The sequence below is a fragment of the Triturus cristatus genome, chromosome 9, assembly GCF_964204655.1.
Source record: "Triturus cristatus chromosome 9, aTriCri1.1, whole genome shotgun sequence".
Taxonomy (NCBI): domain Eukaryota; kingdom Metazoa; phylum Chordata; class Amphibia; order Caudata; family Salamandridae; genus Triturus; species Triturus cristatus.
This window is the reverse complement of record NC_140592.1, coordinates 1,051,871,729-1,052,015,907: the sequence shown is the minus strand read 5'-3', so window position 1 is coordinate 1,052,015,907 and position 144,179 is coordinate 1,051,871,729.

Sequence of the window (144,179 nt, the reverse complement as noted above, 5' to 3'; positions counted from 1 at the left end):
TGGGCTCCTTTATTCAGAGGCTAGAGACCCAAAACCTGGTGCAACCAGGAGGTTGGTTATACCTCTGCAATTTAGGGGCTTCCTTCTTACCTTGGCCCATGATATTCCTCTAGCAGGACACTTAGGCCAGAACAAGACTTGGGACAGGCTTGTCCTTCACTTTCACTGGCCTCACATGAATGAAGATACCAAGGAGTTTTGTCGCTCCTGTGTGACCTGCCAAGCCAGTGGCAAATCAGGTGGCACAACAAAGGCCCCCCTAATACCACTACCTGTGGTGGGGGTTCCCTTTGAAAGAGTGGGAATAGATATAGTGGGTCCCATGGATCCTCCCACTGCATCTGGGCACAGATTTATACTGGTGGTAGTGGATCATGCCACCAGGTATCCAGAGGCAATTCCCCTTAGAACCACTACAGCTCCTGTTGTGGCCAGGGCCCTACTGGGAGTATTCTCCAGAGTGGGGTTTCCTAAGGAGGCGGTTTCTGACAGAGGTACCAACTTCATGTCAGGATACTTGACAGCTATGTGGAAGGAATGTGGTGTCAACTACAAGTTCACCACCCCTTATCACCCACAATGCAATGGGCTTGTTGAGAGATTCAACAAGACCCTAAAGGGTATGATCAAAGGATTACCTGAAAAGCTCAACAAGACATAGTGGACTATGTACTTGGTCTACATGGAGAAGGCATCCAAAAACCTTGAGGCAAGCCAGGCCTTACAGAAAGCTTGGCATGACCAAAAGGCTGTCTTGGTTGAGTTTCAGCCAGGACAGAAGGTATGGGTGTTGGAGCCAGTGGCCCCAGCAGCACTCCAAGACAAATGGTCTGGACCCCATACAATCCTGGAAAAGAAGGGAGAGGTTACCTACTTGGTGGACCTAGGAACTCCCAGGAGTCCCCACAGGGTTCTCCATGTTAACAGGTTAAAAGCATATGTTGACAGGGCAGACATGGGCTTGCTCATGGCTACAGATGAGGGACAGGAGGAAGAGAGTGACCCTCTCCCAGACTTGTTGTCTCAGAACCCTGAAGATGGTTCAGTTGAAGGAGTGACCCTTGGAGGCAACCTCACTGAGCATCAGCAGATTGAATGTAGACAGGTTCTACAATCATTTCAACATATGTTCTCACTGATACCTAGTCAAACTGACTGGTGTACCCATGTGGTGGACACTGGTGACAGTCTCCCTGTAAAGAACAAACTTTACAGACAACCTGACCACGTCAGGGACTGTATAAAGGCTGAGGTACACAAAATGCTGGAACTGGGTGTCATTGAGCCCTCAGAGAGCCCCTGAGCTAGCCCAGTGGTCCTGGTCCCCAAACCTCACACCAAAGATGGCAAGAGAGAGATGAGGTTCTGTGTGGATTACAGAGGACTCAATGCTGTCACTAGAACAGATGCACATCCTATTCCAAGGGCAGATGAGCTCATAGATAAACTGGCTTCTGCTAAGTTTTTGAGCACATTTGATTTGACAGCTGGCTATTGGCAAATCAGATTAGCTGAGGAGTCTAAGGCCAAAACAGCATTTTCAACCCCAGGTGGGCATTATCAATTTTTGGTGATGCCCTTTGGTCTGAAGAAAGCACCTGCCACCTTCCAAATGGTTCTCTGTGTGGTGTCCTTTCATTGGTATAAAGGGGGGTTACATATGGTAAAACAGCCGGCTTAACACGCTTTAACGAGTTTAGCCTCAAAGACTGCTTAGCCTACGCTACCACTAGGGCAGCTAGTCCGAAAAGGTTGACTTACAACCACACCAAAAGGGTTGCTTGGCATGGTACAAGGTGGTCACTTTAACTAGTGAACATCATATACCAGGCCAACTTCTCACAATTACCAATAAACACAAGCAACTGGTGGCCTTCCTCCTAGCTCCGCATTAAAGGCCAGTTACTTTAAAATGTGCCCCTATACCAATGAAAGGTTTATTGATGCTATCCAAATGTGAACACTATTAATTTCCTGGAAATAAGGAATCAAGAGAATATGGACAGCCCTTTTATGCTCAAGTCTTGGGTACGTATGTATGTTGCACTTACAGTAGGGGCCCCTTTACCCCCCACACACCACACACACTACACACACACACATATATGTGTCACATAACTGGGACGTTATAGTTTGGCTCAGATTTCCCTGGTACCAAACCAGTGAAATTCAGTAGTTATAGTTACCTGAGCTAACTATAACTTACGCCCCCGCAATGCAATGCTTATGACCTCACATATTACATTACTCATGACATGGTCAGTGACATCACTGATGACATCTCAAATGACATAACTGATAACATCATCAAGTGAGTGTGTTTTTAAGAGCTTATGGGTGTTAAACATATATAGTAATTTACTACCAAAGTTAAATTAGTATACTAGGTGCATTACTACTGAGTGATACTACTTCTAACATATATTATGTGTATAAGTGGATGTCTGAGTAGCAGTGTGCTTGAGTGAGATGCTGTGTAAGTGGCTGTATTGGTGAGTGAGTGGGTGTCTGAATGGTTGTATGAGTGAGTGAATCAGTGTGTAAGTGGCTGTATGAGTGAGTGAGTGTGGGGCTGTTTGAGTGGGTGTTTGGTTATGTGAGTTGGTGTGTGAGTGGCTGTATTGGAGAGCAGGTGTCTGTGTGAATGGCTGTATGGGATAGTGAGTGGATGTGTGAGTGCTTGTATGGATGTATGAATGGGCATGTAAGTGGTTTTGTGGATGTGTGAGTGCTTGTATGGATGAGTGAGTGGCTGTGTTGAAAGGTTGTATGTGTGTGTGAGTGACTGTGTAGATAAATAAGTAGGTGTGGGAGTAGCTATATGGGGGAGTGTGTGGCTATGTGAATAGCTGTATGAGTGAGTGACTGGTTTTATGAGTGGCTGTATGTGTAAATGAATGGTTGTGTGAGTGGCTGTATGAGTGAGTGAGTGTCTGAGTGCCTCTGTGGAAGAGTGAGTGGGTATGTGAGTACTGGTATGGGTCTGTGAATGGGTATGCAAAGAGTTGTATGGGTGTGTGAGCAGACATACGAGAGGTTTTGTGGTGGTGTGAATGGTTCTGTGGATGACATCATCAGTGATGTCATTGGAGATGTCATCAGTGATGTCATTGACCATGTCATGAATGATGTAATATGTGAGGTAATAATCAGTGCATTGCGGGCGGCATAAGTGATAGCTCAGGTATCAGCATTCAAAGACCGGTTGGACAACAACGCACACAACTGCAAGGAACTCTTCAACATCGTGAAAGAGCTTTCCAACCCCAGCGCAGGAAACAACGACATCACCCCATCGCAAGACCTCTGCAACTCCCTCGCTTCATACTTCCACAACAAGATCGCGGACATACATAACAGCTTCAACAACCAACCAACGCACACCATGACCGAACAACCACCCCCCACCACCACCCTCCACGCCTGGACCCCGATCAGCACCGAAGACACCATCCGCACGATGAGCTCCATCCACTCCGGATCACCGACCGACCCCTGCCCTCACCACGTCTTCAACAAGGCCGACGCTGTCATCGCACCCCACCTGCGAGACATCATCAACACTTCCTTCGACACCACCATCTTCCCTGAGAGCTGGAAGCACGCCGAACTCAGCGCCCTACTAAAGAAACCTACAGCGGACCCCACCGACCTCAAGAATTACCGCCCCATCTCGCTCCTCCCGTTTCCAGCCAAAGTCATCGAGAAGACCGTCAACAAGCAGATGGCCGCCTTCCTCGAGACAAACGGATCCCTCGACCCCTCACAGTCCGGCTTCCGAGCCAATCACAGCACCGAGACCGCCCTCATCGCCGCCACCGATGACATCCGAGCCCTGATGGACAATGGAGAAACAGCGGCCCTCATCCTCCTAGACCTCTCTGCGGCATTCGACACGGTCTGCCACCGCACCCTAGTACGGCGCCTCAGCAACATTGGAATCCAGGACAAGGCGCTGGACTGGATCATCTCCTTCCTCGACGGAAGAACACAGAGAGTCCGCCTACCACCGTACAAGTCAGAGGCCTCCGAAGTCACCTGCGGCGTCCCTCAAGGATCATCTCTGAGCCCCACCCTCTTCAACGTCTACATGAGCCCCCTCGCGGCCATCGTACGCAAACACAACCTCAGCATAATCTCCTACGCCGACGACACCCAACTGATCCTCTCCCTGACCAACGACCCCGCCGCCGCCAGATCCAACCTGCACGAAGGGATGAAAGAGGTAGCCGAGTGGATGACGACCAGCCGCCTGAAACTGAACTCGGACAAGACGGAGGTCCTCATCCTGGGCTCCTCACCCTCCGCCTGGAACGACTCCTGGTGGCCTCCCGCCCTGGGCACCGCACCCAAACCGACAGACCATGCACGCAACCTGGGCTTCCTCCTGGACTCCTCCCTCTCCATAACCAGGCAAGTCAACAACGTCTCCTCGGCGTGCTTCAACATCCTACGCATGCTACGGAAGATCTTCTGGTGGATCCCCACCGAGACCAGGAAGACCGTCACCCAGGCCCTCGTCACCAGCCGACTGGACTACGGCAACGCCCTCTACGCCGGTACCACCGCCAAGCTCCAGAAGAGACTCCAGCGGATCCAGAACGCCTCAGCCAGACTCATCCTCGACATCCCACGAACCAGCCACATCTCCGGACATCTGAGAGACCTTCACTGGCTCCCCGTCAACAAAAGAATCACCTTCCGCCTCCTCACCCACGCACACAAAGCCCTACACGACCAAGGCCCGAGCTACCTCAACAGCCGAGTCAACTTCCACGCTCCCAAACGCCACCTCCGATCAGCCAACCACGCCCTCGCCGCCGTCCCCCGCATCCGAAGAGCGACTACAGGAGGAAGGTCCTTCTCCTACCTGGCCGCCAAGACCTGGAACTCCCTCCCTACCGACCTGCGCCTGACCCAAGACCACCTCTCCTTCAGGAAGAAGCTGAAGACCTGGCTGTTCGAGCAGTAGCGGCATCCCCCCCTCCCCCCCCCCCAGCGCCTTGAGACCCTACGGGTATGTAGCGCGCTTTACAAGTGTCACTGATTGATTGATTGATTATAATTGCTGAAGTTCACTGGTTTTGTACGAAGGAAATCTGAGCCTAACTATAACATCCCGGTAACATTTGTTTCTTCAGTGAATGCTTTTTAAACTCTATTTCCTAACTATAACGTCCCTGTAACCTTTGCTGTTTTCAGTGAATTTCTAAGGTTTTTCAAAATGTATTTTCCTAACTATAACGTCTTTGTGACCTTTGTTTTTTTAAGTGAATTTCAGTTTTTTGTAAGTGGTAGTGTCGCATTTGCAGAGTGGTGGAGAAAAGGGGCGAGTCCTCCGACTAGCTCTCAGTAATCAAGTGTAAGGGACTTACTGGAGGTAACAGGAGGGCTTCTTGGCCTCCAAGGTCCCTCAGTATCCAAGAGGACTTCATCCCCCAACCAGTATTGTGCCAGGAGGCGCATTTGCAGAGTGGTGGAGAAAGGGGGCGTGGCCTCTGAAGTCAACATAGCAAATGTGCTCTGTGGAATTTACTAGAGATAAAAGGTGTAGTTGGCCCCCAAGGACCCTCTGGAGCCAAGAGGACTTCATCCCCCAACCAGCAGTGCGCCAGGAGGCACGTTTGCAAAGTGGTTGAAAAAGGGTGTGTGGCCTCCGAAGACCTCTCAGCAATCCCGCTGTGTGGAACTTACTGGAGTTAACAGGACGGCTTGTTGGCCCCCAAAGACTCTCTGCAACCAAGGAGATTTCATCCCCCACTAGCAGTGCACCAGGAGGCACCTTTGCAGAGTGGTGGAGAAAGGGGGCAGGGCCTCCAGTGACTTGTTGATTGATTTTAAAAATTTTAAAATAATTTTTGGGATGGCGGGGGCCACACTGAGCCCATCCCCCGGGGCCCTGCCTCTTTTTTTAACCCCTTCGCTGCTAGGCCTTTTCCCCCCCTGTGCTAAGCCTTTTTTTGGCTATTTCGGGTAGTGCGCACTTAGGCCCCTGTAACTTTTTGACCACATAAGGTATCCACGCCAAATTTGCGTCCTTTTCTTCCAACATCATGGGGATTATAAAGGTACCCAGGGTTTGTGGATTCCCCTGGAGGGGTCCCAGAAATTAGCCAAAATACAGCTAAATTTAGTTTTTTGGGGGAAAAATTTGAAAAAAGGGCTGCAAATGAAAGCGTCTGGGGTTTTCCCTGCAAATGGTATCAAAAAACAGTTTGTGGGGCTGAAATCACCATTTCCCAGCTTTTAGGGAATGAGAGACTTTTGTCAGAAAACCAACATTTTTTACACAGTTTTGGCATTTTTCTGGGACATTGCCTATTTTTGCTATTTTTTGTGCTTTCAACCTCCTTCCAGTTAATGGGAGAAATGAGTATGAAAGCAATAATGGATCCTGGAAAGCTATACATTTTAGAAAAGTAGACAAAATTCTGAATTCAGCAAGGGGTCATTTGTGTAGATCCATCAAGGTTTCTTTATAGAAACTAACAGTTAAATATAGGAAAAATTGAAAATTAGTTGAAAAAAACATCCTTTTGTGTCAACGTTTTCACTTGTAACTTCTTCTAATTATGACAGCTCTTTGAAAGCAATATAAAGTTACATCTGCTGGACCTTTCTGGTTGTGGGGATATACAGGACTTGTAGGTTCACCAAGAACCCTAAGAACCCAGAGTCAAAAACTGAGCAGCAATTTGCAATGGCTTTTTATTATGTACTGGGGGGCAGATTTATAATAACTGGTGCATCCCTGCATATCAGCAGGGATGCACCAGTTATTTTGCGCCCCAGCTCCGCCATCATGAATGCGCCGCATTTATAATGCGGCGCACCATGGGGCAAAAACGGCACAGATGCGTCACGCATCTGTGCCGTAAAAGTGGCGCATTGCTGGAGTTGCGTCGCAAGCGCGACGCAGCTCCAGCAATGCTCTGGGGGGCCCTATCTGCACAATGCTGCATCAATCCTTACGCCTGCTTCAAGCAGGCGCAGGGTTTTGACGCAGCATGGGCTCAAAAGTGACTGAGTGAAATCTTGTAGATTTCACTCAGCCACTTTTAGGAGGCGTTCCTGCGCCGGAACGCCCCCACCTGCCTTGGAACGCCTACATGTGGCGCAGGGCTTTACAACGTGACGCATCTCCCAGATGCGTCACGTTGTAAATACCCCGCACCATGGTGCAGGCTTTGCGCCGCTGCTGCGTCACAAAAGTGACGCTACGGCGGCGCAAAAGTGGCGCAAGTGCAACATAAATCTGCCCCTGGGTATATATCAATTATTGTGGGAAAATGTACACATGGAAAAATCGGTATGAAAGACACCTATGTATTTCTGAAATGGGAATAAATTATAGAGTTTAGAAACAGTAGATATTTGCACATTTTCGAAATTGGGAATACTCATACTAGCATGAGAATTATCGGTCATTTTTCAAAATGACTTCTTTTTTACACAATGTCTTTCATTTGGAAGCAGAAATGCAATGAAAGTCAATAGGTAATAACAGTTGCTTTACAAATCTGAATTACCCTAAGTCTCCCAATAAAAATGGTACCTCACTTGTGTGGGTTGGCCAAGTGCCCGCGACAGGAAATGGCGCAAAACGCAACGTGGTCACACCTCAATTTTGCAGTGAAAAATGACCCTTTTTTGGCAAAGTGCCTAGCTGTAGTTTTTGAACCCTATCTCTGCTGACACCTAGGGAAACCTAGCAAACCTATACATTTTTTAAAACTAGACACCCAGGAGAATCCAGGATGGGGTGACTTGACTGCCTCTCACCAGGTTCTGTTACCCAGAATCCCTTGCAAACCTACAAAATTGTAAAAAAAAACCACATTTTCCCCACATTTCTGTAGTGGAAAGTTCTGGAATCTGCGTGGATCCACAAATTTCCACCCACCTCGCGTTCCCCAAAGTCTTCCGAGAAAAATGGTACCTCACTTGTGTCAGTCGGCCTAGTGCCCGCGACAGGAAACGGCGCAAAACGTAACGCGAACACACCTCAGTTTCGCAGTGAAAAATGACCCTTTTTTGGCAAAGTGCCTAGCTGTAGTTTTTGAACCATAGCTCTGCCGGCACCTAGGGAAACCTAGCAAACCTATACATTTTTGAAAACTAGACACCCAGAGAAATCCGGGATGGGGTGACTTGACTGCCTCTCACCAGGTTCTGTTACCCAGAATCCCTTGCAAACCTACAAAATTGTCAAAAAAACAAATTTTCCCCACATTTCTATGGTGGAAAGTTCTGGAATCTGCGTGGATCCACAAATTTCCACCCACCCCGCGTTCCCCAAAGTCGTCCGAGAAAAATGGTACCTCACTTGTGTCGGTCGGCCTAGTGCCCGCGACATGAAACGGCGCAAAACGCAACGCGGACACACCTCAATTTCGTAGTGAAAAATGACCCTTTTTGGCAAAGTGTCTAGCTGTAGTTTTTGAACCATAGCTCTGCCGGCACCTAGGGAAGCCTAGCAAACCTATACATTTTTGAAAACTAGACACCTAGGGGAATCCAGGATGGGGTGACTTGACTGCCTCACACCAGGTTCTGTTACCCAGAATCCATTGCAAACCTAAATAATTGTGAAGAAAAACACATTTTACCCACATTTCTGTGGTGGAAAGTTCTGGAATCTGCGTGGATCCACAAATTTCCACAGACCCCGCGTTCCCCAAAGTCTTTTGAGAAAAATGGTACCTCACTTGTGTGGGTCGGCCTAGTGCCCGCGACAGGAAACGGCACAAAACACAACGTGGACACAGCTCAATTTTGCAGTGAAAAATGACCCTTTTTTGGCAAAGTGCCTAGCTGTAGTTTTTGAACCCTAGCTCTGCCGGCACCTTGGGAAACCTACCAAACCCACACATTTCAGAAAACTAGATACCCAGGGGATTCTAGGGAGGTATGGCTTGCGTGGATCCCCCAACGTTTCTTTACCCAGAATCCCCTGAAAACCTCAATTTTAGCTGAAAAATGTACTTTTTTCACACATTTTTGTGTGTGAAAGTTGTGGCATCCCCGGGCTGACACAAATTTCCTACCACCCAGCGTTCCCCTGGGTATCCCAATAAAAACGGTGCCTCACACGTGTGGGACAAAAGGGGGTGGTGATGGACGGAGTATCAGAACCAATCAAACACTCACACCCAGTCAACAGATCTGGGTTTCATCCATCACCGTTCTTTAGCCCACTCTGCCACCCCAGTTCAGACATGGCCATATGCAAATCAGTCTGACCCTGTGCCTCATGGGAACAGTCCAGCCCGAACTGCCAAGCCATGCCTTCCCTGGACCGGAAACATCAAACACTCACACCCAGTCAACAGATCTGGGTTTGATCTATCACCATTCTTTAGCCCACTCTGCCACTCTGTACCCGCGACAGGCAAGGGCCCAAAACGTAGTGAGGCGACATCAAAATTGCCTATCACAAAACGACCTGGTTTTGCAAAGGGGGTACCCTGGGTTTTTGGCCCGTTGCTCAGCGGCCACCTAGGGAAACTTACCAAACCCACACATTTCTGAAAACTAGACACCCGGGGGATTCCAGGGAGGTATGGCTTGCATGGATCGCCTAACGTTTCCTTACCCAGAATCCCCTGCAAACCTCAATTGTAGCTGAAAAAAATCACTTTTTCCACACATTTTTGTGTGGGAAAGTTGTGGCATCACCGGGCTGACACAAATTTCCTACCACCCAGTGTTCCTCCGGGTCTCCCGATAAAAACGGTGCCTCACACATGTGGGATGCCCAAGTACCCGTGACTGGCAAGGGCCCAAAACGTATTGAGGCGACATCAAGGGAGGTATGGCTTGCGTGGATCCCCCAACGCTTCCTTACCCAGAATCCCCTGCAAACCTCAATCTTAGCTGAAAAAATCACTTTTTCCACACAGTTGTGTGCCTTTTTTTTATATCAAAAAATGTCCCTGGTGTCTAGTGGGCTTTCTGCCCCCCACCCCAAGGGGCAAATTAGGGGCCAATGCCCCATCTGCCCTCCAGGGGGGCAGAAAGACTTTAGTCATTGCGGGAGGGGTGGGGGCATGGGCATGCCCGTTTTGGACAGCCCCACCCTTATTTTTATTTCCCAAAAATTCCCTGGTGTCTAGCGGGCTTTTTGCCCCCCGGGGGTGGGGGGGGGGGCAAAAAGACTAAATGGTGCCAAAATTAATTGGGGGAGCAAAGGCCCTTGCCGCCGATCGTCATTTCAGGAAAACCAGGGGGGGCCTCGGGAGCTGGGGAAGCTCTTACCCAGCTCCCGAGGGTCTTTCTGCAAGAAAGGCAATCCCTCTGGTGCCCGCACCAGAGGGATTTCCATTGCATGTTTCATGACGAGCTGGACTCGTCATGAGCACACGAGCACTGTGTGCCATGACGTGTCCAGCTCGTCATGAGCATGCAAGGGGTAAATAATAATGATAATAAGAATAAGAATAATAGTAATGGGAGGGGAGCTGTGCGGTTCCCTCCTGGGCCATTTTCAGGTGCAGGGACCCCATCCCCCGGGGCCCGGCCTCTGTTGTGGGTGCCCTGATCCCACCTAGGGCACCCACTTGTCACTGATGGGGACCGCGAGAGGAGGCACAAGCCCCGACAGCCCCTGCCGGCTCCCCCCGTCTTGATGGAGCCGGCATTGCTTCTGGACAGAGGGAGCTGCTGAACATGAAGCTCCCACTGTCCAAAAAGCAATTCTGTTCCGCTTTCAGCAAGCGAGAGAATTTTTAATGCTCTCGCTTGCTGCAAGCAAAGCAGCGTTTGGTATAGCTTGGCGGGAGCAGTAAAGCGCCTGCGAAGCCATAGCTAACAGCTATATCCTGGAGGTGGGCATCCTTGGACATAGCAGGAGCCTGCCATGGGGGGTGGCAGTCCCATATGGCTCCAGGAAGGGGGCCTTGCAGCCCCCCTCCTTTCTTTGAATTTGCCCCGGGAAGGTGGTGGACCCTGGGCAGTAGGGGAGGGGGGTCGTGCGGACCCACATTAATTAAATTTAAAGCCCCGGGAAGGTGGCGGCACCCAGGACTTTGGGGGGGTCCCTGCACCCCCCTGCATTCTTAAAACAAATATTCCCAGGGAGGTGGTGATCCCCTGGACAGGGGGTAGTCCACATGATCCCCCATTAATAAAAGTTAAAGCCCCGGAGATGTGGCAACCTCAGGGACTGGAGAGGGGTCCACGCGGGACCCCCTGCATTTATACTTGAAAAGACCTTGAGAGGTGGTGGTCCCCGGAGCTGGACGGGTCTGCAAGGCCCGCCTATTTAATAAAGAAGCCCCGGGGAGGTGGTGGTACCCGGGGTGTGGTGCGGGCACCCCTGCATAATTTAAATAAAAAAAACCTGGGGTGGTGGTGGTCCCTGGGGTTTGAGTAAACCCTAGAAGGGGGGCATCATGCACCCCCTTCCTTTATCTTTCAAATCCCCCCTGGGAGTTGGCCCTCCAGGGGGCTTCCTGTAAAAGAAGTGTGGGGGCCTGCACTGTTTTTTTTCTTCAATTTTGCCGCAAATCTGTGGATCTCTTCTGAAAGCATGTCTAGGCAGTTCGGGCTGGACTGTTCCCATGAGGCACAGGGTCAAGACTGATTTGCATATGGCTGAGTTCAACCTGGAATGGCATGGTGAGCAAAAAAACGATGGATTTAGGCCCAGATCTCTGTACTGGGGTGAATGTATGACATTGTTCTGCATTCTGTCCATGAACTGTTATTTTTGCTCTTCTGAAAGCATGGCAGGGTCCCTTTGGAGACCCCCCTCCATACCTGGTGGTTCAGGGTATTCCTACTCAGCCCCATTTTCTTTATTTTTTGCTTTTCTTGTGGGACTCAGCTTCAAGCCGAGTCCCAAGATGGCTGCCAATACTGGTTTAAGTGTTGGCAGCCAATCAAATTTCAGAAGGATGCATGAGTTCACTGCAAGGACTCGCATCCCCACATATATATATTTTTTAAACTTAAATATCTCTGAAACTACTGAACGGATTTACACCAAATTACAAAAAGCACGCTTTCACGACCAACATCCTGCTTTCTGCCACATTTTGTGTAATTCCGTTCAGTAGTTCAGGGTGTAGTCGTGTTCAAAAAATGAAAAATCCATAGACATAACATGGGAATAACGATTTTTTGGCACTCTCCTTTTTTCTTCGCCCCTGCTTGACGGATCACCCCTAAGCTTTCAACACAGCAGCTGAACCAAAAAGGGGATTTTTTTTTTAAATTTTGTGATGATCCGTGAAGCAGCGCCAAAGTAATTAGCAAACAAAAAGACGCTTTTCCTATGGAAACTTTGGCAATTGCCAGTAGGTAATACATATACACAAAGAGGTCTCCATGCGGCACGCTCTCGCTGCTGGTGCTTTGATACCTCTTTGTGTGGATATGAAATTACAGCAGCGGCGCCCAATGAGATTTAACAACTTTAAAAATTGCAAGTGGATGAGAAGATAATAATCCCCTGTGCAGTGTACTATACACTTGAAGTCAGCCGCAGAAAGGCTTAACTTAAAAGGTGCCCAGTGAGACTTGCTTAGTGGGGACAGGCTCAGTGAGGACATGGTAAGCGTGTGCCCCCGTTACAATTTCTCACCAATGCGACTTGTAAATGGTTGGAGAAGCGTTCCGGAGACCAACAGTATGTTTATATTCAAGAATGCATATTTGAACTATACCATGTTGTTTGCAGTGTGTTGTAAAACTGCCAAAAAGAACACTAAGCTGAATAACCGATGGCAGGTTTGGAATTGTAATTGAGCACTACAAATCCATATATATCCATATATTAAGGCATGACAAGAAGAACTGGTAATGAGCATCGCCATTTGACGAAGACTTGCGAGAGAGAGAGAGAGAGAGCATGAGGGGGAGAGAGAGAAACAAAAGAAAGACTATGGAGAAAACCAGGGTAGAAAATTAAAGAGAACAGGTTGAAAAGCAAAGAAGGAAGATCACTAACACTGTCTGTGTAGGTTACCCTTTGCACATTGGTAGAACTTTATGTTTTATATTTTTTTCCGAGTGGCCCTTGGAACCACCTAGAAGACAGTTTTGCTTCTTGGGAAAATTCTTTAGAAAATCTTTACAAAAAAAAGTTTTAAAATACACTATTTGGACTCTTTCTTAAAAGAAAAGTTTCTTAGGAATAGAACACTACCTTAGCATGAACTCCATTCTGATATACTGATTGGACTCAATCCATTTTCTTACTCGTGCCATAAAGGTTTAATCAAGGTGGGGGATATTTTAATGTTTTAGCTCTTGAGTATTTATAGAGCACAAACTTGACCAAAAGGGAATGGAGTGCTATACAGGATCAAATGCAAATAAAAGGTCAGCATGTGATGGGAGGGGCAGCTGGCTTGACGACTGTTACTGCATCATGATTTAGTGTACTTTAAAGAAATGAGCATTCAGAACTTTTCTAAATTTGACCAGGGTTGGTGCAGTGCTGAAGGATATGAGGATATTGTTCCAGATATTTGGTGCATAGACGGAGAAGGCGTTTTGTTTTGCGCTTGTCAGCCAGGCAAGCAGGTGTTCCGGCCATGATGTCCTTGTAGATGAAGCAACTCATTTTGAAAATGCTGCAGACTGGGAAGAGAAGCCTATGGAATTCCATCATGGTGGGAGCAATGTGGTTGCATATCTTCTGGCCTTTAATGAGACATACAGAGGCATGTAGGGTGCCCTTAAGGGAGTCCAGTGTGGAGCCTGAGAAGCCATGGCAGATATTAATGTCTCCCATATATCTTGTCTCTTAGTTCCTGTGAGACTTCAGGATACCTATGGACAGCTAAAGGGTTGCAGTGAGACCAGACATACCCACATCCCCTTGCCCTGTAATATCTATCCCCACAAGAGTTCTGTGTAACAGTAGTGTTGTAATACAGATGTTCATTTAAAGACTACTTTTTGTGGCAAGCATGGTGACATTTGACCATCAGCGAAAAAACCTTCAGTATACTGCATTTTCCAGGAAACAAAACAGAAAACCAAACCAGTCACAGGTAAGCAGAAGTCAGACAATGAATAACATTGGCCCTGCCAAGACACCCTTCTGCAGTCAGCAAGTCCCTTTGTCCAAACATCTGGTATAAGTCATAAACTATGTTACATTCAACTTCATTTCAATTTGTTGTCCATTTTATCTCAATTTCCATTGTGGTATCTGCTATTTATGCATGTGTGAACTCTTGGGTCTTTACTACATTTGCCAAAGAACTCCTGATACCGCAGGGTGTGGTAATATCCGAGTATGAGACCGATCGTTATGGATGAAATTTATTTTAGAAATCTGTGTTTCCATGCTAATATACAAATGTTGTCCCCTCATCCTGGGCAGTTTTCTACTAACATATTTTACATAGTTTACCTGGGAACACATGTCCATTTAAATCAATGTGGTGCATTCAGGCGGTATCTCTTCTTTTACTGGCCAAACTGGAACCTCCTTGGCACTCGTAATAGGGCCAAAGTGAGGTGTACTGTCTATCAAGTGCAATGGAATGGAAAGATTTTTGTATAGTGTATGGCTACCCGGGAGCATCCCAGCGCTGTAGTGGTAACTAGAGTCAAACAGTACCTCTATGGAAAAAGCCAGGTCTTTAGCTGTTTTCGGAATGAGAGGTGGTTGGGTTCCCTACGAAGATGCAGCCGGAGGCTGTTCCAGAGTTCTGAGGCATTATATGAGAAACGCCGTCCACCACTTTTGGCCTTCTTAATCCTAGGTACCACTGCTAGGTAAAGTTCATTGAACAGAGTCTTCTGTTGGCCTTGTAATAGCAAATCAAAGATTTTATGATGGGAGGTCCATTCCCTCCCAGAGACTTATGGGCAATGCAAAGGGCTTTGAAATAAATTCTCTCCTGCAACGGTAGCCAATGAAGGGCGCGTAGTGCCGGCTTAGCAGAACAGCGATTGCGAGTTCCCGTGAGTAGTTTTGCCGCAGTATTTTGCATGATCTGCAGTTTCGTGGTCACTGCCTTTGGGGTGCCCAAGTAGAGGGCGTTTCCATAATCACTCTTGGAGAGAATGAGCGCCTGGACCAGCGTTCTTTTTGCTTGGTCCGGTATGAGGACAACACTTTGCGTATAATTTTTAACATGCCGTAACATGAAGCAGCGGTCTTCCTGGCTTGGACTTTAAATGTAAGGTCTTGATCTAACCAGATGCCCAAGTTTTTTATCTCGGTTTTTGGCGATGGTACCGGGCCCATGCAGACAGGCCACATTGTACTTGATTTGAAATTTAGCTGGTTGCCAAGAAGCATGAGCTCGGTTTTAACCCCATTTAGTTTTAAATGGGACAAACTCATCCACTTGGTGACTTGATAAAGTCTGGGCATGGCATGGTTTTGGGGGGGCTCCTGCTCTCACTGTGAAATGTGGAATCCGTAGCAATGGTTCGGTGCGAGTAAAGGGTTCACAAGCTCTTGTGCTGCTGGTAAGTTTTGAACTCTACGGAGGCACCACATTTCTCAATGGTATTGCACAGTGCATTGCACTAGATACAGGAGCAATGGCACTTTTGCCAGTGCACATGCCCTCCTTTGTGCTGTACTGTGTTCAGGGCACAAGTCCTAAAAACAGAAGTAGGTGGATTAACTTATTTAGGCAGTATGCAAGTGACATCTTCGCACATGACATCATGGCATGTGCCATCACAGGAGCTAACATCACAGAAAGTGGCATCACAAGCCATGACTTTACAGGAAGTGGTATCTCAAGAAGTGACATCAGATCTTAACACCTCACATATATGTTTAGCAGGTCTATCATGAGTACATTTGAGCGTATTACGTGTATGTATTCGAACTCTCCTGATTTAGGCAGAAGACACACACTTCTGTAAGCTACACATAAAACAATTTTGCCTTTTGTCAGCATAAAGCTTCCATTACCCAAAGATTGAACAAACTAACTCCACCACCAGCCTACTCAACTAGTCATCATTTTCCATATGCAGCACATTTCCACTTAGATGTGATTGCTTTAGCTGCCTGCGCTCTCTAGAGGTGAGACCGCTCTACTATGCAAAGTATTCTTGCAGAGCCTTACCCAGCTGCACTCATATTAGGACATTGGGGGCACATTTTGCACCACCGGACCATTACCCAAAGCAAGATAGAAAAACATAAATGTAAGAAAGGAGAATGAGAGATAAGAAAACAATGCTGAAGGCAGAAAAGGGGATGATAAAAGAAACTGACAGAATAAGCAATTACATGGTAATGAAAGAAAAAGGTTATGGCAAACTTGGCATTCAGCAGTAGGACCTTAGAAAATGTTTGGAGTTCTGCAATTATGTTTTTACAAATTACACACTGCCCCCAAAACTTTCACCTCCACATTTAGCAGCAGACATCTCTCATTCTCTTATTGTTGGTATAACTATATCTAAACTACCCTCACATTCACCAAAGCAACCTGGCAGCTCACCCTGAAATCAGTACTACCGGAATGCCTACACCGAGAATGGACCATAAATTTCAAAACAAGAGGTATCAGCTCCACATCAAAATATGTGTAAGCCGCACAGTATCCAACGATGAGAAGGAAATGGTGACTAAGGTAACTCACAAGAAAAAGGCACATGCAATTTCATTCCCAACAATCACTTTCAAGAAAATATTGGTCTACAGAAGGAAATATTTCTAGTTTGCATAGAAAAAGTACCCAAGTGGGGAGATGTAGGAACAGTGAGAGACACCACAAACAATGGCAAGTAATCCGAATCTACACTAAAGTACGCTCGCTAATGAGAACTTTGCATATCCTAGACATGTTACACTGCTGACATGGGGACGGCCTACTTGACCTAATTATTTACAGTAATGCAGACCTGTGGGCTCGCCTATTCACTATAACCCCATAGGGAAAGAGCAAGCCTTAAATAAGCACAAATGATCTTTCATTCCATACATAGCTGAGCTCTGAATTACATCAGTCTCCCAGACCTAAGAGCATCATACCAACAAAGATACCCTGTGTGATTGTGCTATAATATATTACAGTGCAAACTTTGCAACATCGCTGCAGTGGGTAGGTGTGAGAAGGGCAAAAAATGAAAGACCACCCATACCTCGGCAGGGTAGCAACTTGGCAAAATTTAACACAGCTATGTCCAGAGCTCTCAAATCCAGAGCTACAAAAGAACAACTTGTCTTCCTTTCAAGGAAAACAGCTCTTTAACATTTAGTGATTGAAACTGGTAAATAAAGAACATAATTACAATTGTTTGGAAAATATTTTTTGTTGTGATGTTACAGATATAAATATTTCTGCACAAAACTGATATATTTGGGCCCTGGAGGAGCCTGCAGGATTATGCAAGGCAGTCCTTGATTGAAGTGAAACGTGCACAGTTGCGGCATCTGCCTGCCACCCACGCTTCAACCTCTTGTGCCAAAAATGAAAGACAAAGCATTAACCTTTGATGTAAAAATAGAGAAATGATTAGATGTCCATCTAATGGCTGAAATGAACAAATATGAAAGCAGAAAACCTGGGATCAGGTTCACCAAATTCTGTGATCCCAGGCAAATCTGTCTCTTGTGTTTGATTTAATAGGCTGCAATGTTGCACCATGTATAATAAGAATCTAGGATGGGGGAGGCAGGGTAGGAGGAAGGAACCAAATAGTTTCACAGCCGGAAAGAGACTTACGATGAAAGTTTGACTACAAGGTCCACCTGCCTCCTTACCCTCATGGAGCTCTAAATAGGACGCTATTAAAGAAATGCGTACATAGGGACCAAATGGGTCATTATGTATGTCATGTAGTAGTATGGTGAATGGAGGTTTCACAATCGAATGCACACAAATGGAATGCTAACAGGGTCCTTGTGAGGTCCTGATAAAAACCTACTAGCCCAGTGAGGCATTGGTGTAATGGCTGACACATGTTGACCCAGGGCTAGAGATGATAGGTATTTCCTTAGTGCATCTCCACCTCTTTTTAACTCCAGCAGGGTGCCCTTTGAAAATAAACTTAACTCCCAGAACACCCCAAACTATTTTAAATCTAGGATACTACCCAATAACGAAAGAGTAAGGCTGAGCCCACCCAGATAGGTATCTGAACAAGGACCCTATGATGAAGCATGGCATTTGGAATTCCAGTGGGTGAGAGTCCTTTTAATACCATAGGGTGATACACTTGGGCTGATAAGGAGAGATAGGCAAAGCACGGTAGGGGCTCCCTCCTAATATTTTATATGGTTATGTGTTTGGGAAGGTGAGCAAACCCTGTATCACTCCCTCATTAAAAAAAAATAGTAATAAGAATCTAGCCCACATAGTAATAAGAATCTAGCCCACATATAGGATGCATTTGACACTTGACTCTCATGTGGCTTCTGCCTGCCTGCCACACTCTAAACTCATGCGCCAAGAATTAAAGATAAAACATTGACCTTTGATGTGAAATAGGAGAAATAAGAAGATGTTCATTTAGTGGCTGAACTGCAGAAAGTGAATGCCGAAAGCCTGTGCGCTGCCCATGATCTCTGTTTGCCAGGTGGGGGCAGAGGTGATCATTCAGGGCTGTCGCCCTGATGCATTTTTCTATTGAAAAGAGAGCCATTGCCCTGTGTTGTGCTATGACCTGAAGGGGCTGTTTTCATGTGTACGCTGCCATAAACCACTATTTCCAGGAGGAGGGCAGTGGTGAAGTGAGAGGGCTGTTGTCCTGGAGCAGCGTGCAGCTGTTAAGGAGAATCAAGCCATTACCTGTAGAGGAAGAGCAACGATTCAACTATCAAACAATCCAGGAGGACCCAAGACCTGCCGCTGGATTCAGGGAGGCTTACCGTGTAGGCAGAGGAGTGAATGGACGCCTGTCGCCTCTACCGTAGCATCAATCTTCTGCTAACCGCTAGGCCACAGACGCGTGCCAGAGAACTCTGGACATCCACTCCAGCGAGAGCAGGTAAGACTGAATACTGGGCCGCCAATACTGGGATTGCTCTGACTGCCACACTACAGCGTGGAGGCACTTTGACTTTCTCAAAGCTATCATGAAACGTCTAAGATTTGAACTCACTAGCCGGGCCCAGCTGGAATGTCGACTCACAGATATAGGGACTAACTTGATCCTTTTACAGGGAATTGGAACTTGAGAGCTGATCCACTGAGAGCAAGTGTGCCGGCCTTAAGAAGATTGTGTATATTATTTGTACACAAAATACATGTGTGGGTGTATGAAAACGCCAATGCACCACCCATATAATGTCTACCTGGTGCACGGTAAAGCAAAGCGCAATGCCTTGCGTTTGTTTTTTTAAAAAAATCTTTTTTTTACCAAGCCACTGTGTATATTATTTGTACACAAAATACATGGGGCGATGTGCAGGAACGCCACTGCACCACCCATGTAATTCCCTGCCTGACGTGCGCTGCCGCGTGTTGGCTCTTTTGCTTTTTGTTTTACAAAGCCAGTGCAAAAACTATCCTATGAGGCTATTTCCTCTTTGTATGTTTGCTGCTGAATGCAGCACATGAGCACTGGCCACCCAGGTGGATCAAAAAGATCTTTGATCCACCCGGGTAGCCAGGTAAGCACTGAAAGGACTCCTTATGTCCTTTGGGCGAGATCTTGCAGGAATTACTGCCCTATAATCCTCAAGGTGTTCCTGACACTAGGTCACGTCCGTAAGCCAGTCTGATGATTTGGGGCTTACTCTGCCACCCCAGTGGACCGCGACTCTTCTTTTCGCAAGGAGTAGCAGTATATCCTTCATACGACGAATGCCAAACAGAACTTTCCTGACAAACCCCAGTAAGACGACAAGGGGTGTTAGAAGTAATGCTGTCCAGTAAGCGGCCACCACAAGGCAGGACAAAGCAAGGTGTAAAAAGTCTGCGTCTGCAGCCCCGCAGTGCATACAGTTAGCCGCCGACAGCAAACCCATCCGCTTCATTGACACCAGAGTGCCGTATGTGCGTTGGGGCAACTTCACATGTATGAGCCTCAATCTATAATTCGACTGCAGCATGCTAGTTTGGGAGCAGCAATACTGCCATTTGTCCTCCGTCAGGTCATCCCCTAAGTCTGGCCACCATTTGGACAAGGCTTGGGGCTTAAGTACCGGGGCCTTGTCATGCATTGTAGAGTATAAGCATGTGATACGTTTCCTAAGGAGAGAGGGTGGTAAGCACGTAGTCAAGGGCATGCAGCAGTTCAGGCTCACAAAGACAGGAGGCATGCACATCGCTGCAGGTTCTGCACAAACGGCAATAGAGAAGGATGTCCAGGAGACAACACAAGGCGCGGACACGCAGGTCACGCTGAGGTAGGAAGTTGCCAGCAGGATAGAAGTCACCCATCTTATTCAGGCCCACCGTACGCAACTGGCGCTTAGCAGACTAATCGATCAGGGGGCGCAGGGGGCGAAGCCAGGTTGTCAGCAGTGTGGAGATTAGCAGAATAAAGGCAGTCAAGTCTGGCCCTATGGCAAAGACAATGTCAGGCCCAGACAGTACATTGAATGTTTTTTTATGTCCGGGCATGGGCGTCGCAGAGTAATGCAAACCCTGGTGCGCAGAGGGCTTAAGCCAATATTGCCCTCCTCTACAGCAGTATGCGGCAGGTGCTGAATGGATTATACTCAATAGTGAGCAAAATGTGCTAGGGCACAATAATAATAGTACAGCTCAAAATCGGGGGCACACACGCTCAGGGCCGGCTTTAGCACTGGTGGCGCCCTGTGCGACAATGTTTGTTGGTGCCCCCCCAATGACCACCATTTGACAGTGCCCCTCAAGTCTCCATAACCACTGTCTCTTAGATTCATTTCGTTTTATAGCTCCAATCATGCCAGTTTAAGATGTCAGAAAACTTTACATCACACACACATTGCACAGAGAAGATCAATCACTGCTGTGAAAATCAGTATATAGGAAATGTTACATAAGACAGAGACCTACAAGGGGTAGGAGTCACATGTCATCTATACTGGTAGGCAGTATAGTTTAAGAGTTGTGTGACTGAAAAAGCACAAATTCAGAATTTAAAAATTTAACACCATTGTTAGGGGTTTTCTTTAATAAAAAGAATTGATTTCTACTCGAATGAACCCCTTTTGCAATATTAGGCCAACGAAAGTCTGGACAAAAAATGTATAGCTCTAATATTTTCCTTGCAGTTTGCATGCAGCTTTTGATGGCAGTTAATAGCTCACTGCTCTAGATTAAGATTTTAACTTACAAACTGCAAGTAAGAAAAGGATCTCTGACAAAACCGGTAATCCATTGACCTATTTATAGTATATGCACTTTGTGATGTTAATGGGACACGTTCTTTGCAGCAGGCATGTTAACCCTCTGCTGTTAACAAAGCTCCGGACTCTCTCCAGGAAGAACATTAATCACTGGAGTTGTCATTTTTATTGTGGGGACAAAGTACGCAGCAACAGGTGCTTTTAAAGTGATGAACATGGCGCCCCCACCCCAAGTCAGCGCCCGGTGCGGTGGCACCGATCGCACCGCCCTAGAGCCGGCCCTGCACACGCTCCCCTGATCAAAACACAGAGGGTTAATGTGTCTCCTGCAAAGCATATCATGTAACAAGCAGGTGACAGATTTTAATTCATGTAGATAGGCAAGTGGGTAACTGCTTTGAACACAGAGAACCTTATGTTACTTGCAGTTGCATTGTAATCCTTTTAATACAGCACAGTAAGATATGAAAGATGATATGTGACTTCTACACCTTGTAACCCCCACTGTCTTATGTAACATATCCTGTACATTGATTTATACATTTCACAGGGACGAGTTCAGCACATTTTACAGGGCACCCAACATCTTGGAAGGGTTAATGGCGTCCACCCTGTGAAAATAGTGGGTGGACACAGTCCACCCGCATGTACCCCCAACTTGTGACCTGACTGTTTAACTGGTAAATGCTATGATAATGGAGTCAAATATATGTAAATTAATTATGACATCACACATAAACTGTCAATGTTTTCCCTTTACACTATTACCTGAAAATGCCCATGTAGGAGCAAAGCAGAACTGCCACTGTGGTATGTCTGACATTAGGATATTAGCTCAACACAAAATGGTGATTTAAACTAGCTAGAGTGGCATGGGATAAACACTTTTCTTTTTACAGTGTAGCAAGGTAAGTTCATCTACAGTCATATATTTCTTTCAGCTCAGACTACAGATGCTGATGTATGAAAGGCAATTCTCAGTGATATATTTATTAACGTCATAAAATATATGTTGTCTCTAATAGAATCGAATGCCAACACGCTTCAACTGTGTGAGTTTCCACTATACGTGCCTTCACAGATGACAGGGTGACCTAACTGCAGCAAACTGCTAGAAATGTTCAACAATAACATTTCTGAAATTTATTTTTTGACAGAAAAATGGAAGGTCTTTAGGTCAGTGTAATTTCAACATGGAAGCCTAATTGGCTACAGTTCAAGTCAAGTGCATTTTTCAAAGTCCCATGTTACACACACACATGCCCTTGGGGCATGTGTGTGCGCAACATGTGGTAAAATTGAAATTTCTGGGGTGCAACAGGGTGTCCTTTTGGCACACTTGAATCCTTGAAATTGCATGTGCAATTTGCGAGTACCTATTGCCTAGGCCCATAGGAATGAATGGGAAGCCATTCCTTCATTGCGACTCGCAATTTTCAACTTGCAATTAAGGAATGAGTAGGAATCACAATTTTTGGTGTGATTCCTACATGCATAGGCAATTGAGATTCCTTAACTGCGATTCCTTATTAATTGCGATTAAGGAATCACAATTGCTTATATTGTGTAGATGAGAACTCCCACCTGAACATGCAGAAGTGTGAAATTGTTTTCATATCTTTTTAATATTGTTCAAGTGTGGTACACTCTGTCTTTGTTAAGGTATTACACCCCAATATACGGGTCAATATTTCTACGAAATAAACTAGGAAATTGCACAAACAAGAAAATGTTTCCTCAAGAAAAAATATCCATAAATCAAATCTTATGAAAACCATGGCTCAGCCCAACCAGAATTTCATATAGTTATAGCTTTAGTTTTGTTTGTTTTTTTTAAAGGAAGGTTGTGACCTGTGCAGAAGGTGAACAGCATGTAAACAACCATGCACAATAAAAACGCTGAATCACAATAAGAAAAACAAGTATTTTGTACGCAACTTGCAACCAATTCAGATTCCTTAAATATTTCCAGAAAGCTATTCTTTATAAATGTTAAGAGGATCTTGATGATGTAGACTCCATATTTCGACACCTCTTTCATTTACTTGAATTCCCAGTACCTGATGGCAGTTCTCGGGTGATCATTATTACTTGGCCTCAGCCTGGTGAAAAACTGCCCACTTTCAATTAAACAACCCACGTCCCATGTCAAGCTTTGCACTCAATGCTATATTTTTCAGCTATGTTAATTAAAAATCAAGTCTCCATTTGACAAATCCATGAGTACAGTATTGTTATCATTACGAATAGTAGGTAGTGCAGACTGATTTAAAATCATGTAGACTTTTATCCTGAAGGAGGCCATCTTGTAAGGTTGATAGTCATTTGTGTTGCTAGGCCTAAAAAAGACTAGTAGGGCAGAGGCACAGTTGTCAAAATATCCAAGTTCCTAGCTAGTTCGAGTGGAAAAAGGGTTAGTTGTGAGTGCCTGACTCACTGCTTTCGTACTTACTTTTTTTGGTGTCTTTGCAGAAGGAATGAAAATGATTTTAAATCTTTTCATGCAACCAGACCAATGAATAAACTGTTTTGATGTAAGAGATATATATACCTCTCATAATTAGATGATGCACTATCTCGGTTTTATAAAAATTCAAGCAAACAGCAGGCATCAAAGCACAGTAATACACCTCTTCCTTCCAGTCTCAGCAATGCTCTATATTTTGCACAGTTTGTCTATAAAGCTAGTTCACAGGTGCTTGAAGCCCATTGGGTGAGGTTATTTATGGTCACACACATCTGAGGCTGCTGCATATGTGTAAATGGCCATCTAAAGTCAATCGGATTTAATAGGATTCATAGCAAAAGAAATGGTAGCATCTCTCACTGGATGGTCCCCCTGTTGGTTTGGTACAACTAGGGTTGAGCTTGCATGTGAGGGATGGTTTGTCTGGAGACCAGTTGTTCACATTGCAGAACTATTTAGTTTCAAGGTTTGACATGCTATGAGAGCCACAACGTCAGAGAATACCTCCTATGTTATGTTACGTAAATGGTTACAGCACACTATCACAGGTGAGAGTATCCTGTGGATAGTCTCAGGGGGACTACTCGAAGAGCCAGTTCTTCGCCTTCTTGTGGAATTCAAGAAGGGAGGAGTAGGCTCTCATGTGGTGTGGTAGGTCATATCATGCTTTAGGAGTGATGTATGAGAATCCACGACCTCCTGATCTGCTTTTGTGTATGCGTGGGATTTGTGCTAGTGAGAGTCCCGCTGAGCAGAAGTGTCTGGAGGGTTGGTGGAACTGTACACGACTGTTGCTGTAGGCTGGGCCTGTGTTGTGTAATGTTTTGTATGTCTGGGTGAGGAGCTTGAATTGTGTGCGCTTATGTATTGGGAGCCTGTGGAGTTTCCTCATGTGTGGTGTGGCTTGAGACTGGCGTTGGAGGTTGAGTATCAGTCTAGCTGCTGCTTTGTGGACGGTCTGAAGTCTTTTTGTGAGTTGATTGGTTATTCCTGCGCACAGGGTGTTCGCATAGTCCAGTATACTGGTGGTGAGTGTTCCGGCAAGAGTATTTTTTGGTGTTGTTAGGTAGCCACTTGAATATCTTTTTCAGCATCCTGAAGGTGTAGAATCAGGATGTGGAGACTACATTGACTTATGCAGACAGGTCTAAGTTGTTGTTGATAATGATTTTGAGGTATTTGCTTGTGTGCTGGTGGTGGGAATGGGTCCGGAATCTGTAGGTCACCAGGTGGAGTCCCACACCAAGGCATCTTTTCTGAAGATCATCTCTTCAGTCTTGTCCATATTCAGCTTGAGGCAGTTGGTCTTCATCCAGGTGGCCACTTAGGTCATGCATGCTTTAAAATCGACCCTAGTTGTTTTGTCCAAGAGGAACAATATCAGTTGTGTGTCATCTGTGTAGGTGAATATGTTGATGTTGTGAGCATGCATTATGTCAGCCAATGGAGTTATGTAGAGGTTGATGTTGAAGAAGATTGGGCTGAGCTAGGAACTCTGCAGGACTCCACAAATTAGTTCCTGTGCTTCTGAGGAGAATGGTGGCATGATGACTGTTTGGGTTCCCCCAGTGATAAACATGCAGATACATTGGAGAGCGGGCCCTTTAATGCTAGTCTGATGGAGTTGTGAGATCAGGATGGGTTGGGAGACTTTGTCGACAGCTCCCAGAGAGGTGGATTACGATGAGAGCTGTTGTCTATAGCTGCAATGAGGGTCGTCTCGATACTGCGGTTTGGTCTGAATCCTGATTGCATGGGGTCGAGGAGCTGGTGGTTTGCGAGGTGATCGGTGAGGGTCTGTTGATGGCTTTTTCTAAGACCATGGCTGGGTATGGTATGGTGGCTGGGTAAGCTGATGGCTTCTTCAGGAAGGTGTTGATGGCTGTGCACTTCCAAGTTTCCAGGAAGGTGGCTGTGTTGAGGATCAGGGTGAGAGCTTTGCTGATAGGGCTTGAAACTTTGTCAGAAGTGTAGGAGGGGCAGGGGATCTGGCAAGGGCTTGGAGTAAATGGCCTTCATGACAGCTGTGGTCTCCTCTGTGGTCATGGTGTTCCATGTGGTCATGGTGTTACCTTTGTCTGATACCAGGAGACTTATTGAAAGATTGATGGGGTCCAGTTGTGGGTTGAAGTTGCTGTAGATGGTTGTGATTTTGCTGCAAAAATCAGTCTGAGTGGTCGTTGCACAGTTCATGGATTGGGTGACGTTGCTAGCGGTTGCTGCTGGAGTGGTGAAGTGCTTCATGATTACAAACATTTATTTGCTGCTGTTCAAGATGATATGGTTGGCTAGGGCCTTTCTCTTCATCACCCAGATTTTCTGGTGATAACACCTCTCGTGGATTTGAATACATCCTTATCCGATTCTTCCTGTCTTGCCTTACATTTCCATTCTAGTTATTTGAAGTGCCATTTGGTCTTTGTGAGTTTCTTCGTGTATCAGCTGACCTGCATTTGCGTTCTTGCTACTTGGCCTTTTTTCTGAGGGGGCCAGGGTGTCGGCGCAGGCAGTGAAAAAAAAGATTTTGTATCGGATTTATCAAGGTTTTGCGTCACCCTTGCACCATGCAAGGGTACACAAAACCTAAGTGAGATTTTCAAGTCACACAAGGTAACCTTGCCTGGCCCTGCAAGGTTTGATCAATCTAGAGTAGGGTAAGCACAGCAAATTGCTGCCTTGCTTTACTCTGCCCCAGGGAGCCATTCCTTGGGTGGAGCGTGGGTTTTCACAGGCATCCACCCACGGATTTTGGGGCATTCCCAGATTTACCATTAATGATAGACCTGGGAATGCTTCAAAATGCTACGCCTCCTCAGGTGAGGCGTTAGGAGGCATAATATCTTTATTTCTCCTCGTTTTTTCTTCTTTCTACTTGGCTCCATTCTGCAGCACACATAGGAAGAGAAAAATGCATCCCAGGATTGTTTTTTCCTGCACCAAAAAAATCCTGCCTACAACGCAGGTACCCTTGCACCATGACGCAAGGGTGCATGCGCTGGTGCTAGTCAGCCAAAGGTTTGTCAGCGCTAGGAAAGGACAGGGATGAGATGTGTAATGTTAAATATGGCGCATTCCTGCCCTTTTCCTTTCACACAGCACAGCAAGGTAGCTTGATGCGTTGTGCTTTGTGAAAAAAATTACCAATGTGGGGCTTAAATGCTGTAGTCTGTCCTCTCTGTTTACTTTGTACAGCCAGGATGGTGAAAAAGGGCAAGGAGGCATTGGCGTGGTGAAGGGGGTAGAGAAAATGAGAGAGGGAAACAAAAAATCGGTAGTCAGGGGTGTGGGAAATAGGAGGGATGGAGAGAAAAAACTGCAAAATAAAATAAAGCATGTTCCAGGGCAGATAGCAATAATTCAACTGGCCAATAAAAAAATGGACTCCTGTCGGGTTAAAATCGTGGGATCAGACATGATAGAAAGATATGTCGTCCACCAGGCATGCGTCAGGATTACTCAAGACATTCTACTGAAGAGATCAAGCTATGCACTTTAAATCTTCCATTTGTCTTGTCCGTCTTCAGTGTTGCCTTTGGAAAAGCGGAATAGGCGCGGATATAATTTGTATGTGTAAATTAAGGCTCCTGTGTACTAGTGATCAATTTTCAGCGCTGTAAACGGTTTCAGACATCATTTATGCGTTTGGCCAATTTAGTGCTTCTGGCCGTGTGCTAGCGGAGCATGTTGTCAGGGCCGGCTATAGCGCTGGTGGCGCCTTGTGAGACAATGTTTGTCGGCGCTCCCTACAGACTCCCACACTACTACCCTTTAACAATACCCCCTCAAGTCTCCATACCCACTCTCACTCAGATTTATTTAATAGCGCCACCTGTACCAGTTTAGGGTGTCAGAGCACTTTACATCACAAACACTACACAGAGGCAATCAATCATAGGTGTGTAAATCAGTGTATAGGAAATGTTACATAATACAGAGGACTACAAGGTGTAGGAGTTGCATGTCATCCATACTGGTAGGCAGGATAGTTTAAGAGTGCTTGGTCTGGAGAAGCACAGACTCAGAAATTAAATCAGAACCCGATGGTTGGGGGTTACATTTAATAATAATGATTTTTTTTACCGAAATGAACCCTTTTTGAAACATTAGAATAATGAAAGAAGGAGGAATACCTCATAATGCTCTAATCTATACCTAGCAGTTTTCATGCAGCTCTTTGATGACATTAATCTGTCACTGTTCCATGTTAGGATTTTAACATCTACACTGCTATTAACAAAAGGATCTCTCTGACAAAAGCACTGACCTATTTAAACTAGATGCATTTTGTGATCTGCATAGTACACATTCTTTGCAGCACGCACATTAACCCTCTGTGCTACATAAAATGAGTTAAAACTTCAACTTGACAAAACTCCTTTTCTCTCCAGAAAGAACATTAATCACCGAGGGGCATATTTACATCGTGGCGATAAAAAATTAGCGACGCTTTTGCGGCCGTTTTCGGCCGAAAAGCGGCGATAATTTTATCGCCTAATTAGCAAGGCCACGCTAACGCGTGAAACCTTGCTTTAGCGTGGGGATTCTTAACGCCCAGCTTTGCATCTCTAATGAGATGCAAAGTGGGCGTTCCTGACCTAACATGACAGAAGAAATGTCGCTAAGGGACATTTCTCCTATCATCAAGCCCCACGCTATGAAGCATGGCGGCAGGAAAAGTAGCGATAACCCCTGTTATCGCTACTTTCCTTACGCCTGCTTCAGGACTGACTTAGCCATGATATATCCTATGGAGGGTGGATATCATGGCTAAGTTTGTGAGTCCCTATCAGCAAGCTAACGCCACACTACGTGAGATTATCGCTGGGTTTCCACCGATAATCTCACGTTAGGCAGTTAGCGTGAGGATTTTTATCGCTGAGGAGATAAGCGTTGCTAATAGCACACTATCTCAGCGATAAAAATCCACGTTACCCGGCGATAATTATCCTCACGCTAAGAGCGCTGAGCGATAATTATCGCCGGGTGTTGCTGATATGCCCCCATGTTATCTTGACATTTTAATTTTTGTATGACAATTGCGGAGGCCAGCAATGCAGCAGCAGGTGCTTTTAAAGCCATAAAATACTTCCAAATAGGCGCCCAGTGCGGTGGCACCGGTCGCACCGCCCTAAAGCCGGCACTGCATGTTCTGTAAATTGAATACAAATGCGTCCCCACCAAGAGCGCATTCACTATTCCCCTTTATGGCGATCAGAGCACAATCTAAAGAAACCAGCATGATCTCAAATAAAATCAGAATATTAGCACAGCTTTTTCTGCTGTAAAAATGCTAAACTGAATTGCATCTTTATTAAACTTTTGAAACACGATATGCATCAATATATTATTGTTTAATTCAGATTCCTACACATTACGGTTGATATTCCCTGTTTTGAATAGCACTAATAAACTAAACTAAGATAGTTTATTAAGGATATCCGTAATGTAATTGTAAATGTCTTAAACATAAATAAATTAAAATACACAGCACAGTTGCTGAGAGATATTGTAAATATCCTCACATACAGAAGTTAGTCTGTAGCACAATTTGTTTTCCTTTCTTTCTCTACCCAACGACCATATTTTTCAATTCTCTTATTGTATTCCCTTTTCATTAGGGCGTTTCTGTGCGAAGCCGAACGTTTCATCTTCTTTAACAGCAGTGCATAAAAAACACAAAACTTCGCCTAGGCAGTTTCGATACCTATTTTTTTTGGTTTGTTTTTACATTTCGATTCCCACCGAAAGTGTCCTGAGGCAGTATACGGTACACCGAGGGGAAGAATCATTATGCAAATATTTGATGACATGTACTGTCTTCTATTTTGCAATAATGTTCAGTCGCCGTGCTCCTTCCCACGCACCGTAAAAGCAAAACAAAACACCATCCTCCTGCAATAACCATTATTTACAAAACATGTATTAAAAAGAGAGCTTTCCACAACAGAGGCTGCAGGTTGCTGCGGCCCATCCCAGCACGAACTGGAGGCTGCTTCAAACAGGGCTGTTTTGATCACAACACGCAGGCCGGTGTGTTCAGCTCCAGCAGCAGCAGAAGAGGGGCAGCTCTCCAGCTGTAATGAATTTCTGACTCATTTAGCCGCGGTGCAGCCACTGTTCTTTGTTCCGCGGGTGCTTGTCAGTTTAGAAAACTGAGCAGACGAAGTGAGATCGGCTGGCGCTGCACCCCCGTAACATGCGTGTTTGACAATTAGCCATTCATTCAAGATGTCATTTACGCTTTCGGTGGCCGCACTAAACTGAAGTTTGTGGCTTGGAGATGGGGGGATGGTGAAGAGGGAGGCGAGCGCCCGGCGCTATCACAGGGTCGATGAAACAGACCTTGCCAAAGGCAGAAGGTGTTGTAGGGTTTCCGTGCCCCAGGCCCACATGCGATGTTAATGACGACACGGACACATAATAAGGGTATACTGGCCTAGGGAACATGCCACTTTTACTGGCAGGCCCCACGTCACCCCTGAGGCTTGTGCTGGATGGGTGTGGGGTGAGTGTGATAGCCAGCCCTCCTGGAGTGGCTGGTACACAAGTCTTGGGACAAACACTAGAACGTGTCCAGCAGCACTCTACAGGTGTGGGTTCATTGTTACAAGCACAGGCATGCAGAAAGGATGATTTCATATGATAGCACATGATAGCCAGCTCTACTGGCTTTGTTAATGTTTGATAGTGGTAGTGGTGTTGGCAGTGCAGTATTGGTGGTAGGGGTAGGGTTAATTGCGGTTTTGTGGTGGCCTAACTGGTGGAATTGATATTGTCGTGGTGGTATATGTTGTAATCGTATTGGTGATATTGGAAATAGTAATGATACTGGCTGGCTTGTGGTTTTTGGTGGTATTAGTGATGGTGCCATTGTTGGGGGGAGGGGGGGGGGGGGTAATGGTATTGGTGTTATTGTTGGTGGTGTTGATTGTGCTATTGATGATTGTATTGGTGGTATTGTCAGTGGTTGTGGTCTTTTATGGGTAATGGAGGTGGTGTTTGTATATTGGTAATTTCTGCTGCAGTAAAAAAATATTGTTTTCTGTATACAATAAACATAGGAGATAAAGGACTGAACTTGACAAAAAGTGTGATGTATATTTAGATGTAAACAGTTTGTCAGCACTATTGTGCAAGCACCCTGTATCGGGTTGAATGATACATCAAACAACTAATAAACAAATGGTCATCTGGTCTCAGTTAAAATGGAAATGACAATGTCTGAATCCAATGACTAAAAGAGGGTGACGCAAACAAGGCAATAGCTAAAGAGGGTGACCCTAGGACTACTCTACGTATATTGCAGGCAATAGTTCTTGCAGACAGATGTGTTACTAACACAGGCTTAGCCCACTATATACTATATATTACATACTCCTACTTATGGAATTATCATGGAATCAGTTCAGCATAGGTGTAGACTTTGGAAAATGTCAGCCAAGACAAAAATAGTCACATGTCAAGCCATTGCCTTGCAAGTTTTAGTAGGGCTTGTCGACCGTCAGTCCGCTCTCATGAACAGAGAATTCATGAGAACGGGATGTGTAGAAGAGGACTATCCACCTGTACGAAATTGGGTTATTAGTTGCAAAGGATCAGGGCCTATTAGGGTCGTAATCGTCTTTGCACTGGGAACCAAGTACCCCATTGTAGCACTTGACTCTCGCAATGCAAGGCTTACTCGCGGGAGGTGATGTGGGCTAGTGACCCAAGCTTGCTGGTACACAGTAAGACTCTATAAATCATTGTCGAGTGAGTGCTTTTTCTTTTGAATAGGAAAAGTACTTTTATTATACACACACTACTAAATAATATGCATGAAAATACAAATGTATGCAAACAGGTAGATTGAAATATCTTTCGTGACACCCTCATGTTACTCCCCTAGTAGGTCCTGAATCCTACAGGCACAAATACCTCCTACATACAACAGGTGAAACATCACAATACAAGGGGTTGTCATTTTAAATAAGGCTGAGGGTGCCCCCACTTTCAATATTGCAATACCATCAAAATCAATAGGGATAGTAAGCATATTAAAATGTATTCTTTATAATGGTAAACACTGTGTTGTTCATCACTAACATTATCAATAAAGAATTTAAATTCAAAACATGAATCAGAGTCTTCCTTTATTAATTTAGTCACTGCAGTTCTAGGACTAACCACAAGGCATCTCCACACCCCAGAACCCAAGAGCAAAAGCTCCAGCTCCAGGAGTGCTTGTAATCAATGAAAGCCTCTGCTGGAATTTCTTGAAAACATTGCTGGGTGGCTGCTGCACCTCCTGCAGTCCCACACAACACAGTAGGACAACGTTGGTGGTGCCCATGCCCACTTTGGGGCACTATAGAAGCATAATAGGCACATTTTAGCCCAATCAGGGGGTGATATTGGGCACGCCAGCCTAGCATCATGAATGTCTCATTAGCAATTTCCAGCTGTCTAATGCAGGAAGCCGCAATCCTTTTTTTTTTTTTTGGGGGGGGTGTTTCACCCAGGGCCCCCACTAGTAAAAACAATCATTGAGGGCTGTGAGGGGAGCTCCAAGGACCCTATGGCCCTGCCGACTCCCTGCACACCTTCCAGGGTGGCACAGGAGCCTACACCATTCTCTTCTGCTCCAGCTGGGTGGGAGCAGCCCCTCTTTTTGGCTTCCGCCTATGGCGGAATCAATGTGAGTTTTTCTGCCAGTGAGGAGTGCTGGCAGGAAGGAAGAAGGACAGCGTGACCCAACCCCTCCCAACCATGGGCACGGTGCAGGCAACATGCCCTCTCTGTTGTGTTCTCCCTCCTTGCGGTCCCGAGGGATGGGATCCTCAGGATCCACTTTCACGACCCCATGGGATTTGGGCACCCCATGCAAGCCTCCTCCTCAAAGAAAGGGGAGAAGATTCATTTTAAAAGCTGACTCCATCAATGCCTGGGCCCTGGCCCACCCGGGGGTAATTTTAGAACACTAGGCAGAGCCGAATGGACTAGGTGTTTTCAGTTCTTTTACCCTCTAGTGGCCAGACTTTCCAGGCCTGTTTATCAGGCCACAATTGGCCAGTTTTGACAAGGTTGGGCTTGTTTTAATCCTAGTGACCAGCCCAAGGCCCCAGGAGCATTTCCCTCAGGCCTCCTGGCCTCTAAAGGGGTGCATTTTGTGGAAGCTGGATATTCTGGCTCCCTGCTCTAAACTTGTCCTTTGCCTGGCTCCTGGTGCTCTTCTCATGCAGGTGGGGGAATCTTATGCAGCCCCTCCACATCTAGTCAATAAAATAACTCTCTGCCACACTTCTCCAGTCGCAGAGATTCCTGGCTTGTTGAAGGACACCGGTCACATGGAGACCAGGAACATTCCACACAAGTCCTAGTGGAACCAGCCCATTTCCCCAACTGTTCCTCTGGATGTGTGAGGGAGCCAGCACCACTGGCCCTGGAGAGACCCATCTTAGTCATAGGGGTCAGCTGGAGTCAAATCCCTTCAGTCCTTCCGTGCAGGGCAGCAGGTGGCTTCTCCTTCCATCTGGGTTTTCTTTCACCATAATTGGTCCCAGGGCCTTTTCATTTGCGTCTCCCTTGTAACTTTCAAGGAGGGGTGGAAAGTTCTAGAAACCACACACCCTTGGTAAACCCTAGGATGCCACATCATCACTCCATCCCTGTCCCAACCTTCATGCACAGCATTTAATGACAAGTCAATATGGTCACTTCAAATTGTCGGTCAATAGAGCTCCAGAGGGCCTCAACTCTGCCCCTTGATGACACAGCTAGCCTAATCTCTTCCCACAAAAGCTTACAAGGCAAGGTCCTCTTGTGTTGGCTCCAGAGGTCCGGCCCTCCTCCTTTGTTCCTGTGGGTCTAGGATATCCCAGCTCAGGTGCAGTGCGACAAGCTAATTATCTGATGCAGATCCCCCCTTCCTTTCACAGGAACTGTGTCAAACACTTTTAATTGCACTATTGTTCGTGAAGGCCTTCAATCCTTCTGATTGAGAGCAGAATAATTCACTTGATCCAGTAGATGAAGCCTGGAATCTGATTATGAGCTGAGCCAGAGAACAAATGACACCCTAAAGTGCCATAAGGTGTATGTGGGATACTGAGGACTGTGAATTCACATTCGGGGTGCATGATTATCCCCAGATTGGTACCTCACTGGATCCTGTAGGCCTAATTAGTGCAAATCTGTACTTTAGGGTAGATTTGGCCTATGACATGTACACAGTTTGAGCACCACAGACCTTCAATAGGCATTACAGACCTACACTATAAATGCCCATTCACATTATAGGGGATACCTCAGGCCAGTTCAAATCCTTGAAGAGTCATGCTACCCATGTGCAGATACCTTGTTGTGCAAGATGATAATTTCACATGTGCAACCCGCACACGTGTTTTCACATATTCACCTGTTACCAGCTGATAGCCTCGTACCCTAACTGCATAGCAGTGGCCTTATCTTAAAAGATAGACACTGGCAGTTAACACGTTCAGTCCAATTACTGTGAATTTACCATGAGTGAGAATTAGGTAGGGAAAATCTCTCAAAGCAAAAGTCCAAAAACCAGGTGGTCAAATGCAAACAGTCCTGGGGGACTAAATGTGTGAAATCCATTTGCTAGACCACCCATGACTGAACAATCTAGAAGTTGTGTGTTTACCAGAAGGACTGGATCTGAAGGTTGTAATGCACTGATGAAGTACTAGCTTGATGTTTTAGGATTAATGTAGGTAATGAACTTGAAAAATATACAGAGTGTCAGAGACAATGTTCTAATACTGGTATCCCTAAAGGGGGTCCAAATGGCCCAACTCTATTAGTCCTGACCCCCCTCCCCTTTAGAATCTGCCACCACAGCTGTTGGATGAGCCAGGAGGCAACACAGAAAATAAAACAGACATTGCACCTTGCCAACCACATTAATTTGTCCAACTACTGTTTAATCTGACTTTGTATTTATATGTGTATATATTTATATCTAAGTAAACATATATATATATATATATATATATATATATATATATTCACTGAAAAAACCATAGGTTTCACACATGTTATAGTTAGCGGAAATTTTACTGATAAAAAACCAGTGAAATTCCCCCGTTATAGTTAGTGCAGGCAACTATAACTCACGCGACCGCAATCCTCTGCTGATGCTAATACTGTATTTAGACACTTATTTGCCCATGTCTTCTTCCATACATTTTTAGCTATACATATATTACAAATATTTTTTTTTCATAAAGACACATATGTCATCAGCAGAAGATTGCGGTCGCGTGAGTTATAGTTGCCTGCACTAACTATAACGGGGGAATTTCACTGGTTTTTTATCAGTAAAATTTCCGCTAACTATAACATGTGTGAAACCTATGGTTTTTTCAGTGAATTTGCAAGGTTTTTTTAAATGCTAATTCCTAACTATAACGTGTGTGAAACCTATGGTTTTTTCAGTGAATTTGTACGTTTTTTTAAATGCTAAGTTACTTTACGCCATTCGTGGCGTGCGCGCCCACTTAACGCAGTTCGTTCCGTGCGCGCACAGTGCGCTTCGCGCACTGTGTGCGCACAGTAAGCACGCGGTGCGCTTTGCGCACCGCGCGCCCACTTTACGCAGTTAGTGCCGTGCACGCACGGTGGGCACGCGGTGCGCTACGCGCACCGCGTGCCCACGTTACGCTAGATGGGCCATGTACGCACGATGCGCTTCGCGCACCGTGCGCACATGGAGGACATATGATGCACTTCGTTTTGAAAGGTAATATTTTAATTTTTCGTAATTTTTATAAGCCATGCACAAATGGTGCCCTTCGGGCACCATTTGCACACGGGGTGGAGAGAGTGTGGATAATTTTTTCTTTTATTATTTTTGTTTAAAATATTTTAGTTTATCACACCTTTTATAAGCCATGCACAATTGGTGGCCTGCGGCCACCAATTGCACACGGGGTGGGGAGAGTGTGGATAGTTTTTTTTTTTTATAATTTTTTCCCGTACGCGTACGGTAAGCGTAATCGGCGAAATTTGCGAAAATATAAAAATTGCATTTTTGGCCTTGGGGGGTCTTTGGGGACTCCCTCAACATGGCTATGTGTGTGGGAGCTGTCTAAACAGCCCCTTTACATGTTTTTTGGCTTTATTTTACAACCTAACTCTCAGTGCGAGAGAGAAAATGGCGGCCGCCGCTTCCTGGTTTCGGCCGATTCGAATGTTTACTAAGATCTAAGAGCCAATCAGAATCGCGCTCGGGCACGCCACCGTACGCGTACGGTAAGCGTACCGTAAGCGCACCGTAAGCTGGCTCAGATATATATATTGATTTAAAGGCTATTTTCTCAGAATCTACTGAACAGATTTACACCAAACCTACAAAAGGCACTTCCTTGACCTGAGGACTACCTCTCTGCCAAATTTCTAGTAATTCTGTTCAGCCGTTCGGGCTGTAGCCCTGTCTAAAGGTCCTATGGAAAAACGCGTTTTGGGACCCCCCTTTTATCTCAGCCCCCGCTTGACGAATCCCCCCGAGACTTTCAGGGTAGGAGCGGAGCGTAGCGCCCCACCTATTTTGAAAAATTCGCGAGGATTCGTCGACCGGCGCCAAAGTTATTCAAAATAGAATGTTGAGGATTTCCTATGGAAACGTGGTCCTAACTATAACTACCTACTGGCGACCGCCAGTAGGTAATATATATATATATATATATATATATATATTGTAATCAATGTGCCTTGCGCATAGGAGGTCACTCAACATTGCCTTAGCGAGATGCAGCCTGCTTACTTAGTCCATCTTTACTGACTTCATGCCGACGCGTTTCATATATATATATATATTCACTGAAAAAAACATAGGTTTCAGGGGCATATAGTTAGTTGGACATTTCACTCATACAAAACCAGTGAAATTCCCCCGTTATAGTTAGTTCAGCTAACTATAACTTGCGCCCCCGCAATGCACTGCTGATGACGTCACATATTACATCACTCATGACATGGTCAGTGACATCACTCATGACATCACTGATGACATCATCCATGTGATAAATTGATGCATCTTCTCACACCCTAATATAACGTTTGAAACACCCACTCTAAATTAAAGACTGCCATTCTCAAAACCATAGAATCTCCAACACCAATAACTACATACCCACTCACTGATTCTGTGTTTTACACACACATCCACTCACTCACCCGTACAGTCACTCATACTTATGGTCACTCAGTACAGGACTATCATATGCACTCATACACCTATAAAGACACTCACACACCGCCCCTCATCCATACAGGTACTCACACACCTAGTCAGTCATGCAAATAATTATTCACACTCCCATTTACTTACCTATACAGTTATACACACACCAGCTCACTTACTCATACAAATACTAGCACATTCTTACGCTCTTATACAATCACTGATACAAGCAAACACTCATCCATGCAGCCACTCTCACAATCACACACTCTCACTTATAGCCATTTATATACTCTAACTTACATATATACTGCCTTTCATATATGTAGTTACTTACACATGTACCAATGACATATACATTTACTCACTAACACACCCATAGACACACTCACCAACCCATACAGTCCATCACAGATGCACACTTCAAACTATGCACCCAGTGAATCATCCACTCACACATCTATGCACAGAGTCACACACACCCCACCCACACAAACACTCAGGCACCCAAACAGATACTCAGATAACCAATCAATAACTCATATAGACACTTATGTAGTTATTCACAAACCCATGCAGTCGCTTACACACCAACAGACAGACGGATACAGAGATTCACACAGTTTAGTCACTAACCCATGCATTCGGTAAGATATGTTTAACCACTCACTTATAGAGTCAGTCACGCACCTACTAAATCATCCATTCAGACACTTATACACCCACTCATTCTTCAATACGCCTTTCCCTATATATATTAAACATATTTAAACTTTACAGAAACACACTGTCACTGGAAGATGTCATCAGTGATGTCATTTGAGATGTCATCAGTTACGTCATCAGTGATGTCACTGACCATGTCATGAGTGATGTAATATGTGACGTCATCAGCAGTGCATTGCGGGGGCTCGAGTTATAGTTAGCTGAACTAACTATAACGGGTGAATTTCACTGGTTTTGTACGAGTGAAATGTCCAACTAACTATAACGCCCCTTAAACCTATGGTTTTTTCAGTGAATTTCGAAGGTTTTTTAAATGCTAATTTCTAACTATAACATGCCTGAAACCTATGGTTTTTTCAGTGAATTTCAAAGGTTTTTTAAATGCTAGTTTCTAACTATGCCTACAGAGGTAGGACATGTGATGAAAGGATAAACAACACACAGAAAGAAAAAAAAGAAATGCAGAAAGAAGCAATAGAAGTCCACAAAGACAAAGAAAAAAGCAGGAAGAAGCAAGACATGTGCAAAAAGAACCAACAGAGGAGCAGAAAGACGCCTTGTTACAAAATCATCCTGCGCCCACAACTTTTTCAGACGGGTACTGGTGGTAACTGACTCTGACTTACCAGGCCTAGAGCCAGTGGTATGCTAAAAGACACTTAGCATACAGTGAAAGCACCTACATACACTAGGGGAGGAACTCCAAATCTCCAGTCAACCTCTACAACTTCAAAACAGCCACCACTGCCCACCACAAGCTCATCAGACACTCAAGAAAGAAAGCACTCCAGACCAGAATCCCCACCCATGCAAACAACAGCAAAGAACTCTTCTGCATCATCAAAGAGTTTGCCCAACCCAACATCGAGACTACAGACATCCCACCCTCCCAGGACCTCTGTGACAAACTCAGCACCTTCTTCCACCTCAAAATCAAGACCATCTATGACAACTTCGAAGACAACAACCTCCACGTGGAACCCTCTCCCACCGTCTCCAACCACACGCAGCCGACATTGGACAGGTGGACCACCCTCAGCATCGAAGGCACCCTAAAGATCATGAAGACCAACTACTCTGTGGCCCACACAGACCCCTGCCCCCACCATATCTACCACAAAGCCGCAAACTTCATCGCCCCCAAGCTTCAACATATCATCAACCACTCCTTCCAGACCACCACCTTCCCCGACGACTGGTAACACGCCGAAATCAACCCCTCCTGAAAAAGCCCTCGGTGGACACCACCGTCCTCAAAAACTTCAGACTGATCTCCTTACTGCCGTACCCGGCAAAAGTCTTGGAGAAGGCTGTCAACAAACAACTCGGCGCCTTCATAGAAGATAGCAACATCCTCGACTCTTCCCAATAAGGCTTCAGGAAGAACCATAGCACTGAAACCGCCCTTCTAACTGTGAAAAACAACATCCACTCCCTCCTCGACAGAGGAGAGACTGTGGCCCCCATCATCCTAGACCTCTCCACGGCCTTCGATACAGTCTCTCATCGCACCCTACCGCACCCGCACCGCACCGGACTCCATGAAGCTGGAGTCCGGAACAAGGCCCTTGACTGGATCCGCTCCTTCCTCTCCGGCAGAACACAATGAACCCACACCGACCACTGCAGAGTCCCCTAAGGCTCCTCCATCAGCCCGACCCTTTTCAACAAACTACATGGCCCCGCTCGCCTCCATCATCAGACCACACGGACTCAACATCGTATCATACGCAGACGACACCCAACAAATCCTCTCCCTTTTTCAATGAAGCCAAACTCACGAAACATAAGTTTGAAGATGGTATAGAAGCAGTCACCAGATGGATGAAGAACAGCTGCCTTGAACTCAACACGGACAAAACAGAGGTGCTCATCATAGGCCCACACCCCGACACCCGAAACGACATCTGGTGGCCCCCTGCCCTCGGGAATCCCCCCCCCCCATGGACCACGCACGCAACCTTGGAATCATCCTGGACACTGAACTCAAAATGGACCGCCAGATCTACACAGGAAAACTGTCACCCACGCCCTAATCAGCAGCAGACTAGACTACGGCAACGCACTCTACACCGGGATCAACAAGAACCTCACCCGCAAACTACAGAACATCCAGAACCCCACTGCCAGACTAGTCCTCAACCTACCATGCCACTGCCACATCAGCCAACACCTACAGACCCTACACTGGCTCCCCATCGAAAAGAGAATCACCTTCAAACTACTCACCCATGCCCATAAAGCCCTCCACAATACTAGACCCGGCTACATGAACCACTGCCTCACGTTCCACGCACCCCAAAGATCCCTCTGCTCAGCCCAGCTCTCCCTTGTGAGGGTACCACGCATAAAGAAGACCAAATCAGGAGGACGCTCCTTCTCCCTCCTTGCTGCCAAGGCATGAAACTCCCTCCCCCTTCACCTCCGGCAGACCCCATCACTCCCCAAACTCCTGAAGGACCTCAAGACCTGGCTCTCCGACAGGACTCCATAATCTCCTAGAAGCTGCACACCCTTCCCCCCTGGGTGAGTAGCTGCGCTCTATAAACACATGATTGATTGAGAATAGACTCTGCTGGCATCTCAGAAAACGAGAGGGAATTTGTATCTTGGTTATATGTCAAGGGATTCCGTGCAGAATCCAGTTCTTCTACACCAAGAGTAAGTATACATCAGCAGGCCTTTCGGTCAGGTCTGGTTTGTGTAAGAAGAGGGATTTATTGTCTCTTGTATTTTGTATCATAACAGGCAAGCAACATCCTTGGAAGCTCGTTGTTGGTAACCTGATAATTGTGGGCGTTGACCGTCACAGTGTGTAAATATTTATAGAGCCGACACACATAGAAGTTCAATCTTGCATACACTCAACTTTGATGGTTTAAGGAACTACGTAATTGCATGAAACACATTATGGGAGTTGTGTTAAATGTACACTTCCCTCTAGGCCTAAGACAAATATGTGGTGATTTACCATATGAATATACCCTGCATTGATGTATAATAGAATCTTCGGAGATGTGTGGGAGTATCTTGTATGTAGGACAGATATTAGAAGCCATGGATACTACACTACCAGTACTAATTTAATATGTTGGTGCAGGTGCACCATTAGGGGGGCCAGAGTGCTTTGTAGTACGTTGGCACTGATAAATATATGACAAACTTGTAGGTGTTCCATTTTGGCTAAGTGCACGTGGTGCTTTGTGTAAAGAAATTAAGTTGTGATTTAAGGTTTGTTTGATTTATACAGATTATTTCTTGTCTTTCTATGGTCCTGAGGAGTCCTATAATGATTGGGACTGAAATACATCGACCGTTATGTGGAGGAGATGATTTATGGAAAAAGATTTATGAATAGTTTATAACAAGGTGGTTAAAGGACTTTTGCCTTTGCGGACTGTACCTTATTGGATTCTCTTGTTTATGCAGGGACTACCTCCTTGAGGATTAGGTTTGGAGACAACATCTGTTCCACCATATTATGAAAATTGCTCACTGAGAGACAAGAGTCAGGTATTGTGTGTCATGTGAAATTAATGTTTGTTGAGGTATGTTTATGTCACAAATATATGTGTGTTGATTCTATTGTTATGTATAAACGTGTATACAGTTGCATGAACTAAAATGAATGAAGAAAAGAAATGAAAACATTAACATTCATTTTTTAAGACAATGCACCAGTTCTTGGTTAAAAATGTATTTAAGTGTAGCTTAAATCTGAGTTGGGGAGGGTGGTTGCAGTATTGGACTTGACAATACTTGGTGTATTCATATTTGCCCCCATATTGGGCCAGATTTTATACAATGGTTATAGTAGCCCAGGTTCCATGGAGTTATGTGGGCACGCCCTTATTCTTGCTTATGAGCTCAAGGGATTCTACAGGGAGATGGGGTTTCCGGCAACAAAAAGCTCAGACAAGCAGGAGCTCCACGAGGCCCTCAGGGCCCGGTGATAGGCATACCAGTTACAGGTTACAGCACAAGAGGAGGATGAGGAGGTGGACCTTTAGGAGGAGCAGGAGGAGGAGATGGAAGAGGAGGATGACAACCACCTGTTGTGGCCTCAAGGAAGAGAGGAAGTCCACACAGGAGTGAGGTCCTTTGCCAGATTCAGAGCAGGCAGCAGCATCTCAACCCACAACCTGTCCCCAGAGGAAATGGCAGACAGTAAAGTGAAAAAGAGTTCTGGCTGTAGATGGTAACACTGAAAATAGAGGAGGCTGCTGCCCAGAGTGCTGTAAAGGAGAGAAATGCTGAGGCAGACAGAGCCTTGGCAAAGGAGAAGGCTGAAGCTGACAGGCACCCTAGTGGAAAGGAAACTGGCCCTGGAGCAGAGGAACATTCTGCTGGCTCCTGAAGTTAGTAAACAAGAACTGGACCTAAAAGTAAAGCACATTTCAGAGTCCAGCAACAATGATGACAGTGATATCCCAGAGCCAGTTGGAGACTGAAGGGTCAACATTTCCTTCGCAAGGAACTGGTGCCTAACTTTTTGGTGGGTGATGATATAGATAAGTGGTTTGAGGCCTATGAGATTGCCTTAGAGATGCACAGAGTCCCTGAGCCAGTCTCTGGAGGCACATTCTCAGTGAAAAGAGGGATGCACCATTAGCCCAAAGGAAAGGGGACAGGATGTGATAGCCACTCATGAGGAACACACTTATCAAGAAATATGGTCTCACACCTGAGAAGTACAGGCAGACGTTTAGGGACAGCCAGAAGTTGCCGCAAGAGTCCTGGGTGGATTTTGTGAACTACTTTCCCAAGTCACTGGATGGTTGGGTGAAGGGCAGTGATGTGCATGATTGCAATGGGCTGCACATTTTGCCTGCCCCAAAGCACATGCTCAGGAATTGTTTTACAGAGCAGCACCAACACCTAGTGCATGGTAAGCTCACTGACCCCAGGGAGCTTGCTAATGACTCAGACCCCTGGCTCAGTGCCAGGGTCCCAAAGAAAGTCCCTGGGAGTGATCCTCAAGAAGGATGGTTCAGATCCCCCCCGGCAGAGTGAGGACGAAGCCCAGGAAGACGCAGACACATCCCAGAGTGAGGTGGGTGGAAATGGTTTCCATGCCCCTTGTGCAAAAATGGAGAGGAGGTTCTAGTAGGCGGTGGCCCAGAGCACCCTATTGTCAACCCTGCTTCTTTGATTGTTCCCATTTAGAGCACAAGCAGGGGGACTCTGTCTGTCCACTGGTGGGAACTCTGCAGGGATGTTCAGTATGGCCTTAGGGGAAGTAATCCCCAAGGATAGATGGAAGAACATTCCCTGATCTCCCTTAGTTTAGTCATAGACTCAGAGGGTAGGATTGGGATCCCTCAAGATGGGAGTGGTCACTTCCATCAGATCACAGTGAATGGGATCCCTGTTACTGCTGTAGGGAGGGGTGGCCCAATATCTCCGGTTCTACTGATTGGATTTTTGTCGTTTTGGTCCTATTTTATTTAATATTAAATTTTACACTATTTTTCTAAATTGGTGTGGGGGTTTTCTTGTGTTATGTTTTCACTTTGTTACTATTTGTGTTCTGCATATACTTTAGACATTTCCCCTAGCCTCCTGTCCAAAGCTATCTGATGGTTAAGCACAGGGTAATTTAGTGACTTTTGTGATTCACCCTGACAAGGACTGTGGTTGTTGCTTGAGAAGAGTTTCCACCCCCTCACCCAATAACCTGATTTCTCACAGTCGTACCCAATGATTTTGTTCTTGAGAATTGCCAAGACCGTCACATCATCTGTCGCAAAGTTTTGTATTTGCCTCTCAAGGGAAGTCAGTTGTGTGTGTAGGGTCTTTAGAACTCCCAGCTGTTTTGGTAGACAGGCTCAATATAGCACCACTTAAAATGGCCTCCCATAGTGTGTCCGTAAACAACACCAATTGTGAATTATGTGAGAAGTAGTCTAGGATTTCAGTATGGATTTTATCTTGGAATAGTTGGTCCTAAAATGCACTTAGTGGAAGCCTCCAGGAGAATGCTTGCATTCGACGCCAGTTAATTGTTAGCGCCAATAATATCGGAGCATGGTCTGAGCGCATTCTGGGAAGATGCTCCACCCACACAGCTCTGGAGCATGTATCTCTGGTGACAAGCAGGTAATCTATGCAGGACCACATGCTGTGTGTATGTGTAATACAAGTGCCTTCAGTAGCATTCTCATATCTAAGTTTTCACACATCCACTAGGTCATTGTCAGAGATAATGTTATGTAGCAGTGCAGCCTACAGGTGTGGTTGTCTGGTATTACTGAATCTGAATAATTGTATTGTACCAGTGTATAGTGTCCCTCGCTGTTATACGCCCACCCACTCTAACGACCCAAAATTGTTGAAGAGTTAGTTTCCCCACTGTCCTCCCCCACCTTCCCACTCAAAACACCAAAGAAAACCCTTCAACACTTTCTAAGAATCATCCCGGGGGTAGAATGGATGGGGTCCCAGGCAGTGATGTGCAGGGTCCACGGAGAACATAGGGGTGAGGGCATCTCCAAATATTGCCGTACCATCGTTTTCAAGTACATTTCCATTTTGTTCATCGCAGTAGACTCTGTGAGACACAAGATACATAAATTATTCCATCTGGATCTGGGCTCTAAGTCTTCATTTTTGGCTTTTATGACCACTGGGAGTTTTTCCATGCGGAGGAGTTGTTCCAGGCGATCATCATGTTTATAAATTTGGCAGTTCATGTGGTCTAGTCTAGTTGTGAGGGAGTTGATTTTGGCATTGATTTTATGAAGGCTTTGCTGAATTTCGGTAAGTAGGTTCCTGATGTCCTACTCTGGGGGAGTGCTCCAAGATTACCTGGATGGCGACATCTCCCTCCCCCGATTGTCCTCCACTGTCATGCAGTATTCCTCATAAAGGTGTCCCTCCAAGGGCACAGCAGTTGGATAGTAGATAGCCCTTAGGTGTCATACAGGTGTTAATGCAATATGCTAGATAGTGGTTGGGTGGGCAAAATTACTATTCTAACTCCACCGGGTACTTACCTCAGGGAAGGTGCTGGACAGTGATTGGGGGGCAAATGTATGATTGTTACTCCACTGGGTACTTACCCCAGGGAAGGTGCTGGATAGTGGCTGAGGGGCAAAATTACTATTCCAACTCCGCCGGGTACTTATCTCAGGGAGGGTGCTGGACAGTGACTGTGGGGGGCAAACTTACTATTATAACTCCACCGGGTGCTTACCTCAGAGAAATGTGCTGGACAGTGGTGGGGGGCCAGATTAGTATTTAACTCCACCGGGTACTTAGCTCAAGGAAGGTGCTGGACAGTGGTTGGGGGGGCAGAATTACTATTATAGCTCCACTGGTGCTTACCTCAGGGTAGGTGCTGGTCATTGCTTCGGGTCAAAATACTATTATAACTCTGCCGGGTACTTACCTCAGGGGAGGTGCTGGATAGTGGTGGAGGGGGGGTAAATTACCATTCTAATTCCGCCAGGTACTTACCTCAGGGAAGGTACTGGTCAGTGCTTGGGGGCAAAATAACTATTCTAACTCCGCCGGGTGCTTGCCTCAGGGAAGGTGCTGGTTAGTAACTGGGGAAAAAATGGACTGAAATTAAAGCAACACATACTTAAAATGTATTTTATTTTACAGACCCCATAATCTATCCATTAAATTAGAGGTTCGCAGAATGAAATCGAAAGTTAAACAACCAACAGAACAACTGCACAAAAAGAGAAAGACTGTGAAAGGTACATTTTATTTTTTTAAACCTTAAAAAAGAGCAATTCTAACAAATGTCTTTCAACAGGCAGCGAACACTAAAAACAAAAGAACTCTCAATTCTAACAGTAGTAGAAAAAAAGTTTCTTGCCATCAATACAATGTCTAAAAATAACCACACAAAAGCTTAATATCATTCACAGGTACATGGCCAACAATAAAACCATAGCTCAAACTAAAACAATGCTCTTTTATCAAACTTCTTTACAGAGCACACCACAAAAGACTGAAAGGATCAATCCAAATACAAGAAAGTCCTAATAAAGAAGTCTCCTCATCATCATAACTCAGACCACAAAAAGGATAGAGACAATCTGGGGTAAAGAATCTCAACAAAGCAGTCCTTCTAAAAAACAAGTAACTTTCTTTTCACAGGCATCAAACATTAAGACATATTTGTCTTTCATTTTTTTAAACAAAAATATATAAACATGTGTTGGAAAAAACAAAATTGTCTAATATAAACATGCAAAAAAAAAATCTTTTCAGGTTAACTGTAAAGAAGCAAAGTAAAGCAGATTTAAAAAAATATAACACCCACAAAAAGTTTCCTTTTTCTGTGTTTATACAGATTCTACCGAATGGCTTCAAATAACAAAGCAAGCTACATTCAAGCAAGAAGAGGTAACATGATCCTCAAATATGGTGGCTACCTTTAATATAAGGGGAGATTAAGTGAGCCCAGGAGTCATTGGAGGTGTGTGCAGTAGTTTTCATCCTATTGCACAGGCTGATTGGTTACTCTTGGTGAGACTGTTGGAAGGACCACTCTGCCTCTGCAGTGGAGATTGAACAAATAAAAACACTTGCAGCCACCTCCAATGAATCCTGTGGCTCTGTTTTAAAGGGGGTATCCCAAAACATCCCTATGCACGAAGCAAGTTGTATGCCTACAACTCCTAACCTACAAAGAATTATACAGAGATAAAAATATGCAAGTAACCCCCAACGTGTAACACTCCAGACCTACTCAGATATTAACATTCCACCAGAACTAACTGTGACCTTCACTAATTAAAGTTTCCATTTGCATGACAACAAAAACCCTCAGATAAAATACTAATCTTTAGCACACCCCATAACCTCGTAATACTGGAAATATTGATATTTGGATGATGGATTGTACCTTTAAGTCCACACCCCATCCATTCACCCAAATATACACTATTCACGCCAACATCAATAACACCATAATTCCTTTAGTATTCCGTTTACTGTCTCATAAACAAGCCTCAATCTACACTGAAGGTTAGACAGTGGTAAAATCCAAAGCACTGAATAAAAGTCCTAGAAAAGTGATTTTTCATTTTGAATTATCCATGATTAATACTGTTACTAAATTATATCCCGATACCCAAATTCAAGGATTTTCTTTCACTTTTCACAGGCATATTGCCGAAGAGTTAAAAAAACATCCTTAGTTGAGGATTACATATCAGACAGTAAACTGCAGTATGAATGCTTTATGCTTCATACCTCCTGACTGTGTGGATGAATTCTACACTTCAAATACTGAACCAAAGTATTTTTCACAAAACGAGGACAAATTGGCACCATTATTAAATTATTTTGAGGACACTTGGATTGGCCATTTAAGCAGGTCGGGTCACAGGAGGATGCCAAAGTACCCTATTAAGTCATGGAACTGTTACACGACCTGCTTAAAGGGAGGTGTAAAGACTAATAATGCCATTGAGGGATGGTATAACTCCTTCAACAAATTTATTGAAAGAAATCATCCCTAACTTTTATTCATTTTTTTGAAATTTTGAAGAAGGAGCAAAGTTTCCAAGAAATGAGACTAGCGCAATCATTGACTAGTAGTCTGAACCCACGTGTTTCAAATAATAAAACTAAAAAAAGGTCCAAGTGACTTTTGGCCTAAATTCAACAGTTTGTGATGTTGGTGGCTTCAGACTAACTGGACAATCTTGCACACATATTTCATTTCTAAAACACACTAACACCTGCTCTATCTTATTTGCCTGTTTTGACTAATTTTTTTTAACAATTAGATTGCCATTTTGGAATACATTTTTTAAATAAAAGGAATTTGAGGGTTCCTACCTGAAGATTTATTCTTTCTTCAACTCTTGGTGAATTTTCAAATCCACCTATCACCAAGAGTCATCATCATCATCATCATATCTTTATTCGGTCATTTGTAAAAATCATCAACATGTACAAAATATAAAACATAAATATATCTACAATAAAAATAGTATTAAACCATTGCAATCATGAATACAAATGACATTCCAAATCAATTTAAGAACATGAATACATGTACCATCAGTCTAATCATGCTTATGGAGAGGAGCAATGCAACCAACAAACATAAGAAAGATAAACCATATAAATCGGCTAGGGAAAGAAAAAACAAGATTAAAACGGTATCATAACTACACAGGAGATTTTTAGAATAATATCATAACTAAAAAAGGAATTTTTACGAATAAACCAAAAGGATAACAGAAAATGATTAAGGGAAAAAACAATTGATCCAGAAGTGTCTGCTTTAAAAATTCTAAACGCGATCTGGTACTTCCTGACACCCATGTTAAGGCAAATAGGTCTAATCCATCTGCTGCGTAGCTGCCTGTACTTGAAGCAGACGAACAATATGTGTTCTTCGGTTTTGTCAGCTTCGCAGCATGCAGGGCAGGTGCCAATTACTAAACCCCTCTCCCCTTTCCCTCGAAATTTCAGTAATAGGTTACCACACCTAAACCTGACATATAGGCTTTTAGCAAGTGAAGGCGAGATCAAGTCAAGGAATGGTTCAAAAGAGGAGCAGGATTTTATAATAACATTTTTTGCTGTTAGCTGTCCACTAGCTCCCCCACCACCTTCCAATAAATAGCTTTAAGGGACAGAATGTCACGTCCGGTAGCCCGTTCTGGATTCTCCCATAGACCCATTAGGTTCAGTGACTTGCACTATTTAGTGATATGCTTGAACCAGGGAAGTTGTTTTCCCCGTTAAGTGCCAGGACCTCCCGTAAAGAGTTACAATATTCAATTAACTGGGGAGTAGTCCATAGGAGCAGCCAATAACTTAAGGGTTTCAGGGAAGCCAAGTCACCAATTCTTTTTAGCCCAAGGTCACAAAAAAGTGGGGTAAGTGGTGTTGTGACGGGTAGTGCAATCAGAGCCCTTGCAAAGTTGTTCTCGCAGGTTGTTAGCTGGGTTACAGGGGTGAATCCCCAGATCTCCGCTCCATACAGAGCTCCGTTCTGGGCTTTTGCACGATATATTTCAAGGGCCGGGGAGAGGAGTTGGGTGTAAGATTGTTTAAAGAATCTTAATACTGATTTAGATCTTTGGCATAAGGTCAAGTAGCTTTTCCTCAATTGATAATCCCAGCTAAGTGACTCACTTAAGCCTATGCCCAAGTAATCAAAACCCTTTACACGTTCCAGAGGTTCATGCATGATCTTAACCTCACGAATACCATCCCTTATTTTACCGAACACCATAAATTTAGTTTTCGTAGTGTGCAGTTCCAGTTTGCTATCCTTACAAAAACCCAGGAATTTATTCAATAAGACTTGTAATCCCATGGGGGTAGTGGATATTAAAAGCGAATCATCCGCGAAGAGTAAGATAGGTACTTTTGCGCTATTCAGCGAGGTCGCATCATTATTGCAATCCATTAAGCAACTCACCACATCATTAATGTACAGAGAAAACAACGTGAGAGCGAGGACGTACCCTTGGCAAGAGTCTTGTGTACTCTAATTTTCCAAAGTGCAAAAAACATATTCCAAGTAACTGCCCAAATCCAGTAACACAGATTGGCAAATACAGCAGTTCCATCATGTGAACAGTAGGATACGTTCCTGTGTTGTTCAAAAAATGGAAGCCCAAGAAAAAAGATCCTGAAAAGCATGTGTTTTTTCAAAAAACGCTACAACAAATCCGTTCACGAAATCCACGTTCCAAAGAAAACCATCCAAGTCCTTGTTGAGGAAGTTCCAAAAACCAAAAATACTGTAGGAAAGGTATGCTGGCAAAAAACGAAAACCTAAAAATGTTGAAAAAAGTAATTTTATCAAGCTACCCCAAATAAAAAAAAACACGGGCCGCTCTAGGAAATCCATTTTTATCTTTAAGCTACGTGGTCTGAGTCCCGTCAATACTCCAAACATTGTACAAAAACACTTTATAAAAATAACCAAAATATTGTTTTAATTTCAAATAGGTTTAAAAAATTACTATACTTATTTTAAAAATACCATTTTAAACCATGTTTGAAAAAGAACAATCGTCCCGACGTAGGCCTACAACCGTTACCTGCATAGGAATGAAAATGTGGTTAAAACATCCAAAACATACATGTTACTACTAACTTACATCTAATTACCTCCCTCCTCTCTCCTTACAATAAAGATTTCTTATTAAATTGTTCTTACCTGACCGCATATCTTCATTGCATCCAATCTTGACCATGACGCTCCACCTACTGTAGAAACAGATGCCCAACCATGAACGTCAAGCCTAAAAGTAAATAGTAAAAAAAGACAATGATGGCCATTGATTTCAATGGGAAAGCATGAGGAAAAAAATGTTTTAGAAAATGTTAACAAGCTTTTAAAAATGTTAAAAACTTTTTTTAATTACTTTATGAACTGAAATATTTATTGTAATTTTGGGTGAATGATTCAAATTGTTTGATTTTTTTATTTTTAAAAAACATGATTTTTCACTTTTAATTGTATATAACAATATATTTAAAATTGTAATAATTTTTGAGTGGTGGTTGTATGTTGTTTTTAATTTATAATATCAATTTGGGGGACTAATGTCACCATCCAATTAAATTAAATTTATAATATTTTATTATTATATTTTAATATTATAAATATATGTTAAAAAATAATTAATTGTTAATAAATTAATACAAAGGTATTAAAATTAATACCTGTGTATTAATACACTTCCCCTCCCAAAACCCCTATTTTATCCTCCAACTTGCTAATACCTTGTTTGTTTCAAATGCTAGTTTTTCATTGTCACCCATCTGTATTCAATGGACTGGAGTTTCTCATTTGTAGCTTTCATCAAGGGTTGAAAAGCTCTAACTTAATCCAAAATTTAGTTTAGACTTGGTTTATCTGAATAAGAGCTGGGGAATGACGAATTTTGTTTAGACTTGGTTTATCTGAATAAGAGATGGGGAATGCCGATCATTTTTAAGGCACTTAGGCTTGACTCAGGATGTGGCAGGATGATTTCTTATGTTGAGACTGGAATTCAAAGCCATTTAAAGAGCAGCCTTTAAATGCCTAAGATATAAAGAGATTTTTGGATCCTCCCATTAATTAGATGGTGAAAGGGAAGAACAGGACTGGATTTACACCTACTATGTCGCCTGATGTTAAGGCTCTTATATAAGGAGCACCCATAGCAGCAAGATGTGGCAAGTGACTCAAGCCATCAGTAAATTAAGAGAACATCATTAGTAAGAAAGGCAAAATATATAATCATTATGCTGACTTATATAATCAAAAATAAGTGTAGTAAAATATATTTTTATAATCTGATGAAAAACATTTAATCCTGCTACAAAAATAAGGCCTAGGCCATTGGTATTAGTCAATATTTTCAAATGAGCATTTATTAACACTGAGAGAACGATGTTAGGTTACACATTTATTGCTGCAAAATGCTCCCTATGATATGAGGTATTCAGGACTTTCCATCTCTTAAAACAAAGGAGAGATGAGTTTTATCACCTCAACAATAATTTGTAACATTAAGATGGCAGCCCAAAACAATGTAAATTCTGGGGAAATCCACGGGTGGTCAGTCCACGGATTTCCAGCCAGTCCCAAGAGCCGCTTCCACATCCCACTGCCTCATTTATACTGATAATGAACATGATAAGTCACCCTGGTCTAGTCAGTAACTGATGTGTCATCCACATTGGCGTTTGACACTCCCACTGTAACAGCAAGATATCCATGGAAACAAGTCTACATGACTGGTGCTCCACTACCTAGGTCCAACAATCCAGTTTAAGGTCCAAACTCCTGTGTGTGTGCTCAAATTTTAAATACAAGTTCAGCAAAAACTTCCACCTCCCACTGGTGTTTGCCCTCCTGATTTTTGCCAGGTTTAACTTGACTTGATGGCAATATTGGTAAATGCAGGTTTGTCCACCACAAACAGGGTAATGCATTTGCAGCTTATGTGTCATTCTCTGTTCCGAGGTATGCAACAGAGAATCTGTTGCAGATTTTACACCGACAAATTACTACATCCGAAGGTAATTAGCATATGCACAGTTTGGATCCACAATTCCATCTGAGCTGTTGATCACAGACTCCCTGTTCTAATAGTTTCAAACTGGGTACCTTTTTAACAACCCTAGTGTTCAGGGCTGCATTTGATAGGGTACTACGTCTAGGAGAGCCACACTACCCTTTGACAGAGCCCAGGGATGAGACTGCCTCTGCAAAACACAAGATTTCAAGTCCTACATGTCTACACTGATGCTTTAAAACCACGGTGTCCTACTCTAGACTCCCAAACTGCAGTCAGTTACTTGCGCATTACTCAAGGTGGACAAGTGTTACCGCTAAAAAGAAACGTATTCTCATGTAAATTGGGATACCCTGCCCTCTTTCCTCTAAGATCCCCCTCCCACCTCAATGTGTTGAGCCCGCCTCTGCAACTCCTCAACTGCCAGTCTCTCCTGATGCTGTGGCCATCATTAACGCAGGACTACAGGAATCATCTTATTACAAGGCTGCATTGATTTTTGGCATACATTATGTATTTGCTACATTTATCTCATAATCCACCTTCAGCATCAGTCTTCAGATTTTTAAAAAAAAGAAAATCACTAACAAAGCAGCTTGTGGAACTGAGTGCAGCTTCTTACCTCACCATAAATCTCTGCGTAGTTCTTATTTGCTTTTTATAGTGTGGAGTATGATAAGCACGCGGCAAATGCATACTGCCCTGAGGCGCCCCCCTCAACATCCCTGCACTGTGTGACAGGCACCATAGGTGCAGGGATGTTTACAAACTTCGATTTCACAATTGAAGCTTGTGCTGCGGGCATCTTCCGCCCACCGCACAAGCTTCCTTTGTGAAATGATAGTTTCCGACTGCCCTATTGGTGGTCGCATCATCCTAATAGTGCAGTCGGAACCGCTGACCTAAGGTTGGGCGGTTCCTGTCCGCAACGGTGTCGGGCGGATGCATGCCACATTTGCCAATCATCCATTTGACATAGATTTGTGCACAATGGGTTTGATTTTCAAAAAAAGTTGGAACTCTGCAACTACAGGTTTTCAACTTCGCATTTTTGCATGCAAGAGAATAAAAGTGCATATATTCTTGTGGGCAAAACAAGCTCTGGTCAGTAAGTCCGGTCTTAGAGGGTCATAAGGATGGCAGGCGGACTTTGTCCGCCCGCCATCCTGTCGGAGAATGGGACCGCCCGCCATCAGTGAGGGGGTCCCGTTGCAGACATTAGGATGCAACCGCCACACTGGCGGGCGCATCCTGCATTCCTGACATTGCGGCGGGCGGTGCTCTCAGCACAGCCCGCCGCAATGCCAGGAAGGCATGTCGTGCACTTCCATGCACAACGTGGCAGGGACCGCGCGGTGCCTGCCATGTTGTGCATAATAATAATAATACAGCATTTTCTAGAGCGCGAACAGCTACCTCACAAGGAGGTGTCCCGGCGCTAGGAGCAGGCATAGATACAGATACCGATTTTAAGCAATTAGCGTGGTTGGGTGAAGAGCCAAGTCTTCAACATCTGCTTAAAGCAAGATTCGGAGGGGGCCTGCTGAAGCTTTGGGGGCAGGGAATTCCATAGCGCCGCCACATTGGCCGAGAAGGTTCTTCCTCCCAGCCGAGCCCTTTTTATTCATGGAACTGCTAACTGAACGCGGCAGTTGGAGCGAAGGGAACGGGCCTGGGTGTATCTCCGCAACCGAACTCTCAGATAGTTTGGGCAGGTGCCATACAAAGATCTAAAGGCCAGCGTGAGTGCCTTAAATTTGATCCTGCTGGCTACAGGTAGCCAGTGAAGTGAGAGAAGGTGCGGAGAGACTGAATGCTTGAATGGAATACTCATTAACAGTCTCTCAGCCGCATTCTTGACCATTTGCAATGGCTGAGTTAGGTACTTTGGCAAGCCCAGATAGAGGCCGTTAGCGTAATCCAGTCTTGATGTTACTGTAGCATGGATTACTGTTTTTCGGCAACTCTCTGGTAGAAGTCGCAGAATCTTCCGAAGATTCCTCAACTTGCCTAGACAGCAACCAACTACCTGTTGGATATGCGAGGCGAAGGACAGGTTATTGTCCCAACGCACCCCCAGGTATTTTGCCGTTTGGCTAGGAGAAGGGGCCGGTCCCATCGCCGTCGGCCACCAAAGCTCAGAGGGGGGAGGGGAGTCTTTTCCGAAGAAAATCACTTCCGTCTTGTCCGCATTAAGTTTTAATTTGTTGGTGTTCATCCAACACGCGACGTCTTGAAGACAGCCCTTGAAGCTTGACAAGGCCGCCTCTGACACCTCCGAATATGGAAACACCAGTTGGGTGTCATCGGCATAGGATATTGCCTTGACCCCCCCAATTGGCAATCAACGTAAAAAGCGGAGCAAGGTAAATATTAAATAATAATGGGCTAAGTGCCGATCCCTGAGGGACGCCACAACTGAGAGCCTTAGGTGCTGAAGAGACCGTCCCCAGTGCCACCTTCTGGGTTCTCTGAGACAGGTATGACTGTATCCAGCCCAGCGCTTGGTCCTGGAGGCCAACCTCTGCCAGTCGCGTTAACAGCCTTGCGTGGTCAACTGTATCAAAAGCTGCCGATAGATCCAGGAGCACCAGCATAGCTGAGTCTCCTGAATCCATCGACCACCTTACTGACTCTGCCACCTCAATCAGTGCTGTCTCGGTGCTAAAGCCGGGTCTAAAACCTGACTGCGTCTCGTGCAATATCCTATTTTCCTCCATAAATTTACTTAGCTGCCGCTGGATTACTTTCTCAAGCATTTTGCCCGGGGCAGCCAGCAGAGAAATTGGACGAAGGTTACTGAGGTCCGTGGGATCCCCATTTGGTTTTTTCTTTAATGGGAGGAGGGTGGCGTGTTTCCATATCTCCGGGAACACCCCGGAGGAAATGGACGTATTCCAGATGTGCTGTATAGTGGGAGCCACAAAGTCAGCCATTGTGCTCCAAAGCTTGGGGGGACATGGGTCGTCAGGTGATCCTGACTTACAGCGTCTTAATTCCTGCATGATCGAGGTCAGAGCTATAGGCTGAAATTGAGCCAGAGATTCACCAGTCACCTCTTTGACAGCCCGATCTGTCTTCACCGTCCTCCTCTCTGGGCCGAAGGACTCATAAACTCGCTTAATTTTTTGGTCAAAGAAGTCAGAAATGCTATCGCACAAAGAGACCAACGGCGGTATCTCCCTCTCAATACACCTGGGTTTGAAAAAGGACTGAACCACCTTAAAGATTTCCTTGCTTGAATGTTCTGCCTGCTGAATCGAAGCCGCAAAGAACTAGTTTTTGGCCTTTCTAACAGCCTTCTGCAAGTTATAGGAGGCTTCCTTGTAACGGGCTTTTTCCAGAGTCCCGTAATTTACCCTCCAGAGCCTCTCTAGCCTCTTACATGCTGCCTTCTCTACTCTAAGGTCCTGTGAAAGCCAGGGAGCAGAAGGGGATTCCCTCTTGGACATTGTGCGTTTTGCTGGAGCAATGGACGACACCATATTCCCAATCCAATCATTAAACCGCTGTGCATCAGTGTTGGCTTTCAAGGTTAAAGTTGGTTTATTCTGAGCCAAAACTGGGCCCATACTGGCAGGGACTAGCTTCTTCCATTGTCTCCTCATAAAAACGCACTTGCTTGTCGCAGGTCTATCGGCCGCTAAATTTATTTTAAATGGAATGAGCGAGTGGTCTGACAAGACTAATGGCAGTGCCGCCTCCATCGTCACATTTTTAATGTTGGAAAGATTTAAATCAAGCGTAGACCCGCTCTATGTGTGGGGCCATCATTGATTAGTCTCAAATTGGCAGCATTCAAAAGCGCCCTCAACGTCTCTGCAGGGGCGCAGCCCTCCTTATCCACATGGATGTTAAAATCCCCTACTGTGAGGAAAGGAGGATGAAGGAGGGAGCTCTGCACGATCACATCCAGCAGAGCTATCAGGTTGGGCTCATCCCCGCCAGGAGGGCGGTATATAACTAGTCCCGCTAGTGATAGCTGAGGTCCCACCTGTAGGCAAAAGTGTGGTCCCTCCAGTCCCGGAATCAAGGTTGGGGCAGAGGATGTCAATATAAACTGCTCCTTAAAAATAGCAGCCACCCCCCTCCTCTTCTAGCGCCTGCCCGGTTAGAAAAACACATTGTGTATCCTGGGGGTACCGCCAGCGCAATGGCAGTCACATTGTCCTCATTAAGCCAGGTCTCTGTTAAAAACAGAGCATCCCACTCATGACCTTCCAATAGCAGCCAAATGTCGTCTGCGTGCTTCGATAGGGATCTACAGTTCAGAAGGCCAGCTATGAAATCTCTGCTAATGAGCGGCCTGGGCCTGGTATACACCTGCTCCCCCCCACTGCCCCTCACACCCAGAGATTTCCCACAAGCCCCACATGTCTGAGGGAGGGTGTCAGACCTTAGGTCTATCCTGTGAGCGCAACACGTGGCAGCCGTGTTGAGCGTCCACAGATCTTCCCGCGACCACACGATCCTCACCTCTGAAAACCCCTCACTGACAGCATGTCTGGCCCCGGCCGCAGTCTGGTCGTGGACGGGCGCAGACGGGCTTGCCTTTGGCGCGACTTCGGCGCGCATCCGGTGCGCCCGCTGCGCGCGTCCGCTGCGCGTTAGCGAAGGCATCTGATTTAAGGAAGGGAAGGCGCGACAACTAGAGCGCCAACCCCAGAGCACCGGAAGTTGCTATACTCCCTCCACAACAATCGGGACTACACCCGCGGTGGAACGGGAGGGGCAACCAGTCACTGCAGATACAGTAAAATACAATTCAAATACAATTAAAATAGCGCTATACTGCAAAAGCAATTTTGTGCAAATATCAATGTAACAGATATAAATGTCGGTTTTTAAGGTGCAAATGGTGCGAGATAACCTTTAAAAAAAACGGTAGCGATCTACATGCAGTTTTAAAAAAGGCAGAGCACAAATTCAATTACAGAGATGGTTAGCAGGTCTCGGCAACTCTGTATTTCTGCGCGCGTCCACTGCGCGTTAGCCAAGGCATCTGATTTAAGGAAGGGAAGGCACGACAACTAGAGCGCCAACCCCAGAGCACCGGAAGTTGCTATACTCCCTCCACAACAATCGGGACTACACCCGCGGTGGAACGGGGAGGGGCAACCAGTCACTGCAGATACGGTAAAATACAATTCAAATACAATTAAAAAGCGCTATACTGCAAAAGCAATTTTGTGCAAATAGCAATGTAACAGATATAAATGTCGGTTTTTAAGGTGCAAATGGTGCGAGATAACCTTTAAAAAAAAACTGTAGCGATCTACTTGCAGTTTTAAAAAAGGCAGAGCACAAATTCAATTACAGAGCTGGTTAGCAGGTCTCGGCAACTCTGTATTTCTGCGCGCGTCCGCTTTGCGTTAGCCAAGGCATCTGATTTAAGGAAGGAAAGGCGCGACAACTAGAGCGCCAACCCCAGAGCACCGGAAGTTGCTATACTCCCTCGACAACAATCGGGACTACACCCGCGGTGGAACGGGGAGGGGCAACCAGTCACTGCAGATACGGTAAAATACAATTCAAATACAGTGCACCCCCCAGAATCCCTGGGGGCCCGCTACTGGCCCCCAATGGCAAAAACTGCCTACCTTTCCATGGTGGCGTTGCCGCCACGGAAAGGCACATCCCCGCATTTATGCTAATATGGATGGCGGTGTCTCCCTGACACCACCACCATGTTAGCTGCTTTTCCGCAACGGGCGGAAAACCGGCGGACGGTCTTTCCATCTGCTGGAGTCCCCCCCGCCATGGTAATGTGGCGGGGGGAATTTGATAGTGGGCGGTGGCGTTCCGCCCGCTATCAAAATGAGCCCCTTAATGTCCTAAAACTTGCAAACGTACGCATGCACAATTTAAGGCCTGGTGGAAATAAGTGTTTATGCACATTGTGTCCTTAAATGTGCATTTATATATAATACATCTGTTTTCTCTACTCTAAAAAAATATTTTCCTGTTCTATAAGCCCCTTGCCATATACATCACATTGCTCTGGAGCATAACTGGAAATTCAGCTTCTCAAATGGCATTTGCTTACTCAAGCTGAACGTAGGTATTCAAAAAGCTTTGGGAGTCAGACACTGTATTGTCTAGCACCTGGAACAAAACAGCACTATCTAACTTATCTTCAAATCAACCATTCTCCCAAGGTTGTAATAAAATGAAGCAAATTGTCGGGCACTGCCAGTGTTATCAAACACCAGGCAACAAACCTCAAAGAAGCTGTGTTACACCTACAGGCCTTTCTACTCTACCTCTGTATGTCGTGCTCTGCCAGAGCTGTAATTACTTCGAAGGCGGGTGAAATACTGAGCTGTTCGTATATTTTCAGGCACCACCAAAGTCTCCAGCAAGCTGTATTAAGTCTCAATAGGCCGGCTTCCCTCCGTTTCAGAGCAGTACTCCCTCAATGTTGCAATCTAAGTAGAAGCAAGCAAAGTACCTGACAATAAATCTGCTGGACTGTGCTGAATTGCATCAAAAAGGACTCTATGACCCAAATCCAAAATGCAGTTGCCTCTGTAGTTCCAAGCCCCCGTGGCCAGAGTCTAAACGAGCTGTGTTACACCACACTAAAGGCATGCCCACCCCAGCTCAAGCTGTGACATTCCAGGAGTGTGGTGATCAAGACATGCATCTTAAATGTGGAGCGCTGGTTGTGTGTGTTTGCAAGTGTCTGGCCACAGAGTCGCATTCAAAATGTGTCACCACACACCAAGGAGGCCTATCCACCCTACCTGCTAACCTAGCATTCTCTCAATGCTGTCATGAACATGAAAGCATTACAAAGAGGCGTTGAAGCAAGCTGTGCCACATCACATCTAATGAGACTGCTACCCCACCTCCAAAGGGTGACAAACAGGGCCGGACTGGGAACCACAACCAGCCCTGGCAGGTTACTGCTTTACCGGTAATGGGAGGGGGGAGTGGCGGATAGCTGCCAAGCACCGCTCCCGCTTTTCTTACAGGGGGACGATATTGCCGCACTGCTGCAAAACCGGCCTGCTGTAAGAAAAGTGGCCCCGCGGCCACAAAACCGTTCCCCACCCCTCCGGCCCACCGGGGAAATGCCCGGTGCCCGCTACTGCCAGACCGGCCCTGGTGACAAACTCTTGCAGCATCAAGCAAGTTGTGGTATTTCACATCAACCAAGCTTACCTTCTGAGCTTCCCAACGCACTGTTCCCTCAGTGCTGTGACACAACGAAGCAAACTAGCTAAATGGTGAGGGATCTCTGCATTACTAATTGCTTGGTGTCAAAGCGTGAAGCGAGCTCCTGTATGTTCCACCAGTCGGCCTAACTGGTTCACATCATCACCAAGACCAATTTCCCCTCCTGCATGTCCATTTATTTATTTAATGCGATTTTATATAGCGCGAACATTACCCGAAGGTGTCAGAGCGCTTTACAAAAGAACCAGTTGCGTTACATAAGGACTTAGAATTATATGAGTTACATAAGAGATATAAAACAGGAAAAAAATTGCAAATGTACAAGTGGAGCGAAAGGAGGAGAAAAATTGCAAATGTACAAGTTGTAAAGGAAATCAAGGAAGAGATACAAACAGATAAACTCTTAAATCACATAGGAATGATAGTAAGTACAAAGGTCTACTACATATACTAGTGGTTAGAGCACTTTATAAAAGGACTAGTTACATTACATAAGGACTTCGGAGTACATGAGTTACATAAAAGATACAGACAGAACAACTCTAAAATTGCAAAAGAACAGTAGTCAGTACATACGCCTACTACAGATACTAGAGGTTAGAGCTGCATATATACAAGTTGAAGATTCACTCAAGGAGAAGAAACAAACAGAAAAAACTCTAAAGTTACATAAGAACAGTAATAAGTAATTATGTCTACTACAGATTCTAGTGGATAGAATTACATATATACAAGTTGCTAAACAACACTCAAGATTACATTTAAAAAGGGATTAGGGTTGGACAATTATATATTACAAATTTACAGAGCATGGCATTTACTAGAGTATCAGCGAGAAACAAGTAAGAAAAGCAGATAGGGACAGGAAAGAGAGAGAGAGCGAGAGAGAGAGAAAATGGAGATGGGACCAGAAGTATAAACAATAGTCACAAACAGGGAGCAGATCCATGGAGAAGGAGGACGATCGAGAGGTCGCCCAACTGGAGACCAGCGGGGATGGAGAAACAGACCACGTTCGCAAGATGGTGGATCAAGGACAAGAGCCACAACAGGAGACGGACCAAAAATTGCAGGGCGCACACGAATCCCAGTCCAAGAGTTAGGAGGGCCAAGTCCGAAGAAAGCCAGGGAGCTGACCCAACGGAGGAAGAACAAGAAGGGGAAAGGAGCCAGACAGTCGGGGGGGGGAGGCAGGCGGTCTCTGAAGCACAGCTGTGTCGTCCATGTGCACAGGACCCGGGCAGCGGGGGCAACAATGTCCAATCCGTTCTCCCAGGTCGAAGGGAGACCGACACAGGCTCCAGGGCAACATTAGCCATCCTCACTCACCGCTGGCGTTCAGCAGACCCTAGTTGCGGGCGGGACTGCCAAGACATCCACGGATGGAAGGACTGCTTCCGTGGGCCTTGCTGGGGCGTGCTGCTTGCTGCGGTCTCGGAAGCAGTGAAGACGCACACATAGCCAGCGGGCGGAGTTGCGGCCCGCGGCTTTAGCGGGCTGCTCTGGCCGCTATGGAAAGGAGGCATCATGGCTGCAGGCGCTGGAAGAGGCGAAACCAGTCATGCAGTGGTGAAAGCAACATGGCCAACATCATCATGGCCAACTGGCCAACTGGATGTGAGAGAACTGCCTTAAACCGAGGCTCCCAGTGCTGCCAACGGGGCTCAGTGGGGTGCAATATGAGCTCAGCAGCTCACAATGTGCGAATCCCACACTTCACCCTATGCACGAGGGTTCGTGCCAGCACACGCCCTTCTCTTTGCTGCGTGACAGCAAACTCACATTACATCTGAATCTGAGGCCCTTTGAATGATGTTAGCTCTGTTTACCAAACGTTTTATTTTCGTTTAGTAGTTGACGAAGAAAAAACTTCTAGTTTCCCTTTCCTTGTAAACTATATGCATCATGGGAATTTTAAATGACTCATAGCGGCATGCCTACATGTATTGTATGTACTTGCGAGATTAGGGAAGATTGGCTCAAATTTTCTATGATTAGGTCAGGTCACCTGAAGGTCATTTTGAAAAGCATTTGAGGACAAAGTTAGCAACAACAAAAAAAAGAAGAACACATGGCATGAGGATGTTGATATATATGAAAACAGGATCCTATGTTGGGACGTGCTTTAATACCGCAGTTTAACCCTAAAAATGAAACCACGAGAGAGTACACAGACTTACATCTGACTGGAACACAGTAGCTACTATCATCTGTGCTGCACAAGCCATGCACACTGCAGATTCAAGTCTTTTTTTTATATTTAAGGGTATTCAGATAGTTTAGAACTGACCCTAAACAGGAGAGTGCTTTACACAGCAAGCGAATGGCACATTCTATGTTACAAATCGACCACAGAGACAGTCTTACTTTTCCCTTGAAAACTGACAATAGTTGAGCAACAGTCGAACGAAGGTGACAGCTGGAACATTGGTTCCAACAATTCAAAAACTGGAAGCCACCTTCCATAAAAGTTACATAGAGCTGACAGACCAGGTCTTATGCTTAACAAAGCCAGGAGCTAAATGGTTACTAATGTCCAATAGGAACAGTGCAAAAAAATCAAATGTAGGTCAAACGCAAATACATTTTCAAAACAAAGGAGAAAAAACGTCAAATTTCAAACAGAATGGAAAGCCAGATTAAGGACAAATTAAAAATATTGCATTGGTAATTTGGAACGCTGTAGGTTCTCCGATGAGCAAGAAAACTGATGGGATCAGGCTGTATAAAAAATGAAGCTAAGGGGTCCATTTGGATAACGGACAGATGGCCACCGCCCGTATGGCGGTGGCGATCCGCCCGCCAAAAACCTCTGCACGCCTATGATTTCCCCCCACCACATTACCATGGCGGGGGGGGCCCCAGCGGGCGGGAAGACCGTCTGCCGATTTTCCGCCAGTTGGCAATCTGCCCGATTGCCTACCAGGCGGAAAAGCATTTTATATGGTGGCGGTCTCTGGTAGACACCGCCATCCATATTATTTTGCAGGCAGGCGGTTTTTGCCATTGGGGACCCATAGCGGGCCCCCAGGGATCCTGGGGGGTGCACATGTGGGGTACCTAGGGTACCCTCTGCAGTTCCATGCACAACATGGCAGGCACCGTGCGGTGCCTGCCATATTGTGCATGGAAGTGCACGACATGCCTTCTTGGCATTGTGGCGGGCGGTGCTTTCTCCACCGCCTGCTGCAATGTTAACAATGCGGGATGCGCCCGCCAGTGTGGCGGGCGCATCCTAATTGTATCTGCGGGACCGCCGCATGCATTGCGGGCGTTCCCATTTCCCGGGGCTATGGGGGGCAGACAAAGTCCAACCGCCATGCTAATGGTGCCCTAAGTGTTTTGTTGAGCATGAAATAGAGTTGAGAGGAGAATAGAGCAAATTCTTTATCTGGACTCCGGAGAGATCGATTCTATACAAGAATGTGCCAGGGTATACATGAGAGCAAAGGCAGTTAAGCCTCAACAAATAGAGATGCCATGGTTGAGGAAAGATGGAAGAGGGCTGATGGTTCCAATACGAAAGAGAAACATTTGTGTCTACTTGCCCAATCTTCTTGGCTGAATTATATTGGTGAAGATTTTAATCTAGCACATACCAAGGATGATTTCTCATTTCGGATACCAATGTTCTGCATTCCACATTGGCAATGCCTTTGCCATGGGATATTTCTTAAAATGTTAGTGTTTCTGCAGCACACATGGAAAGAGGAAAACGCCTCAGGGGATTGATTTTGTGCAGGAAGGTGTCCCTTACAACGCAGGCACGCTGGCACCATTGTGTAAGGGTGCTTGTATCGGCCCTAGGCAGCACATTGTGCGCCAACGCAGGTAAAAGAGAGGAATGCGCCGTATTATGTTAAATAAGGCACGTTCATGTCCTTTCCCTATCACCCAGCGCTGCCAGGTGAATTGCTGCGCTGCTTGATTATTTCATAAACATGCCCCTAGGATTCCTCGGTGACAGATTACATCGTTATGCCAAAGACACTTATCTGTCCATCGCACTCTCACTGGATTGCCAGGAGGGCTTGAGACATTTATGAAATAACTGTATTGTTCATCCTCGAATCTCAGTGTCCATAATACTCGCATCTCACATCACAAAGAGGAGAATACCCAGTGTGTCACACTGTAGCAGCACCATTCTTTTGCACACTATATCGTTTCAATGGAATGGAATGTTTGTGCGCTTTGCTCCTTCGTGTTCTAGGGGAGACAATGTAACCTTACGGCTAGAGCGGTCGATCTCAAAGCTGGGGAATCAGGTTCGAGTCTCGGCAACAACGCCCAACATCCTGTGATTCTGGGCAAATCACTTGTCTACCCATGCCGGAAAAAAAAAAAAGGAATGTGTCCATCTGTAAAGAAACGCGTGCTCATGTAAAGTGCTCCGCTACCTGATATCTTCGGGTCTAGTTCGCGCTATATAAAACTCTAAAAAAAAAAAAGTCAGAGGCATTGTCTTCTTTAATCAAATGACATCTGGATTATTGCAAAACTCTGTCATGCCATGTATGGGGAACAGTACTACAGTTCTTGCAGATTACTCGGTCATCATCTGAACAAAATACAAATTTAACAAAACACTGTAGCCAACCCTGCTCTGGAATAGGTCACCTAGGCAGTGCCTGAGCTAAAGATTCACCTCTACATACAGACAAATTAGTCAATGTAAACATTCATTCACTGGTTCACATATGTATGTTGCCACTAGTAACTTAGGGGCATATTATCAAGGATGGCGTTAAAATTATCGCCGGTTTAGCTTCAGAAAACTGCAGCTAAAGCGGCGATAATGGGCTTGATAATATGCCCCTGTGAATTCCAATAGAAGCCCAGGTTCACCACAGAACATGGACTTCTATTGGAATTCTCAAGGGCATATTATCAAGCCCATTATCGCCGCTTTAGTGGCAGTTTTCTGCCACTAAACCGGCGATAATTTATAACGCCATCCATGATAATATGTCCCTTGATTCTTATAGAAAGTCATTCCCTCCACCAATAGGTCTAAGACCAGACATAGGTGCATATCTCTGACTCCCACTTTCAAAAACTCTGAAACGTTTCCATAAGTACACATGGAAACCTGAAATAGCTGTTGGTTTATAGGTTGTGAATTCCATTTTTACATGAGCAAATGTAGACTTTTTCAAATGGAAAGTATTTTTCCTGTGGAAAAACCCCTTCCCAAACAATGCCATTCATTTGGGGCAAGAGGTAGTCCTGATCCCATTCCAAGCTTTGAAAGGGGCTTGCTTCTGCCGCTGTAATGAGTAAATAACTGTTTTTTTCTAGTGTGGGAAGGTTTCACTGACACTGAGAAATTGCCACTTTGAAAGTCACAATTTCCCCCGAAACCCTTTGAAACTTACAGCACTGATAAAAAAATAAAGAGATTCAAAAATATGATACATCAGAGGCATTGGAAAAGGAACCCGGATAATAGAAAAAATAGAAAAAAAGAGTATGTGATGGTAAAAAATGAGGCGACAAGGGATTACCTCTGCAAGGTGAACATGGTTAAAAAAGATGAAAGTGAGAGGGAGGTGGCGAAACAGGGTACTGCAACAGATTTGTTTCTGTAAGAGGTGGCGAAAGAGGGTAATGCAACAGATTTACTCCTGTGAGAGGTGGCGAAACAGAGTACTGTAACAGATTTACTTCTGTAAGAGGTGGCGAAAGAGGGTACTGTAACAGATCTACTCCTGTAAGAGGTGGCGAAACAGAGTACTGTAACAGATTTACTCCTGTAAGAGGTGGCGAAAGAGGGTACTGTAACAGATCTACTCCTGTAAGAGGTGGCGAAAGAGGGTACTGTAACAGATTTACTCCTGTAAGAAGAGGCGAAAGAGGGTACTGCAACAGATTTACTGATGTAAGAGGTGGCGAAACATGGTACTATAACAGATTTACTCCTGTAACAGGTGGCAAAACAGGGTACTGTAACAGATTTACTCCTGTTAGGGACAAGAGTAAGTTCGTAGCCAGGAATTACCGAGTACATCTAGGAAGGGTATTTGCCTAGTTCAAGCCAGGCTGGAGAGCAACGAAAGTACTACAGAAATTAATAATCATTTATAAGAGGTTGGTTGTAAATATGTTGTATGGGAAGATAGTGCTTCTCGAAGAGAGGGCCTTTCATTTCTGTCGGAGTGTGGATGTCCCAGCTTTATGACATACGAGAATGGGGTAGAAGGGATTTCTCGATGGGGAAACAAAAAAAAAAGTACTTTTGTGTTTCATTTACGAATGCAGATTTGTAGACTTGCTACATTTCCAAATTCATAAGTGTTTAGGATTGTGAGTACTTCTGGGAATCTGTGACAGTCACGTGATCTAGGGTACTCCTGGGATAGTGAATCATGAATGCTGAAGACCAAGTTAGCTTTTAAATTCTCTTCCTCCTTCCCACTTTTGTGATCTGTGCCTTCAATTGTTGTGCTACTGCTGGGGTATTAGAAACAGGTGTTCCTGTCAGATATTATTGTCCTCAACATAAGGGGAGAGGCTAAATCCAGATGTTTACTTTAAAGTGCTTATGCAGTTGTCCGTCTCCCCATCATAGCGCGTCCCCATATCCGTAGTGCTAATATAAGGAAGAGTAGGGCCCAGTGTTATAAGGTTTACCGGTTAAAAGTCAGAGCTTTAAGAACTACTAACCTATCACTACCCTTCAACTAGTCAGAAAATACAACAAGCATTGGCAAAGCAAATAGGATTCGCCTACGTGAGCTGCAGTGCAGCCTGGCCTAAAGTCAAGAAAAAAAGCGCCATGAGGTGGCCAGCACTCAACCACATCATAGAGCGTTTTGCCCTTTACTTTTAGCCATGGCCTTCTATGCAACATGGCTTAAAATAAGATATAAGAAGTGCTATGGCTCAGCCAGAGTTGACCGTGTCATAAGTGTCATAGTCTTTATTTTGAAACCAAGCACGATGGGGGGTAAGCCACAGGAGGGAGGTGCGGGAGAGGAAGGAGGAAGCAGTGACAAAGGACAGTGGGAGGAGAGCGGAAGCAACGCAAAGGAGGTGTGGAGGAGGAGGGTGGGGCCAGCAATAATGGGAGGGGGCAGAAGCTCACTTGGCGCCTGATTTAGAACACGGCAGACAGGTTACTCCGTCACAACAAAATATATCCCATTATATCCTATGGGATTTATATTTCGGCGGACGGGATATCCATCACCGTTGTGACGCAGCAACTCATCAGCTGCATTCTGAATCAGGCCCTTAATCTCCCTGTGCTTAAAAAATGTACGTGTCCTTGTGTAATGTAGCAAGTTCACCTTCTGGTCAAGTTTGTGCTACATAAAACTGCAAATAAACAAACAAAACAAAAGCAACATGTGAGAGGCATGGAGGAGGGGGATGGAAGCAGCAACAATGGACAGCGGGATGTGGGAAGCAGCACGAAGGTAGTGCTGGGGAAGAAGGCAAGAGGGGACAAGTAACTCAAAGGAGAGGTGGGAGATGGACTGAATAAATGCACTCTCTAAGAGTGCATGTCTGAAGGAAAAAAAGTACTAACCGGAGCGTGCAGCCAGTGGAGGGACCCAGGCTGCAGATAGGAAGCTGTACTAAGTCCATGCTCCACGGCAGGGACCAACACTGGAAGTACCTGGAAGGAGCCGGAGGTGCTGACCAATCAGAAGCAAGGAAACAAGAGTGACTTGAAAGCCAACCAATGGTAAGTAATGGTAAGTTAAGTGCGGACTCTAATCCAGTTTTTAAGCTTTGTTTTTGTTAACTATATTTCTCTCTGACAGCTCATGCATGCTGTCTCAGGCAACACCTAAAAACGAGCTGAGCTACCAATACAAGCACAATGATGACCAGTGCTTTAAAGAGTCCATCCAGCGAATAGTAAAAAACACAGTTCTCTTTACCCAGTCCTGCATCACCACCGATCACCAGCAATGAGCATTGTAGAAGGTTGTTTTGTTGATAATGTGTACTTGGGTTTTTAGACGTATTGCAACATCATTCACCAGGTGGCCTTTTTATAGTGACTGTTGCGTGGCATAGCTGCTAAAGCTAAATGACCTAAAACAATAGTCCAGCATGATTGCACAGATCCTCTCATCCTTCTGTGGTTCATAAATCGAGCACCATTAAATGTTGTTATAAGGACTCCAGTTACAGTCACTGCGAATGCTTAGGAACATCACAACTACAGTATCAAGCACTGTATAGAAACACTTTATTGTTATTTTACCTACGGCATTCATTGTGATTGGGTCCTGTTAGTAGAGTAGCTCCCCTTTAAACCATGAATGAGTGGCCGGTGATACCGATTAATCCAGTACCGCGAAGTTACCAGCAGGTTTCTAGTCGAACCCATTGTTTGTCATGTTGCCACTGATTGACTGTGCATTCGCATACACTGTAGGGCCCTGAAATTGTGGAAGAGGAAAGGGGTGCTATCTTTCCTGTCGTTTGCTCAAACAGTACCAAAGATTGGTTGCTCTGGTGAACCAAAACCATTCTAGCAAAAATGCTCAAACGAGCCCTGCTTCTTTCATCTCCTCGTGCAATCTCCTCTCCTTCTTTCTTCGTTCCAGGGCACGCTGCAATTAACCATAGGGAGCTGGGGAAAGTGATGCAGGCACCAGGAGCTGTCCTGGGGTTTCAAAACCCCCTTTTAGGGCTCCAGCCACCGGGGAAATGCCCGGTGCCATAAAAGGCCGGTCCAGCCCTGCCTTTGGTACAAGGTGTTCTCAAGAGTCTGTCTCAAAACTTTTAGCACAAGTTTGGGTAGTCTGGGCCGCAAACTGCTTTTGTTGACTTATCTGACCGCAAAAGAAGATATCACCCAAGGCAGAGGAGGAGGCCAGCATTGTGGGTGGCGCTGGGCTAAACAGACACGCGACAGTAATTACTCACGCACGCGCTCAGTTGCCCTTTGGATAACTTGGCACCGACGTCTGACCACAAGCGGCCTATTTGTCTTTGTCTTGTTCTGTTGTCGAGATGAACACGTTGATTCAGTTTGAACTGGAGTGGTTTTGTTCCAGTCCACCCCACGCGGAGAGGGTCCCGTGCTCGAGGACACCTCCGTTTCTTCTTGTAGCCCCGGTGTTATTCCGCCCGCCCGCGCAGTGTTTTGTTTGATGCGTCATGAGGCCTGCAGGAAAACTGTGCAAGTCTCAAGTCTGAAGTAAGGCACTGTAAGAGCTCCAGAAAAGCGCAAGCCAGTGAAACAAGGCTAGGAAAGGGACAATAAAACGAATGAGCATAAACATGCGCTCATCTACGTACGTAAAGATGTCAGATAGGACAGTGCGTTCCGAATTTGAATTTTGAAAATGAAGGGTAAACAAAAATCTTTCTGTTGAGGCCTGTCTGCGCCCAGTAAAGGTAGGGAGAGGTGCCCTACCTGTTCTCCCATCATAATTGCTGTAATTGTCATCACCGACGTGACACACATGTGGGGACTTTTTTCCTTTGAAATACTTGCCCTCTGACAAGAAGGCTATCTGCTATCGCGTGCAGGTGGGTGCGATTGAGGAGGGGGCATTCGCAGTCACTATAGACGTGTTTACCTGTAAGTAGGTTGCCTGCAACGCTGAGCATATAGAGATATCAGTTCTCCACAAGGCAGATAAACAGCGGTGTAATATAAAGTGATGGCCACCCCTGCAGAATATGGGGGCATATCAGCAAGGGCCTGCGATAATTTTCGCTCAGCGCTCTTAGCGCGAGGATAATTATCGCAGGCTAACGATCGATTCTATCGCGGAGATGGCGTGCTATCTCCCAAGCGATAGAAATCCATGCGTTAGCTACAAAACAGTGCGATTATCGCTGGAAATCCAGCGATAATCACACTGCGACCGACGATACCTTGCTGATAGGGCAGGGTGGATTTAGCCATATAATCCACCTCTTATTGGATTACATGGTTAAGTCAGAATAAAAGCAGGCATAAGGAAAGTAGCGATTACCGCGGTTAGCACTACTTTTCTTATCGCTCTGCATGTTAGCGCACATCTTGATAATTGGAGAAATGTCGGTTAGCGACATTTCTCCAGTTATTTTGGGGAGGAATGCCCACTTTGCATCTCATTAGAGATGCAAAGCTGGGCGTTCAGGAAACAGGCGCTAAGCCATGGATTCATGCGTTAGCGTGTCCATGCTGCTAGGGCGATAAAAATATCGCCACTTTTCGTCCGAAAACGGACGCTAAAACAGCGATAATTTTATCGCATCGTCTTGCTGATATGCCCCATGGTGAAACTCCAATATCTTACAGATAACGAGAAGTTTAAAGCCGAATTGGGGGCCCATGAAATGTGGGCCTTCCCCTGCACTGCGGGCGGCTGCAGGGGCCTGTGTTACACCCCTATCAAAATCATCCCTAGTAAAAACATTCTATAAGCTTCAGCGAGTGAACCTAGGCCTCTCTAGGGAGGTGGGAAGGAGGGTTCGCTGCGAAGAATAATTATAAAAAAACAGGCGGAAGTTGAATTTTGTATAATTTTTGCAAATGTATTAGCTAAAGAGAGATAGAATTTTGAGGCTTTACAGAAAGTGGACTAATTCCATATTTCAGTGTGCCAGGGTCTGCCAGAGTACCCTTGTTCAATGCCCTAGGCAGGGGATCATGTTGTAGGTAATCAGTGTAAGACGAGGAGGCAGTGTTGAAATGAGCTATGGCTGAACGTCCACAGTTCTCGAAAAATCTGGCTCACAAATGAAAAGCAGTTTCATTGAGGAATCCGCAGTTCACTATTGATGGCTTGGTTTAAGCAGCAAGGCCATATCATATATAACATTGTACCACCTGCCCAAGCAGGAAAAAAACAAAAAGGTGATGTTTTCAAGGTAACTCAAATTTCGGGGAGGATTTGCAGGTATCTGTTCCTTCAGCAGAGGTTTTTCTAATGTTTTTCCACATGATCTGAATGTAGCAGCCTGTGATCAAAAAGATGACTCATATTTTAATGTATCCACTCTTCTGCTCTTTGCTTATGTAAACTTTCAACATTTTCTTTACCTAAACTATTCATCCTTGTATGGTTTGGCCTGATAAGGGAAGAAAGGTAGTTTTCACATGGATATAAAATGTTATAAAAATGAAGAGAGGCAAAAGTTGACAACTAAAGGCAAACAGCAGTACAAGGAAATATATACTACAGTGTAGAGTTGGGCGAAAGCTCACATATTAGAAAATCCTAGCCAGTGCTTACTTTGAGCTGGTGGTTTCCAGTGCTGAGCACCGGCACTTAATTGACAGCACCTGTACTTATGACAGTCTGCCACTTGGTGGGCTGTTTGCTTGATTTAGAGTGAGCACAACAACAGTTGTTTACTAATTCAATATACGTTAAAAATGACTAATACCTGCCGCCCTTGTTAATCTTATAGCTTTGGGGGCCTGGATTAGTCTGGATTAGTCTGGATTGTAGGAGTGTGATGGTTAGTGGCTGGTTTGGTACTGTCATTGGTAGCACTATCAGGGGCAATGGGTGATGTAACCTGCAGTGGCCTCCTGATAAGGGCCCTGGCACATCTTTTTTTTAATCCTAGCGATGTCTAAAGTTAGAGGTCCTTGTTAATCTACAGATTACAACATTTTTTAGACTACCAACTTTAACAATTCTTACTAGAAGACAGCAGTGAATGGAAATTCCATCAATTACATGGTGTGGGCCCACCTTCTTATGATTCTACCACAATGTATTAGAGAATGCACATAAAAGTTATTTGATCATTTCGAAAAATTCCTACATATTTTAAGAGCCTTCAATTCAGTGGGTCATCTAATCTCAATCACTGCTTTGCAACTAACATTTTCGATTTTGCTACCTAGGGGCCGATTCCGATTCCGGCCGCAAATCGTACCGACCGACACGGACCCTGACCGGAGACCGACCGACACGGACCAGCGCTGTACGACCCGTGCAGTACGATGCAAAGCGTGTGAAATACAACACGTACGGAATGCAAGCCATACGACTGAGCCGTAGGGAAAACAGTGATCCTGCCGGAAAACCGACGCGAGTTTCACCAACCGACACGAACCCGGAATGAACCCGAGCGGCCCGTACCCGTGATGTCCGATCCGCGTAGTACGATGCAATGCGTGTAAACCCAGACCGACTCGCACGGAGACCAAGCCGCATGACCGACACGCACAGAAAAACGGGCCCACAAGTAATAGAGATCTTCGCGAACGAGGCATATGAAACACAGAAGATAGTCAGCGTGAACGAGGCGGAGAAGGCCGCTCGAGCCAACATCAGTGACCGTTTCCGTCAAAAGAACGTCTCCTTCATGCCTACAAAACCCAAAGGAAAAAAGACAAAAAAAGGACCAAACAAGCAATGACAAAGCCAATAAATATCAAATAAAAAAAACCTGGGACAAAGACACACCCACAACTCCAACTATATAAAGGACTACAATCACTACCATGATCCCTTGCAAACAGGAGACACAGCCAGCAGCAAACACTATCACACAGCAACCACAGACACACTCACAACTCACCCATCACACAACTCACACACCACCAGCACCTCATCCGAAAGCACACAGACATACAGCTTGCAAAACCAACACTAACCCACCCTCACTTGCACCCTCACACACACATCACTCACCACCACCACCCATCACCATGCCCCCAAAGAAGAATCCAAAATTCACAGATAGTGAGTTAGAAGTGCTGGTAGACGAGATCATCAGAGTAGAGCCACATTTGTTTGGTACATTGGTCCAAAGGACCCCCATGTCACAGAAAACCAAGATGTGGGCGAGGATTGTGGACAAGGTGAATGCACAAGCACCAGCAAGGCGCACAAAGGACGATATCCAGAACAGGTGGTATGACGTGTGCAGGAGGGTCAAGAAACTCATTGAAAAAGATCACGCCCTGAGTCAGTGCACCGGCGGTGGCCCTCCTGCCAAACCAGTCTACTTCAGGACCTGGGAGGAGAAGGTGTGGGACATCCTACCACCAGAGAGCGTCCATGGTCTAACACAAACAACATACCCAATATTGTGTGGCAAAGGGACAGTGAAACCATGCACCGCAAGCAAAGCCACAGTAACCAACAGATAATCATCTCAAGATGTGTATGCCAGTCAGACAAACACAATACCTGCCATCTCATAGTGACTTGGAACTGTGTCATGACATGCACCAACCTACAAACAAATAGAGCAAGGCAGTGGCACAAAGCTAAATAAACACTGCCAGACAGTTTGCCACCACAAACACACTACCTCATAGTGCAGTTGACTGACAGGAAGGAATAGTGGGGATGCAGGTGAATTGAGTGTATCCAAAAGCATGATGGCGTTTGTAGTCACAGATAATGCTCCCCCTCCCGATTGGCCCATCAAGACCTCTCTGAACCATGCCCACATCACAGGGAGTGGAAAATGACTGACAAGATGGCTGACACTGGCTCCTGCTGTGGGGAGCACAAGGCCCTGGTAGGGGTTGTGTGCAAATCAGAAGCAGGACACCACTGCCTGACATCCTGAAAGACAACTTGCACGCCCTCCAATGGAAGCACGTTTCATGGTAGGGTGTCTATCCGGGTGGGAAGGAGGACTGACAGCTCTGACCATACTTACCAGCATATGGAGACACACCCCCCCTCAACACAAACTCCGCACAACTCACCGGGTAGAATACATTGACCCACACCTCTGTGAAATATCAGCAAAAGATACCCCGTACTGGGTGCTGCTGTGTGAAGCACAGGGGCTCTCTTTGGACTTGTAGCCAAACAAACACCAGGATTTCACAGTCAGCCATCTTGACATTGCTGTCACACCCCCTCACAGGGAAGCAGAGTCAAGAGGGAGGAAGTATGGGCAAACACTGAACCATGCTCGCCTCACAGGGAGTGGGAAGGGACTGACAAGATGTCTGACACTGGGCTCTGTTGTGGGGAGCACAAGGCCCTGCTGGGAAGTGGGCAACAACAAACACCAGGACTTCACAGTCAGCCATCTTGCCATTGCTGTCACACCCCCTCACAGGGAAGCAGAGTCAAGAGGGAGGAGGTATGGGCATGCTGGGAAGGGGGGTGTAGCCAAGAGTATGATGGGAGTTGCAGTCACAGACAATCCACACCCACCCACATGGCCCAGCAAGCAAACACTGAACCATGCTCGCCTCACAGGGAGTGGGAAGGGACTGACAAGATGTATGACACTGGTCTCTGTTGTGGGGGCACACGGCCCTGCTGGGAAATGGGCAACAACAAACACCAGGACTTCACAGTCAGCCATCTTGCCATTGTTGTCACACCCCCTCACAGGGAAGCAGAGTCAAGAGGGAGGAAGTATGGGCATGCTGGGACGGGGGTGTAGCCAAGAGTATGATGGGAGCTGCAGTCACAGACAATCCACACCCACCCACATGGCCCAGCAAGCAAACACTGAACCATGCTCGCCTCATAGGGAGTCGGAAGGGACTGACAAGATGTCTTACACTGGGCTCTGTTGTGGGGAGTACAAGGACCTGCTGGGAAATGGGCAACAACAATATCAAACTCTGTCCGTGACAAGCTGGAAAAAAGCAGTGTACAGGCAGGCATCTGTTTGTGCAGTAGGAAATGTAATGTTTGTGAACCATTGTTGCTTGTAGAAACATAACTTACATTGTGTGTCTCTTCCAAACACAGGTGGTGCTGGGGCCCCAGCACCAAATGAAGAGGATTCCCAGTACCAGACTCTGGTGGATACTGAGCTCTCTGGTTTGACTCTGTCTCTGTCCTCTTCGGATGACGACGACCAACCTCGCCCCTCCGGTGTGAGTCATCATGCAGCACCAGCAGCATCAACATCTGCACCCCCTGTACCCATGCCTCCAGCATCTGGAAACCGACAGGGCACCCCCACCAACACGGACAGACCAAGGCCACTGAACACCCAGTGCACAGGGACACAGGACCCCCCGGAAGCAACAGCAAACACCACCAGCAACACCACCCAAGGGGACCCAGTGTCACCTGTGCGTCCTGCCGTTGGTCCCGCCCGTGTGGATAGGGGTGCTGGGAGGGGTGGGAGGCAGAGGGCGTGCCTTGCAGAGGGGTCTGGACAGCATAATGACCCCCAACTGGCACGCATCATAGATGCGTACCAGGATAGCACCGGAGGATTTGGCCAGGTAGTGGGGATCCTCAAGGGCATACAACAGGAGCAGGCTGCCCACCATGCCCGCATGGCGGCAAAGTGGGATGCCCTTACTGCGGTGCATCGGGACATACTCCAATGCCTCCGCCAGATCAACACAAACCTGTCCACACCTCCCTGTGTGGCCACAACATCTGTTGCAACACAATCTGCCAGTGCCACAGGGAGGGAAGAGGACTCTGGCAGAGAGTCCCCTGCACCGCAGAGGCCTGCACCGGAGGATTCCCCCCCCAGGAAGAAGAGGGTTCGTCCGAAGAAGGACATGTGAGAGGCAGCTGTCCCAGCATATCCCCCAGGGCCTCTAATCCTGTTCTGGACAATGGTCTTTGTGCGCAACCCGTTCCCCTTGTTCAATCGCACACAACTCGCCCACATGACATGGAGGGTTCATGTTGGTCCAATGTAGCAGATGACTGTGGACTTTACTCTGGACATTTCATCTACCTGCACTTCCAACTCTAATGTGAACTTTGGATTCCAAAACCAATGTACAGCACCCACCAGCCTGTGCACTTTCCTCACACATGTTCGAAAATAAAGTCACCAGTACACCATACTTGCCTCTGTTGTGATTCCAACTTGTCATGCGTCATGGAGATGTCGATCTGCTACACAACACAGTGCATGCCAAATACTGCAACAATGTGACCAACGTTACGTGAGTCATGGTGATGTGACACATGTGAGGGAGACACACCACTATGGCAACACAACACATACTCACCATGGCCATGTTACTCATCCCACACAATGATGTTGACCTGAAACACATATTAAGCCCAAACACAATACATATCCACAGTCATTGGTAACAAGTCCACAGGTGAGGTAAGCAAATGTCACTCAGATGTGGGAAGACAGACAACACACCTAACAAAGCATAGCACAGGTTCATTACACATCAGCAACATGTTTATTCAAAAATAGTTGCAAGGCAATTGTACGTTACGGTGGATACACGGTCACAGAGTGTCTGAGAATTGTAGTCCAGGGGTGTGTGGCACATCACTTGATGTCAATTGACTACTCCCACACTGGTGTCGGATTCTGGGTGTTGGGGGTCAGTGTTGACCAAACAACAGGCAAATTACCCTGTGAAAGACACACACAAGACACAGTCAAAATCACAGCAGAACAGGAGAGAAATGCAATACACATGCAAAAAACATGTCACAAGAAACCTACACAGAAACAAGTTAGCAGTACTACCCTATTGTGGAGTACACACCACCTGAATGGACACATCACTGCATGCATCCAGTCAAGTGGCACACAGACACACTCATACAGCAACAGAGCAGCCATAACACATTCCAGGCTAACTCCATACATTGCCATAACAACCCTGTAAACTCACATTCAGGTGAAGAAGTTGTTGATAAGCGGTGAGCGGATGTCACCCTCATCCTCATCATCAGTGGCATTGTGACCCAGGCCGGGATCCTCCACAGGTGGTGGAGGTTGGTCATCGTCATCCTGGATAAGAGGCACCTTCTTCTGCACTGCCATGTTGTGTAGCATGCAGCATACAAGGATTATTTTGCACACCTTTGCAGGCTCATATGGGAGGGCCCCTCTGGTCTTGTCCAGGCAGCGAAAGCGGCTTTTCAGGAGGCCGAATGTCCACTCAATCACCCTCCTGCTCCGACCATGTGCCTCATTATAGCGCATCTCAGCTGGTGTCACAGGGTTCCTGAGGGGTGTCAGCAACCACGGCATGTTGGGGTATCCGGAGTCACCTACACACAAAAAAATTAACAAGTAGCTGAGTTTTTTAGGAGTGCGGAATACAACATTGACAAACACACAATGATAAACAGTCAGTACACACCGACAAGCCAGGCACGCTGATCTGGCATCTGTGACATCAGCGTTGCAATGCGACTACTCCTCATTATGTAGGCATCGTGCGCAGAACCAGGGAACCGTGCACACACATGTGTGATACACATGTCTGCAAGACATACCACCAGAGCATTGATGCTCATGTGCCTGTTGTGGTATCAGGGCCACATGTGTCCCATCAATAGATCCAATGACATTTGGCATCCTCCCCAGTGTATAAAAGGCATCCTTTATTTCAGGGAGTTCAGCTGGGCTAGGGAACTTGATGTACAGGTGAAAGAAATGCAACATCCCCTCCAAGACATCGCATAGCACACAACTAAACATAGTTTGCGACATACCACCTGCTGTAGCCACAGTGTACTGGAAGGTACCAGTAGCAAAGAAGTGCAGGGCTGCCATCACCTTCACCTCTGGGGTCAGTGCTGTAGGGTATGTCCGGCCAGGTAGCAGATGTGGCACCAATTGCTCCGCCAACTCCTCAATCAGTGGCCTGGGGAAACTGTACCGTCGGATGCAGTCGCGTTCCTGCATGGTTTGAAGGTCTGGGAACGGTCGATGGACAGCTGGTGCCCTTCAGAACAGAGATGAACAAAGGAAGATTGTCGGTTTATCCACCCATGTGGCCATGACCAGGCTCAATATCACATGATACATCATGACATTACACAATGTACTGAGGTGTGTGCTGTTGGGCATGGACACACATGTCACCTACATGCCCATCACCTCACATCTCAATTCCACATGTCCACATAAGTCCCATGTAGTGCAATGGGCAATCCTTTGGCTCTATCACCCGACCTATGTACTGCTGTGACGTTACAAACACACACCACAGTGACAAGTGAGGCCTGATGTCTCCCAGGCTGCACAGATCTTTGCCATGCAGATACTCAGGGTCCCTGTATTGCCACATCGACACTGGCATGGACATGGCGTATCACGTCCACACCACAAGGCAAGCGTGAGTCCCACAGGTAGTGGCCACTGTTGTCCCTGCAGGTCCTACATGTACGTCTCTTAGACACACACACACCATCAAGGTTGCTGCATATACCACACGGATGCGGAGACTGTCTCCCATTGGGCACATTTGATCAGACACATCTGAGACACAACATGCACACAGACTGTGGGTGCACATCTGAATTGTGGCTACAGGTCTCACTGTGACATACATGCCATCACCCCCAGGACTCAGGGTGTATGTGACATGTCCTAAACATATCCAACCTGCAACTGTGTCCATGACTCATGCCCATTACTGTACATTTGCACATCACAGTGGTAATGTGCACATCACAGTGGTAATGTGCACAACACACAAAGGATTCTGCTCCCATGTACACGTGCACAGCCTTGGAGTGGCTGAACAAAAGTGCCACCCAACAAACCAAATGTTGTCCCTCCCAACACACAGGGAATGCAGCCTTACATGCCATGGGACACTGTGTGGCCAATGCTGTAGTGTGGTAGGTGTGCACAGGTGTCCCTGGCAAGTAATTGTGTGTTTAATCCATCAAATAGTCACACCAATGAGGTCTGACGCGGGTGACAATGCGTACGCATTGCACGGTTCATGACCGAGCCGTGCGTACGCTTTGCCATTGACTGCAATGAGGTCCGACGCGGGCGACTACCATGCATGTGCGTCGGGAAGGCATGGTCCGAGACAGGCGTACGCCTTGGCTATTGAATCGTATGGAGACGGGTGCATGTGTATTTTCAAAAATACGCATTGTACAGTCAGTTGACTGAGCCGGGCGCACCCATTGGCTCTGGACTGTCATGGAGACGGATGCGGATTCAAAACTTGTACGAGTTGTGCGCTGGAAATTCAGTTGGATGCCTACAACAATGTTGCAATTCCTAGTGTTTCTTGAAGATGAAGATTTTAACGATGCGGAAGACGTGTACGATTCTTACATTTCCATGGATTGACCAGATTCATAGAATGCAACCGTGTTGGACTTATCACTGGGGACACATGGAACAGAGTCTGCCTCTGGAGCACATATATAAGGCTGGCTGGCCCCCAGGGAGCTCACTTGCCTGCACTACATGCTACTGGACCACATCCCTGCTACCACTGCTGCTGTCTCTGCATCCTCTGGCTCCTGCTATGGCACGTACTCTGGAGAGGGCCCCATCCTTCACTGAGGAGGAGAACCAGGCCCTACTGGAAGGGCTCCTTCCACAGTACAGCAAGCTGTATGGGAAACCAGGGGAGCAGGTGAGTGTGCAGTCCACTGCCTTCCTAATTGTGCATGTTGTCTGCCTAGCAGAACTAGCAGTGTGTACACCAGTGGCAAGCATTCTCACTAACTACTTTCATCCCCCAAAGTGTGTAGGTACATGTAATGAATAGGTGTTCTGCTGCTAAAGTGCATTAGTGCAAGCTTAACCTTCCCAGGCATTGTTAACATGTCAGACATGCAGGTTTTTTGTCCTTTCCCATGGTTACACTACCTGTGTAACTCATTTTCCTTTGTGATGATGACATGTATATCCAAATGTGTGCAGCACAAATATGGGACATGTGTGTTAATGGACTTTTAACTTTGTCATCCTCACAGGTTGATGCCCACCAGAAGCAGGAGATATTGCTGACCATCGCCCGGGCAGTTCGTTCGGTGGTAGTCTACAAGCGCCGGATCCGCAACTGCCAGAAGAGGTGGCAGGATCTTCGGGGCTGGTCCCGGAGGATCGCTAGAGTCCAGCTGAATCTGTCACCTCCACGCAGGACGAGCAGACACCGTACCCTGATCCCCCATATGCTCTGGATCCTGGCGGTGGTCTTCCCGGACCTGGATAGGCAGCTGAAGGCCAGACAGCAGCAAGGAGGGGGTAAGTCCATGCCTAATCTGTGTACTATGTCTGACATGCTAATTGCAGTCTTTTGGCCTGGTCACACTTCCACATTACGTAGGTCTTGTAGTCCAATACTTAGGTCCCTCAATTGTGTGATGCACCCTCCTCATCAGTTCCACAGGTGTGGCCCCTACATTCTGTTGCTTGTGTCACTAGGGCACTGTGTCCCTGCAGTCAGCTATGCTTCAGCTTCCAGACAGCATCTGTCCCCGTGACTCTGTTGTGTGTTTTATAGGTGGTTCAATTGTTTACCCAATGCCTGGGATCTGACATGTGATCTGTGTGTTCCCTTGATATTTGTTCCAATTGCTGGTCTGACTCGCCACATGTGGCTGGGGTATTTCAAACAAAGCCATGCAGCAGGGGACTCCAATTTGTGGGCCTCAGGAGTATGTATATAAAGTATGTCACACTTGCTTAGCCACCTGACTACTGTCCAGGGCCAAACACTGTTTCACGTAGACCTGGGCATTCATGCCTCCTCAAGGGCATTTAGAAACACTTTGTAATCCCACTCCTGTGTATCAACTTACAGGTTGTGCTTAGTGACATGTGCCTTCATGTGTCTGCCTCTGTGTCATTATGGTGTGGCTTCCTGTTACGTACAACTGGGGTGTCCATGATTTTGAGGGTCAGCAGGACATCTGAGATGTGACTGTGAGAGACAAGACCAGTGTGACATATAGGTGTGTGATCATCTGACAGCACACAATAGTGTATGCAACTGTGTACTTCAGGCAGCTGGGTTACATGCACAGCAGTCTGTGATGTGCTAATGTACAGGGAGTTGTGTTTGCAGAAACTCATATGTCTGATTTGCATGATGTGGGATCTTCTGGGTCCTGGATATGTTGTTTGCAGGGGATGGGCAAGTGCACTTGTCATCTACAGAGTTAGCTTTACCCCTGAGCTATGATTGTGACACAGTGCATACTGTTGTTGTCTGCATGCCCTGCCCCTGTGACAGGAGACAGTGTTGACTGACTTTCCAGGCATGCCAGTGCCATGGCATTTAATTTGCTATGAGGGATCCTGCATTGTGTTCAAGTGTGCACCATGCACCCCATTGTGGCATTGACTATCAGAACATGAGAACATCATAGTGTGTGTTGCTGGCATGCATCACAAGCATGTGAAATGAGTCTCTGCCCATCCCTTCATCCGGACACCTGTAATGAGTCAGTGGCAAGAGATGCGCTGTGTGTATAGTGACTTACTCCTACATGTTCACTTGCATGTCCAACTAATGTGTGGGTGGTGCATGTCGGGACATTGGGGTGTTAGCATCCAACATGCAACAGACATATGGGTGCAAGTCAAGGAGGGATATGTGTGCCATGGTTGATGTTGAGAATGACAATTGGCTTTTTCTAAACAGTGTTGGCACTTTGAGCAGTGTTCAGCTGATGATGTGCCAGGGCTTGCCCTGAGATGGGATGTACTCACTGTGGTGTGTGCAGTCAGTGCAGGTGACTGATGTTGTTCTCTTTCTTCCTATTCCTATCCAGATACATCCACAGCCACAGGAGGGGACAGCTCCACGGACCAGGAGGAGCCACAGAGCCTGACAGGGACAGAAGGAGAGGAGTCGGGGGGACCCAGTGGCACAGAGGGCGAGTGGAGCCACACCGAGGAGTCGTCAGCACCATCTACCCCAGCTGAGGGCCACAGCAGCTCTGAGGATGACTCCCTTGTGGAGGCGGGTGTCAGCAGCCACCAAACCCCAGCTAGTGAGGCTGTCCCCGCCACCGTCCCCACCACCACTATCACCACCCTCCCATCGGCTCCCATCCCAGAGGTCCGTGGAGGCTCTCGTGTTCAGGAGCATGTCTCCTTTGTGCCAGGCACCGCACCCCCTGCACCTGTGTCCCCTGCTACCCTGAGTCAGGAGTCTGTGGACATACTTAGACAGACCCATGTAGGGCAGACATCGATGCTGAGTGTCCTCCATGCACACACCACTCTGTTGACGCAACTGGTGTCGTTCATGGAGGGCATTTCATCAGGCATGTCTGCCCTACAGAGGACCAATCAGTCCGTGGCCTCCTCCCTGATGGCAGCAGTGTCCCTCCTCCAACAGTCCCGCACCCCTCCTACCCTTGCACCACCCACGATTCCTAGCAGCCTACCTGTCCCAAGCACACACACACCTGCACATTCTCACAAAGCCACAGACACGGGCAGCACCCAAACCAAGGGCTAGACATTCACACAAGCAAGAGCAGGGGACTGATACCACACTCACAGGGGCTGGTTTGCAGACACACACAGTCATCCACAACCACTCCGCAGTCCTCCGAGACCTCTCCCTCCAAGCCCCTTTCCCTTGCCTCACCTGCAACCCCATCTCCACAGAAGCTCTTCCTCTGTGACCTTGGCCTCTTCCCCAATGACCCAGCAGATCCAGATTACAAGGGGAAGAGGAAGTCCCCACACACAGAGGGGAGTGCCCCTCACACCCGGACACCCTCCCCCAGGCACAGTCAGACTGAGGCACCCACCCGCAAGTCCCCCCGGAGCCAGAAGAGCAAGACCCCACCGCAGCACGCAGCTCCAAGGCAAAGTCTCCGTCCTCCATCCCCCAGGCCACCACTCCAGAGGTTCCCCTGCCACACCCTGCCCCGGCTTCCCCCACCCACAGATACACCATCCCCAAAATGCTGAGGTCCTCCCCTCTACAACTTGCTTCTCCACACCAGGTCAGACGATTAGTGCCACTGATTTGGGGACCGTGTCCAACCCCTGTCCTGCCGACCTCACCTGACCCCCATTTCGCTCCATTGAGTTAGGCACTGCAGTGGAGTCCACGACCACCCTGTCTGACTTGGGCACTGCAGTGGGGACCCAATCCACTCCATCTGACCTGCCCACTGAAGATGGGCCGGCACCCACCCCATCTGACTTGTGCCCCACAGTTGTGACTGCACCCACCTCTTCAGTCAGCTCCACTGCAGTTGCAAGTGACTCTCCTACATCCACCACCCCTTCACTGCCTCCTTCTGCTGAGCCCTGATCCTGTCCCTGCTGAGCCTGGCCTGCCCCCATGTATGCCCCTCCGAGGGGATGTCTCCTGTCCTTACCTGTGCAGGCAAGCAACATGTGACAGTTGTCACTCAAGTTTACTGCTTGTCATTTGATAATGGACTGGCCATTGGACTTTTGTTTGAACGGACGTTTACATTTTCATATGCTGAATAAAGCTTTTTTCTTTATCCTTGTGAACTTGATTTAGCTGTACATTAGGTTGATGATGTTTAGCATACCCTTGCACCTGTAATGCTTGGCTTCCAATGTTGAATACTGAGGTGTTGATGTGAGGTACTCCATGTTGTCCATGCAATATGTACCCTATTCTGGTCGGTATCCATGTCATCCTTTGCAGCTAACTGGGTGTGTCATGATCAACAATTTGTGGACTTCTCTGTGAACATTTCATTTGCATGGTCACATCTGTAGCTTGCACCCATGCACATATGATGTGCTTCCCATTGTCCAATTTGTCTATTTCCCTGACTGTGGGCGCATCTCCACTGGACCTACAGGTGTGGGCATCATTGGTATAGGAGCACCTGGGTCCTTTGTGCAACTTGCTGTACATATGTGTTGAGTATGTGCAGATGACTTAGGGGAGACTCACGTACCCAGGCTGTTGTGACCAGAGCCTTCATTGTGTGGTAACTGATGGCTGACTGACCAAGTGTTCTTCTGACATGATGGAGACGTGCTGTGACTATGTTTGGCACAGCTGGGCTTCCACAGGAGTTGGGTTCCCTCAGGCTATGTCACGGATGTGTTGTTCCGTGACATAGCCTGGGCCCATGTTGTGTGTTGTGTGGGCATGTGTGTGTGTGTCCACATCCCTTTTCATACACAGGCAGTGTTCCCTTGATATGTTCCTGTTGTTTATGCTTGCTGATTGGTACTGTGTTTATCCCACAACTTTGCCATGGGCTACCAGATGTGTGGGTACATGACACACTACTGTTAATTGGTGTTTCATCATTGGGATTTGTCAGTTCTGAGTTGTGGTGATGCTGTCAGACACAGATGGGACACAGTCAGGGGTCCCCAAGGCACTTGTTAGTTCACAATATCATGTAGTTGCCCCTAGGTGATACCTTTCAGTGATTGAGACATGTGTATGTGTGTGTGACTGCTCCCACTTGTCCGGTTCAGGGCTGCAATGTTTGCAGGTGTCAGCATGTGTGCCTCGTGATTCTCCTTGGCTTCTGCATTGTCCTGGAACTGTGGGAGGTATTCTGAAGGTTACGTGAGCGTTGACATCATGGCCAGGTACCGATACTGTGCTTCACCAGGGTTGTGAACTGTCCTTGTGAGATGAGTCTGTGCACCTTAGTTCCTCCCCACATTACTTTGTTTGTAATGGTCTCATGTGCAATGTCACCTGTCCATGTGGGCTTCACAGATGCACATTGTTGCAGTTCAGGGTGTGTGGTGTTGAGGGTGGGCTGATGTAAATGTTTGCATGGATGGGCCCCTAGCTTCCGTTTGTCCATGGATGACGGGCCATGCTGAGTGATTTGTGTTTGTGTAGATGTGATGTACGTTTGTGGCACAGGACACATGTCGGGTTTTCACAGTTTGTAAGACATCTACCTTTGTCATCACAGTGGAGGTGTCATGCATGCTTGTGTCACCCCAATGTCTGGTCCCTGGGGGTAGTGCTGTTGTGTGTCAGTCTCTTGCTGGGTTAGTTTGTGTTCATTCCAGCTTGTGTCACATGTGTCTGTTGTGCTCCCTCTCATCTCACAATGCCTGATTACCCACTAAGAGTGTCCCAATGATGGTTTACTTTTGTATGGCACTGTGTCCACATCTGTGTCACTGTGGTTCAGCCCCCCTCATGTGTTGTGTAGTTGCCTGGGGATACTGAGACACACACACACACACACACATGTTGTGTCAGATGTGCAGTGTTTGTGTTTGTGCATCTGCATCAGTGCATTGGTATTTCTGTTGTGGGCCATTGTCTGGATGCTGTTTCTGTGATTTTCCCTGCTGTCCCTGTGAGTCATATCACATCATTCTGCACATTCATCCTTGTTTAGACCCCATCACCACAATGCTCGACATTTGCTGCAATTTGGAAGCCCACATTTAACTTTTGTTCTACACAGTGAGGGAGTGTTATTTTTACATTGACACAGTGCTATAGTGATGCTTACCTTGTGTAGGCCACACTCATTTGTTGGTCACACATGTGCTGTTAGTTACATTGTATGTTCAAAGTCATAAACACTGTTGTGGGCATTTGTCACAGACTACACACTGTTGTCATGTTGTTAGGGGGGATGTATTTTGCTGACATACCTAACATTGGAGTATGATGGATGTGTGGCGCATCACCCATCCTATGGGTGGGGGTGGCAGGGGTGATGGGCAACAGGTCCCCTATGAGTGGGGGTGGCAGGGGTGATGGGCAACATAAGCCCTATGAGTGGGGGTGGCAGGGGTGATGGGCAACAGGTCCCCTATGAGTGGGGGTGGCAGGGGTGATGGGCAACATAAGCCCAATGAGTGGGGGTGGCAGGGGTGATGGGCAACAGGTCCCCTATGGGTGGGGTTGGCAGGGATGATGGGCAACAGGTCCCCTATGAGTGGGAGTGGCAGGGGTGATGGGCAACATAAGCCCTCTGAGTGGGTGTGGCAGCGGTGATTGGTAACAGGTCCCCTATGAGTGGGGGTGGCAGGGGTGATGGGCAACATAAGCCCTATGAGTGGGGGTGGCAGGGGTGATGGGCAACATAAGCCCTATGAGTGGGGGTGGCAGGGGTGATGGGCAACAGGTCCCCTATGAGTGGGGGTGGCAGGGGTGATGGGAAACATAAGCCCTATGAGTGGGGGTGGCAGGGGTGATGGGCAACAGGTCCCCTATGGGTGGGGTGGCAGGGGTGATGGGCAACAGGTCCCCTATGTGTGCGGGTGGCAGGGGTGATGGGCAACAGGTCCCCTATGAGTGGGGGTGGCAGGGGTGATGTGCAATATAAGCCCTATCAGTGGGGTTGGCAGGGGTGATGGGCAACAGGTCCCCTATGAGTGGGGGTGGCAGGGGTGATGGGCAGCAGGTCCCCTACAGGTGGGGGTGGCAGGGGTGATGGGCAACAGGTCCCCTATGAGTGGGGGTGGCAGGGGTGATGGGCAACAGGTCCCCTATGAGTGGGGGTGGCAGGGGTGATGGGCAACATGTCCCCTATGAGTGGGGGTGGCAGGGGTCATGGGCAACATAAGCCCTATGAGTGGGGATGGCAGGGGTGATGGGAAACAGGTCCTCTATGGGTGGGGGTGGAAGGGGTGATGGGCAACAGGTCCCCTATGAGTGGGGTGGCAGGGGTCATGGGCAACATAAGCCCTATGAGTGGGGGTGGCAGGGGTGATGGGCAAGAGGTCCCCTATGAGTGGGGGTGGCAGGGGTGATGGGCAACATAAGCCCTATGAGTGGGGGTGGCAGGGGTGATGGGCAAAGGTCCCCTATGGGTGTGGGTGGCATTAGTGATGGTCAACATGAGCCCTAGGGGTGGGGTTGGTAGTGGTGCTGGCCATACAACCCCTATGGTGGCCTGTTGTTAGTGGCCAGGATGTGGATCCCCTGTGTGTGTGTGCCATGTTGCGGGTACGTGTCGTTTGTTTGTGTGGTAGGTGTCTGACTTACCGTCTGCGTCATCCGCGTCTGTTCCTGATCTGGTCATAGATGTAGTGTACTGGTATTACCTGCGCGATGGGATTCATGATGTGTTCATCTCGTACATGCTGCTTGTTGCTCCGTCTCGTACTAGTTGCAAGCTGGTCCGCCTCGTAGCTGTGGATTGAGTTGTGGAGCGAATCGTAGCTGATATGCTTCTTTTCCGGATGCTGTGACGTGCCAAACGCGGTGACCCGTCCGGCACGTAGGAAGTACGCAACGTACTTGTCAGGGCGGAAACTGCTATGGATACTGCTTCTGGGCGACTCGGTTCGGCGTTGGGAGTTACGGCTCAGACGGAGAATGGAGCTTGAATCACAGCCTACGTGTCGGTCGGGTTTTTGGCAGTTATGCGCATCGTACTCCACCAACAGGACGGACCGGCTACGGGTACGTGTCGGTCGCAAGATAAGGCTACGGACAGCTCTCGGAGAGCTGTCCGACCCGGATCTGAATCGACCCCATAATAGATAAAACCATTTCCAGCTAGTTAGTATCAATGTGTGAGGCTTACCAACACCACTGATACCATCACATGTTCTGTTAGGGTACCACAGTGCTCCCTGAAATTCCTATTCTATTTATGTGTATATCAGGCATGCAAATGTAGATCTGTCAACAGGTTTTGACATCTCTGACCATGGCAATATTCTATGATGAGGGGTGATACCCCAAAATCTGTCCCAGGATGCTTGTTTCCAGGGAGGACCAGGCCTGGCATTTTGGGCTGGAGTGTTCCCATGGGGAGCATTGTCAAGACTGATTTGCATATGGCTGACTTTAAACTAGAATGGCAAGGTAAGAAAAAAATGATGGATTTAGGCCCAGATCTCTGTACTGGGGTGAATGTATGACATTGTGCAGCATTCTGTCCATCAATTGTCCTTTTGGCATTTGTCACCCCTAGTAGGACGGGATGCCCAGATGTGGGTCTCGTGCTCTCCATGTCACTGGAATCAAGGTAGCCTGGCTAATAAGAGGTGATACCCCAAAATGGTAAACAACGTTTACTACAAAACTTTTTCTCTGCAGTGAATTACAATGCGGTCGTTACAACGACCGCATTGTAATTCCGCATACCATTACTCCGCAAGTCGAAACAACGACTTTTGGAGGGGGGAGAAGGTGTTTGATTTAAAATCCAACACCTTCCCTACTGTCCGCACAGACTGGAGTTGGAATAGTAAATTATACTATTCCAACATCCAGCGCGCCCCCCTCCGCAAGTCGTTGTTATGACTTGCGGGGTAATGGTATGCAGAATTACAACGCGGTCGTTGTAACGACCGCGTTGTAATTCCCAGCGGGGAAAAAGACTACGTGATAACGTCATATATTCCAGCAAGCACCTTGATTATATTTTTAGCACGGCAGGCATAAAAATGCAAGTCTTTTGCCTGGTGCTCTGTGGTTTTTATTCTCAGGGAACTCGTGGTAAATCTTCACTTGGCAACCTAAGGGTTGTCAGCCAACGCACAGGGATGTACATGACTGAAAGATGCATTATGGGGCCTTCAGTGCAGTGAGGAAACTCCACTGTTCTCCCCACAAACTCCTGGGATTGTGAGTCAGGAGGGGCTCAGTGGAAATACTTCCTGCTCTGATACAGTTGTGCATTTACAAGAAACAAATGCGCACATGCGTGCCCACACACACCTGTGGCCATTACCACATCAGGACTAGAAGATGGGATCTTCACACACACCAAAGGCCGACCTGCAAGCAAAAAGAATTCAAGCAAAACAATGTTTCCCAAACCTCCCTCTCATTTCCTAGCCAATAATCACAGCTTCCGGGGTGCAGCTGCCACGCGCGCCAAGGAGGACTCGGCAACTGTGAGCCAATCTTGCGGTTTGGCTTCCAGTTCTAAGAAGATTGTATTCTAGGCTCCGTGCATTTCACAGCTGGCTTTTAACGTAAGAAGGAAAAATCCTCTACGACCCAGGCGGATTATTTGATTGTGTCATGATAGTAAATTTGTTCTCAATAATGTTTATCTTGTTACAAGTGGGTCGAAGAGCCATTATAGTTGGCAAACTGTGAATCTCGCTGGCATACTCTCAGGCTGGTCTCGAACCACCTGCACCCTCGTAAATCCAACATTACATGTCCATTTACAGCCTACCCCCACTGGCACTTACTCCGTTTCTATTTTTTCTACCACTTTATGCTTGGCAGTGCCATAAGTGCATCAGGGGTACTTGGCCCAATGCAAATAGCAAGAACAGAATATAACATGAAACTGAAATCTTTTCAACCATTACATGTTTATGAACACTTAAAATGGATAGTAATGGGCAATAGCTCTCCCCCTAGTCCCGGTACCATATATTTCCCAGAATATAAAAGAATAGACACAATATTCGAGAATGTTTGGGAAGAGGGGTGGAAACTGGCCATTATACAGCATGTTTCAAATATATGGCCAAAAGCCACAGATTTTGAGGGCAGTCGTGAAGGTGAATTAATAAAATATTCCAACACTTCATGACCTGCCACACTAGTTAGGAGCAATATTTCTGACTTTGGAGAACATTGTGTGCCAATAAATAACACTAGACAGACACATATTTGCGACAGTGTGGCACATGGAAAGGGCATGCCTCTTAAACCCCCATACACACAGATAAAACAGTGGCTTCAGCAATAGTTCCAGGCCATAGCACCTATCCTGGCCCAGTGTCGATTCATAGCCCTTATGTAATAACTGTGCTTGATAAGCGCTATATAAATACAATGAAATGCTACCATTGTCAATGGTTTTACACGCCAGGGAGCTGATAGCATGTGCCAGAGAACTTCCAATAAACTCCTGAGGGCTGTTCAAATATTCCAGGGTGCTGCTAAGAACGCGATGCTCACTATACCTGGCTGTCATGGGGGATACACACATGTGCCACCATATCTGGGGGGATCGCTGATACCCACCCAGACCAGGGCTGAGGTCAATGGTTGCTCATTTTGCTAGAAGGTGCTTGGTACTGGAGGGGTGAAGCTATAAGGGAGTGCCAAATTATGGTTCAATTCTGAGAGACAGAATTTGGAACTCCCTACTTGTCACTCTCTGCCAGGACTCTAATCACATACACTTCAGAAAAACTCCCAAAAAACATCTTTTCGTTAAATGGCTGCCTCTCGCTTGTCTCCTGATAATGAAGGTGGTCCAAAGAGCAAAGAATATATCCCCACGGGGTGTAAGTACACTTTTTAAACAATAAAATTAATGAATGGAATAATGGATGAATTAATCAATTAATTGGTGTCCTTTAGTTGCTGGTTGTACCTGCTCATGCCCTTGGTATACAGACACACCAGAGATGTATGTAGCCACCTTGATCTAGCACAGAGGTCTTCAAACTTTAGGATGCCGAGACCCCCCTGTCAACATTTTCAGGCATAAGGACCCCCCCCCCCTGACAATAATTTCTAATCCTGTAGGCAGGGCTACTGGAATTATGAGGCAGGTGAGGACCAAATTACGTGACAGGCTTGACCAAATTGTGTGAGAAGAAAATGTAAATAATGTTATGTGATGCCGCGTATTTTGTATTGCTTTATTATTTTGACATTTTGTACACACAGTAACACTGAGGAAAGATTTCACCCCATCAGTACCAGTTTATAACCAAAATACAGCAATTAACATCCGAAAGATGTCTAGTTAACCTTTGTAATGGGACTTCCACTCCGCAGGAATACGTGCTGCCACATTAGAAGCTCCTCTGGCCCTGGCAGGGAGCAGCAGGGGTCCCTTAAAACCCTTGAGGTCTTGTGCAGAGTTAAGCAGTTTACTCATGCCGCTTTCCTCTCACCCCCTCCCTTCCATCCCTCTCTCCTCTCCCAATCCCGGATCCCTCTCTCACTTTGCAGGCCATTTCTTTCACCCCTTTTTACAATTTCTGAGCTCTCTCCATTCAACCTCTCACTTCACCTTTAATCACCTTCTGCCATTCTGTCTTTTCACTGCCCTCATCTCTAACAGTCTCTCGCATTTATCTCATGGCTTCTATGGCCCGTCACCTCCCGCGCCCCTCAGCACTTCTCATTCACCTCAAGTCTCTCCAATCAAATTTGTGTCTATTTGTATCTTACAACTGTCCAGTCCCCCCATTCATCTTTCACATCTCCCATTTGTTCTTCCACACCTTCTTGAACCAATGTCCCTCTCCCCTGTTACCTCAGCAGCAGTGCTTACTTTGAGCAAGTGGTTCCTGGTGCTCCGCACTCGCACCTAATTGTGCACACTGGCACTTTGACAGTCTGCCACATGGTGGCTCTGTCTGTGTAATTTAGAGTTGAGAAGAACAGCTGTTTATTAATTCAATATACATTAAAAACGATACATTTCTGACACCCATGCTATTCTTATAGCTCTGGGGGCTTGAAATAGTCTGAATAGTCACACTTTTTTTTTTTTACAGAGTTTTATATAGCACAAACTTGACCCGAATCGGGTATCAGAGCGCTTTACATAGCACCAGTTGCATTACATGAGGACACATTCATTTTTTGGGGGTTAGACACAGGGAGATTAAGGGATTTGCCCAGACTCACAGGATGTTCAGCGTCATTGCCGAGACTCGAACCCAGTTCCCCAGATTCGAGGACGAACGCCGTAGCCGTTAGGCCAACTCCTCTCCCATAACACTTGTACAAGTGTTATGATTGGTAGTTGCATAGGTATTGTTATTGGCTGCGCAGGCAAGGCAATGGGTGGGTAATTAAAGTTGAATTGGCCGACTGGTGAGGGCCCTTGCAAATGTTTTATTACAAATTAATCACTGCTCAGCACCCACCCCAATACAGCAAATATAAATAGAAAGCACTTTCAATTGTATTCTAGGGCTGCCTCAATGATCCATGACTGATAAATAAAGGGAACAAAGACAGAAAAGTCACTAACAAATGAATACATATTTTTTATTTATAACTCTATTTTGGGCCGATTCCGATCCGGGTCGGAAGGGTACCGAACGCGATCCGGCCAGAAAAACTACGAGCTGTACGCGTGTTTTCCGCCCGACTCGTACAGCTGTACGAGCGAGCAAGTACGATGCGAGCTACGTGAAATTCACTGCCCGAGTCGTTTCCGGGTCCGAACCGCTCTGTATGTCTCGGTCATAAGCTAACCGTGGCGTGCAATGGAGGCAGATTATGACCGAGCCAGTACGATGCACGCGCCGTAATGTCCGGCACGCAAAACGTCCAGGTGGTTGCCTATGGGGGTCCGCGTCGGACCCCCTGTCACCCGCAGCCCTACGACTCGGACACAGGTGGAGACCCAAGGGTCCCCCCAACACAGGCATGTACGGTGCGGATGGCACCGACACGTACCCACTGTAGGGGCCGCCCTTGCGCGAGTTGTACCCATTCAGTCAATGGGAGCCCATGTACGACCGGCTCCCATTGACGTCTATGGGAGTCCGACCGAACCGAGTCCGGCAGCATACCGCCGCATCGTACTCGCTCGGTCGGACTGCAAGACTCCGGCTCGGTCGGAAAACACTCCAGATCCGGCTCGGTTGGAGTGCTTTCCGACCCGGATCGGAATCGGCACCTTTGTGTCAAGAGGAGGTCTTTGTAGGCTCTTTAAACAACACAGGGATGGCATTTTTCTTTTGGTAACCCTACTTTATATTCCTTTTCATTAAATGCATTCTCACACTACCCAAGTAAATGTAAAATACAAATGTAACGAATAGGCAGAGTGGGGTCCCAGGGGGTTACTGAAACTAGAAAAAAAACTAAGCCGTGGTAACCAGTTTACAAAAGGTATGTAAATATGCAAATGGTCTTTAAAGACCTGTGAAAAACCCAGGCGTGCCGGAGATAAGACTCCAGACACTGCCCAGCCGAGCCCACAGCAGCCCCAGCTGCACTGCAGCAGCCCAGGCTGAGACAGACGACGGTGGAGGAGGGGGGCTGAAGCCCTTGTAGTCCATTGCACTTCTCTTTCATCCCTATGGCCACGAATAACTATTTTAATGACTCCTGTGTTCGCAGATTATCTTGTAAATTTTCGTACCGTACTCTCTATTGTTAATCGTCACAAGTTGCAGCCTCACACTAACCTTATTGGGCGATCCTATTTTTGGTTTCACTAAAACAAATTGAATATGTTACCTTCCGACATTGTGAATCGTGCACCCAAGAGTGATGTTCACTTGCACTTTGTGTGGCAGTGAAACTCATTGTTTCAATTAATGAAAGGCATTTCCTGTAGGAAGTACCTAATTAGTAGCATAATGAGATGATTGATAACGTTAAAGCTCTTCAGTATTATGGATCTATAATATCGATGATAATAAGTCATTGCGGGTTATTCACTTTATCACTGAAAGTTAGGAATATACAGGATGCACAATCAGCTTTTTTGATCCCGCACACCTGTCACCTTCTAAATCTGAAGCACGCTCATGCTTTGGGGAGAATGAAGATGTTAGACGGCGACCTCAGAGGAGCCCGGAAGGGAGTCCTGACTACCCTGAGACCCACCCTCGAGTATCGTAGCCGGGCACTGGCGGGAGACTCCTCAGGTGGAGAAGTCTCGTATCGAGGATCGTACTTCGGGCACCACACGACACAGAAACAACACACCGTGCGTTCTCAGGAACCAATCTTTATCAAATAGGTTAGCACTGCAAATATGTACAAGGAGAGCGCGGGCTCAATGAGTCTCGGAAGGGATAGGGGGTAGCGGGACAGTCTTTGGCACCAAAGTTCAAGGTAAGGATGTACCCGGCGCACAGCTCACAATCCTCGAGCTGGGGGGTAGGCTGGTTGTCGTGGGGTCCGGCGGGACCAGTGGAGTCTGTGGAAGCCGCGAGTCACTCAGCGGGCTCAGGTACAAGTTTGGAGGTCTTACGATCTTCAGGGAGCCGCGAGTCACTCAGCAGGGCTCAGGTACAAGTTCGGAGGTCTTACGATCTTCGGGGAGCCGCGAGTCACTCAGCAGGGCTCAGGTACAAGTTCGGAGGTCTTACGATCTTCAGGGAGCCGCGAGTCACTCAGCAGGGCTCAGGTACAAGTTCGGAGGTCTTACGATCTTCGGGGAGCCGCGAGTCACTCAGCAGGGCTCAGGTAGTTCTAAGTTCCAGGAGCCGCGACCACGTCAGCAGGCTCTCGTTGTTCCAGCGTCGAATGTCCCGGACAGTCCCAGAGCACCCCTGGTTATAGGTCGACCCCCCTTTGATGTCCGGAGTCTGTGCAGGCAGGGGTCTTGTCACCTGGGGGTCGCTTGTCGGGGGTTTCCTGCCATTGTCTTTTGATCCTTTCAGGCCGGGTCGGGAGGAGTCCCAGACACCCAGCAGGCGTGGAGCCAGCCTTCAGGGAGGCCGGAGGGCCGATCGAAACCCATCGTCCCAGGGGAGTTTCAGAGGTGCGATAGAAACTGCTCCTCCCTCTCTCAACCCCTGGAAGCGGGATGTCCTCCAGCCGGAGTGGCGCCTCTAGGCCCGGGTCGCGCTGGGGCCGGGCGGCCATCTTGGTGCATGGAGTGGGCACGCGGGCCCGGGGTGGCCGAAAGGAGAGAGGCCATGGACGAGGGTGTCCGGGTTGAGTGCGTGTGTTCTGGTGGAAAGGCTTGGTGAGGCCGGGGGATTGGGGCCGCCGGCAACAGGTTAGGTGATGTGGGGACCAGTAGAGCCATGTTACGAGGCCGGGTCCAACACGCGTCCCCCCCAGCTGAAAGCCGGAGAGAACTGCCCATCATCTTGGGGGGTTCTCTTCACTGAGGCGGAAGAACCGGGAGAGGCCATCGGCGTTGGCGTGGTCCGTCCCAGGACGGTGTTCCACGGTGAAATCCATCCCCTGAAGGGAGATTGACCACCGCAGTAGCTTGGGGTTTTCTCCCCGCATCTGCATAAGCCATCGCAAGGGCCGATGATCGGTTTGGACTTTGAAATGGGTGCCGAACAGGTAAGGGCGTAGTTTCTTGAGTTGCCAGACCACGGCAAAGGCTTCGCGCTCAATGGTACTCCATCGCTGTTCTCTGGGTAACAGCCGCCGACTGAGGAAGGCGACGGGCTGGTCCAGGCCTTGGTCATTCATCTGGGACAGGACGGCCCCAATGCCATGCTCGGAGGCATCGGTCTAGACTACAAACTCCTTGGAGTAGTCGGGAGCCTGGAGGACGGGGGCCGTGCACATGGCCTTCTTTAGGGCATCGAACGCCTCCTGGCAGGCGGTTGTCCACTGAACCTTTTTTGGCTGTTTTTTGGATGTGAGTTCTGTGAGGGGGCCGACAAGGCTGCCATACCCCTGGATGAATCTGCGGTAGTAGCCAGTGAGGCCCAGAAAGGCTTGGACCTCCGTTTGGGTGGTGGGGGGTTCCCAGGCCACGATGGCGTCGATTTTTGGTTGTAGAGGGGCGACCTGGCCACTCCCGACCTGGTGCCCCAGGTAGACTACTGATCCTTGTCCAATTTGGCACTTGCTGGCTTTTACTGTCAGGCCTGCCTGGCGCAGGGCGGTTAGCACCCTCCGGAGGTGCTGGAGGTGCTCACCCCATTCGGAACTGAAAACGGCGATGTCGTCCAGATATGCCGCGCTGAACTGTTCTAGCCCGGCCAGGACTCTGTTTACCAGTCGCTGGAAGGTGGCCGGGGCATTTTTCATTCCGAAGGGCATTACGCGGAAGCGGTAATGCCCATCTGGGGTGGAGAAGGCAGACCGCTCCTTGGCCCCCTCGGTGAGCGCAATCTGCCAGTATCCGCAGGTGAGGTCGAAGGTGCTGAGGAACCGTGCTGCCCCGAGTCGGTCAATGAGCTCGTCGGCTCGTGGGATGGGGTGGGCATCGGCTCGGGTGACGTCATTGAGCCCCCGGTAGTCCACACAGAACCGGAGCTCGGGGGCGACACCGGGGGCCGCTGCCTTCGGGACCAGGACCACGGGGCTGGCCCAGGGACTGTCAGATGGCTCGATCACTCCCATGGTCAACATCTTTGAGACTTCAGCTTGAATGCAGGACCGGACCCGGTCGGGGACCCGGTAGGCTCGGTGTCTCACCGGCGGGCTGTCCCCGGTGTCCACGTCATGGACACACCAGTCGGTGACTCGGGGGATCAGGGAGAAGAGGTCGGCAAATTGTCCTAGTAGCTGGCGGCAGTCCTCTTGCTGCTGGGTAGTGAGAGCTGGGGAGAGATTCACTCCCTCCACGGAGCCATCCTGCTCCTTGACACACAGGAGGTCCGGGAGGGGATCGGACTCATCTTCGGCCCCGTCATCGATGGCCAGCAGGAGGCTTAGTTCTGTCCGCACGAAGTGAGGCTTGAGGCGGTTCACGTGAAGGACCCGGAGGGGATCCCGGGGCGACTGGACGTCCACCAAGTATGTGACTGGGCTCTTCCGCTCAATCACTTTGTAGGGCCCGGTCCACCTGTCCTGGAGGGCGCCTGGCTTCACGGGAGCCATGACCCATACTTGTTGGCCCGGCTGGAACTCGACCAGAGTGGCATTCTGGTCGTACCAGCGCTTCATCTCTTCTTGGCTTGTCTCTAGGTTGGCCTCGGCCAGTGCTCGGAACTTCCTGGTCTGGTTCCGGAGGGTCAGAACATAGTGGAACACATCTCGTGGGGTGGTCTGGGGTGCCGCCTCCCACCCTTCCTTAACCAAGCTGAGGGGACCCCGGACGGGGTGTCCATAGAGCAACTCAAACGGGCTGAACCCTAGGGACTTCTGGGGGACCTCTCGGTAAGCGAACAAGAGGCAGGGGAGCAGGACGTCCCACTTACGCCGGAGGGGCTCTTCTAGGCCGGTGATCATCCCTTTCAGAGTCCGGTTAAACCTCTCTACTAGGCCGTTCCCCTGGGGATGGTACGGGGTAGTGAATTTGTAGGACACTCCACATTGTTGCCACAGGGACGTCATGTACCTCGAGATAAAATTAGTGTCGCGATCGCTCACGACCTCGCGGGGGAACCCTACCCGGGAAAAGATCCCCATCAGGGCTCGGCCCACTACGGGGGCCGTGACGGTGCGTAGGGGGATCGCCTCAGGGTATCGGGTGGCGTGATCCACCAGGACCAGGATGAAACGGTGACCTTGGGAGGTGGGGGGGTCCAGGGGCCCCACGATGTCGATCCCGACTCGTTCAAAGGGGGTACTGACGACCGGGAAGGGTTGGAGGGGAGCCTTGCGCTTCCCCCCACTCTTCCCGCTAGCTTGGCACGTGGGACAGGACTTGCAGTGGGCTTCTACGGCTGCTCTCATCTTAGGCCAGTAAAAATGGGTCACGAGACGGCTGTAGGTCTTGTCTTGACCCAGGTGGCCGGCAAGGGGGACGTCGTGGGCTAAGCCCAGGAGGAAGTCTCGGAAGCGGAGGGGTACCACCAGCACCCGACCGGATCCCAGCTCCACCGACTTCTGCTCACTATACAAAAGGCTATTTTCCCAATAAATTCGGTGCGTGCCAGTTTGGTCGCCTGCGGCTTGGCCCTCGGCCTGGCGCCGCAGTCCGACCAGGGAAGGACAGGTGGCTTGCTCCCGGCAAAACTCCTCCCGGGTGGGTCCACCCTCGTGGCGCCATTGGGCCAACTCGGGTAGATCGCCTAACTCAGGGACCGGGGCGGTGTCGGACAGGGAGGGCTCGTCGCTGGCGACGGGCCCCTCCGATGGGGGGACGGGAGGACCCTCGGGGGTTACTGCTCTGACTTCTTCGGTCGGGGCGTCTTCGACTTCTCCCAGGGGGGTGAGTCGGGCTGACATAGATCGGGTGGTGGCGCACACCCACTCGGGGAGCCCCATCATCCCTAGGTGGGCCTTGCGTTCGACGTGCTTCCATGCGAACTCTCCAGGTCGTTCCCTAGGAGGCAGTAGACCGGCTGGGAGGTTTTTACGGCCACCCTCAGTTTACCTATTACTCCACCCCACTCAAACGGCACCAGAGCTACCTGACACATACTCTCCCTATTATCGGCGGAAATGACTGGGCAAAAGACGTTGGGGAGGATCTGCTCCTCGGGGACTAAGTGCCTGAGGACACCGGTGATGCTGGCCCCGGTGTCCCGCAGGGCCTCTATTTGGTGGCCATTGATCTTAACGAGCTGCCTGTATTTCTTCGTGTTGGAGGGCAGGAGGCTACCAGGGACCATCTCCCTATCTCCCAGGGATACTAGGGCCAAGGCTGCGGGTTCCCATTCCCCGGCTTCCTCAACCTCCTCCCCCAGGGCTACGTTGGCTATCTGTCTTGCAGGGGTGTTTTGGGTGGCCATGGGGCACTCTGGGTCATTGGCGTAGTGCCCGGGCTTCTGGCAACGGAAGCAAGTGATGGTTACCCTGTGTCCCCGTCTCCCGGGGGGGTCCGGTTACTGGTGGGGGGGGGGCGCTGGGAAAGGTGGAGATTGGGTCTTCGGAGGACTAGGCTGGGACTCTCTCTGGCCTCCCTGGTTCCCCCCTCCTCTCTGGCGGGGTGGTCCCTGACTGGCTCGGGGGTATTCTCCTGCCATGCCCCGGGTGACCCGGGTGTTGGTCCAGCGGTCTGCTTCCACCGCCAGCTTCCTGGGATCGGTGAGTTTGCTGTCGAGCAGATGCTGGCGTAGTTCCACAAAGCAGTTCGCAGCCAGGTGTTCCCACAATAGGAGGTCGGTGAGTTCCTCAAGAGTGGTGACTTTGCTGCCCTTGACCCACCCATCGAAGGCCCAACTAAAAAAGTTCACATATTCTACCCAGGTGGTGCCCGGGATTTTCCTGCAGTCCCGGAATCATTGACGGTACATCTCGGGGGTGAGACCGTACCTTGTGAGTAGAGCTTCTTTCATGTGGCTGTAGGAGGTCTGCAGAGAGAGGGGCAGGTCGAGCAGGGTGTCTCTTCTTTCGCTCAGAAATCGTCCCCACAACCCTGCCCCCCAGTCCTTCTGCGGGACTCGATGGGAGGTCATGGCGACCTCGTAGGCCCTGAACCATTGCTGAATGTCATCGTTTTTATAATATTCCTTGACCACATCTTTGGGGATGTGGACCTTCTGCTCCGCTGGGGAGGTCGCCTCTCGGTTTCCCGGGGGCCTCCCTTCCTCACTTCTGGCCTTGAGTTCGATTTCCTTCAAGCTGCGTTCGTGCTCCAGTTGGAGCTTCCTTCCTTCGTGTTCCCGTTGGAGCTTCTTCTCTTCTAGCTCGCCTTGCACGCGCATTTGCTCCACTGCTAGCTTTTTCTCTGCTAACTTTAATTCGCCTTCGATTTTGAGCTTAGCTAACTCGAGTTCGTGATTGCGGCTTCTCTCTCTGTCCGCAAGTTCCTCCGGGGATAGGCCCCCTTCTGTTACGATGTTTCGCACCTGATTGTTGCTGCTTTCGCCTTGGGAAGGTTCTGCCTCGTCGGGGTGCTCCCCCGTGTTTTCCGGTCGGGAGGCCCCGGTATCCACCCAGGCTTTCAGTGCTTTCTGCAAATCTTCCTTGGTGTTGAGACCGGTGGTAGCGATTCTAAGTTCTTTGCAGAATTGCTTTAGTTCTTTGTGTGTGTATTCTTCTAGTTGTTCCACCTGGAACACCCTGTTGGCGTTGATTTCTGCGGGGATCACGGTGTTTCCTTCTGCCATCTTTGTTGGTAGTGCGTCCGTCGTTCACAGTACGATCTCTAGGTGATGGGCCCGAATCCCGTCGCTTGCCACCAATGTTAGACGGCGACCTCAGAGGAGCCCGGAAGGGAGTCCTGACTACCCTGAGACCCACCCTCGAGTATCGTAGCCGGGCACTGGCGGGAGACTCCTCAGGTGGAGAAGTCTCGTATCGAGGATCGTACTTCGGGCACCACACGACACAGAAACAACACACCGTGCGTTCTCAGGAACCAATCTTTATCAAATAGGTTAGCGCTGCAAATATGTACAAGGAGAGCGCGGGCTCAATGAGTCTCGGAAGGGATAGGGGGTAGCGGGACAGTCTTTGGCACCAAAGTTCAAGGTAAGGATGTACCCGGCGCACAGCTCACAATCCTCGAGCTGGGGGGTAGGCTGGTTGTCGTGGGGTCCGGCGGGACCAGTGGAGTCTGTGGAAGCCGCGAGTCACTCAGCGGGCTCAGGTACAAGTTCGGAGGTCTTACGATCTTCAGGGAGCCGCGAGTCACTCAGCAGGGCTCAGGTACAAGTTCGGAGGTCTTACGATCTTCGGGGAGCCGCGAGTCACTCAGCAGGGCTCAGGTACAAGTTCGGAGGTCTTACGATCTTCAGGGAGCCGCGAGTCACTCAGCAGGGCTCAGGTACAAGTTCGGAGGTCTTACGATCTTCGGGGAGCCGCGAGTCACTGAGCAGGGCTCAGGTAGTTCTAAGTTCCAGGAGCCGCGACCACGTCAGCAGGCTCTCGTTGTTCCAGCGTCGAATCTCCCGGACAGTCCCAGAGCACCCCTGGTTATAGGTCGACCCCCCTTTGATGTCCGGAGTCTGTGCAGGCAGGGGTCTTGTCACCTGGGGGTCGCTTGTCGGGGGTTTCCTGCCATTGTCTTTTGATCCTTTCAGGCCGGGTCGGGAGGAGTCCCAGACACCCAGCAGGCGTGGAGCCAGCCTTCAGGGAGGCCGGAGGGCCGATCGAAACCCATCGTCCCAGGGGAGTTTCAGAGGTGCGATAGAAACTGCTCCTCCCTCTCTCAACCCCTGGAAGCGGGATGTCCTCCAGCCGGAGTGGCGCCTCTAGGCCCGGGTCGCGCTGGGGCCGGGCGGCCATCTTGGTGCATGGAGTGGGCACGCGGGCCCGGGGTGGCCGAAAGGAGAGAGGCCATGGACGAGGGTGTCCGGGTTGAGTGCGTGTGTTCTGGTGGAAAGGCTTGGTGAGGCCGGGGGATTGGGGCCGCCGGCAACAGGTTAGGTGATGTGGGGACCAGTAGAGCCATGTTACGAGGCCGGGTCCAACAGAAGATGACAGAAGTAATTTGGGCAGAAGTGTGACCGGGAATCCGTGACCCCCTTTCTTTCACTCCACGCCCCACCTGGGTGTCGCGCCCCACAGTTTGAATGCCCCTGTTCAAGCATATAAAACATCATTGCCAACACCTCTACCATCCAGGATGTAAGGAACCAATTTCAGGAATCTTACCTTCCACTTTCCTCCTCACCAGCCACCACTCCGCCATGTGTTATTAGAATATTATATGTTGTGTAATAATATAAAACACACAGGGGCAGATCTCCAAGAAACTAACGCAGCGCGTGCCGCAAGACATTTTGCTGCACAACGCTGCGTTAGTTTCGAAGCACAGGGATGCAACATATTTACAACGAATCACTGACAGAATATCGACGTCGAAAATATTGACGCCAAGAATATCGAAGTCCTATCTACATTAAGGTAAGTACAAAAATATCGAAGAAAAAAATATAGTTGAAAAAAATATTGTTGTGGAAAACATCTTTTTTTTAATGTTTAAAAATAATATAAAATGAAATAAATAATACATATAATTAAAATAAACATAGTTAAAAATATATTTAAAATTATAAGTAACACATATAGGGGCCGATTCCGATAGCCGGTCGGACAGCTGTCCGTAGCCTTACCGTGCAACCGACACGTACCAGGAGCCGGCCCGTCATGTAGAGTAAGTACGATGCGCATAACTGCCGAAAACACGACCGACATGTAGGCTGTGAATCAAGCCCCATTCTCCGTCCGAGCTGTAACTCCTAAAGATGAACCGAGTCACCCGGAAACAGTATCCATAGCAGTTTCCAGCATGACAGGTACGATGCGTACTTCCTACGCACCGGACGGGTCCCATGTACGGCACTTCACAGCATCCGGAAAACAAGCATATCAGCTACGATTCACGCCACAAATCAATCCACGGCTGCGAGATGGACCAGCTTGCAGTGGGTACAAGACGGAGCAACAAGCAGCGTGTACGAGACGAACACATCATGAATCCCATCACGCAGGTCATACCAGTACTCTACATCTATGATCGTCTCAGGGATCGATGCCGACTGCGCAGGCGGTAAGTCAGACACCTACAACACAAACAAACGACACGTACCCGCAAAATGGCACAAACACACAGGGGATCCACATCCTGGCCACTAACAACAGCCCACCATAGGGGTTGCATGGCCAGCACCACTAACACCCCCACCCATAGTGGATCTGTTGCCCATCACTACAGCCAACCCCACCCATAGGGGACCTGTTGCCCATCACTACTGCCACCCACACCCATAGGGATTATGTTGCCCATCACCCCTGCCACCCCCAGCCATAGGGCTTATGTTGCCCATCACTACAGCCACCCCCACCCATAGTGGACCTGGCGCCCATCACTACTGCCACCCACACCCATATGGCTGATGTTGCCCATAACCCCTGCCACCCCCAGCCATAGGGCTTATGTTGCCCATCACTACAGCCACCCCCACCCATAGGGGACCTGTTGCCCATCACCACTGCCACCCACACCCATATTGATGATGTTGCCCATCACCCCTGACACCCCCAGCCATAGGGCTTATGTTGCCCATCACTACAGCCACCCCCACCCATAGGGGACCTGTTGCCCATCACCACTGCCACCCACACCCATATGGCTGATGTTTCCCATCACCTCTGCCACCCCCAGCCATAGGGCTTATGCTGCCCATCACTACAGCCACCCCCACCCATAGGGGACCTGTTGCCCATCACCACTGTCACCCACACCCATAGGGATTATGTTGCCCATCACCCCTGCCACCCCCAGCCATAGGGCTTATGTTGCCCATCACTACAGCCACCCCCACCCATAGTGGACCTGCTGCCCATCACTACTGCCACCCACACCCATATGGCTGATGTTGCCCATCATCCCTGCCACCCCCAGTCATAGGGCTTATGTTGCCCCTCACTACAGCCACCCCCACCCATAGGGGACCTGTTACCCATCACCACTGCCACCCACACCCATATGGCTGATGTTGCCCATCACCCCTGCCACCCCCAGCCACAGGGCTTATGTTGCCCATCACTACAGCCACCCCCACCCATAGGGCTTATGTTGCCCATCACTACAGCCACCCCCAGCCATCGGATGGGTGATGCGCAACACATCCAGCATACTCAAACATCAGGTATGTCTGCAAAATGCATCCCCCCTAACATCATGACAACAGTGTGTAGTCTGTGACAAATGCCCACAACAGTGATTATGGCTACGAGCATACAATGTAAGTAACAGCACATGTGTGACCAACACATGAGTGTGACATACACAAGGCAAGCATCACCATAGCACTGTGGCAATGTAAAAAGAACACCCCCTCACTGTGTAGAACAGAAGTTAAGTGGGGGCTTCCAAAAAGCAGCAGATGTCGAGCATTGTGGTGATGGAGACTAAACCCCCCTCATCACAGTGACCAAAAGGTAAGTGTCATCATGGTCAAGGCTTCAAATAACAAACAGCATGTATGATCCCTGCTCCCAACACATCAAACACTTCTGGGGCAAACTAGTGGTTGTGTCCCATACACACAGAGATGTGGTGAGGCTAACAGTGCTGTGAAAACATAACACACTCTTAGCCATGTGCAGACAAGCACCACACATGGGGGCTGACAATGCATACAGCGTACAATGACACAACAGCAGAAGTGACCATCACCAAGCATGCACACATCTCGAAAATAGACACACCAATCAAAACAACATGTGTAGACTGTAGGTGTCAGATCCCAAACTCACATTCCATGCCAGCAATGGCACCCAACAACCAGGATGAATGTGCACAATGATGTGAAATGACTCACAGGGACAGCATGCAAAATCACAGAAACAGCATCCAAACAAAGGCTCACAACAGCAATACCAATGCACTGGTGCAGATGCACAAACACAAACAGGCAAACTCACACTGCACATCGGACACAACGTGTGTGTGTCACAGTATCCCCAGGCAACTACACAACACATGAGGGGGGCTGAACCACAGTGACACAGATGTGGACACAGTGCCATACAAAAGTAAACCATCATTGGGACACCCTCAGTGGGCAATCAGGCATTGGGAGATGAGAGGGAGCACACCAGACACATGTGACACAAGCTGGAATGAACACCAACTAACACAGCAAGAGACTGACACACAACACCACTACCCCCAGGGAACAGACATTGGGGTGACACAAGCATGCATGACACCTCCACTGTGATGCTAAAGGCAGATGTCGTACAAACTGGGAAACACAGACATGTGTCCTGTGCCACAAACGTACATCACACATACACAAACACGAATCACTCAGCATGGCCCCTCATCCATGGACAAACGGGAGCTAGGGGACCACCTATGCAAACATTCACATCAGTCCACCCTCAACACCACACACCCTGAACTGCAACAATGTGAAACTGTGAAGCCCACATGGACAGGTGACATTGCACATGCACCCATTACAAACACAGGAATGTTGGGAGGAACTAAGGTGCACACACACATCACACAAGGACAGTTCACAACCCTGGAGAATGACAGACATACTGCACAGTATGTGGTACATGGCCATGACCTCAAAGCTCACGTAACCTTCAGAATCCCTGCCACAGTCCCAGGACAATGCAGATGCCAAGGAGAAACACAAGGCACACATGCTGACACCTGCCAGTATCGCAGCCATGAGCCCGACAAGTGGGGGCAGTCACACACATACAAATGTCTCAATCAGTGAAAACTACCACCTAGGGACAACTACATGATTTGGCAAATAAACAGGTGCCTTGAGGAACCCTGACTGTGTCCCATCTGTGTCTAACAACATCATCACCACTCAGAACCGACAAATCCCAATGATGATACACCAATTAACAGTAGTGTGTCATGCACCCACACATCTGGTAGCCCATTGGAAAAGTAGTGGGATGAACCCAGTACCACTCAGCAAGCATCGACAACAGGAACATATCAAGGGAACACTGTATGTGTATGAACAGGGATGTGGACCCACACACATGCCCATTCAACACACAACATGGGCGCAGGCCATGTCACTGGACAACACACTTACTTGAGGGGACACAACACCTGTGGGAGCCCAGCTGTGCCAAACATATTCACCGCAAGTCCCACTCATGTCTGCAGAACACTTGATCAGTCAGCCATCAGTTACCACTCAATGAAGGCTCTGGTCATAACAGCCTGGGTACGTGAGTCTCCCCTAAGTCATCTGCACATACCCAAAACATATGTCTAGCAAGTTACACAGAGGCCCCAGTTGCTCCTATTACAATGATGCCCACACCTGTAGGTCCAGTGTTGATGAGCACAAAGTATGTGGAAGTGACAAATTGGACAATGGGAAGCACATAATATGTGTAGGGGTGCAAGCCACAGATGTGACCATGGAAATGAAATGCTCACAGAGAGATTTACACAAGTAGGTGATCCTGACACACCCATGTAGCTGCAAAGGATGACATGGATACCCACCAGAATAGGATACATATCTCATGGACCACAGGGAGTACCTCACATCAACATCGTAAACCAAGCATTACAGGTGCAAGGGCATGTAAAACAACATCAACATAATGTACAGCTAAATCAAGTTCACAGGGATAAAGAAAAAAGCTTTATTCAGCATATTAAAAGTGAAACGCTTGTTCTAACAAAAGGCCAATGGCCAGTCCATGTCCAAATGCCAAGGAGTGAACTAGAGTGACAAATTCAGTATATGAAAATTTTAAACGTCTGTGCAAACAAAAGGCCAATGGCCAGTCCATGTCCAAATGCCAAGGAGTGAAGTAGAGTGACAACTGTCACACCTTGCTTGCCTGCACTGCTAAGGACCAGGGTCATCCCCTCGGAGGGGCATACATGGGGGCAGGCCAGACACCGCAGGGACAGGATCAGGGCGCAGCAGAAGGAGGCGGTGAAGAGGTGGTGGATGCAGGCGAGACACTTGCAACTGCAGTGGAGCTGACTGAAGTGGTGGGTGCTGTCACAACTGTGGGGCACAAGTCAGATGGGGTGGGTGCCGGCACAACTCCAGTGGGCAGGTCAGTTGGAATGGATTGGCTCACCACTGCAGTGCCCAAGTCAGACGGGGTGGTCGTGGACTCCAAAGCAGTGCCTACATCCATGGGAGCGGAATGGGGGACAGTTGAGGTCGGCAGGGCAGAGGGGGGACACGGTCCCCACGTCAGTGGCACCAACTGTCTGACCAGGTGTGGAGGAGCAAGTGCTAGGGGGGGATGACCTTAGCATTTTGGGGATGGTGTATCTGTGTGTGGGGGAACCCGGGGCAGGGAGTGGCGGGGGAATCTCTGGAGTGGGTGCCTGGGGGATGGAGGACGGAGACTTTACCTTGGAGCTGCGTGGTGGCGGGGGGTCTTGCTCTTCTGGCGCCGGGGGGACTTGCGGGTGGGTGTCTCTGTCTGACTGCGCCTGGGGGAGGGTGTCCGGGTGTGAGGGGCACTCCCTTCTGTGTGTGGGGATGTCCTCTTCCCATTGTAATCAGGATCTGCAGGGTCGGTGGGGAAGAGGCCAAGGTCACAGAGGAAGAGCTTTTCGGGGGGGATGGGGTTGCAGGTGAGGCAAGGGAAGGGGTCTGGGAGGGAGAGGTCTTGGGGGCTGCAGAGTGATTGTGGATAACTGTGTGTGTGTCAGCAAACCAGCCCCTGTGAGTGTGGAATTAGTCCCCTGCGCTTGCTTGTGTGCACGTCTAGACCTTGGTTTGGGGGTTTCTGTGCTTGGGACAGGTAGGTTGCTAGGAATCGTGGGTGGTGCAGGGGTAGGAGGGGTATGGGACTGTTGGAGGAGGGACACTGCTGCCGTCAGGGAAGAGGCCACGGACTGATTGGTCCTCTGTAGGGCAGACATGCCCGAGGAAATGCCCTCCATGAATGACACCAGTTGTGTCAACAGACCTGTGTGTGCATGGAGGACCTTCAGCATCGATGTCTGTCCCACATGGATCTGTCGAAGTAAGTCCACAGACTCCTCACTCAGGGCAGCAGGAGATACAGGGGCAGGGGGTGCGGTGCCTGGCACAAAGGAGATATGCTCACGAACACGGGAGCCCACAGGGACCTCTGGGATGGGAGCCGATGGGAGGGGGGTGGTGGTGGTAGCGGTGGCGGTGACGGGGACAGCCTCACTAGCTGGGGTTTGGTGGCTGCTGACACCCGCCTCCACAAGGGAGCCATCCTCAGAGCTGCTGTGGCCCTCAGCTTGGGGGATGGTGCCGACGACTTCTCTGTGTGGCTACACTCACCCTCCGTGCCACTGGGTCCACCCGACTCCTCTCCTTCTGTCCCTGTAAGGCTCTGTGGCTCCTCCTGGTCCGTGGAGCTGTCCCCTCCTGTGGCCGTGGATGTATCTGGATAGGATTAGGAAGTAACAGAACAACATCAGTCACCTGCACCGACTGCACACACCACAGTGAGTACATCACATCACAGGGCAAGCCCTGGCATCATCAGCTGAACACAGCTCAAAGTGCCAACACTGTTTAGGATAAGACAATTGTCATTCTCAACATCAACCATGGCACACATATCCCTCCTTGACTTTCACACATATGTCCGTTGCATGTTGGATGCTAACACCCCAATGTGCCAACATGCACCACCCACACATTGGTTGTACATGCAAGTGAACATGTAGGAGTATGTCAATACACACACAACACATCTCTTGCTACTGACTCAGTACATGTGTCTGGATGAAGGGATGGGCAGAGACTCATTCCACATGCTTGTGATTCATGCCAGAAACACACACTATGATGTACTCCTGTCCTGATGGTCAATGCCACAATGTGGTGCATGGTGCACACTTGAACACAATGCAGGCTCACTCATAGCAAGTTAAATGCCATGGCACTGGTATGCCCTGAAAGTCAGTCAACACTGTCTCCTGTCACAGGGGCAGGGCATCCAGACAACAACAATATGCACTGACTCACAATCCTAGCTCTGGGGTAAAGCAAACTCAGCAGATGACCGGCGCACTTGCCCATCCCATGCAAACAACATATCCAGGACCCAGAAGACCCCACATCATGCAAATCAGACATATGAGTCTCAGCAAACACTAATCCCTGTACATTAACACATCACAGTCTGCCATGCATGTAACCCAGCTGCATGAAGGACACAGTTGCATACACCATTGTGCGCTGTGAGATGATCACACACCTATATGTCACACAGGTCTTGTCTCTCAGAGTCACATCGCAGATGTCATGCTGACCCTCTGAATCATGGCCACCCCAGTTGTACGTAGCAACAAGCCACACCCTAATGACACAGAGGGAGACACCTGAGGGCACATGTCACTGAGCACAACCTGCAATTTCATACACAGGAGTGGGATTACAGAGTGTTTCTCTATGCCCTTGAGGGGGCATGACTAGCCAGGATTAAGTGAAACAGTGTTTGGCCCTGGACAGTAGTCAGTAGTCAGGTGGCTAAGCAAGTGTGACATACTTGCTATGCAAACATTGGAGTCCCCTGCTGCATGGGTTTGTTTGGAATACCCCAGCCACATGTTGCGAGTGAGACCAGCAATTGGTACACATCTCAAGGGCACACACAGATCACATGTCAGATCTCAGGTATTGTGTAAACAATTGACCCACCCATTAAACACACAACAGATTCACGGGAACTGATGCTGACCGGTACCTGAAGCATAGCTGACTGCAGGGACACAGTGCCCTAGTGACACAAGCAACAGATTGGAGGGGCCACACCTGTGGAACAGATGAGGAGGGTGCATCACACAAATGAGGGACCTGAGTTTGGGACTACAAGAGCTACGTAATGTGGAAGTGTGACAAGGACAAAAAAATGCTATTTGCATGTCAGACATAGTACACAGATCAGACATGGACTCACCCCCTTCCTGCTGCTGTCTGGCCTATCCAGGTCCGGGAAGACCACTGCCAGGATATGGAGCATGTGGGGAGTCAGGGTCCGGTGTCTACCCCTTCTGCGTGGAGGTGACAGCTTCAGCTGGACTCTAGCTATCCTCCGGGTCCAGCCCCGAAGGTCCTGCCACCTCTTCTGGCAGTTGCGGATCTGGCGCTTGTAGACCCCCACAGAACGAACAGCCCGGGCGATGGTCAGCCAGATCTCCTGCTTCTGGTGGGCATCAACCTGTGAGGAGGAAAAAGTGAAAAGTACATTAACACACATGCCCCAGATTGCTGCAGCACACATTTGGATAGACATGTCATCATCACAAAGGGAAATAAATTACACAGGTAGTGCAACCATGGGGATTGCAAAATCACATGCATGTCTGACATGTTAACAATGCCTGGATAGTTTAAGCTTTCAATAATGCACTTTAGCAGCAGCAAAACTATTCATTGCATGTACTTACACACTCTGGGGGATGAAAGCAGTCATTGAGAGTGCTTGCCACTGGTGTACACACTGCTAGTACTGCCAGTCAGACAACATGCATAATTAGGAAGGCAGTGGACTGCACACTCACCTGCTCCCCTGGTTTCCCATAGAGCTTTCTGTACTCTGTAAAGAGCCCGTCCAGCAGGGCCTGGTTCTCCTCCTCAGTGAAGGCTGGGGCCCTCTCCACAGTATGTGCCATAGCAGGAGCCAGAGGATGCAGAGACAGCAGCAGTGGTAGCAGGGATGTGGTCCAGTAGCATGTGGTGCAGGCAAGTGAGCTCCCTGGGGGCTAGCCAGCCTTATATCTGTGCTGCAGAGGCAGACTCTGTGCCATGTGTCCCAAGTGATAGGTCCAACACTATGAATCTGGCCATTCCATTTAAAAGTACGACTCGTACACGTCTTCCACATCGTTCAAATCTTCACCTTCATGGAACACTTGAAATTGCAACATTGTTGTAGGCATCCAACTGAATTTCCAGTGCACAACTCGTACAAGTTTTGAATCCGCATCCGTCTCCATGACAGTCCAGAGCCAATGGGTGCACCCGGCTCGTTCAAGTGACTGTACAACGCGTATTTTGAATATACACATGCACCAGTCTACATATGATTCAATGGCCAAGGTGTACGCCTGTCTCGGACCATGCCTGTCCAACGCGTATGCATGAGAGTCACCGGCGTCGGACCTCATTGCATTAAATGCCAAAGCGTACGCACGGCTCGGACATGACCCGTGCAATGCGTACGCATTGTCACCCGCGTCGGACCTCATTGCATTCAATGCCAAAGTGTACGCACGGCTCGGACATGACCCGTGCAATGCGTACGCATTGTCACCCGTGTCGGACCTCATTGCATTCAATGCCAAAGCGTACGCACGGCTCGGACATGACCCGTGCAATGCGTACGCATTGTCATCCGCATCGGACCTCATTAGTATGACTATTATACGGATGCAACACACATATACTGGCCATGGACACCTGTGCACACCTGCCACACTACAGCATTGGCCACAGAGTGTCCCATGGCATGTAAGGCTGCATTCCCTGGCTGTTTGGGGGGGCCACAGCTGCACTTTGTGTGTTGTGCACATTACCACTGTGATGTGTAATTGCACAGTAATGGGCATGAGTCAAGGCCACAGTGTCAGGTTGGATATGTTTAGGACATGTCACATACACCCTGAGTCCTGGGGATATGGCATGTTACCAATGGGTGACAGTCTCCACATCCATGTGGTATATGCATCAACCTTGATGGGTTGTGTGTCTAAGAGATGTACATGTAGGGCCGGCAGGAACAACAGTGGCCACTACCTGTGGGACTTACGCTTGCCTTGTTGTGTGTACGTGCTATGCCATGTCCATTGCTGTGTTGATGTGGCAATACAGGGAGCCTGGGTTTCTGCATGGCAAAGATCTGTGATGCCTGGGAGACATGAGGCCTCAATTGTCATTGTGGTGTGTTTTTTTAACGTTGCAGCAGCACATAGGTTGGGTGACATTGTCCATTGCATTACATGGGACTCATGTGGACATGTGGAATTGAGATGCGAGGTCGTGGTCTTGTAGGTGACATATGTGTCCATGTCCAACAGCACACACCTCAGTACATTGTGTGATGTCATGAACTAGCATGTGATAGTGATCGTGGTCATGGCCACATGGGCGGATGAACTGACAATCTTCCTTTTTGCATCTCTGTACTGCAGGGCACCAGCTGTCCATCGTCCGTTCCCAGACCTTGCAACCATGCAGGAACGCGACTGCATCAGACGGTACCGCTTCACCAGGCCACTGATTGCGGAGTTGGCGGAGCAGTTGGAGCCACATCTGCTACCTGGACGGACATACCCTACAGCACTGACCCCAGAGGTGAAGGGGATGGCAGCCCTGCACTTCTTTGCTACCGGTACCTTCCAGTACACTGTGGCTACTGCTGGTGGTATGTCGCAAACGATGTTTAGTCGGGTGCTACGCGATGTCTTGAAGGGGATGTTGCAATTCCTCGACCTGTATGTCATGTTCCCGAGCCCAGCTGAACTCCCTGAAATAAAGGATGCCTTTTATACACTGGGGAGGATGCCGAACGTCATCGGATCTATTGATGGGACACATGTTGCCCTGATACCACCACAGGCACATGAGCAGGCATACCGGAAAAGGAAGCACTACCATTCAATCAATGCTCTGGTGGTCTGTCTTGCTGACATGTCGATCACACGTGTGTGAACGGTTCCCTGGTTCGGCGCACGATGCCTACATTATGAGGAGTAGTCGCATTGCAACGCTGATGTCACAGATGCCAGCTCAGCATGCCTGGCTTGTCGGTGTGTACTGACTGTTTCTCATTGTGTGTGTTTGTCACTGTTGTATTCCGCACTCCTGCAAAACTCAGCTACTTGTACATTTTTGTGTGTGTAGGTGAGTCCGGATACCCCAACATGCCGTGGTTGCTGACACCCCTCAGGAACCCTGTGACACAAGCCGAGCTGCGCTACAATGAGGCACATGGTCGGAGCAGGAGGGTGATTGAGCGGACATTCGGCCTCCTGAAAAGCCGCTTTCGCTGCCTGGACAAGACCGGAGGGGCCCTCCCATATGAGCCTGCAAAGGTGTGCAAAATAATCCTTGTCTGCTGCATGCTACACAACATGGCGATGCGGAAGAGGTGCCTCTCAACCAGGATGACGATGACGACGACCAACCTCCGGCACCTGTGGAGGATCCCGGCCTGGGCCAAGATGCCAGTGATGATGAAGATGATGGTGACATCCGCTCCCAGCTCATCAACAACTTCTTCACCTGAATTTGAGTTTCCAGGGTTGTTATGTGAATGTATGGAGGTAGCCTGGAATGTGTTGAGCCAGCTCTGTTGCTGTCTGAGTGTGTCTGTGTGCCACTTGACTGGATGCGTGCTGTGATGTGTCCATTCAGGTGGTGTGTACTCCACAATAGGGTAGTACTGCTAACTAGTGTTTGTGTAGGTGTTTTGCAACATGATTTGTGCATGTGTTTTGCATTTCTCTCCTGTTCTTCTGTGCTTTTGACTGTATCTTGTCTGTCCTTCCCAGGGTACTTTGCCTGTTGTCTGGTGAACACTGACCCCCAACACCCAGAAGCCAACACCAGTGTGGAAGTTGACAATTCCCATCAACTGATGTACCACGCATCCCTGGACTTCCATTCTCCAACACATTGGGAGCGTGTGTCCACTGTTACGTAGAATTACCTTGCAACTAGTGTGGAATAACCGTGTTGCTGATGTGTATTGAACCTGTGCTATGCTTTGTTATGTGCGTTGTCTGTCTTCCCACATCTGAGTGACATCTGCTTACCTCGCCTGTGGACTTGTTACCACTGACTGGGCTTGGTGTTGTGTCTGTGCATGCCAATGTGTTTCAGGTCAACATCATTGTGTGTGATGAGTAACATGGCCATGGTAAGTATGTTTTGTGTTGCCATAGTGATGTGTGTCCCTCACATGTGTCACATCCTCATGACTCACCTTACGTTGGTCACATTGTTGCAGTATTTGGCATGCACTGTGTTGTGTAGCAGATCGACATCTCCCTGAATATGACAAGTTGGAATCACAACAGAGGCAAGCATGGTGTACTGGTGAGTTTATTTACAAACATGTGTAAGGGAAGTGCACAGGATGGTGGGTGCTGTACAGTGGTTTGGGAGTCCAAAGTTCACATTGGAGTTGGAAGTGCTGGTAGATGAAATGTCCAGAGTAAAGTCCACAGTCATCTGATACATTGGCCCAACATGAACCCTCCATGTCATGTGGGCGAGTTTTGTGCGATTGGACAAGGTGAACGGGTTGCGCACATAGAACATTGTCCAGAACAGGTTTGGAGGCCCTGGGGGATGTGCTGGGACATCTGCCTCTCACATGTCCTTCTACGGACGACCCCTCTTCTTCCGGGGGGTGTGGGGGATCCTCATGTGCAGGCCTCTGCGGTGCAGAGGACTCTCCCCCAGAGTCCACCTCCCTCCCTGTGGCGCTGGCAGATGGTGTTGCGACGGATGTGGTGGGCACACAGGGGGATGTGGACAGGTTGGTGTCGATCTGGAGGAGGCATTGTAGTATGTCCCGATGCACCGCAGTGATGTCATCCCACTTGGCCTCTATGCGGGCATGGTGGGCGACCTGCTCGTGTTGCATGTCCTTGAGGATCCCCACTACCTGGCCAAATCCTCCGGTGCTATCCTGGTACGCATCTAAAATGCGTGCCAGTTGGGGGTCATCATGCAGTCCAGACCCCTCTGAAAGGCACACCCTGTGTCTCCCACCCCTCCCAGCACCCCTCTCCACACGGGTAGGACCAGCGGCGGTACGCACAGGTGACACTGGGACCCCTTGGGTGGTGTTGCTGGTGGTGTTGGCTGTAGCTTCCGGGGGGTCCTGTGTCCCTGTGCTGTGGGTGTTGATTGTCCTTGGTCTGTCCGTGTTGGCGGGGGTGCCCTGTCGGTGTCCAGATGCTGGAGGCTTGGGGACAGATGTTGATGCTGCTGGTGCTGCATGATGGCTCACACCGGAGGGGCCAGGTTGGTCGTCGTCATCCGAAGAGGACAGTGAGAGAGTCAGACCAGAGAACTCAATGTCCACCAGAGTCTGGGACTGGGTATCCTCGTCATTTGTTGCTGGGTGCCCAGCACCACCTGTGTTTGGAAGAGACACACAATGTGATTTATGTTTCTACATGCATCGTTGGTTCCCAAACATGACATTTTCTACTTTTCAAACAGATGCCTGCCTGTACACTGCTTTTTCCCAGCTTGTCACAGACAGAGTTTGATATTGTTGTTGGCCATTTCCCAGCATGGCCTTGTGCTCCCCACAACAGAGCCCAGTGTCTGACATCTTGTCAGTCCCTTCCCACTCCCTGTGAGGCGAGTATGGTTCAGTTTGATCTTGCTGGGCCATGTCGGTGGGTGTAGGTTGTCCGTGACTGCGACTCCCATCATACTCTTGGCTACACCCCCCTTACCAGCATGTCCATACTTCCTCCCTCTTGACGCTGCTTCCCTGTGAGGGGGTGTGACAGCAATGGCAAGATGGCTGACTGTGTAGTCCTGATGTTTGTTGTTGGCCATTTCCCAGCATGGCCTTGTGCTCCCCACAACAGAGCCCAGTGTCAGACATCTTGTCAGTCCCTTCCCACTCCCTGTGAGGCGAGTATGGTTCAATTTGATCTTGCTGGGCCATGTGGGTGGGTGTAGGTTGTCTGTGACTGTGACTCCCATCAGACTCTTGGCTACACCCCCCTTACCAGCATGCCCATACTTCCTCCCTCTTGACTCTGCTTCCCTGTGAGGGGGTGTGACAGCAATGGCAAGATGGCTGACTGTGAAATCCTGGTGTTTGTTTGGCTACAAGTCCCAAGTGAGCCACTGTGCTTCACACAGCAGCACCCAGTACGGGGTATCTTTTGCTAATATTTCAATGAGGGGTGTGTCAATGCATTGTACCCGGTGAGTTGTGTGGAGTTTGTGTTGAGGGGGGGATTCTCCCCATTCTGATTAGTATGGTCAGGGCTGTCAGTCCTCCTTCCCATCATGAAACGTGCTTCCATTGTAGGGCTTGCAAGTTGTATTACAGGATGTCAGTCAGTGGTGTCCTGCTTCTGATTTGCACACAACCCCTAGCAGGGCCTTGTGCTCCCCACAGCAGGACCCAGTGTCAGCCATCTTGTCAGTCATTTTCCACTCCCTGTGATGTGGGCATGTTTCTGAGAGGTCTTGATGGGCCAATCAGGAGGGTGTGCATTATCTGTGACTACAGGCCCCATCATGCTTTTGGCTACACTCACTTCACCTGCATCCCCACTATTCCTTCCTGACAGTCAGCTGCACTGTGAGGTGGTGTGTTTGTGGTGGCAAACTGTCTGGCAGGGTGTATTTGGCTTAGTGCCACTGGCTTGCTCTATTTGTTTGTAGGTTGGTGCATGTCATGACACAGTTCCCAGTCACTATGAGATGACAGGTATTGTGTTTGTGTGACTGGCTTACACATCTTGGGCTGATTATCTATTGGTTAGTGCAGCTTTGCTTGCGGTGCATGGTTTCACTGTCCCCTTGCCACACAATCTTGGGTATGTTGTTTGTGTACTCACCAGGCTCTGGGATGTCTGTTAGGCCATGGACGCTCTCTGGTGGTAGGATGTCCTGCACCTACTCCTCCCAGGTCCTGAAGTAGACTGGTTTGGCAGGAGGGCCCCCGCCGGTGCACTGACTCAGGACGTGATCTTTTTTGATGAGTTTCTTGACCCTCCTGCGCACGTCATACCACCTGTTCTGGATGTCGTCCTTTGTGTGCCTTGCTGGTGCTTGTGCGTTCACCTTGTCCACAATCCTCGCCCACATCTTGGTTTTCTGTGAGATATGCGTCCTATGAACCAATGTACCAAACAAATGTGGCTCTACTCTGATGATCTCGTCTACCAGCACTTCTAACTCACTATCTGTGAACTTTGGATTCTTCTTTGGGGGCATGGTGATGGGTGGTGGTGGTGAGTGATGTGTGTGTGAGGGTACAAATGATGGTGGGTTGGTGTTGGTTTTGCTGTGTGTATGTGTGTGTGCTTTTGTATGAGGTGCTGATGGTGTGTTAGTTGTGTGATGGGTGAGTTGTGAGTGTGTCTGTGGTTGCTGTGTACTGGTATTTGCTGCTGGCTGTGTCTCCTGTTTGCAAGGGATGTTGGTAGTGATTGTAGTCCTTTATATAGTTGGAGTTGTGGGTGTGTCTTTGTCCCATGTTTTTTTGGGGGGGATTTATTGGCTTTGTCATAGCTTGTTTGGTCCTTTTTTTGTCTTTTTTCCTTTGTGTTTTGTAGGCATGAAGTAGAAGTTCATGTGACGGAAACGGACCCTGCTGTTGTCTCGTGCGGGCTTCTCCGCCTCGTTGACGCTGCCTGTCTTCTGTGTTTGGTGCGCGGCGGTCACGGCGGTCTCTATTGCTTGTGTGCCAGGTTGTCTGTGCGTGTCGGTCGTGCGGCTTGGTCTCCGTGCGAGTCGGTCTGGTTTTACACGCATTGCATCGTATTGCGCTAATCGTACATCGTGGGTACGGGTCGGTCAGGTTCATTCCGGGTTCGTGTCAGTCGGCGAAAATCGCGTCAGTTTTCTGGCCGGATCACTATTTTCCCTACGGCTCGGTCGTACGGCTTGTATTCCGTACGTGCCGGTTGTAATTCACACGTGTTGCATTGTACTGCACTGGTCGTACGCCGCTGGTCCGTGTTGGTCGGTATTCGGTCCGGGTCCGTGTCGGTCGGTTCGTTTTGTGGCCGGAATCGGCATCGGCCCCAATATGTAAAAAAAATTAAACATATACAAATAAAATATAATATATACACTTACTTAATAATATTTACAATTAATTACTCTAATAACTTATAAATTGTTAAAAAACATTTTATAAATTATAAATACATACATACACATACAACAATAATATAAATAAAAATATCAAAACTATATATAACAAATTTAAAAAAATCATTTTAAATAAATTAGACACTACATTAACTAAAACAATAAATATTGGATGGCGTAGGGGTAAAATTACTGTTCTAACTCCAGAGAGTGGAACAGTAGGGAAAGTGTTGGATAGCGTAGGGGTTAAAATTACTATTCCAACTCCAGAGGGTGCAACAGTAGGGAAAGTGTTAAATAGCGCAGGAGTAAAAATGACTATTCCAACTCCAGAGGGTGCAACAGTAGGGAAAGTGTTGGATAGCTTATGGGTTAAAATTACTATTCCAACTCCAGAGGGTGCAACAGTAGGGAAAGTGTTGGATAGCGTAGGGGTTAAAATTACTATTCGAACTCCAGAGGGTGCAACAGTAGGGAAAGTGTTGGATAGCGTGGGGTAAAAATTACTATTCCAACTCCAGACGGGGCAACAGTAGGGAAAGTGTTGGATAGCGCAGGGGTTAAAATTACTATTCCAACGCCAGAGGGTGCAACAGTAGGGAAAGTGTTGGATAGTGTAGGGGTTAAAATTACTATTCCAACTCCAGAGGGTGCAACAGTAGGGAAAGTGTTGGATAGCATAGGGATCAAAACAACTTACTAATAATTAAAATAATAATTATTTTGTAAAAAATAATTTAATTATTAAATTACAACAAATTAATTAACAATACCAATAAATAATTATTTAAAAATAATTACCAATTAATAATTAACAATTAAAATAAATACAATTAAATAATAACAAATAATAATAAAATAAAATATAAAAAAATCCATACCCAAAAAACAATAATTATTTTAAAAAACTTAACAGTTAATAATTAATTAACAATACATTATTGATAAATACCAATAAATTATAAAAAAAATCTAATTTAATTATCAATTAATAATTAATGAACAATTATTTAAAAAATAAAATAATTATTAAAAATGTGTTACCAATTCATAATTGATTAACAATAATTTAATTATCAATACCCAACACACACAAAAATATTTACTTAATTACAATTAAATTAATTCCCGCCCTATTACCCTATAACCTCACAACACACTTCAATAATAAATTAATACACTTAATATATTTACCAATTAATCAATTAATAAAAATGAATTACCAAGTAATAAAAAATCAATTACCAATTATTAATTAATAACATAAAAATATTTCTCAATACCAATAAATAAAAATTACATATTTACTTAATTACAATTAAATTACCTCCCACCCTATTCACCTATAAACCCACAACCCGCTACAGAACTAAAACGCAAAATTTATTGAAAAATATTTAATAATGCCTAAAAAATATTTAATAAATGTACTACAATTAAATTACTTCCCACCCTATTCCCCTATAAACCCACAGCCCGCTACGGTACTAAAACGCATAATTTACTTAAATAAATTATTTCTTACTTCTAAAAATGTAATACATATATTTTAAAACTAGTACAATAATTTACAAAAATTATAAAAACAAACATATAAAATAAAATACTTAACACTAATATTAATATCGATATTAGTAACATCGATATTTTTGCTACCGATATTGCTAACTTCGATATTAACAAAAACGATATTTCTTAAATTCAGGTCGATATACTGGTCGTCGATATTCTTGATTTTGATATTCTATCCCTCCGAAATTTTGAACTCGAAAAGTCGATATTTAGACTTTACCATTTACAACAATGCGTCGTATCTCTGTGCTTCCCCCTGCGCTGGCGCACAAACTGCTGCCATGCGCCGGCGCAGGCACTCTTGCACCATGGTGCAAGGATGTCTGTGTCGTGGGGAGATTGCTTATGTACAGGAAGGGATACCTTCCTGCACAAAAAAAATCAATTGAGTTGATATCCTCTTCCAAAGTGTGCTGTAGAATGCAGCACACATTGAAAGAGGAAAAAAACAAGGAGAAACATTTCTCCTCGTTGCACCTCGCTAAGCCACCCCTAGGGTGGCGTAGCATTCTGACGCCTTTCCAGATTTACGATTTCTCGGAAATCTGGAAATGCATCACTGGACATGGGTGTTGCGTGGGAACACCCACAGCAACACCCATGCCATGCCCCTAACACGCTTTGGTGCCGATCACGATCCTGTAAAAACCGGGTACGAACCGTCGGACGGAGCATATTCTCCGTCCGACGCATACCCGGTCGTCAAAATATACCAACATGGAATTACGATTCGCACGGAAACACCATTTCCGTACGAATCGTACAAAACCCCGACCGACGAAAATAAACATACAAATGCGATCCGGGAAAGCGCCGACCTGACGTCGGGATGCACGCAGCCTGCCATTCACGAACCAGGAATTACGATTCGCACCGACGTCATCCCGCACGGTGAATATTTTCCGGCTGCCAAAAACTGCCGGGAAATCAGGACGACGCGAAAAAGGAGTACCAGTACGCGACGGACAGACAGGACGACTCGAACAAGGAGTACCCGTACGCGACGGACAGACATGGACCCGAACCTACGTGTCATCCTGGCCCTCATAGCAGTCGACCTCCTCTACAGGTTACGACGCAGACGCCGCAGAAGGTCAGAACAACAAAGGGAGGGGGGAAAAGGGGGGGGGTGGCAGGTCCAGGGCAGGCCACAAAACCCCCACCATAGTCACACAGCACACATGCCCTGGACATACCTGACCCTCAGGCCCTGGTCACTACGAGGGGGTGGGGGCGTGTCCAGCTAAGCCAGCGACCGCCACAACGGAAGTTCTTGACGACGCGAACCGGCAACACAACCAGACAGGTACGTCCCGTACCGACGCCTTAAGAGCGTGGGTACGAGTCGTACCACGCCCACACCTACGTCACCCCAACAATGGAGGGACGGCTCGTACCACGTGGCAAAGGCCTGGGGACGGGCCGCACAAGCATCACATAGCGTGGGGACGGATATGTACGGACCGTACCCCCACCCAGTATGCATGGAGCGTACCCCCAACCCCAACAGTGTAAGTACGACACGTACCCCCACCCGCGTATGCAAGGAGCGTACCCCCATGCCAACAGTGTAAGTACGACACGTACCCCCACCCGAATATGCAAGGAGCGTACCCCCATGCCAACAGTGTAAGTACGACACGTACCCCCACCCGTGAATGCAAGGAGCGTACCCCCCATGCCAACAGTGTAAGTACGACACGTACCCCCACCCGCGTATGCAAGGAGCGTACCCCCCACCCCAACAGTGTAAGTACGACCCGTACCCCCACCCGCGTACGTATGGAGCGTACCCCCACCCCAACAGTGTAAGTACGACCCATACCCTCACCCGTGGATGTATGGAGCATACCCCCACCCCAACAGTGTAAGTACAACCCGTACCCTCACCCACGTACGTATGGAGCGTACCCCCCCACCCCAACAGTGTAAGTACGACCCGTACCCTCACCCGCAGACGCATGGAGCGTACCCCCACCCCAACCGTGTATGTACGACACATACCCCCACCTCGTATGCATGGAGCGTACCGCCCATGCCAACAGTGTAAGTATGACACGTACCCCCACCCGCGTATGCAAGGAGCATACCCCCCATGCCAACAGTGTAACTACGACCCGTACCCCCACCCACGTACGTATGGAGCGTACCCCCACCCCAACAGTGTAAGTACGACCCGTACCCTCACCCGCGGACGTATGGAGCGTACCCCCACCCCAACAGTGTAAGTACGACCCGTACCCTCACCCACGGACGTATGGAGCGTACCCCCACCCCAACAGTGTAAGTACGACCCGTACCCTCACCCGCGGACGCATGGAGCGTACCCCCACCCCAACCATGTATGTACGACACGTACCCCCACCTCGTATGCATGGAGCGTACCCCCCATGCCAACAGTGTAAGTACGACACGTACCCCCACCCGCGTATGCAAGGAGCGTACCCCCCATGCCAACAGTGTAAGTACGACACGTACCCCCACCCACGTATGCAAGGAGCGTACCCCCCACCCCAACCGTGTATGTACGACCCGTACCCTCACACGCGTACGTATGGAGCGAACCCCCACCCCAACAGTGTATGTACGACCCGTACCCTCACCCGCGTACGTATGGAGCGAACCCCCACCCCAACAGTAAAATAATCACACAAAACAGACAAGGCAAAAAGAAAGGAGGTGGAGTTGCCGTGATTTTCAGAGACCACCTAACATGTCTCACGGATACAATTACTGTCCATCCCGAACATGAGCTACTATCATTTAAAATTCTCGCAGAGAATTCTATCATATTAGCAGGTGCAGTCGTCTATAATCCGCCAGGACAACAAACCAGCGTTAGCGCCAAATTACTGAACCAGCTGCTCCCATCGTGCCTGAAACACAAAAATTACATGGTCATTGGGGACTTCAACGTCCATTACGAAAACACCGATGCCCCTGGATCAACACAGCTAAAGTACGACATGGAAATCCTGCAACTTAAACAGCTGGTCGAGGGCCCTACGCACATAGCAGGGCATACCCTGGATCTCCTTTTCACTAACATTGAGTCGACCTGCATCAAAGAAATCCTCCCCCTGCCCTGGTCCGATCACTCCATGCTTTCATTCTCTTTTAAACTCCCCGGTAAACCCGCAAAGACTAGATTTACCCCCATCACCACCAACAGAGCCTGGAGATTGATCAATGACTCCAACTTCCAAAAACACTTCAGTGAAATAGAAGTCTCACTACCAGACGATTCACCTATCTGTAGCAACGTCGTTTTGCTAGAAACCGGCATCCGCCAAACGCTGGACAAACTAGCACCCCTGCGGGAAATAAGGACAAAAATATCCATCAATGAAAAATGGTACACCCCCATCCTCAAAAGCCTTAAAAGGGAATGTCAAAAAACAGAACACCAATGGAGACAAACTAAAGACTCCGAAACAAGAGCCAACTACATCACTAAGCGGAGACAATACATCTCTGCCATTCGAGATGCAAAAAAAGCATTCTTCACACAACGAATTTACGATAATCACAACTCCACTAAAGAGCTGTTCAAAATCGTAAAAGAGCTCAGCAATCCATCCAGCACCTCACAAACCCTCACCCCCTCAACTGAGGCATGCGAACGGATTAGCACCTTTTTTTCTGAAAAGGTTAACAAAATTTATTCTACCTTTACCTCCTCCCATATCATGACCCCATCGGACAGCCCTGACGAAAACTTGCCTACATCCGACAAAGATAACATCTATCTAGACGTAGGCAACTCCCCATGCCTAACCAACTTCCATCCACTCTCCGAAGAGGAGGTGTTAGCGGTTCTCAAAACAATTAAATCCGGTTCTCCTGCAGACCCCTGCCCATATTTTGTATTTTCAGAAATCGTACCAACACTCTGCCCCCTCATCACCAAACTTTTTAATCAGTCCCTCACCTCTGCGTCCTTTCCAGAATCCTGGAAACACGCATTTGTAACCCCCCTCTTGAAGAAAGCAGGATCCGACATTCTTAACCCAGAGAACTACAGGCCAATTTCCCAGCTCCCCTACCTCTCCAAGGCTTTGGAGAAAATGGTCAACTCACAACTGTCCAAATACTTGGAGGACAACTCACTCCTGGACCCCACCCAAACTGGCTTTAGAGCAAACAACAGCACCGAAGCAACGTTGCTGGCAGTGTCGGACAGTGTCAGATGCATCACAGACCAAGGAGGATCTGTGGCTCTGATACTGCTAGACCTGTCAGCGGCGTTTGACACGGTATCGCACAAATGCCTACTAAAAACCCTCCAGAGTAAAGGAATACAAGCCACAGCGTTAAAATGGATCAAATCATTTTTAAGTAACCGCACCCAAGCAGTGCATATGGGTCAATTTCATTCACAACTCCGTCCTATTGGCTGTGGGGTCCCACAAGGGTCCTCACTAAGCCCCACTCTCTTTAATGTCTATGTTTCATCTCTAGCCGACATTGGAAGAAAGTGGGGCATCGGCATATGTTCATATGCCGACGATACACAGCTGATAGTGACTATGGACGAAGGGCTGGAAACAACTAAGAAAAAACTACACAGTTGTCTCTCCGAAATGGCAGAATGGATGAGCAACCATTGCCTTAAACTCAATGCCGGAAAATCCGAAATATTACTGTTCGGAAGAGCCAAACTATCATGGAACGATACGTGGTGGCCATCGTCACTGGGAACAGCCCCCACCCCAAAACAGTACGCCAGAAACCTTGGCATCATGATGGACGACGCATTGTCCATGAAAGACCATGTACGCATACTCTGGGGCAAAGGCTTCGCAATCTTGAAACTCCTGGCCAAAATCTTCTCTTGGATCCCATTGGACTGCCGGCGCACAATCACCCAGGCCCTTCTGGTCAGTCGCCTGGATTATGGCAATGCCTTATTCGAAGGGATGAATGAGCAACTATTCTCCCGCCTACAGGTCTTACAAAACCAGGCAGCCAAATTGGTATGCAACAAAGGCAAACGAGACTCGGCAACCGCATGCCTGAGAAAACTCCACTGGCTACCAATGCGTCAACGAGCCACCTTCAAAATACTTTGTCACGCGCATAAAGCCCTCCACAAAACAGGCCCCACAATCCTGCAAGGTAAAATCGAATTCTATATTCCAAACAGAAACCTAAGGTCCAATAACTCAGCCCTGGCAAAACCTAAGCGCATTTTCAGGGCAAGGACAGGTGGACGAGCCTTTTCATATCTGGCGGCTAAAAGATGAAACGAGCTACCCATGGATCTTAGACATACTACAAACCTTCTACAGTTCCGGCAAAAACTAAAAACCCACCTTTTTCCACAAAACTAACTCCCTCTGCATAAATCTCAATAGTCCCCCTTTTTTCTTATAGCGCCTTGATATCCTATGGGATGAGTGTCGCGCTTTATAAATACCAGAAATAAATAAATAAATGTACGACCCGTACCCTCACACGCGTACGTATGGAGCGAACCCCCACCCCAACAGTGTATGTACGACCCGTACCCTCACCCGCGTACGTATGGAGCGAACCCCCACCCCAACAGTGTATGTACGACCCGTACCCTCACACGCGTACGTATGGAGCGTACCCCCCACCCCAACAGTGTAAGTACGACACGTACCCCCACCCGCGTATGCAAGGAGCGTACCCCCATGCCTACATTGTACGTACGACACGTCCCCCCACCTGCGTATGCATGGAGCGTACCCCCCACCCCAACAGTGTAAGTACGACACGTCCCCCCACCCGCGTATGCATTGAGCGTACCCCCACCCCAACAGTGTAAGTACGACCTGTACCCTCACCCGCGTACGTATGGAGCGTACCCCCACCCCAACAGTGTAAGTACGACCCGTACCCCCATGGAGCGAACCCACACACGTGTATGGACAAAGCGTACATATTGTTAAATAGGAGGGGTGTGTGCAGAGTCCTCCCAGCAGTGCCCAGACATAGGAGGGGTGGGTGCCTATCACTCCCAGCAGTGCCCAGACACAGGAGGGGTGTGTGCAGAGTCCTCCCAGCAGTGCCCAGAGACAGGAGGGGTGTGTGCAGTCCTCCCAGCAGTGCCCAGAGACAGGAGGGGTGTGTGCAGAGTCCCCCCAGCAGTGCCCAGACATATGAGGGGTGGGTGCCTATCACTCCCAGCAGTGCCCAGAGACAGGAGGGGTGTGTGCAGAGTCCTCCCAGCAGTGCCCAGAGGCAGGTGGGGTGTGTGCAGAGTCCTCCCAGCAGTGCCCAGAGACAGGAGGGGTGTGTGCAGAGTCCTTCCAGCAGTGCCCAGAGACAGGAGGGGTGTGTGCAGAGTCCTCCCAGCAGTGCCCAGAGAGAGGAGGGGTGTGTGCAGAGTCCTCCCAGCAGTGCCCAGAGACAGGAGGGGTGTGTGCAGAGTCCTCCCAGCAGTGCCCAGAGACAGGAGGGGTGTGTGCAGAGTCCCCCCAGCAGTGCCCAGACATATGAGGGGTGGGTGCCTATCACTCCCAGCAGTGCCCAGAGACAGGAGGGGTGTGTGCAGAGTCCTCCCAGCAGTGCCCGGAGACAGGAGGGGTGTGTGCAGAGTCCTCCCAGCAGTGCCCAGAGGCAGGAGGGGTGTGTGCAGAGTCCCCCCAGCAGTGCCCAGACATATGAGGGGTGGGTGCCTATCACTCCCAGCAGTGACCAGAGACAGGAGGGGTGTGTGCAGAGTCCTCCCAGCAGTGCCCAGACACAGGAGGGGTTGTGCAGAGTCCTCCCAGCAGTGCCCAGAGACAGGAGGGGTGTGTGCAGAGTTCTCCCAGCAGTGCCCAGAGACAGGAGGGGTGTGTGCAGAGTCCCCCCAGCAGTGCCCAGACATATGAGGGGTGGGTGCCTATCACTCCCAGCAGTGCCCAGAGACAGGAGGGGTGTGTGCAGAGTCCTCCCAGCAGTGCCCAGAGGCAGGAGGGGTGTGTGCAGAGTCCCCCCAGCAGTGCCCAGACATATGAGGGGTGGGTGCCTATCACTCCCAGCAGTGCCCAGAGACAGGAGGGGTGTGTGCAGAGTCCTCCCAGCAGTGCCCAGACACAGGAGGGGTGTGTGCAGAGTCCTCCCAGCAGTGCCCAGAGACAGGAGGGGTGTGTGCAGAGTCCTCCCAGCAGTGCCCAGAGAGAGGAGGGGTGTGTGCAGAGTCCTCCCAGCAGTGCCCAGAGACAGGAGGGGTGTGTGCAGAGTCCTCCCAGCAGTGCCCAGAGACAGGAGGGGTGTGTGCAGAGTCCTCCCAGCAGTGCCCAGAGACAGGAGGGGTGTGTGCAGAGTCCCCCCAGCAGTGCCCAGACATATGAGGGGTGGGTGCCTATCACTCCCAGCAGTGCCCAGAGACAGGAGGGGTGTGTGCAGAGTCCTCCCAGCAGTGCCCAGAGACAGGAGGGGTGTGTGCAGAGTCCTCCCAGCAGTGCCCAGAGACAGGAGGGGTGTGTGCAGAGTCCCCCCAGCAGTGCCCAGACATATGAGGGGTGGGTGCCTATCACTCCCAGCAGTGCCCAGAGACAGGAGGGGTGTGTGCAGAGTCCTCCCAGCAGTGCCCAGACACAGGAGGGGTGTGTGCAGAGTCCTCCCAGCAGTGCCCAGAGGCAGGAGGGGTGTGTGCAGAGTCCCCCTAGCAGTGCCCAGACATATGAGGGGTGGGTGCCTATCACTCCCAGCAGTGCCCAGAGACAGGAGGGGTGTGTGCAGAGTCCTCCCAGCAGTGCCCAGACACAGGAGGGGTGTGTGCAGAGCCCTCCCAGCAGTGCCCAGAGACAGGAGGGGTGTGTGCAGAGTCCTCCCAGCAGTGCCCAGAGACAGGAGGGGTGTGTGCAGAGTCCTCCCAGCAGTGCCCAGAGACAGGAGGGGTGTGTGCAGAGTCCTCCCAGCAGTGCCCAGAGACAGGAGGGGTGTGTGCAGAGTCCTCCCAGCAGTGCCCAGAGGCAGGAGGGGTGTGTGCAGAGTCCCCCCAGCAGTGCCCAGACATATGAGGGGTGGGTGCCTATCACTCCCAGCAGTGCCCAGAGACAGGAGGGGTGTGTGCAGAGTCCTCCCAGCAGTGCCCAGACACAGGAGGGGTGTGTGCAGAGTCCTCCCAGCAGTGCCCAGAGACAGGAGGGGTGTGTGCAGAGTCCTCCCAGCAGTGCCCAGAGACAGGAGGGGTGTGTGCAGAGTCCTCCCAGCAGTGCCCAGAGACAGGAGGGGTGTGTGCAGAGTCCTCCCAGCAGTGCCCAGACACAGGAGGGGTGTGTGCAGAGTCCTCCCAGCAGTGCCCAGAGGCAGGAGGGGTGTGTGCAGAGTCCTCCCAGCAGTGCCCAGAGACAGGAGGGGTGTGTGCAGAGTCCTCCCAGCAGTGCCCAGAGACAGGAGGGGTGTGTGCAGAGTCCCCCCAGCTGTGCCCAGACATATGAGGGGTGGGTGCCTATCACTCCCAGCAGTGCCCAGAGACAGGAGGGGTGGGTGCAGAGTCCTCCCAGCAGTTCCCAGACACAGGAGGGGTGTGTGCAGAGTCCCCCCAGCAGTGCCCAGAGACAGGAGGGGTGGGTGCCTGACACTCCCAGCAGTGCCCATGCAACGCAAAGGGTGGAGTAGCCACAGATACCATGCCCACTGTTAGACGGACCGGGAGGGTCGGCCGAGGACAAGGGGAGAGGTCTCCGGGGAGAGCCGTCTCCAGCGATCGTACAGACAAATAACTTCCCCCCCCCACAGACAGATACCACACAAGGATAAGATTTAGCGTTCTTTATATGCACTTCTTACGGTACGATGAAATGGTACAAGGAGGTCTGGACTCAGGGGTCCCCTCGATTAAGTCTCTCAAGATAGGAAAAGGGGTAGCGGGACAGTCTGGTTACCAGTCTGGTAGTTCGGATGATATGGTGATTAGCTCACAATCCTCGAGCTTGGTGGTTTAGCTGGTACGGGCCGCGGCAGCGCCAGCAGGTCCCGGTGGAGATGGTCGATACACGGTCCGCGGCAGCGCCAGCAGGTCCCGGTGAAGATGGTCGAGGTACGGTCCGCGGCAGCGCCAGCAGGTCCCGGTGAAGGTGGTCGTTACAACGGTCCGCGGCAGCGCCAGCAGGTCCCGACGAGGATGGATGTTGCAGAAGGCCGCGGCAGCGCCAGCAGGCAGGACGATAGTTCGCAAGGTAGGGCTACGGCAGCGCCAGTAGTCCGTCAAGGCTGAGTTCTCTTGGTGTCTCTCGACTCCAGGATACAACTGCCTCCCTGCTCCGGAGCTGCCCCAGTTATAGGGCAGGTGCCCTTTGATGTCCGGACCCTCGCACTTGGAGGTCGGAGGGTCCGGGATGAAGGTGTCCCGACACCCAGCAGGGGGTGGAGCCAGCGCCTGGGGGAGCTGGAGGCGATCGGTACCTGGCGGGGGAGAGTCCTTGGCGCTTCATTCTCCCATTGACCTGCCAAGTGGTCCGCTCACCTCCTGGGTGGATGGTGGTGCCGGGATGTCGGGGCCGGCCAGGCCCAGGGTTAGGGTCGGATGGAGGCCACGCGGCCTCGTGGCGCAGGGCCCAAGATGGCGGCTTGCCCCGGCCGGGGGAGCCGGTGGTGGCTTGGGTCCGTGATACATGGAGGTCCGAGGGCAGGGATTCCGTCGGGAGACGGGGTGCGGGTGATTCTCGTGGGTCACGCCTGGTGGGCCTGGGCTGGGGCCCTGTCATGCGGGGAGGGAGCCAGCCCTTCGTGTGGCCTGTCCAACATGCGTCCCCCCCAGCTGAAGGCGGGGAGAGTCACCCATCTCCTTGGGGACTCTCCTCGTCGAGGCGGAAAAATCGTGACAGGCCATCCGCGTTGGCGTGGTCTTGGCCCGGTCGGTGCTCCACGGTGAAGTCCATTCCCTGCAGGGAGATGGACCAGCGCAATAGTTTTGGGTTCTCCCCCCGCATCTGCATCAGCCACTGCAGGGGTCGATGGTCGGTTTGTACCCGGAAGTGGGTACCGAAGAGATAGGGCCGGAGCTTTTTGAGGGCCCACACCACTGCGAAGGCCTCCCTTTCAATTGTGCTCCAGCGCTGTTCTCGGGCCAGGAGACGTCGGCTGATGAAGGCCACCGGCTGGTCATGACCTTCGGGGTTCACTTGGGAAAGAACCGCCCGATGCCGTGGTTGGAGGCGTCTGTCTGTACCACGAATTCCCGACTGTAATCGGGGGCCTGGAGTACAGGGGCGGTGCACAGGGCGGCCTTCAGCTTTTCGAAGGCCGCTTGACAGTCGGTGGTCCAGTTAATCCGCTTCGGCTGGTTTTTGGACGTGAGACCCGTGAGGGGCCCCACAATGCTGCCGTAGTCCCTCACGAACCGCCGGTAGTAGCCGGTGAGCCCCAAGAAGGCTCGGACCTCGGTCTGGGTGGCGGGGGGCTGCCAGGACTGGATGGCAGCAATTTTAAGTTGCAGCGGGGCCACCAGCCCGCTTCCCACCTGGTGCCCAAGGTAGGTCACGGACCCTTGACCAATTTGGCATTTGCCGGCCTTAATCGTGAGGCCGGCCCGCTGGAGGGCTTGTAGGACCTCTTGGAGGTGGAGGAGGTGGTCGGACCAGTGGCGGCTGTATACAGCGATATCGTCCAGGTAGGCCGCGCTGAACTCTTCGAGCCCCGCCAAGACCTGGTTCACAAGACGTTGAAACGTGGCGGGGGCGTTCTTCATGCCGAAGGGCATGACCTTGAAGTGGTAGTGGCCATCGGGGGTAGAGAAGGCAGATCGTTCCTGAGCCCGGGGTGTGAGGCCGATCTGCCAGTAGCCCGCTGTTAGGTCGAAGATACTGAGGTAGCGGGCGGCCCCCAGCCGGTCGATCAGTTCGTCCGCCCGGGGGATAGGGTGAGCGTCGGTCCGGGTGACAGCGTTCAAGCCCCGGTAGTCGACGCAGAATCTCAGTTCAGGTGTGGTGCCGGGGGCAGCGGCTTTGGGTACCAATACAACCGGGCTGGCCCAGGGACTGTCCGAGGGCTCGATGACCCCGATCGTGAGCATTCTGGCTACTTCTTCTTGTATGCAAGCCCGTACCCGATCTGGTACGCGATAGGCCCGGTGTCGGATAGGGGGACTGTCCCCGGTGTCCACGTCGTGCAAGCACCAAGGGGTGACCCCGGGGGTGAGGGAGAACAGTGTAGCGAACCGCAGCAGGAGGTCCCGGCAGCCCTGGCGTTGCTCTGGGGTGAGGGCATCGGAGAGCCGGACCCCGTCCACGGAACCGTCGTTCTCCTGAGCCTTCAGTAGATCCGGGAGGGGTTCGGAGTCTTCTTCTGCCCCACTGTCCGTAGCCATCAGGAGGCTAAGTTCTGAGCGCACAAAGTGTGGTTTGAGTCTGTTGGTGTGGAGGACCCGAAGGGGGTTCCGGGGGGTCCCCATGTCGATGAGGTAAGTGACGGGGCTTTTGCGCTCGACCACTTTGAAGGGCCCCGTCCACTTATCTTGCAAGGCACATGGTTCGGTGGGGGACATCACCCACACTTGTTGACCAGGTTCGAACTCGACGGAGGAGGCATTGTGATCATACCACCTCTTCATGTCTTCCTGGCTGGCCTCGAGGTTCGCCTTGGCCATCTCCCTGAAGTGCCGAGTCTGGTTGCGTAGGGCCAGGAGGTACTTGAAGACGTCTGGAGGGGTCTTTAGGGGGGCCATCTCCCAACCTTCTTTGACTAGGCTGAGGGGCCCTCGCACAGGGTGCCCGTACAGGAGTTCGAAAGGGCTAAAACCGAGGGATTTCTGGGGAACTTCCCGGTAGGCGAAGAGGAGGCACGGGAGTAGTACATCCCACTGGCGTCGGAGGGGCTCTTCCAATCCCCCAATCATCCCCTTGAGAGTGCGGTTGAATCGCTCCACTAGTCCATTCCCCTGGGGGTGATAGGGGGTTGTGAATCTGTAGGTGACCCCGCACTGTTGCCAGAGGGACTTCATGTATTTGGAGATGAAGTTCGTCCCTCGGTCGCTGACGACTTCTCGGGGGAAGCCCACCCGGGAGAAGATCCCCATTAGGGCCCGGCCAACCACCGGAGCGGTCACAGTTCGTAGGGGCACCGCCTCGGGGTAGCGGGTGGCGTGGTCCACCAGTACTAGGATGAACCTGTGTCCTTGCGCCGTGCGGGGGTCCAGGGGCCCCACAATGTCTATCCCTACCCTCTCGAACGGGGTAGTGACCACTGGGAAGGGTTGTAGAGGGGCTTTCAGCTTACGGCCACTCTTCCCGCTGGCTTGGCACGTGGGGCAGGACCGGCAGTGGTTCAGGATGTCGTTCCTCATCTTCGGCCAGAAAAAGTGGGTTACTAGGCGACTGTAAGTTTTGTCCTGGCCCAGGTGTCCAGCCAGGGGTACATCGTGGGCCAGGTTGAGCAGAAAGTCTCTGAAGCGTAGAGGTACCACTAGTACTCGACTGGCCCCTAGCTCCGCGATTCTTTGCTCGCTGTATAGCAGGTCGTTATCCCAGTAGACCCAGTGAGTTCCGGTGGAGTCCCCTGCGCTCTGGGCGCTGGCTTGTTGGCGGAGTCCCTTGAGGGAGGGGCAGGTCTTTTGCTCCTGGCGGAACTGTTCCTGGGTGGGCCCCCCTTCTTGACGCCATTGAGCCAGGCCGGGTAGGTCCTGGGGTTGCGTGTCCCCTTCGATCGTTGGTTCCGGGGGGTTGGCCTCGTCGTTGTCTTCTACTGGGGCGACCGGGGGCGGAGGTGCTGGCCATTCCGGTTCTTCGGATCGGGGGACGGCACGGGCGGCCATGGACCGGGTGGTTACGCAGGCCCAGTCCGGGAGGCCCAGCATCCCCAGGTGCTCTCTTCTCTCGACGGTGGCCTACGGGGAACTCTCAAGGTCATTCCCCAGGAGGCAGTCCACGGGGGCATCATCCCGGACCGTCACCTTCAACAGGCCGGAGACCCCTCCCCATTCGAAGGGGACGCAGGCCATTTGACACAGACTTTCGGAGTTGTCGGCTGAGCGGACGGGGCAGAGAATGTTCGGCAGGATCTGCTCGGGCTTCACCAGGTGACAGCGGACGGCCGTCACACTGGCGCCTGTGTCACGTAAGGCCTCGGCCCGATGCCCATTAATGGTCACCCACTGACCGTATTTCCTGGTGTTGGCGGGTAGGGGAGCCCGCGGGACCATGTCTTTTCCCCCTAGACACGCTAGAACCATGGCGGCCGGTTCCCACTCTTGCTGGGCCGGCTCATACTCTCCCTGTTCCTCTGATAGTCGTTCTTCCCCCAGGGCGGCGGCAGCCACCTGGCGGGGCTTGGGCGTTTGGTTCTGCGGGCAGCTCGGGTCATTGGCGTAGTGGCCGACTCGCTGGCATCGGTGGCACGTGACGTTGGCTCGGAACCCAGGACGCATCGGGGGGTTGCCCCGGCCGGTCGGGGGCGGGGTGCTGGTCACGGTTGTTGCCGGGGGGCTGTCTCTCCCTCGCCCCTGGCCTCCTCCTCCTCCCCGGGGACGGTGCTGGCCTTGGTTGCTTCGGTTTTGCTCGTGTGGTCCCCTCCGGCCCACTCGGGTGCTTTCCCATCGATCAGCCTCAGCGGCGAGCTGCCGGGGGTCAGTCAGTTTACTGTCGAGGAGGTGCTGCCTGAGCTCGACGAAACAGTTGTTCGACAGGTGTTCCCATACCATAAGGTTAAAGAGTTGTTCGTAGGTTGTTACCTGGCTCCCCTTGATCCAACCCTCGAAGGCTCGGCTGAAATAGTTGACGTACTCCACCCAAGTTGTACCCGGGATCCGGGTGCAATCTCTGAACCTCTGGCGGTACATCTCGGGTGTGAGGCCGTAGCGGGTGAGGAGGGCAGCCTTCATGTGGTCGTAGGACGACATTTGGTGATCTGGGAGCTGCAGCAGGGCATCGCGGCCTTCGTTGACGAACCTCCCCCATAGTCCGGCTCCCCAATCACTCCGGTCGATCCGGTGGGAGGTCATGGCGATCTCGTAGGCTTTGAACCACTGTTGTATGTCGTCTTCTCGAACATACTCTCGGACAACATCCTTGGGGATGTGGACTTTTTTCTCGGTTGCCCCCGGGGTGTGCGGTCGCTCAGGCATCCCCGGTTCTTTATTCTGTTTCCGAAGTTCTATTTCCGCCAGTTTGCGCTCGTGTTCGAGTGTTATTCTTTTTTCCTCAAGCTCTCTCTGTCTTTGCTTTTCTTCTCGCTCTTCTCGGAGCCGCAGATGCTCTAGATTTATTTTCTGCTCGGCTAACTTGAGTTCACCGTCCATCTTGAGTCGTGCCATTTCCAATTCGTGTAGTCTGGTTCTTTCTCTTTCCTGGATCTCCTCCTGCGAGAGGCCCGTTCCCCGCTCCTCGGGGGCCGTGGCGTTCCCCTCTGGTGCGACACTGTTTTGGTCGGAGGGTCCGGTGATCCCAGTTTCTGTCCACGACTCAAGGGCGTGCTTCAAATCATCTTTGGTACTCAGGCCGGTGGTAGCAATGCCTAGTTCCATGCAGAATTGTTTAAGTTCGCGGTGGCTATATTCTTCCAACTTATCCATTTGGAACTTTTCAGTGGAACCGCTATCTTTGGCTGACATCGTGGTTTTGTCGTGGGGTGAGCTACTTTCTGTACGATTACGCGTTGATTCGGATCGCGCCGCTGGCCACCAATGTTAGACGGACCGGGAGGGTCGGCCGAGGACAAGGGGAGAGGTCTCCGGGGTGAGCCGTCTCCAGCGATCGTACAGACAAATAACTTCCCCCCCCACAGACAGATACCACACAAGGATAAGATTTAGCGTTCTTTATATGCACTTCTTACGGTACGATGAAATGGTACAAGGAGGTCTGGACTCAGGGGTCCCCTCGATTAAGTCTCTCAAGATAGGAAAAGGGGTAGCGGGACAGTCTGGTTACCAGTCTGGTAGTTCGGATGATATGGTGATTAGCTCACAATCCTCGAGCTTGGTGGTTTAGCTGGTACGGGCCGCGGCAGCGCCAGCAGGTCCCGGTGGAGATGGTCGATACACGGTCCGCGGCAGCGCCAGCAGGTCCCGGTGAAGATGGTCGAGGTACGGTCCGCGGCAGCGCCAGCAGGTCCCGGTGAAGGTGGTCGTTACAACGGTCCGCGGCAGCGCCAGCAGGTTCCGACGAGGATGGATGTTGCAGAAGGCCGCGGCAGCGCCAGCAGGCAGGACGATAGTTCGCAAGGTAGGGCTACGGCAGCGCCAGTAGTCCGTCAAGGCTGAGTTCTCTTGGTGTCTCTCGACTCCAGGATACAACTGCCTCCCTGCTCCGGAGCTGCCCCAGTTATAGGGCAGGCGCCCTTTGATGTCCGGACCCTCGCACTTGGAGGTCGGAGGGTCCGGGATGAAGGTGTCCCGACACCCAGCAGGGGGTGGAGCCAGCACCTGGGGGAGCTGGAGGCGATCGGTACCTGGCGGGGGAGAGTCCTTGGCGCTTCATTCTCCCATTGACCTGCCAAGTGGTCCGCTCACCTCCTGGGTGGATGGTGGTGCCGGGATGTCGGGGCCGGCCAGGCCCAGGGTTAGGGTCGGATGGAGGCCACGCGGCCTCGTGGCGCAGGGCCCAAGATGGCGGCTTGCCCCGGCCGGGGGAGCCGGTGGTGGCTTGGGTCCGTGATACATGGAGGTCCGAGGGCAGGGATTCCGTCGGGAGACGGGGTGCGGGTGATTCTCGTGGGTCACGCCTGGTGGGCCTGGGCTGGGGCCCTGTCATGCGGGGAGGGAGCCAGCCCTTCGTGTGGCCTGTCCAACACCCACAAATGTCAGTCAGGTGCACAAAGACCCTGCAGTACATGTACCACATGTGTGCGAGGCTGGGAGTATAGGCATGCATAGCGCAGAAAAGAAAACATGTACACATGAAGTCATGTCAATAGTCCACACACACAAGTACTATGACTACCAAGGATGCCACGAATGATGCAGGTGGAGACATCGCTCAGCATGCATGTGCAAAGTTGATGGAGTCCGTCACACACCCAGCTGATGTAGACACAGCTCAGCACCACATATTGGGAACACCCTGCAGGGAAGATGTCAGGGTACACAGAGGAAGGAATACACCTTGGTACAATTCCACCATGCAGCAAACCTGCGTACATGGACAGAGAAACCTAGCTAACACCGTGTGATGGCACACAGATACCAGGGTCCCCCCTATGACCAGCACACTACTACATTTCGCACACACCCAACACATGATTACCTCCCAAAATCAGGTTGCAGCCCCACCAACAGCAACATCAGAAAAGCAGTAGTGTTCAAAGGAAACAAAAATAGCTTTAATCAGCATGAACTTAAATAGTGTGTTAGTAGAAAGTTCAATATTTACAAAGCCCATAGGGCAGTCCATGAGTCACAGCTGGATGGGGGACACAGTGGGATGCGTGTCCCCTAGCTTGCCTGCACAGTTACAAGCCGTCGTCTTCCACAGGGGTGAGGGCATCATGTGGGGGGGAAGGAACAGGCACCACAGGGACAGGAGGGCGAAGGGTAGGCGACGTGGGTGCAGGGATGGAGGACTCCACCACAGGGGGTGGGGCAGGGCCAAAGGTGGATTCTAGGAGCGCGCTGCACACCTTGGCAAGGTCCTCCAGGGACTCCCCTGCACCCGAAGGAACCACAGGCCCCAAGGAGGGGGGGGTCAGAGGGATGGGTTGCAGCGCCACTGGGGGAGGGTGTGGACAGGGGGGGGACTCAAGCACCCTGACCGTGGACTTCCTTGACCGCTTGCGGGGTGGTGTCACTGTGGGGCTCAGGGACAGAGCGGCCATGAAGGAGTCTTTGGGGGAGATGTGGCCAGGAGAGCTGAGGGGAGGGGATTTGGAGGGAGTGGATTGTGTGGAATGCGGACTCCCACTCTGGCTGCGTGTCACACGTTTACCCCCCGACCCAGTGGGTGTGCCTACTACACCCTGTGTGTGCGTGTCAGGAGGTGTGCGGCGGACCTTCCCTGCTGGTGTGGTGCCTGTGTCTGTTGTGGTGGGTGCATGCTGACGTCTGGGTGTATGTGGGACAGGTATGGGAGTGGGAAGTGTGGAAGGGGCAGGGGTAGGGGGTGGGACGTAGCGCTGCAGGAGACCCACTGCTGCAGTCAGTGTCGAGTCTATCGACCTCAGCAAGTTGCGTTGGTCAGCCTGCGATGAATGAATGCCCTCCAAGTATGCCTCCATGTTGTTGAGGACCTGGCTGTGGGCATGGAGGACATTAAGGATCGCAGTCTGACCAACCTGCAACTGCCGCTGGATGTCCACAGACTCGGCATTGGCGGCAGCAGTGGAGACAGGGGCAGGGGGTGCGGTGCCTGGCAGGAAGGAGACATGCGGTGACTGGGCACGCTGGGAAGGGACACAAGCACGTGGGAGGCGGCTGATGCCAATGGAGGGGGCGGTGCGAGATGTAGGGCTGCTGTCAGATGGTGGTGCAGCCACCGCCCACTCGGAGAGATCATCCTCTGACCCGTCAGCTTCATACTCTGTTGTGCCAGTCAACAGGTCCCCGGCTGCACTCTCCTCCGCCTCAGTCCCACTCGATGTGCCAGCCCCGATGTCACCGCTGGCACTGGTGCTCGGTCCCTCTGCGCCGTCTGTGTCCATGTCTCCCTCCGTGTCCCCCGACGATGCTGTGGGCAGGGTGAAGAGACAGAAATTAATCATACACCTGTATACATATGTCAGATGAGTCCAATCTACTTAGGTTACAGTGCATAGCCTGAAACAAAAGAAGAGTTACAACTACAAAACAAGGTACATATGTAGGCCCTGCAAGACACAGTTGTTTGACCCACCATGCCACGGAAAAACTATGGAGAGCCTGACACAATAGCAAATGAGATAACATGGAATTTTGACTGAGGAGCAAGGCCCTGGGGACAATCCAGCACTGCATCTGCACCACACAGCGTGGCAGGAAATAGGGATGAGCAGGGACCATAGCCAGGAACTAGAGGCACATGCAGCATAGGTAATACTGATAACATGCCCACCCTGACTGGCACACTGCACCTTGAGTGTATGTCCAGGCAAACATCACACACTGGCCAGGCCCAGCAAGGAGATTTCAGGTCTTGACATGTAGGCCATGCCCGTACCACCCACCCCCTACATGAGACAATTCTTTGGAGACACAGGAAGCACGTACATCTCTTAGTCTGGGTGAAATACACATGGGATGCAAAAATTCAATATTGCACACAAAATACCCAAGGTGCGCCTGTCCAAATAATCATGTACAAATGGGCATCATCAGATGATTGTAACAAGACACACAGGCAATGGCCACCATGAGTATGTACTGGGAAAATCAGGTCAGGCTGGACAGTGGACACTTGTACTACATTTCACGTCAATATACATGGTGCCAGGGGACAATGGCACAGAGCACAACCTATGCTGTAGACACAGAGATTTTCGAAATTTTCGGATTACACACATGATACCTAGGTAAAGATGCCCCTGGGGACAGTAGTGGCCACACAACCCCATGCTCCTGAATGGGAATGACTGCAACACACGCTAACATCCCTGCACTATGCGTACCGCACACTCATGCACATCATGTCACAGGCCACCACATAGGACATGCGTGCTGGAAGGCCTCGCACTTGAGAGATTAACTCCCATGTCTGGACTCAGCATTAGTGCCAACTGACATGGAACCCACAAGTCCAGAACTGGACAGGGCACAGGCAAGGTCCCAAAACCTGTTACACACCACCCCCACACATGATGCTGCAGGCATAGTACACTTGGAGAAGGTGCCAGGCTACATAACCTTGTGACGGAGTGACTACACACAGACCAGGGAACACATAGCAAGGAGGGGAAGGGAGGCAGGAGAGCACTGCAATACTGTGGGTAACAGGATCTGCACAGCACCATAAAACCCTGGCAGTGTATCCATGGAACAGTGCACGTACAAATGCTGGTGAAACACAACAAACACACATGTACCTACCCCCTTCCTGCTGCTGCATCTCCTGTATGCGCCTGTCCAACTCTGGAAAGACCACCACCAGCACACGCTTGTGGATGTGGGAGAGACGGCGGTGCCCGCGGTTCTTATGGCTCTCAGGTGAGTCCCCCAGCAGGACCCGTGCGATCCTCCGCGTCCAGCACCGGATATCCTGCCAGCGTTTCCTCACCTGGGACAGGCGCCGCTTCCGACCATCCGCACTCCTCACGGCGCTGACGGCGGTCAGCCATATGTGCTCCTTGGCAGAGGCGTCTACCTGTGAGGATGAACAAGTGACACTACATCAATACACCTGGCACATGTCACAGAGACACATATTAGAACACATTTGCTGTTTACAACAAGGCATAGTATGCATCCAACGCATTGCACCTTTGTCATAGGGACATGATCCTCTGGGGAAGGCCAAAAGCAGTACGTGCCATTGAAAGGACACAGGTGGAATGAGGGCAACTACACAATCAATGATCCAGGCTCACACTGTGCATCACACCCACCCCTCCTGTCTCTGGGCACTGCTGGGAGTGATAGGCACCCACCCCTCCTGTCCCTGGGCACTGCTGGGAGTGATAGGCACCCACCCCTCCTGTCTCTGGGCATTGCTGGGGGGACTCTGCACACACCCCTCCTGTCCCTGGGCACTGCTGGGAGTGATAGGCACCCACCCCTCCTGTCTCTGGGCACTGCTGGGAGTGATAGGCACCCACCCCTCATATGTCTGGGCACTGCTGGGGGGACTCTGCACACACCCCTCCTGTCTCCGGGCACTGCTGGGAGGACTCTGCACACACCCCTCCTCTCTCTGGGCACTGCTGAGAGGACTCTGCACACACCCCTCCTGTCTCTGGGCACTGCTGGGAGTGATAGGCACCCACCCCTCATATGTCTGGGCACTGCTGGGGGGACTCTGCACACACCCCTCCTGTCTCTGGGCACTGCTGGGAGTGATAGGCACCCACCCCTCCTGTCCCTGGGCACTGCTGGGAGTGATAGGCACCCACCCCTCATATGTCTGGGCACTGCTGGGGGGACTCTGCACACACCCCTCCTGTCTCTGGGCACTGCTGGGAGGACTCTGCACACACCCCTCCTGTCTCTGGGCACTGCTGGGAGTGATAGGCACCCACCCCTCCTGTCTCTGGACACTGCTGGGGGGACTCTGCACACACCCCTCCTGTCCCTGGGCACTGCTGGGAGTGATAGGCACCCACCCCTCCTGTCTCTGGGCACTGCTGGGAGTGATAGGCACCCACCCCTCATATGTCTGGGCACTGCTGGGGGGACTCTGCACACACCCCTCCTGTCTCTGGGGACTGCTGGGAGTGATAGGCACCCACCCCTCATATGTCTGGGCACTGCTGGGGGGACTCTGCACACACCCCTCCTGTCTCTGGGCACTGCTGGGAGGACTCTGCACACACCCCTCCTGTCTCTGGGCACTGCTGGGAGGACTCTGCACACACCCCTCCTGTCTCTGGGCACTGCTGGGAGTGATAGGCACCCACCCCTCATATGTCTGGGCACTGCTGGGGGGACTCTGCACACAACCCTCCTGTCTCTGGGCACTGCTGGGAGTGATAGGCACCCACCCCTCCTGTCCCTGGGCACTGCTGGGAGTGATAGGCACCCACCCCTCCTGTCTCTGGGCACTGCTGGGAGTGATAGGCACCCACCCCTCATATGTCTGAGCACTGCTGGGGGGACTCTGCACACACCCCTCCTGTCTCTGGGCACTGCTGGAAGTGATAGGCACCCACCCCTCCTGTCTCTGGGCACTGCTGGGAGTGATAGGCACCCACCCCTCATATGTCTGGGCACTGCTGGGGGGACTCTGCACACTCCCCTCCTGTCTCTGGGCACTGCTGGGAGTGATAGGCACCCACCCCTCCTGTCCCTGGGCACTGCTGGGAGTGATAGGCACCCACCCCTCCTGTCTCTGGGCACTGCTGGGAGTGTTAGGCACCCACCCCACATATGTCTGGGCACTACTGGGGGACTCTGCACACACCCCTCCTGTCTCTGGGCCCTGCTGGGAGTGATAGGCACCCACCCCTCCTGTCTCTGGGCACTGCTGGGAGTGATAGGCACCCACCCCTCCTGTCCCTGGGCACTGCTGGGAGTGATAGGCACCCACCCCTCCTGTCTCTGGGCACTGCTGGGAGTGATAGGCACCCACCCCTCATATGTCTGGGCACTGCTGGGGGGACTCTGCGCACACCCCTCCTGTCTCTGGGCACTGCTGGGAGACATCAGGCATTCCCCCCCCGGGACCCCCCCTACAGTACATAGCATGTGTGTCACACCTGGACACAATGGCAGAAGTCACAGTCACAAAAAAGGGACACAGTCTGTGCCAGTGGACACTGCACTCACCTGATAACCTGGTCGCCCATACAGCATGGGGTACTGTGGGAGGATCACATCCACCAAAGCCATGTTCTCCTCCAGGGTGAATGGCTGTGACCTCTCCACAGCCCTTGACATGGTTCCAGGGAATCAGTAGCAGCAGCTGGGTCGTGGAATACAGAGATGTGCAGGCAAGTGCTCCCTCATGGGACCTGGCTGCCTTATATCTGCCTTGCTGGCCCATTTCATGCACAGGAGTGCAGAGTGATTGGTCACTCACATTTGCATCCTATGTTTCCTCCAATCCCTTCAAACCTAGCAGTCAGTGGGTTCTTATTCTGTTTTTTCTTCAGCATGATGTCAACCCCACAAACACATTGCAACAAAGTAGATTCATTCCAACTGACTTCTGCTGTGCACCTTCCAGAACAAAATCAAAGTTTAAACTTGGTCTCCATGACAACCAGCATGCATATAGGCCTTAATACTTGTCCCTCATGTGTCCCCTATGTAATTTGGAGCTTCACACACAGGTAGGGTGCGTTCCGGGGCCCTAGGGCACCCCAAATGCATAGCAACATGCCTGTACGCTCCCTATCACTATGGGTGTCCTCGCGTATGCGTACTCATAGTGGTACGGCCCGTACACACGCCTGTACGCTCCCTATCACTATGGGTGTCCTCGCGTATGCGTACTCGTAGTGGTACGGCCCGTACACACGCCTGTACGCTCACTATCACTACGAGTACGCATACGCGAGGACACCCATAGTGATAGTGAGCGTACAGGCGTGTGTACGGGCCGTACCACTACGAGTACGCATACACGAGGACACCCATAGTGATAGGGAGCGTACAGGCGTGTGTACGGGCCGTACCATTACGAGTACGCGTACGCGAGGACACCCATAGTGATAGGGAGCGTACAGGCGTGTGTACGGGCCGTACCACTACGAGTACGCATACGCGAGGACACCCATAGTGATAGGGAGCGTACAGGCGTGTGTACGGGCCGTACCACTACGATTACGCATACGCGAGGACACCCATAGTGATAGGGAGCGTACAGGCGTGTGTACGGGCCGTACCACTACGAGTACGCATACGCGAGGACACCCATAGTGATAGGGAGCGTACAGACGTGTGTACAGGCCGTACCACTACGAGTACGCATACGAGAAGACACCCATAGTGAAAGTTAACGTAGGCACGCGTGTACGGGCCGTACCACTATGAGTGTTCTTGCGTATGCGTACTCGTAGTGGTACGGACCGTACACACGCCTGTACGCTCACCATCACGATGGGTACACATACGGCAGCACTCCCATAGTGATACGGGAAGGTACACAGGCCCTCTTAGCAGAAGTACGGTGTTTTTCACACATCACAGTGGTGACAGGCAGCACACAGGAAGGAATAGGGCTGACATACTTGTCCATGGATGGACATCAAGGCATTGTCTGGGCAGTACTACATGTGTGGGGCACAGGTGTGAAAGGCTGTGATGTGGCACAATACTCCTGAGTGGAGAAGGCACCAGATGTATGATGAGATGTGTACATATGTAATGTGTGACGGTGCAATGTGTGCCAGGCATGCCCTTGACTCCTTTGACATGTGTGCATGTCGTACTGCACACTTGGCATGAGCGTCACTGGCATGGCACGGACAACAACACACGCAAGTGTCCCCTGAGGCCCGGTACAGGGGTTACCACACCTGACATGTCACTACCCACGGTGCACGATGTGACGATGTTATGTATGTGTGGGGGGTTCACATTACGTAGATGTTTGAGCTCCCTCAAAAGCTGCAGCCGTTGCAGCAACCAACATGGGTCTGTGTGTAGATGGCCATGGCACACTGTTCCGCACACCATGCCACATGTGGTATCGGATGTGAGGTGCGTATGTATGCATGGGACACGGAGTAGCGTAACAAGGACATGTCTGCATCCTCTCTATGAATGTGTGGTGAGTCATGACATGTGCACCTTCATGGCAAGGTGTGTGGGCTGTCCTAGTGTGATGTCATGTGACCTGTGGCTCTAGTGTTCCGCTTCCAGTCTCTGCAATCGACATCCTACTTCTGCTGATGTGTGGGTGTATGTCACTCCTGTCTTGCGTCTGGCTGTTCACTTGCACTGGGACACAGCTAATCCCATGCCATGGCATGTGGAGGTTCTCAATCTGCGTGTTTAGCTGGGTCTTGGTAGGAGTGTCACCTGCCAGCCATACGTGTCCAGGGCATGTGGCACATACCTGACTCCGTATGTCGCATATGTGTATAGACAAATTAACATGTGCTCAGGACAAATTATTTGTTGTTGTGGTGCACTCACTCTTCCTTGTCACTTCCAAATTACTGCAGGGCGCCGCCTCTTCCCCGACCAATTCCAGACTTGGCTGCCATGCGGGAGAATGATTGTATCCGGTGCTACCGCTTCCCCCAACGGTTGATTCTGGATTTGACGGCGAGACTGGCACCACACCTGCAACCGCTGCACAGGTATCCTACGGCACTGACACCCAAGCTGAAGGTAATGGCAGCCCTACATTTTCTAGCCACGGGTACCTTTCAAAATACCATAGCTCATGTTGGTGGCATGTCCCAGAGCATGTTCTGCCGTGTGCTGCATGATTTCTTAGAGGCCATGTTGATTCACCTGGATGACTTCATCCATTTCCCAACCCCATAAATGTTGACTGGGGTCAAGCGTGGATTCTATGCCCTGGGAGGGATGCCCCATGTCATTGGGTCCATAGATGGGACACATGTTGCTTTGGTACCACCACACGCACAGGAGGTAGCGTACCGCAATCGCAAGCACTACCACTCCATCAATGCCCTTGTGGTGTGTCTGTCCAACATGGTGATTTCACATGTCTGTGCTCGTTTCCCAGGATCAGCACACGATGCCTACATCATGAGGCGTAGCAGGATGCCTGAAATGATGACGCAGCTGCGCAACGAACGAGCATGTGTTGTTGGTGGGTACAGTCTGTCTGTCCTGTATTTTGCGTTGACTTCCAGCACGACCGCTTCTCCTGTTCTAACGATGTCCATGTGCTTCCCATGTAGGGGACGCTGGCTATCCCAACATGCCATGGCTGATCACACCTCTCCGCAACCCCATCACGCCGGCCCAGCTCCGCTACAACACCGCCCATGGCCGGACAAGGCGAGTGATAGAGAGGACGTTTGGCCTGCTGAAGAGCCGATTCAGGTGCCTCCACAAGACCGGCGGCGCACTCCCATATGCCCCGGCGAAGGTCTGCAACATCTTCATGGTCTGCTGCATGCTGCACAACATGGCAGTTGAGAAAGCTGTGCCACTCATCCTGGATCAAGATGACGAGGACCATCCACCCGTGGAGGACGAAGGGCTTGGCAATGGGGCTAGTGATGTGGAGGATGTGGAGCCGCAAGAGGACATCCGGACTCGGCTCATACGCGACTTCTTTGCTTAGTGGTGAGTACCGGTGTCTGAGTGTGCACGCATTGGTCCCCGTGTGGCATGTGTTGTGATGTGTGTCTCCACCTGCATGTATGGCACGTGAGTCAGAGGTGTGTGTGTCACTGGAGTGATGGTGCCAGTGATGGTTGTATTTCCCCAGTCATAATTGTGACCTAGCATGTTGTCATCCATACATGTGTCGAGTAAATGCACATGCAAGTGACTGTGTTTTTTGTGGCTGACTTCTTGTGTGTCTCTCTTGCCCAGGTACTTGCGCATGCCGTCTGCTGCTTGCATTGTTGTGGCACTGCTATTCCTCATGGACACGTCATCGTGTGCTGACTCAGCGTTACAGGCACGGACACGTTTGGAAGTCTTCTTAGGGTAAGGGATGCATCAGGGGTGTATTGGGTGTGGCAGTTGTTCACGATGTATGCACACTGCCCCTGTCGATGTTTGGTTCCTCTGCAGACATGTTGCATCACCATGGTACACATTACATGCAGCTGGGTACACCTGAAAAGATGGTCAGACTTGTTGACAGTCATCAGTGATGGGATAGTGGATTGTGATGATGGCATCAATGTGTGTAACACTGCCCTCGGACACATACGGTTTACATTGGCTTGACATGCTGTGGGACTTCCACATCAGCGGATCAATGGTGTATGGCAGGCTCTCCATGAGCAGCTGTGGGTGTTTAGCTGTTAGCCGACACTTGTGTGCCAGTTCCATGGCTATCACGCATTTGTGCTGCAGGAGGGGGGTGCCAGTGTTGGACCCACATGTTACTCCACATGAAGTGTTCATGTGTACTTCAAGTTGCCTCTGCAATCCCGAAAACATGACTAATAAAGGTGTCCCTATGCCTCCAAGGTGCCTCTTCTCAGTCAATGCTGGTGTGTTGCCACGGTGCATCCAGCATGTCTGGCATGGTTTTCCCTGATAGTGGCTATGTGTCTATGTGTCGAGTAGCAAGATGCAAGCTGCGTGTGTGGGATGAGACTGTGTATTGTGCATGATGTCCATGACTGTGTGGGTATTGTGACATGTGCCATCCCCATGCATCCAACGTTGGCCAGGCCCCCATTATGTGCATCCACCGGACTCAAGCTTGCAGGACATGGTTCTGCCACCTGTCTACACATACCTGGGTGCCCCCCAGGACACTGGACATGATCCCTGACCTCTGCGCATGACTGTTGCTGTACTCAATATGTCTGTCAGCACGGTTGTGCGGCCACCCCCTCAGCTGGTTGGGCCCATCACGGGTGTGTACGGTGCTCCATGTCTGTCTTGCCTAATACACTGTGACCCGTGTGTCCTGTGCCAGACTCATGCCCCAGGGTGTGGATGGTTGAAGTCAAAAGAGAACACAGGCATGTTTAGACTTTACAAGACACATGTAAGGTAATAATGCAACCAGCAGGCATCTTCTCTTCATGGTGTGACTTTTTATTTTAGTGGGGGGGGGGGTATGACATGAGGGGCTTTCTGGGTGTTTGGAATCCAAAGTTCAGTAGGGGAGTTGGTGTCCTTGCCATTTGAAATCCTCAGAGTCCATGCCACAGTCTTTGTCAACATTGGTCAGACAGTGACCAGCAAGGCCATGTGGCAGAGAATGTCTTTTGATGCTGAGCTGCTGTTGCTCCAGTGGGCCAGGTGCCAGGCCAGGTGTCCTGGGAGATGGTGCTGTAGCGCCGACCCTCACGGTCTTTTCCGGGGACGACCCGCCCTCCTGCGGGGACCCTCAGAAGCAGGCCGTGACGATGTTTGGGATGCTCCGTCGGATGTATCCTCCTCCTCCTGATCCCTCCCTGTGGGTGGTGATGTTCTACGCCTTCTGGCACAGGGAGGGTTGGCCATGTTGTCGGCCATCCGACGGAGTGTATCGTGAATTCCCGTGAACACCGTCACGAGCTCAGCCTGTCTGTCCTCCATCCTCCGTTGGTGTTGCAGTAGACAGGCATGTTGCTGGGCCTGCTGGGTCTTGATCTCATCGAGGGTCCCCTTCATCTTATTGAGGGTGGACACAACCTGGGCCATGCCCGTGGTGTCCTGCCGGTATGTGTCCAGGATGTTTTGGACATGGGAATATACCGGTTCCCCAGCCAACTGGTCAGGCTGGCGCCTCCGCCATCCTCCACTCCCACCACCCCTGCCCACTTGCACCTGGCCTGCCCTTGTGGGCACATCGGGTCTCCGGGACCCCTGAGGGGTGGCATTGGCGTTGTCGCCTGCCTCCTCCTGGGTGCCCGGGACACCGTGTCCCTCCTGGCCAGCCTGGCTGCTTTGTGGTGGTGGGGCAGGGATCCTGGGTGTCTCCTGGGATGTGGCAGGAGTGGGGGTGGTGGTTGGCCCCGTTGTACCTGACGCAGGTGCTGCAGGTGGTTGGACACCAGAGGGGCCAGGTTGGTCGGGGTCGTCCACAGAGTGGGGAGAGTCGTCGCTGCCGGTGGGATCGGCCTCCCGCAGAGCCGGGTCCTGTGAGTCTTCCCCCCCAGTGTTGGGGGGTGAACCACGAGGTTGACCTGTGTGTGAGAGAGACAATGTTAATTTTGGTCCATGCAACATCCATGTTTCATCAGTTTCAAAGTTGGAACATTTCCTCTGGAAATTTGGATCTGTCTTGCATTCCACTCACAGTGCACTTGTGCATGGGTGTGTCCCTTGGGCACAGCTTTGGCGCCTTTAACTATGTGTGGCACAGTCTTACTTGCTGCGTCAAGTGTGACTGCAGTCAGCAGTGGAGTGGGCAGGTGTGGCGAGCCGTGCATTGGCGCCTTCCGTGTTGCACTGGACGTGGGCACATGAAGTAGTTACACACACTTATATGATGCAGG